Consider the following 144,179-nt stretch of genomic DNA (forward strand, 5'->3'; position numbering starts at 1 on the left):
GGTGTGTGTCTGTGTGTGTCTGCCCCGGCAATCTGAGCCCTTGTCGGCACCCTCTGGGCTGCTGCAGGTTTAAGACCCGTCCCACAGTGTGTGTGTGTGTGTGGTGTGTATGTGTGTGTGTGTGACGTGTGTGTGTCTGTGTGTGGTGTCTTTGTGTGTGTGGTGTGTATATGTTTGTGTGTGTGTGTCTGTGTGTGTGGTGTGTATGTGTGTGGTGTGTATGTGTGTGGTGAATATATGTGTGTGTGTGGTATGTGTTGCGTGTGTGTGTCTGTGTGTGTGGTGTGTGTTGCATGTGTGTGTGGGTCTGTGTGTGTGTGGTGTGTATGTGTGTGGTGTGTATATGTGTGTGTGTGGTATGTGTTGTATGTGTGTGTGTCTGTGTGTGTGGTGTGTGTTGCATGTGTGTGTGTGTCCGTGTGTGTCTGCCCCGGCGATCCAAGCCCCTGTCAGCACCCTCCGAGCTGCTGTGGGTCTGAGACCCATCCTGCGGTGTGTGAGTGGTGTGTGTGTGTGTGTGTGTGTCTGTATGTGTGGTGTGGATATGTGTGTGTGGTGTGTATTTTCCTGTGTGTGTGTGTGGTGTGTGTTGCCGGGGTCCAGCCTCGGCAGAGTCCAGGGGTACCCTGAGGATGAGCGACGTCGGCGAGAAAAGAAAGAAAAAAAAGCGAGTCGAGTCTTGGTAGAGTGCAGGATCAAGACAGCTTTATGTTTTACGTCAGTGCTTATGTCCTCTAAAACCAGCAGTACTAAAAAGGGAGAGGGGATTGTCTTGATACAATTGTGCCAGGAATGCCGTCACAGACCGTCTCTACAACAGTCAGCACCTTCACGCATAACTCTCAAACAATGGGCTTTTAAGACATCAAGGCCACAAGGCACGAGAAAATGGCTTTATCTGTGTAGCAGTTAATCAATTGTAAAAACTATTAGCAAGCCTTATCTTGGGAGTCTGAGTTCCATGCAAACGTTACGACTCCCTAGGAAGCATGGTATCTGTTTTTGGGCCTTACCCCATATCTCTGCAGAAACAATTTTCTACACTAACACTCCATGCTTATTCGTTTTGTTATAAACCTTTATCTCTATGTTTTCCTTTAGTGTATTCCCAGGCACACCATGGACAGGGGCCAGGGAGACATATCAGCAAGCACTGGTCTGTGACCTTGAAGGCCAAGAGTCTCATGAGCTCCCTCCGGATCTCGCTTTAAGGGGCCCTTCTAAACTCGTGAAAGGCTTGGTATCTATTTTGCTTGTGGAGTGTTCAGGCCTATTGTTAGCAGACTTAGTTTTATGCCGGGGGCGCTTTGTGCAGTCCTGAGAATTCCAAATTCTAAATTGACAATTGTGACCCCAACAAGGCCAGAAGAATCAGGATGTTCTGTGTAAACATATTTTCTTCATTCCTGGCCTGTTTATAGGGCCCATACACCCTCAGGGACTGTATTGCTGCCGTGCAAAGGCTTCAAGGGGGATATGTGAGCAGGAGTCAGAAGACTTCTTAGAAAGCACAGAGGACCACCAAGCATCAGAAGAAAAAAAGACAGAGGCCCGGGAGTAGATGATGGGGCGGCCCCAAGAAATCCCCGGAGGTCTGGACGGCCTTGGTGCCAGCTCCTCAAGCCAAGACCTTGTCATGGGCGGGGTCTCTCTTGCCGGCTCCCGACAGTGTGTGGTGTGTGTGTGGTGTGTTTGGTGTGTGTGTGTCTGTGTGTGTGGTGTGTCTGTGTGTGTGGTATGTGTGTGTGTGCATGTGTGTCTGTGTGTGTGGTGTGTGTGTGTGCATGTGTGTGTCTGTGTGGTGTGTCTGTGTGGTGTGTCTGTGTGGTGTGTGTGTGGTGTATGTGTGTGTCTTTGTGTGTGTGTGGTGTGTGTGTGTGTCTGTGTGTGTTGTGTGCGTATGTGTGTCTGTGTGTGTCTGCCCCAGCGATCTGAGCCCCTGTCAGCACCCTCTGGGCTGCTGTGGCTCTGAGACCCGTCCCGTGGTGTGTGTGTGTGTGTGTGGTGTATGTTTGGTGTGTATATTGTGTGTGGTGTGTATTTTTCTGTCTGTGTGTGTGTGGTGTGTCTGTGTGTCTGTGTGTGTGTGGTGTCTGTGTGTGTGCATGTGTGTCTGTGTGTGGTGTGTGTGTGTCTGTGTGTGTGGTGTGTCTGTGTGTGTGGTATGTGTGTGTGTGCATGTGTGTCTGTGTGTGGTGTGTGTGTGCATGTGTGTGTCTGTGTGTGTGTCTTTGTGTGTGTGTGTGTGTGTGTCTGTGTGGTGTATGTGTGTGTGGGGGGCTGCTGCGGGTCTGAGACCTGTCCTGCGGTGTGTGTGTGTGTGTGGTGTGTGTGTGTGTGGTGTGTGTGTGTGTCTGTGTGTGTTGTGTGTGCATGTGTGTCTGTGTGTGTCTGCACCAGCGATCCTTGCCCCTGTCGGCCCCCTCCGGGCTGCTGCGGCTCTCAGAGCCATCCTGTGGTGTGTGTGGTGTGTATATGTGTGTGCGTGTGTGTGTGTGTGTGCATGGTTTGTGCACGTGTGTGTGTGTCTGCCGGCGATCCTTGCCCCTGTCGGCCCCCTCTGGGCTGCTGCGGGTGTGAGAGCTTTCCCACGGTGTTTGTGTGCATGTGTGTGTCTGTGTGTGTGTGTTGCATGTGTGCATGTGTGTGTGTGGTGTGTGTGTCTGTTGCATGTGTGCGTGTGGTGTGTGTGTCTGTTGCATGTGTGCGTGTGGTGTGTGTGTCTGTTGCATGTGTGCGTGTGTGGTGTGTGTGGTGTGTGTGTGGTTGTGTGTGTCTGTGTGTGTCTGCCGGCGATCCTTGCCCCTGTCGGCCCCCTCCGGGCTGCTGCGGGTCCCGCGGTGTGCAGGGCCTCAGCCGCCTGCGGACCCCTCGGGTGAACAGTGGCCGTCGGGGCGGGAGGGGTCTGGGGACGGCCCTTGCTGGGGGTGGGGGCGGCGACTGCCCGAAGGAGCCCCCCTCCCGCATCAGCCTCTGCTCTGCGTGCTGCAGGCGCGGCCTCGCCCCGTTTCTCCCCACGGAGACCCAGCGCGCCGCCCGGAGCCTCAGACAAGCTGTCGCTGCAGAGAGCAGGCGGGGGCCAGGCCCCCGGGTTGCAAGATCACAGCCGTCTCCCGCTTTAATGGCCCTCGAGGTCATCTTATCATCAGATACAGGAGCTGGCCTTCCTGTATTTTGCAAACCGCTGACCACCCCTCTGGGGGAAGGCTTGGATGACTTGTTATCAGAGCCCAACAGGCATCAGAAAACTGTTTTCGGGTTCTCGAGCAACACAGAGTGATTGGTGCAAATTAGCTGGAAATACTAGGAGTCATATTCCACTCCAGTGTTTGCATCTGACATGATTGAGACTAATATACCAATTTTTGGGGTGGCAGAGGGTGCAGTTCCCAGGTGGCTCAGTGGTAAAGCACCCACCTGCCAATGCAGGAGACGGGAGAGACTTGAGTTTGCTCCCTGGGTCGGGAAGATTCCCCTGGAGAAGGGAATGGCAACCCACTCCGGTCTTGTTGCCTGGAGAATCCCGTGGACAGAGCAGCCTGGTGGGCTGCAGTTCATGGAGTCGAAACCGTTGGACATGACTGGAGCGACTTGGCACCATTTTTTTTTTCTACTTCTGTGTCAATTATTCTTGGATACGTAAGAGGAAATTCATTTAAATGGTGCCAGATCCCCCCAAATAGAGGAGTATTTTCTGTGTTCTGTCCACAGACAGAAACGATCCACAAATGTAGCAGGTTCTAGACAAAGAGCAAAGCTGACCAGCAGCTCCGCTAATGGTTCCCACTCAGCCCGATGGAAGCTTCTTACACCTACCCAGCCCCCTATCACCACTGTGATTGCCACTTACTGATGGTTTGGCCCATTTTTGTGCTTTTTTTTTTTTTAAACTTTGTATTTTATATTGGAATATAGCCAGTCAACAATTCTGTGATAGCCCCAGCTGGACAAAGGGACTCAGCCATACAAATACGTGTAGCCATTCTGCCCCCAATTCCCTTCCCATCCGGACACTGAGCAGAGTTCCCTGTGCTGGACGGTAGGTTCTTGCTCGTTAACTGTTTTATACACACAGCATATGTGTCAACCATAGCCTTTTTTTTTTTTTTAAAGATTCATTTTTATTGAAGGATAATTGCTTTACAGACTTTTGCTGTTTTCTGTCAAGCCTCAATATGAATCAGCCACAGGTATACATATATCCCCTCCCTTTTGAACCTCCCTCCCACCTCCCTGCCCACCCCACCCCTCTAGGTTGATAACCACAGCCTTTTTTTGTTTTTAAACTTTTTATTTTATATTAGAGTATAGCCGGTTAACAATACTGTGAGAGTTTCAGTGGACAGCAAAGGGACTCAGCCGTATTATATATGCATGTATCCATCCTCCCCCAAACTCCCTTCCCTTTTATTCTTTATTTTTTGATGTGGACCATTATTTTTTTAAAAAATCTATTAACTGGTACATTATTGCTTCTGTTTTATGTTTTGGCTTCTTGAGCACAAGGCATGTGGGATCTTCCGTCCCTGACCAGGGATGGAACCCTCACTGTGTGAGCTGGAAGGCAAAGTCTTAACCACTTGACCCTCAGGGAACTACCTGTGCTTTCTTGTGTTCAGCCGCTCGGTCATGTCTGACCCTGCGACCGCATGGACTATAGTCCACCAGGCTCCTCTGTCCAGGGGATTCTCCAGACAAGAATACTGAAGTGGGTTGCCATGCCCTCCTCCAGGGGACCTTCCCAACCCAGGGATCGAACCCGCGTCTCCTGTATCGCAGGCGGATTCTTTATCATTTTGAGCCACCAGGGAAGCCCTGTAGGGGAGCAGAGAACAGGCAGAAACGGCCCTGAACAGGGACTGAACCTGGACCTCTTGTATTGCAGGCAGATTCTTTGCCCACTGAGCCACTGGCGGAGCGCCTGTGGTCTGTATTGATATAAATAAATCATAGAGGTTTTCCCCCTCCCCTGGGGATGGCGGAAGCTGGCTTCTCCAGGTCAGCGCTGTGTTTTGCAACTCCTGCATGTGTGTCTGTATGTGTCTCCACGTGTCACTTATGGCTGGTTCGTTGCTGGCGTTGGTGATAAGGATTCCTCATTGTTTTATCCATTCTACTGCAGAGAGGGGTTTAGAATTTCTCCTGCCTGGGGGTACGGACGCTAATGCAGCCAAGAGGGCTCTGGTCTGTGTCCTTTGCTGTGCTTGAGTTGGGGTGTCTTTTGGGGGGGCGTCCACCCTGAGATGGCATTGCCGGGTTATGGGGGTGTGGGCACCTTCATGTGCGGGTGGGGGGACCTTGTTGAAAAGCATCCTGGGGAGTCGGCTCCCATATACTGTCGTCCAGCTCCCCAGTGCCCCCAGCCCCCACGCAAACCCAGCCCCACTGTCCATATGACACATTTGACGGGGGTGATAAGCAGAGGTTCCCTCGGCCTGGGTCACGCACCCGGGAACGTAAGACCCGCCTCCTGGTACCCAGGGTCAGCTGTTCTGATGGAAGCTCTGATGAGCGCCCACATAAGGGGTCCACAGAGCCCACATAAGGGGTCAGCAGTCTCCTGCGGCTCAGTCTGGATTCCCGCCCTGCAGAGACGGCAGGGGGAAGGAGAGGGTGGGGGGAACGGAGAGAGCAGCTCTGACAGATGCACACCACCTTGTATGAGACAGCCAGCCAGGGGGAAGCTGGGCAATACACAGGGAGCTCAGCTCGGGGGTCCGTGAGGACCCAGAGGGGTGGGTGGGGGTGGCAGGCAGGCTCAAGACGGAGGAGATGGAAGTGGACTTGCAGCTGATTCCCTGCTGCTGGGGAAGACTGAGGGCAGGAGGAGAAGGGGGCGACCGAGGATGAGATGGTTGGATGGCATCACCGACTCAGTGGGCATGAGTTTGAGCAAACGCCGGGAGGTGGTCATGGACAGGGAGGCCTGGCGGGCTGCAGTCCATGGGGTCGCAAAGAGTCAGACACGACTGAGCGACTCAACGACAGTAAATAGCTCAATCGCCGAGTTGTACAGAAGAAACCAGGACAGCATTGTAAAGCAAGTATCCTCCAAAAAAAAAAAAAAAAAACTCATAAAGGAAAAAAGAGTTCTTTTCCCAGTGTAATCATATGACCCAGACTTCATTTACCAGCTCATCAAACAACCCATTCAAGTGTCTGAATGATGAACACTTTATTTTTCCCGTTTTTTTTTTTCCAAATTTAAAAAAATAGAAATTTAATTTATGACGTTGTGACACCTTTATTTTTCATAGGCATTTTATTTTTAAACATTTTCCATTGACTGAAACATTCTTTAGGTTCCACAGGGCTTTGCAACTTTTTAAAGTTTCATACGCATGGTTTTTATTTCTATTTATTTTTAAGCTTTTTATTTTATATTGGAATATAACTGATTAGCAGTATTGTGACCATTTCAGGGGGACAGCAAAGGGACTCAGCTGCACAAACACATGTATCCCTTCCCCCCAAACGCCCCTCCCAGCCAGCCTGCCATGTGACACCGAGCAGAGTTCCCTGTGCTGGACAGCAGGTCCTTGCTGGTTCTCCATGTTAAACACGGCAGCGTGTCCATGTCCATCCCAGACTCCCTGACCATCCCTTCCCCCATCCTTCCCCCTGGTGACCATAAGGTTATTACAGAGGATTGAGCAGAGCTCCCTGTGCTGTCCAGCAGGTCCTTGCTGCTTCTCCATGTTAAATACAGCAGTGTGTTCATGTCCATCCCAGACTCCCTGACCATCCCTTCCCCCATCCTTCCCCCTGGGAACCATAAGCTTATTAGAGAGGATTGAGCAGAGTTCCCTGTGCTGTCCAGCAGGTCCTTGCTGGTTCTCCATGATAAACACAGCAGTGTGTCCATGTCCATCCCAGACTCCCTGACCATCCCTTCCCCCTGGGAACCATCAGGTTATTACAGAGGATTGAACAGAGTCCCCTGTGCTGTCCAGCAGGTCCTTGCTGGTTCTCCATGTTAAATACAGCAGTGTGTCCATGTCCATCCCAGACTCCCTGACTATCCCTTCCCCCATCCTTCCCCCTGGTGACCATAAGGTTATGACTGAGGATTGAGCAGAGTTCCCTGTTCTGTCCAGCAGGTCCTTGCTGGTTATGCATTTGAAATATGCACACGGTTTTATATAACCCTGTAACTACCCCTTTTTAAAACGTCCTCTCCCCCATCTTGCCTGCCCCCCGCCCCGCCACCCCGCACTGGTAACCACACGTCTGTTTTGTGTTTCAGTGACGGATTCTTTCTGTTGTTACACCTACCAGTTGTCTGTACTTTTTAGATTCCACATATGAGTGATCGCAAACACTATTTCTCTTTCTGTGAAGGGACGTGTCCTTTAGACATGGCCTTGCGGGGAGGCTACTTCCTCGTTTTGCTGAGACAGGAACGATTTCGTCACAGTGGATTCTCACTGCCGCAGCAATGCTGCTGCTTCCTCTGGGTCACTTTTCTTTTGTCCTCTTCATTATTTTTTTCCCCTTAAGAGGACGTTACTCTCAGTTCTTTGGTCAATACGTCTCCAGCTGTCCATAGAAAGCGGTGCCCCTGTGTATAAATCAGAAGCCTGTCATTTCTCAATGGCCTTGCAGACATGTTTCCAAGTACAGGCAAAGTTGAACTAAAATGGCCTGTTTCCAACACCGTCTTGTCTCAGTGGAACCCCCGAGTGAAAGCGTGAAAGAGGTTGCTGTTCATTTGCTCAGTCGTGTCCGACTCTTGGCGACCCCATGGACTGCAGCATGCCAGGCCTCCCTGTCCATCACCAACTCCCAGAGCTTGCTCAATCTCGTGTCCATTGAGTCGGTGATGCCATCCAACCATCTCATCCTCTGTCGTCCCCTTCTCCTCCTGCCCCCTATCCCTCCCAGCATCAGCGTCTTTTCCAGTGAGTCAGCTCTTCGAATCAGGTGGCCAGAGTATTGGATTTTCAGCTTCAGCATCAGGCCTTCCAATGAACACCCTGAACTGATCTCCTTTAGAATGGACTGCTTGGATATCCATGCAGTCCAAGGGACTCTTGAGAGTCTTCTCCAACACCACAGTTCAAAAGCATCAATTCTTCGGCGATCAGCTTTCTTCACAGTCCAACTCTCACATCCATGCATGACCACGGGAAAAACCATAGCTTTGACCATATAAAGTAGTTTTAAAGAATTAGTTAGTTTTTGGCCTTGCTGGGTCTTGGTTGCTTCACAGACTTTTCTCTGGCTGCCGTGACTGGGGACTACTCTCTAGGTGTGGACTGCAGGCTTCTCATTGCGGTGGCTACTCTTGTTGCAGAGCACTGTTTGCTTGCCCACAGCATGTGGGATCTTCCCGGGCCAGGGATCGAACCCGAGTCTCCTGCATTGGCAGGCGTATGCTTTACCCTGGAGCCACCAGGGAAGCCGGGAGAAACGAAGTCTTGAGTTGACGCCTCACGACAAATCCCTCTTGTTTCCTGGTTGTCTGTCGTCACCCGACACAGAGCCCCAAGAAGGCGGATCTCCGCAGCAGCCGCCCTGTGGTTTTACAGAATCCAACATCCCTGACCCTACTTCCCTCACTTACAAAACTCACTTTAAAATTGCAACGCCCTGCGGCAGCATCTTCCACGTGGGCTGGCGTGGTGAGACCAGCAGAGAACAGCGTGTTCCCATTTGTCTCAGCGGCCAAGGATATTTCCTCCAGACTTTGCCGACCAAACGCCAGACTGTGTTACTAAATGATCCAGACAATGTCCTTTCCGGTCAGGATATGTCTCCAGGAGAAGGAAAAAAAGAAAACAAAGCTGAAAACTGTGAAAGGAGACTTCTCCTAATGCAATCAGACTGGAAATTGCCAACGTTTGGCAGGATGGGAAGTGCAGGAGACACAGCAAGTTATATAAATTACCCAGAACGGGGATGCTGTGTTTTTCCAGCGGCAAGAACCACACTATTGGTCTCGCCACCTGTGAAACCACATTGGGGAGTATCATTCAGATTGGTGTGGGCCATCCGGGTGTGAGAACGGAATTCGTAATGTTAGGACCAGCCAGCAGACCCGGGAGACAATATTTGGGGACTTCCCTCATAGTCTAGTGATGAAGACTCAGCCTTCCAAAGCAGGGAGAGAGGGTTAAATCCTTGGTCAGGGAACTAAGATCCTGCACTTTGTGTAGTGTGGCCAACAAGTACAAAAAGTAAAAATATAAAGTGCTATCTCGGATTAAGACACCTGCTGTGGTGGGAAGGGTAGACGTTTCGGATTACACTATGGAGGTTCCTCAGGAAACTAAAACTAGAACTTCCAGATGACCCAGCAATCCCACCCCTGGACATTTATCCAGAAAAGACAAAAACTGTCATTAGGAAAGATACAAGTACCCCAGTGTCCCTTGCAGCAGTATTCACAATAGGCAGGACATGGAAGCAACCTAAGTGACCGTCGACAGACAAATGGACAGAAGTTGTGGTCCATACATACAATGGAATATTACTCACCCATTAAAAAGGAACAATTTTGAGTCAGTGGATGAACCTAGAGCCTGTTTTACAAAGTGAAGTGCGTCAGAAAGAAAGGAACAAATATTGTATGTTAATGCATACATATGCAATCGAGAAAGATGGTGCAGATGAACCTTTTTATAGGGAAGCAAGGGACACACAGATGTAGGGAATGGACAGGTGGAGACAGTGGGGAGGGAGAGGGTGGGAGGAATTGGGAGAGCAGCCCTGACATATACACACCACCCTGTGTTAAACAGCCAGCCAGTGGGAGCTGCTGTGTAGACAGGGAGCTCAGCTCGGGGCTCTGTGATGACCCAGAGGGGTGGGTGGGGGTGGGAGGGAGGCTCAAGAGGGAGGGGATCTATGTATACTTACAGCCGGTTCACGTTGTTGTACAGCAGAAGCCAGCAACGTTGTAGATCTACTACCCTGCAGTTAAAGATGAAACCTTTGCTGTGCTAGAAAGTCAGTATCGTTGATCTGTCGCTCTCCGTTAACACATTGAACTCACCGCTGTAACACGGTTATGAAAGCTGCTGTCAAGATTTCTATCCCAAGGATTGACCTTTCCACTGACGTGCGTCAGCTGGAAAATCCTTGAGAAGCAGCGGAAGGGCTTGCAAACGATGAAGCCGGGGCTGTGATTAGCACGACGAAGAGGTGCCGCCCTTGACGATGCAATTTCTAACCCCGTGACGGTACCTGGGAGATTTACGGGGAAAATTCCAACGTGCGCCGTGGAGGGCTTCCACTGGAACATAAAACGTTAAAGACATTAAAGACAGATAAGGCGGTAAATGTCTGATGAAGGTCGAATTCACACAGATGGTGCTACTGCTGGGTTCTCTGAGGGTTCTTTTCTTCTTCTTCTTCCCTCTCTTTGATGAAGCAATTTATTTTACGTTCACAGAACGACGTCGATGTTTTCTAAAGGCTGCAATGCAATTCCCCCCCAGTTTACAAGCAGTGTAAAACCTTAATAAATGACTTTGAAGCATAGAACCAAATAGGACTTGTCCCCACCTACGGACGAGTTCATCAAAGTGGAGAAACATGTCTAGGTTCCAGGTTGAGCTTGTGTCAGCAGACCCTGAGCTTGGGTTGGATCCGTGGTCCCATTTTCTCTCCCTGGTGATCTTAGCCCATGCTGCTGCTGTTCAGTCTCTGAGTCCTGTCTGACTCTTTGCGACCCCCTGGACTGCACAACGCCAGGCTTCTCTGTCTTCCACTCTCTCCCAGCATTTGCTTAAATTCTTGTCCATCGAGTTGGTGATGCCATCCAGCCGTCTCATCTTCTGTCGTCCCCTTCTCCTCCCGCCTTCCACCTTTCCCAGCGTCGGGGTCTTTTCCAGTGAGTCAGTTCTTCGCATCAGGTGGGCAAAGGATTGGAGCTCCAGCTTCAGCATCAGTCCCTCCAATGAATATTCAGGACTGATCTCCTTTAGGATGGACTGGTTGGATCTCCTTGCAGTCCACGGGACTCTCAAGAGTCTTCTCCAGCAGCACAGTTTGAAAGCGTACAAAGAGGTTAGTCCTATCTCCAGAAGCCGTAAGACGCATCCATGGTGCTGGGAAACTGCGTCTCTGCTTGGGCTCTGTTGGGACGACTCATCTTGCCAACCTTCCTGGACTGTTGTCCGCCACAGAAGCTCACGGAAGCCGTGGCATCCAACTTTCTTTTAAAACGTGCCTTTGTTTTGTGGCTGCACTGGGTCTTTGCTCTAGTTGCGGCAAGAGGGGCTGCCCTGTGGTTGTGGGGTGTGGGCTTCTCATTGCGGTGGCTTGTCTTATTGCCGAGCACCAGCTCTCCGGAACGTGGGCATGCTGCATGGGCTCAGTTGCTCTGTGGCATCTACGATCTTCCCGGACCAGGGATTGAACCCGCGTCTCCTGCACTGGGAGGTGGGTGCTTCATCGCTGGACCACCTGGGAAGTCCCACCAAAAGCTCTTTATCCATCACTGAAAGCTGGGCGACCAGAGGGTCCCCACGTTGGACAAATCTGAGGCTTTGCTCACGCAGCATGAGCCGTGGTTCTCAACGACTGTTGTCTGAGACCAAGAAATCCTGGGCTCCGGACACCCCAGCCCTCCTGGGGGAGGAGAGCCATCCTGTACACGCAGCTGTAACGGAACAAAGGCTGGAGAGTGTGGTCCACCTTCCGTAAGATTCATATCACGTGATGTCACTTGTATGAGCAATCTTAAAAGAAAAAAGTGATACAGATGAATCTATACACAAAACAGAAAGAGACCCACAAACAGACAGAAAACCGACTTGTGGTTATCAGAGGGGTCAAGCGAGGCTGGGTAGGGGTGAATCAGGAGTTTGAGATTAACAGATGCACGCTGCTCTTTGTCAAATACACAAAGAACACGGACCTCCTGAACAGCCCAGGGAACTCTGTTCAATACTCTGTCATAGCCTATAAAGAAAAGAATCTAAAAAAAGAGTGGATCTATGTGTGTGTGTAATGCAATTGCTTTGCTGTACATGCGGTGAGTTGACTCACTGGAAAAGACTCTGATGCTGGGAAGGATTGGGGGCGGGAGCAGAAGGGGACGACAGAGAATGAGATGGCCGGATGGCATTGCCGACTTGATGGACGTGAGTTTGAGTGAACTCCGGGAGTTGGTGATGGACAGGGAGGCCTGGCGTGCTGTGATTCATGGGGTCGCAAAGAGTCGGACAAGACTGAGCGACTGAACTGAACAGAACTGAACAGCTGAAATTAACATACCATCGCAAACCAGCTTTACTCCAGTACGGGTTTCCCAGGTGGCGCTAGTGGTAAAGAACCCACCTGCCGATGCAGGAGACCTAAGAGTTGCAGGTTCCATCGCTGGATCAGGGAGATCCCCTGGAGGAGGGCATGGCAACCCACTCCAGTGTTCTTGCCTGGAGAGTCCCATGGACAGAGGAGCCTGGCGGGCTACAGTCCAGGGGGTCACAGAGAGTCAGACATGGCTGAAGTGACTTAGCACACATGCCTGCTCCAATATAAAGTAAAAGTTAAAAAAAAAATCTGTAGATCTATATGGTTTTTCTGAGCAACCTGTGAGTTTAGCAAGCTGTAGAACCTTGGGGGAAGGTTGAGACCTCTCTAAGCCCGCGTTTCTCCCCTGGACAGGGTTAGATAATCATTCCCCTGTGCCCGTTGAAGAGTTCCAACGTGGCGGAGTCCACACCAGTGCTTTGTCAAGTTGAACACGCTTTAGCAGTGCGAGTTTTCCCATTGGACCTGAGGACCCGCGTCAGCTTGCCTACACCAAGCAACATGTAGAACTTCCCCGCCCAGGGTTTGAACTTATGCCCGCTGCATTGAAGGCTCAAAGCCCTGACTGCTGGACCACCACCACGGGGGGGGAAGCCTTGAGTCAATCCTTCCTAAAAGGTTCCAGTGTCTTTGACCTAGGGCATCCCAGGTGGTGCCCGTGGTAAAGAAAGGACTTGCCTGCCAATAGGGCAGACGTAAGAGATGCGGGTTCGATCCCTGGGTTGGGAAGATCCCCTGGAGAAGAGCATGGCAACCCACTCCAGTGTTCTTGTCTGGAGAGTCCCATGGACAGAGGAGCCTGGCGGGCTACAGTCCAAGGGGTTGCAGAGAGTCGGACACAACTGAAGCGACTGAACAGCCATGCATGCACACCTTTGACCTAGGACACACCTCCGTGAAGAGTTCAAATGTATGAACTTTCCCTTCACGCACAGCACGTCATAGGCAGGTTTGAAACCGCACCGCACATTTTGTCTCAATGAGTCGCAGTCACTTCTTTGCAATGGGGGTGAACGGGAGGCGGCTTTTCAGACGCGTCCCACCTCGTGGCACAGACTTTGTTCACAGAGGTGGCTCTGTTTTCCGTGTTGGGTGTTTACTGACGGTGACAGAGGGAGAGTCAGGGAGGCGTTATGAAAAGACAAGAAAACGGAAAATCCCCGCAACACCTGTTCTTAAGAGATAAGAACTGTGTTCTGCTCAGAAGCGTAATTATAGTCATCACTCTCCCTGTCCGAATGAGGACAGGCAGGGAGGCGGTTCGTTCTCATTGAAATCCCTGAGGTCTTCATTCTTTCTGGGTGTTTGGTTGGAGAAAAAAAAAGAAAAAGAGTTTATTTCATTCTTTTCCCCAGAGTATTAAGAGCCACGATCCCTAGTCTGCATGCATAATGAGAGGCTCTTATGATATCCCTGAAGTGGAGCAGTGTCAGTCTCTCTTGATATCATATTTTCCTTTACTTGCAGTAGAAGCAAACTCTAGCTGTCTGGTTATATACTGAAGCTCTGCCTAGATGCCTTGTGCAGTTGTACCTCTGAGATTCGGTGTGTGGGTTGGGTTCCAGACCACAGCCATGAAGCGGATATCACAATGCTGTGTGATTTCTTTTGTTGTTTTTTTTTTTTGCTTCCCAGATGCATTGACCAGCCAGTCCTAAAGGAAATCAACCCCAAAGATTTACTGGAAGGGCTGATGCTGAATCTAAAACTCCAATACTTTGGCCACCTGATGCGAAGAGCTGACTCATTGGAAAAGACCCCGATGCTGGGAAAGATTGAAGGCGGGAGGAGAAGGGGACGACAGAGGATGAGATGGCTGCATGGCGTCACCGACTCAATGGACAGGAGTTTGAGTAAACTCTGGGAGTTGGTGATGGACAGGGAGGCCTGGCTTGCTGCAGTCCGTGGGGTTGCAAAGAGTCGGACATGCCTGAGCGAGTGAACAGCAGCAGTACTGCATCGGTAAGTTATGTTTACGGTAGGTTGTAATCTGTCAGGTGTGCAATAGCATTTATCTCTAAACAATTCAGTGTAGATCCATTTATTTGTAAAGATCCCTCACTATCCTCTGAGCTTTCAGTGAATTGTAGTAGTCACAGCAGAGATCAGAGAGGCCGTTCCCAGTATAATCATCGTGAGGAAGTCTGAAACGCCGTGAGAATTACCAAAGCATGAGAGAGACACGGAGCGGGCAGGTGGTGTCGGAGAAACGGTGCCGACCGACTTGCTCGGTGCAAGGGCTGAGACAAACCTTCCGTCCGTAAAGAGTGCAGGATCTGGGAAGCAATGCTGGCTTTTCTCTAAGTTAATCTCGGTTCCGCGCGGTCTCTGCTGCTGTGTGCGGGCTACTGTCGAGCTGTGGTCCACGGGCCTCTCACCGCGGCGGCCTCTCTCGTGTAGCCGCACAGCCTCTTCGTACGTGGGCTTCGGTCGTTCTGGCTCATGGGCCTTGTTGGTCCCAGGCGGGCGGAATCTTCCTGGACCAGGGATGGAAACTGAGTGCCTGCATTGGCAGAGGGATTCTTAACCACTGGCCCTCCAGGGAAGTCTGCAGTCTTGTTTTTAAGCTTTGTTTTCAAGGTGGTCAGAAAGTGCCCGTTAGAAAAAAATCCCCCTCCTGTCTCATCCCATCCATCCATCCATCCATCCACCCACACACCTATCCATCCACCCACACACCCATCCATCCACCCATCCATCCACTCATCATTCTGTTCATGCACCCAGCCACCTATCCATCCATCCATCATCCATCCATCCATCCATCATCCACCCACCCATCCACCCATCCATCCATCCATCCATCATCCATCCACCCAGTCATGCATTTATCCATCCATCCTAACACCCTGATCTCAGACTTCCAGCCTGCAGGAACTCTGTTTCCATTGCTGAAGCCCCCAGCCTGGTATTTTTCTATGGCAGCCTACGCAGACTCAAGACAGTGTCCTTCCGTGTCTGCTTCTCTCCCTGAGTGTTGTGTATTCAAGGTCCATCCCCACTGTAGCCTGTGTCATGCCTGTATAATATTCCACTGTGTGGATGGACCCCACGCTGTTCACCCATCCATCAACTTGATGGACAGTTGGGCCCCTTTTGTGTTTCAGCGATTGTGACTAGTGCTGCTGTGAAGTTTTGGGTGGGTCATTTTGTTTGAAACCCTAAGATTCCATTCCTTTGGGTCTATATCCAGGAGTAGAATTGCCGGCTTGCAAAATCAAGTCAAGCTGCCAAACTTTTCCACATTGGCACCACCACCCTTTCCATTCACACCAGAGGCTGTAGATGAATCCTACTATCTCCGGATCCTGGTTAACTTGCTTCTTTCTGTTTTCTGGACTCGAGCCATCCTAGTGGGCGTGGAGGTTAGCAATCTGACATGGCTGGTCAGCTTTGTGAGTTTCTAACGCGTTGTTCGGGATGAGGGAGGCAGGGATGGCCGTCCTTCTCATTGGTCAGATTCTGGGCTCAGCCAGACAGTCCCTGGAGGTGGCTCCTCCACACATCTGTCTCCCCTTCCCATATGTCTGGGACCCTCATCAGCTCCTGAATTGACAGTGACATTCTCAATTGCCCACGGGAGACGCAGTTGGCGGTCTGCACCGGTCACACCCCTCCCGCCCAGGGATGGTTCATCACACACTTTGGTTTCCGGTCACCTGGCAGGAGAAACTGCCCCAGGACACCTGGTCTGGTTTCCTTACATCTCTTAAACCTTTATGACAGCGTCAGGGGTGACGGCTGCTAGAAGGACATGTATTTAACATGCAGATTCTATAAGGTGGCAGTGTGTTCCTGAAATATTTGCTGCATCGTCGTCAAATTATGGGGGATATGGGTAACTGCCTGGTGCAGAGTGTCTGGGCGGGGGGGCTCCCAAGATCTCATCTGAGAGGCGTCCCCTTTGTTGACTTGCTCATGAGGGCAGATCCCCTGTCGTGGTGGGGCTGTCCCGAGCCTGGCTGGGTGTCTGGACCCTGCTTGGATTCTGTTTGTTGAGCTCAGATGGGACTCCGGGTGCCCCACGAAACGAATGAGGCCGAGCCCACTATAGGGCTTGGGGAAGGACCTCTGGCTTCATGGCTGATCATGGCAGGGGGCAGAGAACCCAGAATGCACCCAGGAGGGCTCTGAAACAGCACCCAGCTCAAGGGGCCACAGGAGCATTTCTCTGAGACGTACGGATGTCCCCCCCAGGCAGGAGGCCGCGGGCGCTGGGACGTCCCTGCGTTTGGCATTTCCAGAGATGTTTGGTAGCGGCGTTCACTTTGTGTATTCATTTGCTTTTGGCTGCAGTGAGTCTTTTTTTTTTTTTTAATTAATTTAATTGGAGGCTGACTGCTTCGCAGCGTTGTGGTGGTTTTTGCCAGACATCGACGTGAATCAGCCTCGGGGTGTACATGGTGGCCTGTGATTTTCCCTAGCTGTGGTGAGCAGGGGCTACTCTCCGGGGCGTGTGGGCTTGTCATTGTGGGGGCTTCTCCTGTTGTGAAATACGGGGCTCAATAGTGGATGGGTGGATAGGCAGATGAACAGATGGACAAACGGACAGATGTATAGACCAAAGCGGGCTTCCCCGGTGGCTCACCTGGGAAAGAATCCGCCTGCAAGGCAGGAGACCGCAGTTTCATTCTTGGCTCAGGAAGAGCCCTTGGAGAAGGGATAGGCTACCCCCTCCAGTTTTCTTGGGCTTCCCTGGTGGCTCAGACTGGAAAGAAAAAACTTACCTGCAGTGTGGAAGACCTGGGTTCGATCCCTGGGTCAGGAAGATGCCCCGGAGGAGGGCATGGCAATCCACTCCAGTATTCTTGCCTGGAGAATCCCCATGGATACAGGAGCCTGGCGGGCTGCAGTCCATGGGTTTGCAAAGGAGTCAGACACAACGGAAAGGTTCTTGATAGATGGATAGATAATAAGAATAGGTGGAGTTTGTGTTTCTGAAACTAGTGCTTCTGAAGGTCTCACAGGAGGCTTTCTGGTTGCAGCTCAGTTTTTGTGGCCCATGGGCTTAGTCGCCCCGTGGCGTGTGGGGTCTTCCCGGACCAGGGATCGAACCCGAGTCCCATGCACTGGCAGGTGGATTCCGAACCAGTGGGCCACCAGGAAGTCTGCTAAATTCACTTTAATTCCAAGCCTGCACAGAGACACCCCAGGACAGTGAATGCATTCCACTGGTGGCCTTGAAGGGACCCACCCCCCTGCCATGGCTGGGCATCGATGACCTGGGCAGCTCTGGTCTCTTCGCTGAATGCATGGGTGCAAGTGCAAAGCCCGCACCCCTGGCCGATGCTCTTTAGAGATGGACTGACGCTCCAGGACCCGGCCCGAGACTGGGGCCGCGTCTCCCCTGAGTGCACACTGCCCCGGACGGATGCTGCTGGCGCGATGTGACAGGAGACTCTGGAGTTTAAGTTTCTGAAGCTCGGCCTCACGGGGGCCTCTGGTTTCAGGAGCAAATGGGGGTTTTCTTCCCAAGTGCGTTCTAAGAGTAGCGCGGGTGTCTGGAGGGATGATGTGTGTCTGTTTGCACATATAGAAAGACAGTACATACGTATGTAGACATAAATCAGTGTGACGGTAGGTGATGACAGAGCCCAAGAATGAGATGATAGATATATTAATAGATAGATGATGAAGATATAGCGATTAGAAGGGCAGATAGGTGCCAGAAAATCCGTAGATAGGAAGACTGGTGATGGATGGATAAATGGACAGATGTGTAGATGGAAGAGACTGCTGATGGATGGACGGATACATAGCAGATAGAAAACAGGTGGGCAGATAGGTTAGGCAGATAGATGAATGTGAAAGTGTTAGCCACTTAGTCGTGTCTGACTCTTTGTGACCCCGTGGACTGTATAGCCCGCCAGGCTCCTCGGTCCATGGGATTCTCCGGGCAAGAATACTGGAGTGGGTTGCCATGCCCTTCTCCAGGGGACATGAGTTTGAGTGATCTCTGGGAGTTGGTGATGGACAGGGAGGCCTGGCGTGCTGCGATTCATGGGGTCGCAAAGAGTCGGACACGACTGAGCAACTGAACTGAACTGATAGTTAAAAGATACATAGATTATTGATGAATAGATAATAAAAATAGGTGGGGTTTGTGTTTCTGAAACTGGTGCTTCTGAAGGTCTCCCAGGGGCTTCTGGTTTCAGGAGCAAATCAGAGTTTTCTTTGCACATGTGTTCTGGGATGAACACGGGCGTTTATGGAGGGAGAGTGTGTTGCGTATGTATATATATAGACAAAAAGTAGATACATATATATTAGATTATAGACGATAGTAGCTCGTGATAATGACAGATACTAAGATTATACAGTTGGTGCAGATGTATAGATTAGATAGGTAGGTAGACGGTAGAAAATTGGTAGGTAGATAAATGATTGCTAGATGGATAAATGGACACATATACAGACAAAGGATATATAGACATCACTGATGGATCGATAATAAAATATCGGTGGATCGACAGATGGATAGATGAGAGATAGTAGAATGCTAGGTTGGTGGACGGACGGACGGATGATAGACAGTAGATAGGATAGGTAGATACTCGACTGCTAGAGAAGACAGGTGATGGATGGGTGGATGGATGGGTGGATGGCTGGATAGATAATTACGGATGGACAGACAGGTACCTAGCCTGAGAGATAAGACAGACAGGTGAATGAGTGGGTGGGCAGATAGACAGGTAGACGGTGGAGAGATATCTACTATGAGAAACTGGCTCCTGGTGCCACGGAGGCTGACAGGTCCTGAGATCTGCAGGTGAAGCGACAAGCTGGAGGCCCAGGAAGAGCTGATGTTCCTGTTTAGATCCACAGGCAGGAGGAGACCCGGATCCCCGGGGAGGAGTCGGGCAGGAGGGATTCTCTCTCCCTCGGGAAGGTCTGCAGTTCTGTTCTGTCCAGACCTTCAACTGATTAGATGAGGCCCGCCCACACTAGGGACAGCCATCTACTTTTTTCAGCTCACCCACTCGAGTGCTTGTCTCATCCAGAAACACCCTCCTAGACACACCCAGCAGCATGTTTAACCACCTACCTGAAGCTCCTGCGGCCATCTAGTAGACACATGCAATTCATTCACTCGGGACCCACCTGATGGGACCAATTGCATCCATATCTCTATGTATTTGGTGCGTGCTCAGTCATGTCTGAGTTTCTGCGACCTCATGGACTGTAGCCCGCCAGGCTCCACTCTCCATGGGATTCTCCGGACAAGAATACTGGTAAGTAAGTAACTGTTAGTCGTCTAGTCGTGCCTGACTTTTTGTGACCCCCATAGACTATAGCCCACCAGGCTTCGCTGTCCACGGGATTTTCCAGGCAAGAGCACTGCAGGGAGTTGCCGTGTCCTTCTCCAGGGGATCTTCCCAACCCAGGCATCGAACCCGGGTCTCCTGTATTGGCAAGTAGATTCTTTACTGGTTGGCCACTGGTGAAGCCCCTGGTTTATCATACGTTGAGTTTACTTTCTCTTATGACGTGACATATAGAAGCATGGTGTTGTTCTTGCATAAGGCTGGCCCCAAGGCTTCTAGTGCCATTTGTTTAAAAAAAAATTATCCTTTCCCCATTGAATTATCTTATCATGTTTGTTAAAAATCAACTTACCCTATAAGCATGGCTGTGTTTTGGCTTCCTCATTTTTATTAATTCACGTCCACCCCGATGTTGGTGACACACTGGTTTTTGTTTTTAGCTCTTTATTTTGTATTGGAGTATAGCCGATCAATGATGTTACTATGTTTTCAGTATATAAACATACATGCATACACATATATATATATGTTCTTTCTCAGCTTCTTTTCCATTGTAAGTTATTACAGGGTATTCACTAGAGTTCCCCGTGGTATACAGTAGGTCGTGCTTGTCTGTCTTATTTGGTATACAGTGGTGTGTGTCTGTGGGTCTCAGACTCCCAATTTATCCCTCTGCTCCTTGACAACCACAAGTCGATTCTCTATGTGTGTGAGTCTCTTTTCTGTTTTGTAAAGGTTTTCATTTGTGTCATATTTTAGATTTCACATCTAAGTGATATCATATGGTGTTTGTCTTTCTCTGACTTACTTTGGATGATAATCTCTGGGTTCATCCCTGTTGCTCTGAATGGCAGTATTTTATTCTTTTTAATGACTGAGTAGTATTCCACTGTGTGTGTGTGTGTGTCTTTCTCTGACTTACTTTGGATGATAATCTCTGGGTTCATCCCTGTTGCTCTGAATGGCAGTATTTTATTCTTTTTAATGACTGAGTAGTATTCCACTGTGTGTGTGTGTGTGTCTTTCTCTGACTTACTTTGGATGATAATCTCTGGGTTCATCCCTGTTGCTCTGAATGGCAGTATTTTATTCTTTTTAATGACTGAGTAGTATTCCACTGTGTGTGTGTGTGTGTGTCTTTCTCTGACTTACTTTGGATGATAATCTCTGGGTTCATCCCTGTTGCTCTGAATGGCAGTATTTTATTCTTTTTAATGACTGAGTAGTATTCCACTGTGTGTGTGTGTGTGTCTTTCTCTGACTTACTTTGGATGATAATCTCTGGGTTCATCCCTGTTGCTCTGAAGGGCATTATTTTATTCTTTTTAATGACTGAGTAGTATTCCACTGTGTGGGTGTGTGTGTGTATGATGCCTTCGCCTGTTTGCTCAGTGGTTAAGAATTTACCTGCCAATGCAGGAGACACAGGTTAGATCCCTGGGATGGGAAGATCCCCTGGAGAAGAGAATGGCAACCCCCTCCAGTATTCTGGCCTGGGAAATCCCATGGACAGAGGAGCCTGGTGGATGACAGTCCATAGGGTCAGAAAGAGTCAGACACGATGGGGTGACTACCCAACAACAATAACTTATATGTATATGACATCTTTTTTATCCTGAAAGTGAAAGTCGCTCAGTCGTGTCTGGCTCTTTGTGACCCCATGGACGATACAGTCCATGCAATTCTCCAGGCCAGAACACTGGCGTGGGTAGCCTTTCCCTTCTCCAGGGGGTCTTCCCGACATAGTGTCTTTTTGAACGTCTTCCTTTATAATGGACTGTAGCCAGTTAACAGCGTTTTGATTGTTGCAGGTGGACCGCAAAGGGACTCAGCAGTGCAGAAACATGTATCCGTTCTCCCCTAAGCTCCAGCAATACTCATAAGTGTTTTCAAAATTTTTAACTTCTAATTATTCGTCGCTAGTCTATAAAAAAATACCACTGACTTTTATAAACTAGTCTTGTCTTGTCACACATTGTCGATAGACTCACACGACTTCTCCGAGCATCTTTCTCTCTAGGCATTTTTTAGACTATCTATCTAGACAGTCATTTTTTTTAAAAAAAAAAAAACAGAGCTAGCCTGCTTCCTTGTGGTCAGGTTGTATGTTCTTTCTTGGTCTCCCTGTAGCATGTCCCGTTGGATGGTGCCCAAGAGAGGGAGTTGTCTTCCATATCTTTCCCGACCCTCTTAGGGGAGCAGTCTTTAACCATGAAGGACCATTAGCTGGCAGTGTTGGTAGGCGCTTTTTACAGGTGTAAGAAGTCTTCTCTATGCTTGGTTTGAGAAGCGCTTTTATTATTTAATTTGTCTTTAATTGGCATATAGTTGCTTTACAGTGGCGCGTTAGTGTCTGCTGTACAAGCGGCGTGAATCAGCCATATGGATCCATGTACCCCCTCCCTCTTGATTCACACCCCGTCCCACCCACCTGGGTCATCACAGAGCCCCGAGCTGAGCTCCCCGTCTACACAGCGGCTCCCACCAGCTGTCTGTTTTACTCGTGGCCGGGTGTGGAGGTCAGTGCTGTGCTCTCAATTCATCCCACCATCCGCTTGCCCCCCCGTGTCCGTTTTCTGTCTCCTCCTCTGTCCCTGCCCCACAGACAGGTTCCTCGGCTCCATTTCTCTGAGATTCCATACATTCTGAAGAACATAACTGAACGCTGACGTCTGCCAGCTGTCTTTCCTGCGTCTACTGTGGTCACAGACTTTGTATTCCGCTGTCTTCCGCGGTCACGGTGAGTCACCTTGGTTTGTTTCCAAGGTTGAACCGATAATCCCATTTCTAGGAAGGAGTCCTGTTTCGTTCAACCCTCATTTGTGGAAATTGCTCTGTTTGTACAGATGCTTTTGACTTTTTTTAAAGGCATGATGAAGCCAGCATTACTCTGATTAAACCCATGTTGTTAAAATGTATCTATTTTAATTGGAGGATAATTGTGGTCTTGTGATGGCCTGTGCCTGAATCAGCTGTAGGCAGGCAAGTAACCCCTCCCTGTTAAATCCCAGCTCCCTCCCCAGGCCACCCTTCAGGTTGTCACAGAGCGCCGGCTTTGGGTTCCCTGCCTCACACGTCAGGCTGGCTCTCTACTTCACATATGGTCAAAGCAGACTTAAGACGTTACAAGCACATGAAATCCTTGTCAAGAGTTCATTAACAACAAAAATGCCAAAATCCTTATCATCATGAATTAACACGCATTTCCCCTACTTCTGTCTTCTGGCAATGTTTGTAGAGAACAGAGATTTTTTTTCCCCTTAAATATTTGGTAGAATTTGCCTGTGAAACCATCAAGTTTGGAGGGTTTTTTTTTTTTGTCCCAAAGTATTTAACTATCAGTCTAATTCCTTTAGTAGGCTGTTGTATTAATCGCTCAGTTGTATCCGACTCTTTGTGACCCCATGGACTGTGGCCCTCCAGGCTCCTCTGTCCATGGGATTCTCCAAGCAAGAGTACTGGAGTGGGTTGCCATTCCCTTCTCCAGGGGATCTTCCCGACCCAGGGATCGAACCCGGGTCTCCTGCATTGACAGGCAGATTCTTTACTGTTCGCACCACCTGGGGAACCCACTGTAGTAGTTCAGTTCAGTTACATGACAGTTATTCATTGTTTTCTGAGTGAATTTTGGTGATTGGTGTATTTTGATGAGTCTAGATGTGTTTATCTAAGTTGTCAGGTTGGTGAACATGAATTTGCTTATACTGTTTTCTTAGTAATTGTTTGTTAAAGATTTTTTTTTTGATGTGGATCATTTTTAAAGTCTTTATTGACTCTGTTCCAATGTTGCTTCAGTTCTTTATGTTAGTATTTGGCCAGGAGGCTGTGGGAGGGTCCTAGCTCCCTGACCAGGGACTGAACCCACCACCCCCTGCATTGGGAGGTGACGTCTCAACCACTGAACTGCCAGGGAAGTCCCTCTTATTTTTTTAATGCAGTCCATATGGTCTGAGTGATGGCCATTCAGCTTCCTTCACACTTTGTCTGTTATTTATTTTTGTTTTTATTTCCTGGATTGATTCTTTACCAGCTGAGTCACAAGGGAAGCCCAAGAATACTGGAGTGGGTAGCCTGTCCCTCACTTGGGAGACCTGGTTTCGATCCCTGGGTTGGGAAGATTCCCCGGGAGAAGGGAAAGGCTACCCACTCCAGTATTCCAGCCTGGAGAATTTCATGGACTGTATAGTCCATGGGGTTGCTAAGAGTGGAACACGACTGAGCGACTTTCACTTCACTTCGCTTCCTGGATTGATTTGACAAGAGGTTTGTCAATGTATTGTCAGTTTATGGACAAATCGGGGAACCAGTGTTTGATTCAATTGGTCGTGTCTGCTGCTTTTCTGCTTTCGGTTTCCCTGATGTGTGCTGTTTCCTGCTTCCTTGTTTCTACTTCTTTGGTGTTGAGTATGGTAAAAAGCCTCTTGATGAAAGTGAAAGAGGAGAGTGAAAAGGTTGGCTTGAAGCTCAACATTCAGAAAACAAAGATCATGCCATCTGGTCCCATCACTTCATGGGAAATAGATGGGGAAACAGTGTCAGACTTTATTTTTTTGGGCTCCAAAATCACTGCAGATGCTGATTGCAGCCATGAAATTAAAAGCCGCTTACTCCTTGGAAGGAAAGTTATGACCAACCTAGATAGCATATTAAAAAGCAGAGACATTACTTTGCCAACCAAGGTCCGTCTAGTCAAGGCAATGGTTTTTCCTGTGGTCATGTATGGATGTGAGAGTTGGACTGTGAAGAAAGCTGATCGCCGAAGAATCGATGCTTTTGAACTGTGGTTTTGGAGAAGACTCTTGAGAGTCCCTTGTACTGCAAGGAGATCCAACCAGTCCATTCTAAAGGAGATCGATCCTGGGTGTTCATTGGAAGGGCTGATGCTAAAGCTGAAACTGCAATACTTTGGCCACCTCATGCGACGAGTTGACTCACTGGAAAAGACTCTGATGCTGGGAAAGGTTGGGGGTGGGAGGAGAAGGGGACGACCGAGAATGAGATGGCTGGATGGCATCGCCGACTCTGTGGACATGAGTTTGAGTGAACTCCGGGAGTTGGTGATGGACAGGGAGGCCTGGCGTGCTGTGATTCATGGGGTCGCGGAGAGTTGGACACGACTGAGCGACTGAACTGAACTGACTGATCTGTTCAGTTGCTCAGTCGTGTCCGACTCTTTGCGACCCCGTGGACTATAGCCTACCAGGCTTCTCCGTCCAAGGGATTCTCCAGGCAGGAATACTGGAGTGGGTTACCATTTCCTTCTCCAGGGTATCTTCCCGACCCAGGGATCGAACCCGGGTCTCCCGCATTGGAGGCAGACGCGTTAACCTCTGGGCCACCAGGGAAGCTGATGATGGTTTTCTTTAATTTCTTAAGGTGAGAGCATAAACTGTTGGTTCTAAACTCTTCTTTCCTCCTGCAAGCATATAACCCTGAAAATACTCCTTTCAACACAGTCTAAGCCGCACCCCACAGATTTCCTTGTGTTGTGTTTGCATTTTTTTTAAGATTTTTTAATGTGAATCTTTTTTATTTTATTTTTTTGAGTCTTTATTTGATTTGCTACAGTATTGCTTCTGCTTTGTGTTTTGATGTTTTGACTGCAAGGCCTGTGGGATCTTAGACCAGGGATTGAACCTGCAGCGTCTGCAGTGGAAGGCAAGGTCTTAACATCTGGGCTGCAAGGGAAGGCCCTGCGTCTGCATTTTTAATCCACTTCCAAATATTTTTCTGTTTCCTTTCCTAGTTCTTTTATCTCCCTTTGGTCTGTGGGCTATTTTGAAAGGAGCTGTGCAACTCATCAATCCTGGGGGACTTTATGTAACTTTCTGATTTCCAGCTTAGTTCTGTTCTGGCCAGAGAACATGTCCTGCAACATTTCGGCCCTTTAAACGCGTGTTGTCTTTTGCTTTTCTGGCTCAGAATTGGTTGATGTCGGTGGTTAATTCAGGGGCACATCAATGTTTTTCTGTCCCCATGGGCTCCAAGGTTTATAAACATCCATCAGGTCATCCTGGGTAATGGACTTGCCCAGAAGCAATGATTCACTTGTATTTAGATTTTTTTTAATTACACTTTTATTTTGTATTGGAATGTAGCCGATTAACAACACTGTGATGGTTTCAAGCGGACAGCAAAGGGACTCAACCAGACATATATCCATGTATCCATTCTCACTTAAACTCCCCTCCCATCCACGCTGCCGTGTGACATTGAACAGAGTTCCCTGACGTATACAGTAGGGTCTCATTGTGTATTTTATGTATTTATGTATTTTACACGGAGTATCAATAATGTATACGTGTTGACCACAGCCTTTTCTTAACCTTTCTGTTTTGTGTGGGGATGTGGCCGATTAACAGTGCTGTGATGGTTTCGGGTGAACAGCAAAGGGACTCAACCAGACGTATATCCATGCATCCATTCTCCCTTAAACTCCCCTCCCATCCAGGCTGCCGTGTGACATTGAACAGAGTTCCCTGAGGTATACAGTAGGGTCTCATTCTGTATTTTATGTAGTTATGTATTTTACACGGAGTATCAATAGTGTATATGTGTTCACCACAGCCTTTTCTTAAACTGTTTGTTTTGTGTTGGGATGTGGCCGATTAACAACGCTGTGATGGTTTCGGGTGAACAGCAGAGGGACTCAGCCAGACATACACGTGTCTCCGTTCATCTACACGGATCCCTTCTCCTTGTTGCCTGTGTCTTCCCACCCCAGTTTATCCCAGTTTAAAGGAGGTGGAGGTTCTCTCAGACCCTGTACAAATAGCTGAGTGTAAAGCAGTCACTCTCAATCTGCGGGATTCTGCCCCGAGGGGATGCTTGCCGACGTCTGGGGGCCTTTCTGCTGCTCAGTACTCAGCGGGGAGAACACTCCTGCTGCACGCTGGGTGGAGACCGGGGTCGCCGCTCCACACCCCACAGGGCTAGGACGCCACCCCACATCGGAGAGTCGTCCAGTCTGCTGTGCCTGCTCAGGGTTTCTCAGCCTCAGCCGCCTGGCGTCTGGGGCCGGACGAGTCTCTGATGGGGGGCGTCCTGGGCCCTGTGTGGGGTGTGGAGGAGTGTCCCTGGGCTCCCCCCACCGCACGCCAGGGGCAGCCCCTGCCCCCATCGCTGCCACGGCCAGAATGTCTCCAGGCGTTATCATATGTCCCCTTGGAGGGTAAAGCCCTCCCAGTCTGTGAACCACGGCCATAGGTGGATGGATGGATGGATGGATGGATGAGATAGATGATAATGGATGGATGATGGATGGATGAAGGATGGATGGATGGATGATGGATGGGTGGATGGACGGATGGATGGATGAGATTGATGATGATGGATGGATGACGGATGGATGGATGGATAGGTACATATATGGATCAATGGATGGATGGATGATGGATGGATGGATGAGATTGATGATAATGGATGGATGATGGTTGGATGGATGGATAGGTACATATATGGATCAATGGATGGATGGATGATGGATAGACAGATGGATGGGTGGACGAATGGATGGATGGATAGAATAAGTAGATAGATGAATTAGTAGATAGATGCTTAGACAGCCATGCTAGATCAGGCTTTCCCAGCCTCACTGTGATATATGCATGGATAGATGGATGGATGGGTGGACAGACAGACAGATAATTAGACAGTCATGGCTCCTCAGAGTTTCTCCGTCTCAGCAGGCTGGCACCCGGGGCTGAACGCCTCTCCGATTTAGGCGTCCTGTGTCCAGTGGGGGTGTGCAGCAACGCCCCCGGTCGCCCCCACCACACACTGGGAGCACTCCCTTCCCCACCCCATCGCTGTCACGGCCAGAATGTCTCCAGACATTGTTTTACGTCCCCAGTGGGATGGAGGGGGGGAAGGTCATCTCAGTTTCCAACCTGAGCCGGAAGTCGATTCACAGATGGATGGAGACATGGCTGGATGGCCAGGTGGACACATAGATACATAGATGGACAAGTGGATGGACAGATGGCCAAACAGGTGGTGTCTCTTGTGCTTGCTTAGCATTTTTCAGCCTCAGTACTGCTGACACGTGTGGGCCGGACCAGTCTCTGATGGGGGCCGTCCTGGGCACTGCAGGGTGTGGACCAGCATCCCTGGTCTCCCCCTGCTGCATGCCGGGAGCATCTCTACCCACCCCAAGTCATAATAATTGTCTTCGAGCATCAGCAAATGTTCTTCAGGGAATAAAGTCACCCTATTTTGGGTGGTGTTAGTGGTAAAGAACCCGCTTGCCAGTGTAGGAGACTTACAGAGACTCGGGTTCGATCCCTGGGTCAGGAAGATCCCCTGGAGGAGGGCATGGCAACCCACTCCAGTATTCTTGCCTGGAGAGTCCCATGGAAAGAGGAGCCTGGTGGGCTACAGTCCATGGGGGTTGCAGAGTCGGACACGACGGAGCGACTAACAGTTTTTCTTTCTTTCTAGTCCAGATGCCTTTCTCTAAGCAGGCTCTTGGTGCAGTATTCATGCAAGATTTTCTGCACAAAACAGGAACTGGCTCAGGGGGAATAAAAAGCAAAAACCCTTTGTAATTGGGTTATTAGGCAAAACTCCAGAGCAGAAGCAGGTTATTAAAATAACCCCAAGTATAGCTGACATTTCTTTCTCTGGAAGCAGTCGTTTCAGGACCTTAATTCTTTCACAGTTGAGAAGTTTCAATATTAAGATGTTCCCAGATTACACACACTCCCCCCAGAGCCACCTGCATGACCAGAACTGGTGATGAGCTCTCAGATGGGCATTTTCCTTTCGCAGAAGTTTCTGTGCTGGGTAATGATGGTTGTTCAGTGGCTCAATCTTGTCCGACTCTTTGTGACCCCATGGACTGCAGCACGCCAGGCCTCCCTGTCCATCACCGACTCCCGGAGCTTGCTCAAACTCATGTCCATCGAGTCGGTGATGCCATCCAACCATCTCATCCTCTGTCATCCCCTTCTCCTCCCGCCTTCAATCTTTCGCAGCATCAGGGGCTTTTCCAATGAGTCAGTTCTTCGCATCAGGTGGCCAGAGTATTGGAGTTTCAGTTTCAGCATCAGTCCTTCCAGTGAATATTCAGGACTGATCTCCTTCAGGATGGACCTGTTGGATCTCCTTGCTGTCCAAGGGACTCTCAGGAGTCTTTCCAGCACCACAGTTCAAAAGCATCAATTCTCCTGAGCTCAGCCTTCTTTATGGTCCAACTCTTACATCCATACGTGACCACTGGAAAAACCACAGCTTTGAGTAGGTGGACCTTTGTCAGCAAAGTGACGTCCCTGCTTTTTAATACGCTGTCTAGGTTTGTCGTAGCTTTTCTTCCAAGAAGCAAGCGTCTTTTAATTCCATGGCTGCAGTCACCACCCACGGTGACCCTGGTACTTTGGATGGGAGGCTGGCCGCCTCCACAGCCCCTGGGGAAGGCATGAATTTGCTTTATTTGATGATGGTGTTTATTCCACTTGCTGCTAAAGCTCGGTTGAGGAACGGGCGTGAGTCCAGTCCTGGGAGGTGAGGTGAGGGCGGTGGAAATTCCAGGTTTGATTCCTGATGACTCAGCCCGAAGAGCTGCTTAGGGGCTTGGACTCCGCGGCCGTGGGAGGCTGTTCATATAAGCTCAATCTCTGGCTGTGTCTTGTTATGCCCTGAACCATGTGTGTGTCTCCTAAATACATAAACCTAACTTCTCACTGCCCCCGCCCCCCAATAGGACTTCAGGTGGTGGTTCTATTAGGAGATGGGTCTTCATTTTATTTTTCAAAATTTGTTCTTAACTGGAATATAACTGCTTTCCAGTATTGTGGGTTTCTGCTGTACAGCAGCGTGCATCAGCCATGTGTATACACATATCCCACCCCGCTGGGTCATCACAGAGCCCCGAGCTGAGCTCCGTGTGCTAGACAGAGGCTTCCCACTGTCTGTCTATTTTACACGAGGTTGTGTATCTACGTCAGCGCTGCTCTCTCGATTCGTCCAACCCTCTTCTTCCCGTGCTGTGTCCACGGGTCTGTCCGTTACGTCTGCATCTCTGTTCCTGCCCTGCAAACAGGTTCATCAGTATGTTTTTTTTTTGGTAGATTCCGCATATATGCGTTAATATATGGTATTTGTTTTCCTTCTTCCGACTGACTTAACTCAGTATAACAGGCTCTCAGTTCAAGTGAATCGCACTCATCCCTTTTCATGACTGAGTAATATTCCACTGTGTATGCACACCACACCTTCCTTATCCGTCCCTCTGTCCGTGGATATCTTGGTTGCTTCCGTGTCTTTTTGTAAAACAGTGCGGGAGTGAACACTGGGGTGCGGGCATCTTTTTGAATTCCAGAGCCATCGCCTCTTTTTATTTTATTTTTTAATTGAAGGATGATCGCTTTACTGTCATTTCTTGATGATCCGAGCGAATCTCTGCAGAAGCGGTCCAGGCTCACTCACGTGGATGTCTGACGATTATTCCGACGGCAGATATAGCTCTTTCCCGTGACTTCGAGCCGTCGGTTTGACCTCAGCATTTGCAATACCTCCACCCAGGAGATATTGCTGGTTGCTCGTGGTCTACAGATGGTCCAGGGTGGAGGTGCGTGTCTGCTGTGTGTCCTGTCTTCTGCATCTACCTGGTTTTCCAGACAAAGCTTCTTCCCGTTCGTACTCCCCCGTTTCGGGTTCTGACTCTCGGCTTTTTTTGCAGAGACGGTGCCAAAGCCTCCCTTGGCTGATGCTCCTTGCTTCTGTTTTCTTTCCGGCATAGGTTTGACCACCGCTGTGAACTGGCCATGTGCGACCCTGAGCTGTCTCTCCCGGGCAGTGATGCACAACTCTGGCTCCCCTTAAGGGACCCCTGGGAGGTTTAAAAAAATCCTGATGGCAGGACCCAGCCCTAGATGCTCAGATGTATTTGACTGGAGGTTTGCAGGGTGGGCAAAGGAATCCTAAGTTCTCCACAGGGGGTGGTGAAGGGCAAACAGGAGCTGCTGCGGTGGGTGGGCATTCCTCATTGTATCCTCTCCCCGTCGTGGCTGGGGAGGGGTTGCCCCCAGGACACCCCAGGAATGAGAGTCTTTGCCGTCCGAGCCGCCTGCCAGCCTGGCTTTAGCAGTCCAGCTGCAAGGGGGCTCTGTCTCAGGGGACCCCCTCTGACAGACACCTGACAAGGAAACGGGGCAAGAAGGTGATGTCATTAATTCTTTTTTTTACATTGAGGAATAGTTCATTTACAATGTTGTAATACTTTCCGGTGGACAGCACAGTGGTGACCTGTGAGTTGTTCTGTCGTGTCCGACTCTCTGCGACCCCCTGGACTGCAGTCCACCAGGCTCCTCTGTCCGTGGGATTCTCCTCCAGGCAAGAACACTGGAGTGGTTTGCCATTCTCTTCTCCAGGGGATCTTCCCAACCCGGGGATTGAACCAGGGTCTCCTGCATTGCATGTGGATTCTTTACCACTGAGCCACTAGGGAAGCCGTGGCAAAGTAGTTATATATATATATATTTTTTTTATTTTTCAGATTCTTTGCCCTTGCAGATTACTATAAGATGCTGAGTAGAGTTCCCTGTGCTATACAGCTGGACCTTGTTGTCTGTCTATTTTTATATATATTGGTGTGTGCGTGTTAATGCCAAACTCCTAATTTATTCCTCCCTTTCCCTTTTCCCCTTTGGGGACTGCAAGTCTCTTCTCTATGCCTGAGTCTGTTTCATAGATAAGTTCATGTGTGTCCTGCTTTAGATTCCATGTATAAGTGATATCAGATGATATTTGTCTTCCTCTGTCTCACTGACTTCCCTTGCTTTGAGCATCGTCAGGTCCATCCAGGTGGCTGCCAATGGCGTGATTGCATTCTTTCTCGTGGCCGAGTAATCCTCCGTTGTGCATACGGACCGCACGTTCTTCGTCCACTCCTCTGTCGACGGACATCCAGGTGGCTTCCGTGTTGTGACTGTTGCGAATACTGCTGCTGTGAAACTCTGGGCTGCACGTGTCTTTTCACATGATTTTGTCCGAGTCGGAGAATCAGTTCTGAAGGTCACTCCAGCAGCAGCATTCTGAAGTCTCCTGTTCCGTAACGCGTTTGTGTCTGTGTGGACGCTTCCCTCGTGTCCGACTCTTTGCAGCCCCTGGACTGCAGCCCACCAGGCTCCTCTGTCCATGGGATTCTCCAGACATGAATCCTGGAGTGTGTTGCCCTTCCCTTCTCCAGGGGATCTTCCCGACCCAGGGATCAGACCGGCATCTGTTATGTCTCCTGCATTGACAGGTGGGTTCTTTGCCACTAGTAACACCTGGGAAACGCATGCTGTAATATACATACATTGAAATAATCTGCCATCCTGTATATATTGTGTAACACGTATTATACATGGGGTATGTGCCCAGCTGCTTCAGTCGTGTCTGACTCTTTGTGAAAGAGCCCTACCAGGCTCCTCTGTCCACGGGGTTTCACAGGCAGGAACACTGGGGTGTGGGAGTTCCCTTGTGGTCCAGTGGCAGAGATGCCACGCTCCCAGTGCGGTGGTCTGGAGTTCGATCCTTGGAAAGGGGACTAGATTCCATGTGCTGCAGCTAAGACCTGGTGCTGTCCAATAGAAAAAAAAAAGAATGCTGGAGTGGGTCGCCATGCCCTCCTCCGGGGGATCTTCACAACCCAGGGATCGGACGTTTGTCTCGTCTGTCTCTTGCACTGGCAAGCGGGTTCTTTACTACTGGCACCACCTGGGAAGCCCTGTACGTACATTAGGATGTGTAAAGCAGATAGCTCGTGGGGAGCTGCTGCAGAGCACAGGGGTCAGCTCGGGGCTCTGTGATGACTTAGAGAGGTGGATGGGGAGGTGGGAGGGAGGCTCAAGAGCGTGGGGATGTATGTATACATAGGCCTCATGCACTCTGCTCTACAGCAGAAGCCAGCACAATACGTTAAAGCAACTACATGCCAATTAAAAATTTAACAATAAAGAAAGGATGCAGTTTGGATCCTAAAGGAGAACTAGGACATCAGTCCCCTCTCTGTGGCTTCCCTGGTGGCTCCGATGGTAAAGAATCTGCCTGCAGTGCAGGAGACCAGGGTTCAATCTCTGAGTTGGGAAGATCCCCTGGAGAAGGGAATGGCTACCCAATCCCAGTATTCTTTCCTGGAGAATCCCATGGACTGAGGAGCCTAGCAGGCTACAGTCCATGGGGTTGCAAAGAGTTGGGCATGACTGAGCGAGTAGCACTTTTTCATCTTCACCAGGCTTCAGGTTAGAAGGTGGCATGAGTTGCTCACAGTTTTTTCCCTCCCTTCATGCCTTTGCCCTGACTCATTTTTTCACAAGAGGACCACACCTCCCTCCTCTGTGGACTTCGGAGTTTGCATCCATTTTGCTTTCTCTTTTGGAATGTCAGCAGAAAACGCTGTGATCCCAAACGGTTCGAGTAGTCCTCTGCAGACTACGTTCCAAAAATATGCCCAAGATAAGCACTGGTTGCAAAAATAATAAAACCACATGGAGCAGACATGAATTTAAACAGATCCATTGGATTCTGATTGGCCAGAGTGGGGAGAACCCAGCCTAGATTAGCCTAGCAGTCACTGATTAATAGACTCATTGGTTTGAAAAAAAAATAACTCTCTATTGTGGTAGGGGTTTGAGATATAGGACTGTTTGTTATGCAGCATAGTTTAAGTCATAGCTGACTGATACAGAAAACAAGAATCTTTGTAGGCAGGGAGTGGGTCTCAGCACCACTTCTATCTTGCAAGGAAATCTCCTGAAAAGGGTCTAGACTCTAGACCATTTTCTATCCTATTTTCAACGGGATGTCAGATCGAGATTCAGGGAAGTAGCTCATATGCTTTTCTTTGTAACCGAACATACGCCAATGGGTATCTGTCTCCCCTGGACATTTCAAATCTAGTGTATGCATGATAAAGTTTTAACACTCTGTTGCCAGTGATGGTTGGGTGGATGGGATAGGAATGGGTGTGTGTGTAAGAGTTTTAAGGCCAATCCTTCCTTGACCCTCTTTGCTTCAGAAGTCATTCGTACTGTGAACTTAGAATGTGTCCTTCACGTATGTACATACTCTACAAATAAAAGCCAGAATTTACTTCACAAAGAACCCACAGATACAGCAATCCGTTCTTTTGTACGATGACTGGTTTGGTCGCTAAGTCCTGTCCGACTCTGTGCGACCCCATGGACTGTAGCTCGCCAGGGTCCTCTGTCCATGGGATTCTGCAGGCAAGAATCCTGGAGTGGGTTGCCATGTCCTTTTCCAATATGCTGACTAGATGTCACAAATAATAATTCAAAATCTTTTCCCTTTCCTGAAGCTGTTGCTATGATTCCCCGACACTTTACAAATGCCTGTTTGATAAACAGCATTTTTATCAGCTGAAAGGAAAATAGACTAAAATTACCACAACATCCATTTTCATGTGGGAAATTTGAGGCATTTTGCGTCTCCTCAACGGATGATAATTTTTCGACTCCAGAAGGAAGCTGTTTTCCAAAAAGATGTTTTTCCTGCCGAAGTCAAACTTCCACTAATTAAAACCAAACAAGTGACTTGATTTAGAGGCTGAGACCATCCAAGCTGTGTGCACACAGCTCTGTTTGTTTGTTTTTGACTTTCTGGGTAGTTGGATGAAGGGAGGAAAAAATGAGCGGTTTCGAAAATAAATCCTGCAGCGTACGTTTGTAATTAAGCTCTGAAGAAGGACTTGTGTGAATGTGAGTTAAACCGTGAATGCCTTAATAGGACCCAATTAGTTATGCATTTGGAAACTTTAGTTTTGTAAATGTGCAAATCTCTGTTTTGGTGATTCGTCTGCTAGCTCAGAGAAACAGAATTTCAGTGCTGTCGCTCTGGGGTCGATGAAGCCAGTATGTCTGGGTAGAGAGAGGGTTGCTGGCTGATTCTGGAATTTTCTCGCCAACGCTGGCCCCAACTCCTTAAAAGACATCAGATTTCTTTAACCCTTTCTGTGTTCCTCTCCCCTGAGCCTGTACCCCAGGACAGCTGTCTCTGCCTGCCCTCCAGGGCCGGTCTTTTGATGGGGATTATATTAGGAAAGTCAGGCAACCCAACCAGTACTATGGATTCTTTTGGGAGAAGAATTTTTTCCCCCCCACCGTGGGGCTTGTCTTCTGGGGAAAGTCTCATCCCTCCTAGGAGAAGACCAGAAAACAAGATCATCTTCTGGATTCTCTCAACCTAAGAGCATCCGGAAATCTTGCCTCCGAGGTTTACCCAGTGGAACTTCCCGGAACAGGTGTTATAGGAGGACACTGGGTCCAGAAAGGGATCAGGATTTTGTGTTAGCGACCCATCCATGAGTTTCAAGGCATCTTCCTGGGCTGCTGAGAAGATGCTGTGAGCATTGATCCTGTTCAGTCGCTCAGTGGTGTCCGACTCTTTGCGACCCCGTGGACGGCAGCACACCAGGCTTCCCTGTCCATCACCATCTGTGTCTGTGGGGGCAGAGAAGATAGACGCTGGGCAGAGGGGAGTCACAGGAGAGAGAGAGACTAGAGTTTAGAACAAGGCGGTGTCTCAGAAGAGGGTGGACCTCGGGGGTCCCTGATCCGCTGAGATTCATGTCGGAAGAGGGAAGGGAAAGCAGTCCAAGTTCATCCGAGGCAAAGCAACAGCAGGCTTAGTGGACAGAAAGGCTTTGTCTGTTGCTGAGCTGTGCAACAAGTGAGTTCAAGTGTGTTCTTGTTCGGTCGCTACAGTCGTGTGCAACCCTTTGTGACCTCGTGGTCTACAGCACGCCAGGCTTCCCTGTCCTTCACCATCTCCCAAAGTTTGCTCAAACTCATGTCCGTCAAGGCAGTGATGCCATCCAGCCGTCTCATCCTCTGTCGTCCCCTTCTCCTGCGCTCAATCTTTCCCAGCATCGGGGTTTTTTCCAATGAATAAGCTCTTCCCATCAGGTGGCCAAAAGATCGGAGTTCCAGCTTCAGCATCAGTCCCTCCAATGAATATTCAGGACTGATCTCCTTTAGGATGGACTGGTTGGATCTCCTTGCAGTCCAAAGGATTCTCAAGAGTCTTCTCCAGCACCACAGTTCAAAAGCATCAATTCTTTAGCACCCAGCCTTCTTTGTGGTCCAACTCTCACATCCATTCATGACCACTGGGAAAACCACAGCTTTGATTATATGGACATGGGTGCAAGTCTCTCAGTTTAAAAATTCCCGTTCATTATCTCGTAGTTTCCATAGATGGGAAGCCTGAAAGGATGCTGTGTTCTGTGGTCAGAGTCTACTGAAGTTGTGATCGTGCTTGGAGTGTGGTTTCAGGACCCTTGTCCTGTTCACTGGTTGGTGGCAGAATGCCGTTGCTTCCCACGTTTTTGCGTGGCCATTTCATCCTCAAAGCCAGCAACGGCCACACGAGACTTTCTTATGCTTTGAACTGTTGACTTTCTCTTCTCTGATCTCAGTAGGTAGAGAGCTCTGAATGCCGTAGCTCACGTGGTCACGCAGGGGGTGACCTGGGTCATCGTGGACCGGCTTCGTGGGGTCAGCAGGGAGGTGACCTTCATGGCACCTGCAAAGGAGCTGATATTCCGAGGTGTGACTGCAGATGGGGTGAAGTTCTGGGAAGACAAACAGCCCCCTACTCCATCAGACAAAGGGATAAACTTAGGGGGAAGTGGGGGGTGAGGCTGGAAGGAGAGAAAGGTAGGGAGATACGGATGGGGAAGCAAGCAGGTGATGGGTGAGGCTTTTTTCTTGAACGGGGTGCTCTCCAGTTGGGTTAATCCAGGCTGTGGGGCGAGGGGCCAGTGTCAGGGTGTGATCGGGCTGTACTGCGTCCTCAGTGGTGGACCCTGGAGGAGTTCCTTAACCTCTCTGAGCCTCTGCCGCTCAGTATGCAGAGGAGGGTGAGGGAAGGAAGTGTCTCTGTCGGGTTTTGAACCTGAAGTGAGGTATTACAGACGCACCACGGACAACCGCATCTGGGGTATGGCAGGAGCTCGGGCAGTGCTGGCTGGGGACACCAGCAGCACCCTGAGCGTCACTGTTATTCAGCTCCTGGGAGCGTGATGATGCCCCTGGCATGAGGGGGAGGAGGCCGAGGAGTCCTGCTTCCAGGGGAGGAAGGGTGATATGGCCTCCATGGTGGTGACGATGATGACATGGCCCCTGTGCTGGCTTGATAGTAATACAGCCTCCATGATATTAACAATAGTAACATGGCACCGTGATGGGGATGTTAATGCATGGCCCCGTCTAGTGCCATATAATACAGCCCCTGTGATATTAATAATCGCGACACGGCCTTCATATTAACAATAGTGACACGCCCACCATAAGATTAATAATAGTGACACGGCCACCATGGTATTAACGATAGTGACACACCCACCGTGATATTAGCAATAGTGACACGCCCACAGTGATATTAGCAATAGTGACACGCCCACCGTGATATTAATAATAGTGACACGCCCATCGTGATATTAACAATAGTGACACGCCCACCATGATATTAGTAATAGTAACGCCCATCATGATATTAACAATAGTGACATGCCCACCGTGATATTAACAATAGTGACACGCCCACTGTGATATTAGTAATAGTAACATGCCCACCATGGTATTAATAATAGTAACACGCCCACCGTGATATTAATAAGAGTAACAGGCTCTGTGTAGGGTAATATAACACAGCCTCCATGATATTAACAATAGTAACACGGCCACCATGATAATAGTAACACGCCCACCGTGATATTAATGATAGTAACATGGCGTCCATGATATTAATAACAGTAACACAACCCCGTGTAGTGTAATATAACACAGCCTCCATGATATTAGCGATAGTAACACGGCCCCCATGATATTAACAATAGTAACATCCCATGATGGGGATGATCATAGCATGGCCCCGTGTAGTCTAATAGTAATCCAGCTTCCATGATATTAATAAAATGTCCACTGTGATAGTATAATAAGAATATAGCGACCATGATGGCAATAATAACAAGGTCACCATGATGGTGTCATGCTAATACAGCTGACACAATGGTAATAATATTAATATGGCCATCATGATGGAGCTGATCATAGCAGTAATAATAATAATATGGCCAGCGTGATAGTGAAACAGTAATCCAGGTAGCAAGGCGGTGATGTCATAGTCTGGCTACCATATTGGAAGAGACCCTGATGCTGGGAAAGATTGAATCAGAAGAAGAGGGTGACAGAGTGTCGGGGACCAGCCTCGATATGGCCCAGGGTATCCTCGGGATGAACGGCGTCGGCGTCAGAGAGAGAGAGAGACAGGGGCTGATGATTCCCTGGTTCACGCAGGAAACCAATAAAACCCCAGCCCAGGGTTTGCTCTGTTTACGTAGGCTGCAGGCGCCCTCTCGAATCACTGGAGGCACCCCACCAGGGCACCCCCTCGAGTGGGTCTTAGAAGCCCAGGCAGATAAGTAAACGCAGAGGGCCCAGCGCTCCAAGGATCTCAACCAGAAAAAGGAGAATAGAGAAAAGGACGGAAAAAGAGAAAGAACGACACGGGGAGACCAAGCTTCAGTGAGCAAGGCCCAAAACTTTATTTTCCAGTGCTGCTTTTATACCCTAAGTTGTGCACATAAAAAATAGAGAAAGAGAGGTATAGAGTCATGCCAAAATCACGCGGGGTCAGCAGTCTTGACCCTTATCAGGATCAGGGCTTATTTTTGTATGTCTCATGATATGCAAAAGTTTTAGGTGGCTTACATCATCTTCTGGCCAGGTGGCCTGCTAACAGTTTATGGCCCTCTATCCTAACAAAGGTTAGTTAGCTAGAAAAAGGCTTATATTCTTTTAAGGTGATTTTCCTAAAGTCAGGCGCTATTCTCCAAAGACACATGACAAAGTTACATTCCTATAAGGCAAGGGTGTAGTGAGCTACAAGAAAGGAATTTATTAACTTAAGATCTGATGTGGTTAAATCAAAGGCTACTACTTATATTCTCTATATGTCATTAATATATTTCCAAGGATACAATAGATAGAGGAAACTTTGCAGCAAGCATTGATTCAACAATGAAATCTTTTTTAGTACTATTCTAATGATTTTAACTTCTTCAACAGATTCCTGTATTTTAGAATATTAGGCTTTCTGTCCTTGCATGGCTGGGAGGCTGTAAACAGTCACACTCATAGTTGTAAGAGCCCGGACACACTTGTCATGCAAGTTAGAAAGCTATCAGAGGGGCTTGGATTGGAACACTCCTATTAAGCCGAGGAGAACTTTTTAACTACAGCTCTGAATTAATGTTTTCAGAGAAAGGTGGTTGGGGGGAAGCCCCCGTAAGTATTAGAGGACTTGGTAAGAGACGTAAGATAGTAAGGCAGTCAGACTCCGGTTTGCTTTGGGGTAGATGCTCAGGTAAGTCCAGGGGGTTCCTCGAGTCCTGATTAGCTTTTGCCCGTCAGGCCTCTTCCCCAGTTGACCTTTGCCAGGGGTAGGATTTCCCTCGCTGGCTCCCGGCAACAGAGGACGAGATGACTGGATGGCATCACCGACTCAACGGACATGAGTTGACCAAACTCTGGGAGATGGTGAAGGACAGGGAGGCCTGGCGTGCTGCCGTCCACGGGGTCGCAGAGAGTCAGAGACGACTCAGTGACTGGAAAACAGCTCCAACCATATTGAAACACTGGTTTTCCCATCACAATATTGTAATGGCCATCCCGCTCCCATGGGGTGATCATAGCAACCCTACCGCCACAGGTGGAGAAGTGACAATCCTGCTTCCATGAGCATCACGACGGGAATAAGCCAGCCGTCCATGTGCCTCTGGTCCACTGCTGAGCCCTGGACCGTCTGAGCATGGTGAGCCTTGCATGACTCAGGAGCCAGCAAGGAGAGACTGTCACCATCCTTGCAGAAGCCTGGAGACGGGCAGGACGCCAGCAGGGGTAGGCAGCCGTGTGTCCCCCGGTAAGCGGGGCTGGCGGCAGCAGGGGCCAAGCGGACATGGCTCCGGGCCCTTCCCGGGTCCACGCCTGGGGATATATTAGCGTGTGTCCACCCGGGGTCACCCCCTGAGGTCCCTTCACGGCCCGGGGACTATGGTCTGCTGCCTGTGAGGTGTCCACACCCATGGTGTGTCTTGAGGGTTGGTTCTGTCCCATCGTAACCGCCCTGTCTGTGCTCTCCCCGCTGGGGTCACCGGTCCAGGCAGGAGGGGAGGCGGCGGTGTGCAAAGATGCACCTTCTGAACACTGTTCGGGGCTTTTCATCAGGGCCTTGTGGTCAAGTCACTGACAAGGTCTGCAGAGTTGGTGCATCATGTACATTGGTTTGGGCTTCCCAGGTGGCACCAATGGTAGAGAACCTGCCTGCCAATATAGGAGACACAAGAGACACAGGTTCGATGCCTGGAAGATCCCCTGGAGGAGGAAATGGCAACCCACTCCAGTATTCTTGCCTGCGCAATCCCATGGACAGAGGAGCCTGGTGGGCTACAGTCTATAGAGTTGCACAGAGTTGGACAAGGCATAAGGGACTTAGCATGCTCATACAGGGGTTTATGGAGATGTCACTGCTGTGCTTTTAATGCTGTATTTCAATACAAAGATGGTACATCTTCTGTTCCTTTTCTCCTGATAAAAATGTTGTTCCTGAGGCAGTAGAAGCTTACACCAGTCTGCCCTAAAGGAAATCAACCCTGAATATTCACTGGAAGGACTGATGCTGAAGCTGAAGCTCCAATAATTTGGCCACCTGATGGGAAGAGCTGACTCACTGGAAAAGACCCTGTTGCTGGGAAAGATTGAAGGCGGGAGGAGAAGGGGACGGCAGAGGAGGAGATGGTTGGATGGCATCAGCAACTCAACGGTCGTGAGTTTGAGCAAACTGCGGGAGATAGTGAAGGTCAGACCATCAGACACGGTCTACATGGCGTGTTATAGGCCGTGGGGTCACAAAGAGTTGGACATGACTTAGCAACTGAATAACAACACAAGAAGCTTAATAACCAGAAAAATGAAAACCATTTTTTTATGGAAGAAGAGTTGACATGCAACATTAGGTTGGTTTCAGGTATACAGCAAAGTAGTTCTGTGATACACAGATATACAAATGTTGGGATTCTTATCTCTTATTGATTATTGCATATATATAAGCTGAGTTGGCTCCAACCCTTTGCGACCCCATGGACTGTAGGCCGCCAGGCTCCTCTGTCCATGGGATTCTCCAGGCAAGGATACTGGAGTGGGTTGCTGTGCCGTCCTCCAGGGGATCTTCCCGACCCAGGGTTCAAACCCAAATCTCCTGTTCTCCTGCATCGGCAGGTGGATTCTTTACCACGAGCAACACTTTATTACATGATATTGAATATTGTCTCCTGTGCGATACAGTAGGTCCTTGTTGGTTATTTTATGTATACTGGTGTCTCTGTGTGTGTTAATCCCAAATACCTCATTTTTCCCTCACCTACCTTTTCCCTTTGGTAAACAGAAGTTGGTTTTCCGTGTCAAAGAGTCTGTTTCAACTTTATAAATAGGTTTATTTGCATCGTTTCTTTTTGTTTTAGATCGCACAAATAAGTGACATCGTATAGTCTTTGGGTTTCTCTGTCTGATTGCCTTCACATGGTGTGATCATCACTAGGGCCATCCGTGGTGTTGCAAATGGCATGATTTCATTCTTTTTCATGGCTGCGTAATATCCCACTGTCTGTATGGACCACATCTTTTTATCCATTGCTCTGTCGATGGACATCTAGGTAGCTTCCATGTCCCTGCTGTTAGGAATACTGCTGCTATGTACATTGGGGGTGTATGTATTTCTTTTTTGAATTATGGTTTTGTTGGCAGTATATGTGTCTGTGAGTGGGATTGCTGGATCATATGTGACTTACCGTATTATATCAGCCTCAGGCTTTACAATGTAACAATTCAATATTTGTATAGGGTTATACTTCATTTCAGAGAAGGCAATGGCAACCCACTCCAGTACTCTTGACTGGAAAATCCCATGGATGGAGGAGCCTGGCAGTCCATGGGTCGCTGCGAGTCAGACATGACTGAACGACTTCACTTTCACTTTTCACTTTCACACATTGGAGAAGGAAATGGCAACCCACTCCAGTGTTCTTGCCTGGAGAATCCCAGGGACGGGGGAGCCTGGTAGGCTGCTGTCTATGGGGTTGCACAGAGTCAGACACCACTGAAGTGACTTAGCAGCTTACCAGCATACTTCATTTAAAGTTATTATAAAATCTCGTAAGCATTTTAAAGTCAAATGAAGGGTCTGCTAGTGCTGGTCACGGTAAAGGGAGCATCTTTCTTTGATGGGTTACTGCAAGAAATGTTGGACAAGATACAGACCACAGGCATTATAAAGCAACAACATTGTTCAGTTGCTCAGCTGTATCCGACTCTTTGCGACCCCATGGACTGTGGCCCGCTAGGCTCCTCTGTCCATGGGATTCTCCAGGCAAGAAGACTGGAGTGGGTTGCCATGCCCTCCTCCGGGGGATCTTCCCGACCCAGGGATCAAACCCGGGTCTCCTGCATTGGAAGGTGGGTTCTTAAAACACTGGACCGCAAGGGACGTTCTGCCACTCAAGTTTTAATGCAGGAATCCATGTGCCGGGCACAATTCTGACTCCAAGCAAACAATCCAGAAGTGATGATCTTGACCTTGTGGGTGATGAGTTCAGTTTTCTCTTAGTGTTTTCTGCCAAATACAGAGCGCTGTGGTTCTCATGGCCAACCGAACATCTTCATATACTGTGTTTGTAAAAGATGGATCCAGGGGCAGGGATCTTCCTGTTATTGTATTTATTGCTCAGGAACATAATTAAGAAACTTTATGAACTTGAGATAAAGTCATCAGCGTGTTTGGCAGATTCATGAAGACTTTAAAAGGCTTGGGCAGGAGATTTAATGCCTCAAGAAGCCACTTAAAAGGAAGAGTAATAGGTTCATTATATCCATGCCATAATATCTTAGGAAAGACGGTCAGCCTCAAAGTATGCATCACTGTCTGTTTAATAAAAGATTGCAGGGAGCATGATAGGAAAAATACAAGTGCGTGAAAATTTGTAAGCAGCGGAAACAGCCAAAGGAGCTTTAGGATCGTATGGACGCCAAGTGGGGAAGGGAAGGGCGGGATGAGCTGGGCGATCGGGATGGACACAGAGACGCTGCTGATGTGTGTCTGCGTGACTTCAGGCGTGTCTGACCCTCTGCGACCCCGTGGACTGCAGCCCGCCAGGTTCCTCTGTCCATGGGATCCTCCAGGCAAGAAGACTGGAGTGGGTTGCTGTTTCCTCCTCCCGGGGGGATCTTCCCTACCCAGGGACTGAACCTGGGTCTCCTGTGTCTCCTGCAGATTCTGTACCACCTGGGAAGCCTTGAAGAACAGGATGGAGGTAGGTTCCTTAAAAACCTACGATAGGATCCTGCAATCCCACTCCTACGCCTATACCCAGAGAAAGCAGAGACTTTATTTTTTAATCAATAGGGTTTAATTTTTTCTTATTTCCTCTTTGGAAGCAACACAAAACAGGACAAGTTAGAGTCCTGTCTTAATTCTTTTCCTCAGGTCCCACCTAATCCTGCCATGTTTTTTTTTTTAATAGTGTTTGTGTGTGTGTGTGTGTGAAAGTTGCTCAGTTGTATCCAATTCTTTGGGACCCCATGAACTATACAGTCCATGGAATTCTCCAGGCCAGAATACTGGAGTGGGGAGCCTTTCCCTTCTCCAGGGGGTCTTCCCAACCCAGGGGTTGAACCCAGGTCTCCCACATTGCAGGCGGATTCTTCACCAGCTGAACCACCAGGGAAGCCCAAGAATAGTGGAGTGGGTAGCCTGTCCCTTCTCTAGTGGATCTTCCCAACCCAGGAATCGAACAGGGGTCTCCTGTGTGGCAAGTGGATTCTTTACCAATTGAGCTATCAGGGAAGCCCAAAGTCTTTATTAAATTTATTGCAATGTTGCTTCTGCTTAATGTTTTTATTTTTATTTTTTTACCTCGGGGCATGTGGGATTTTAGCTCCCCAACCCGACTTCAAACCCATAGGCCCTGCATTGGTAGGTCAAGTCTTAACCATTCGACTTTGAGGAAAGTCCCTAGCATCTATTTTTAAATCCTGGGATCTCTCTACTTCATCCTTGATGGTTTTTTTTTCACTCTTGCAGTTTTATCCACGGCCTCAAATCAGGGCTGTCTACCTCAGATGGCCGCGTCTCTGATTCCTCTGGTTTCTGTTTTCAATTTCTGTTACGGGGCTGAAAACACCCAGGTCTGGATTATCTCCCTGTTGTTCCACTTGAGGTCAACACCAGTCCTCTGCTCCATACTTTTTCTCAGCAGAGAAGAAAATGCATTTGGCTTGAAATAAAAATGCATTGTGACTTCAACATGTCTCTGGTACAGAAAAGGCATTAATCAGTGTTATAAAGCTGCCCAGTGTGGGCAGCTGAATTCCACACACCGCTCCCCCGCCATCTTTATTAACTGAAACATACCTTTGTTTTTGCCTGGTTTAACAACAAAAACCATAGTTTTATTTAGTGGGATTTTAAAAATCAAGACGGGAGTAAGTTACACAGCTAATGTCAGAGAAGTGAGCTAAAAGGGTTCACTGAACTTCCCTGGGGGTCCAGTGGTTAAGACTTCAGCCATCCAATGCCCGGGGTGTGGGTTCCATCCCTGCTCGGGGAGCTGAGATTCCACACACCTCCTGGCCAAAAAATATAAAACAGAAGCAATGTTGTAACAAATTCAATAAAGACATTAAAAACGGTGCACATAAAGAAATCTTCAAAAAGAAGCAGGTTAAAAAATACAAGATGATTTCATTCTGCAATTGTGGGCTCATGACTGAAATCTCATGAATCATCTGAAATTTTGTGCAAAACTTTGTTTATTGCAAGTAAATATAATGCCAGCTCTCCAGGCATTGATGGCTTCCATTGAGGAGTGAAAGGTTCTTCACGAGTCATTTGTTACTACGATATGGTGTACAGACTAAATGAGTGTCTTTGAAGAGTTCTCACTGAAGAAGCTGATGCATTGTGCTGGCCTGTGCTCAAGTCGTGTCCGACTCTCTGCGACCCCATGGACTGTAGCCCGCCAGACTCCTCTGTCCATCGGATTCTCCAGGCAAGAATGCTGGAGTGGGTTGCATTTCCTCCTCCAGGAAATCTTCCCGAGCCAGGAATGGAAAGTGGGGTCTCTGGCATTGCAGGCGGATTCTTTACCCTCTGAGCCCCCAGGGTGGGGACAGTTAGGTGGCTTGGGATGGAAGGGTGGCTTAGGGTGGTCTGCCCACCCCCCTTAGGGGGTGCCACGGGCACCAACCCCACCCTGCTTTTGCTCCCAGCTCCTCAGAAGTGCTCTTTTTGTGTCTTGTTGTTGATAATTTGTCTCAACTGTGCAAGCGGGCAGCTATTGTTAGTCCCTTATAGTTTCTTTGTATTTTCTTGCTGGAGGACACCACTTGTGCAGCTGCTAACACTGTAGCTAAGTGTCCCAGAGTCCTCGTCTGTTTCACTGTGTGTGTGTGAGTGTGTGTGTCTGTGTGTGTATCTGTCTCTCTGTGTGTGTGTGTGTATGTGTGTGTGTGTGTCTGTGTGTGGTGTGTGTATGTATGTGTGTATGTGTCTGTGTGTGGTGTGTATGTGTGTGTGTGTCTGTGTATGTGTGTGTGTCTATGTGTCAGTGTGTGTGTGGTGTATCTGTGTATGTGTATGTGTGTGGTGTGTGTATGTGTGTGTATGTGTGTGGTGTGTATGTGTGTCTGTGTATGTCTGTGTGTGTGTTTGTGTGTATGTGTGTGTATGTGTGTGGTGTGTGTATGTATGTGTGTATGTGTGTGTGGTGTGTATGTGTGTGTGTGTCTGTGTATGTGTGTGTGTGTATGGTGTGTGTGTCTATGTGTGAGTGTGTGTGTGTGGTGTGTGTGTCTGTGTATGTGTGTGTATGTGTGTATGTCTATGTTTGAGTGTGTGTGTGGTGTGTCTGTGTATGTGTGTGGTGTGTGTGTGTATGTGTGTGTATATGTGTGGTGTGTCTGTGTGTCTGTGTGTGTCTGTGTATGTGTGTGGTGTGTGTACGTATGTGTGTATGTGTCTGTGTGTGGTGTGTATGTGTGTGTGTCTGTGTATGTGTGTGTGTGTATGGTGTGTGTGTCTATGTGTGAGTGTGTGTGTGGTGGTGTGTGAGTGTCTATGTGTGGTGTGTGTATGTTTGTGTGTTGTGTGTGTATGTATGTGTGTATGTGTCTGTGTGTGGTGTATATGTGTGTGTGTATGTGTGTGTGTCTATGTGTCAGTGTGTGTGTGGTGTATCTGTGTATGTGTGTGTGGTGTGTGTATGTGTGTGTATGTGTGTGGTGTGTATGTGTGTCTGTGTGTGTGTTTGTGTGTATGTGTGTGTATGTGTGTGGTGTGTATGTATGTGTGTATGTGTCTGTGTGTGGTGTGTGTGTGTCTATGTGTGAGTGTGTGTGTGGTGTATCTGTGTATGTGTGTGGTGTGTGTGTGTATGTGTGTGGTGTGTATGTGTGTCTGTGTGTCTCTGTGTATGTGTGTGGTGTGTGTATGTATGTGTGTATGTGTCTGTGTGTGGTGTGTCTGTGTGTGTGTGTCTGTGTATGTGTGTGTGTGTATGGTGTGTGTGTCTATGTGTGAGTGTGTGTGTGGTGTGTCTGTGTATGTGTGTGGTGTGTGTGTGTATGTGTGTGTATATGTGTGGTGTGTATGTGTGTCTGTGTGTCTCTGTGTATGTGTGTGTGTATGTGTGTGTATATGTGTGTGTGTATGTATGTGTGTATGTGTCTGTGTGTGGTGTGTATGTGTTTGTGTGTCTGTGTATGTGTGTGTGTGTATGGTGTGTGTGTCTATGTGTGAGTGTGTGTGTGTCTGTGTATGTGTGTGTATGTGTGTGTGTCTATGTGTGAGTGTGTCTGTGGTGTGTATGTGTATGTGTGTGGTGTGTGTGTATGTGTTTGGTGTGTCTGTGTGTGTCTCTGTGTGTGTTTGTGTGTGTGTGTGTGCGTGCATGTGTGTGTGGTGTCTGACTCTCTGAGACCCCATGGACTGCAGCCCACCGGGCTTCTCTGTCCCTGGGATTCTCCAGGCAAGAACCCTGGAGTGGGTGGCCTTTTCCTTCTCTAGGGCATATTCCCGACCCGGGGATGGAACCTGAGTCTCTGGCGTTGACAGGCAGATGCTTTACCCCTGAGTCACCTGGAATAAGGCACAGCTCCAGGAAGGGGCCTCACGGGTGCTGTATACAGTCGGCTCTGGATACGCCCGTGCTTATTCTCAGCCCTTGGTTACAGCTCATGCCTGGGTCTCCGGCCTCACCCAGCGAGCTCGACACGTGCTGTGGCCCGTCCCTCAAACCGTGAGTACCCGTGTTGACGTTTTGGGGCCAAAAGACTCAAATGGTTTTCGGTTTGAATACAGATCACAGAACTGTGACCGGCGCACGGCACTGCTTGCGGGGCGTGTTCTTGTCCAAACGCGTTCTAGCGTGTCTCAAGTGCATCCCGTGACTCAGCTTCTCAGGGTTACGTCGCGTCACATCACCTTCTGCTTTTCATGGACTCCAGAATGAAGTCTGCTGCTTGCATTCCACAAACTGCCACATGGGACCCGCAGGGCCTGCTGATGGCTGTAACCTGTAAAAGCGTTTCCTTGGAAAACGGATGCATTCGTGGGCTGCGGCTGCCATAAAATTACCCTAGATGGGGCGGCTTAAACAACAGACATTCACCCTCCCACAGTCCTGGAGGCTGGAGGCTGAGACCCCCAGGTGTGGGCAGGGCTGGTTCCTCCCGAGGCCTGTCTCCTTGGCGTGTGGACGGCCGGCCCTTCCCTGAGTCCGCACGTGGCCATCCCTCTGTATGTCTGTCTGTGCCCCGGTTGCCTCTTCTTATATAAGGACCCCAGTCATATGGGATCAGGACCCAGCCTAATGAACAAAGGTTGTTTGTTTAAACTCGATGATCTGTGAGTTTAAGACCCATGGTGATGACCTCATGTAACCTTCATCGCCTCTCCAAAGACCCTTATCTTCAAATACAGCCTCACTCTGGGGTCCTGGGAGGGGTCAGAGAGTCAACATGTTAATTTCACGGGGACACAATTTGCCGCACGGCAGATGGCAATTCATTACGACCAGGTATAACCATCACCCCGTGTGTGTATTTATCCTCCTTCTCCGTGTTACTTTGCTTTCCCACTGGGGATGCACTGACCGTCATGTGTGTTCAGTGGTGAGCCTTGATTTATTTCTGAACTGCAGTTATACAGCCTGTGCCAAAGGTGTGACAGGATCCCAGTGAAACGACCCACCTGGCTCTTTCGTTTTACATACTAATCGGGCGATTCTGTGACAGAAGCCACTCTGTTCTGCTGACTTGGTTCGCTGTTCACGAGTGCGTGCGTCTGTCTTCACGTGATTTGAATATTCACAGATATTGCTCGTGGGTTATGGGGGAAAGAGGAAGTTCACCGAAGAAAACCAGGTTAGTCCCTGTTCCCGGACTTGCGAAGCCAAACTCACCTTGCTGCGTCTGTTGTTGTATGGTTGCTAACTTGACTCTCTGCAACCCTTTGGGCTGTAGCCCGCCAGGCTCCTCTGTCCATGGGGATGCTCCAGGCCAGAATACTGGAGTGGGTTGCCAGTTCTTCCCTGATAGCTCAGTTAGTAAAGAATCTGCCTGCAGTGCAGGAGACCTGGGTTCAATCCCTGGGTTGGGAAGATCCCCTGGAGAAGGGAAAGGCGACCCACTCCAGTATTCTGGCCTGGAGAATTCCGTGGACTGTATAGTCCACGGGGTCGCAGAGAGTCGGACACGACTGAGCCACTTTCACTCCACTTTGTCCAGCGCATCTTTGCAACCCAGGCATCAAACCTGGGTCTCCTGCATTGGAGGCAGATTCTTTACCATCTGAACCACCTGGTAAGCTGTATCTATTCACCTTAGAAAAATGAGAAACTATTATGCCATCAAGCCCCGGTTCGTCTCTTCTTCCAGCTTTCTGATCTAGCAAGTAATGCAATTTTGAAAGCTGTGCACACACAGTATGTGTGTGTGTGTACAAACTGTATGTGTCTAATTATGTAAATAATTTAAACTATATTTGTTTGCTCACCTGTGCTGGGTCTTACTTGTGGCACGTGGTATCTTTTAATTGCCCCGTGCAAACTCTTAACCAAGGCATGTGCAATGTAGTTCCCTGAGCAGGGATTGACCCTGGGCCCCCTGCTTTGGGAGCTCAGAGTCCTAGCCCCTGGGCCACGCGGGATGTCTTGTTATAAATAACTAAATATGTTATCTATGTTTTATGTTTACATAAAACATCTACATCTACATCCTGTAGATGTGTGGTTAAGACATTTCATATTCTGCTGGGAGTTTTTGCCTTGAAAGAAACTGTAAAGTACTTCTGTATAATATTTGTTAAGGAGTAAGAATATATCAATTCACGTTTGGAGCATAATTCTTTTTCATGTAGTCATCATCTGAGTTTCTCTGTTTCATTTATTTTGGGGGTGTGATTCTTGACGTGTGTAGTGATTATGTGATATTGGCCACGTTCCCTGTGTTGTGCAAAATGTCCTCAGAGCTAATTTTATACACAGTGGTTGATATGTCTCTAGTTGCTGCTGCTTTGAGATAGTCACTGTTCTGTTGTATTTTTTAGACGCTACATACAAGTGATGTCACACAGCATTAATATTAGTCTTTCTGACTTAGTGCGATAATCTCTAGGTCCGTCCATGGTTACTGCAGTTGGCATTCGGTCAGTCTTTTTATGGCTGAGTAATATTCCCTTGTATAAACGTACAGTCTTTTTTATTGCTTGTTGACAGACATTTAGATTGCTTCCATGTCCTGGCCATTGTGAACAGAGCTGCTCTGAACATAAGGGCACGTGTGTCCTTTCAGAGTTTTGTCTGGATATGTGCCTTCGGCCGGGGTTGCTGGATCATACGCTAACTTTGTTTTTCATTCTTTGAGGAACCTCCGTAGTGTTTTCCACACTGGCTGCACCCACTTGGATTCTCACCAGCAGTGTATGCATATTATGCAGTTTTTTTACCAAATATTCAAGAGCATCTAGTGAGTTTCTTTCAAACCTGCCATGTAACTTGCAAAGAATCAGTTTTCAAGATAGAACAGACTCTTCGCCCCTTGACAGGTGGGCATAACACGGCGACAGAGGCAAAGAATCTGCCTGCCAATGAGTAAGACGAGAGAGACGTAGGTTCGATCCCGGGGTGGGGAAGATCTCCTGGAGGAGGAAATGGCGACCCACTCCAGTATTCTTGCCTGGAGAATCCAATGGACACAGGAGCGGGCTACAGTCCATGGGGTTGTAAAGAGTCAGATACAACCGAAGCGACTTGGCACGCATGAAATAATTCCACCGACATTTCTATTCCACTCACTTGAGTTTTCAGCACTACATGCTGCTAGGGCTAATGAAAGAATCATTCCAATCATCTCAAAGTACAAGCGGTGAGAAGTTAAGGAGAGGCAGCTCAGTTTACGTTGCACGTGGACATGTGTGCATTTTCTAAATGAAACCGGGGGATGTGACTAGACTCAGCATGCACCGTGTCCAAGTACATTTTGGAAACTTCCCTGGGAAGAGCTGATGTGGAGTGAAGAGCCTGTGGTCCATGGGCCTCGGCTCACGTGGTTTCAACGTTTGGCTCTCTGTGAGCAAGCTAGGGAACAGGAGGGAGAGCGCCAAGGTCAGGTCAATATTTGCAGACGGAGAACAGGAGCACGTGGTTCCCACAGCTGTGGGTTTCATTTCTGACGCCGGCTTGGTTTGAAACATTGTGTCACTTTCAGATTTGCAGGAAAATGCTTCAGCCCCACCTACATAGATACAGTCCTCTTCCTATCCTGTGTAATTACGTTTCATCACGGAAACACTGCATGCAGTTCTGTCTGCTGCACAGTACGACCTTGTCATTTATCACTTGCTGCTGCTGCTGCTAAGTCACTTCAGTCGAGTCCGACTCTGTGCGACCCCATAGATGGCAGCCCACTAGGCTCCCCCATCCCCGGGATTCTCCATTATATCCAAATATAATACTTTGGCTAGTGGTTGTAATTTTGGACTTTTTATTTTGCATTGGGACATAGCCAATTAACAGTGTTGTGACGGTTTCAGGCAGACAGCAAAGGGACTCAGCCACACATACACAGGTATCCATTCTCCCCCAAGCTCCCCTCCTATCCGAGCTGCCACTTGACACGGAGCAGTGTCCATCGAGTCGGGGATGCCATTCCACCATCTCATCCTCTGTCGTCCCCTACTCCGCCCTCAATCTTTCCCAGCATCAGGGTCTTTTCAAACGAGTTAGCTCTTTGCATCAGGTGGCCAAAGTATTGCAGCTTCAGCTTCAGCATCAGTCCTTCCAATGAACACCCAGGACTGATCTCCTTGAGGTTGGACTTCCTTGCAGGCCAAGGGACTCTCAAGAGTCTTCTCCAGCACCACAGTTCAAAATCATCAATTCTTCAGTGCTCAGCTTGCTTTATGGTCCAACTCTCACATCCATACATGACCACTGGAAAAACCATAGCCTTGACTAGATGGACCTTTGCTGGCAAAGTAATGTCTCTGCTTTTTATATGCTGTCTAGGTTGGTCGTAACTCTTCTTCCAAGGACTAAGCGTCTTTTAATTTTTTAAAAGAGTGCTGCAATCACCATCTGCAGTGATTTTGGAGCCCAAGAAAATAAAGTCTGACACCGTTTCCACTGTTTCCCCATCTATTTCCCATGAAGTGATGGGACCAGATGCCATGATCTTCGTTTTCTGAATGTTGAGCTTCAAGCCAACCTTTTCACTCTCCTCTTTCACTTTCATCAAGAGGCCTTTGAGTTCCTCTTCCCTTTCTGCCATAAGGGTGGTGTCATCTGCATATCTGAGGTTATTGATATTTCTCCCGGCAATCTTGATTCCAGCTTGTGCTTCTTCCAGCCCAGCGTTCCTCATGATGTACTCTGCATATAAGTTAAATAAGCAGAGTGACAATATACAACCTTGACGTACTCCTTTTCCTATTTGGAACCAGTCTGTTGTTCCATGTCCAGTTCTCACTGTTGCTTCCTGACCTGCATACAGGTTTCTCAAGAGGCAGGTCAAGTGGTCTGGTATTCCCATCTCTTTCAGAATGTTCCACACTTTATTGGGATCCACACAGTCAAAGGCTTTGGCGTAGTCAATAAAGCAGAAGGAGATGTTTTTCTGGAACTCTCTTGTTTTTTCAATGATCCAACAGATGTTGGCAATTCGATTCCTGGTTCCTTAGCCTTTTCTAAATTTGGCTCGAACATCTGGAAGTTCTCAGTTCACGTCCTGTTGAAGCCTGGCTTGGAGAATTTTCAGCATTACCTTGCTAGCGTTCTCCATTTTAAATATAGTGTTGTGTGCATGTCACGGCTGTATTTTTTCACAGAAATCTTTGAGAGCTCACCCAGTAACGGCACCTCAGGTGATCCGTCCTCCTAGTTCAGATGGCCTCATTTCCTCTCCGGAGGCTGCGAGGCAGATGTCGGCTAGGATTAAAAATAAACGTAGTGACAGCGAGGCACACCCACGGGAGCAGCTGGGACCTGCAGAGAAAATGCACCCTGTGAGCTGGGCACCACCCCCCGCCCCAGGATGATGTCTGCACCCCGGGAGGGAGGCAGCCTTGCTGGTAAGGGAAGAACGGGCTTTGGGAGCAAGAGGGCAGATGGGCTTCCAGCCTAGATCAGCACCTTCATGAACATTCACGCCCTGCTCCAACTTTAACCCCGGATGGAAGACTGACCAGCGGTGGGTAGGGCATGGCGGGGGGTGGTGGTGGTGGTATTTTCATCCTAAAGCCTGCACTCCAGGAGTGGTTCGGTGTTTCTTTGCAAAATTGGCTTTCTGTGGGCAGAGAATGGATACACGTGTATGTTTGGCCGAGTTCACCTGAAACCATCACAGTGTTGTTAATCAGCTCTGCCTTTTTGCTGTTAAAAATTAGCCTCCTGTGAAGGGGGTAGGAAGGTGTGGCAATCACAGTTAAAGTAACTCCAACTAATGGATTCCAGTGTCTTGATGGCAACATGGTGGGGGTGGGGGAGGCAGGCAAAATTGGGGGCAGTATGGATGTGAGAGTTGGACTGTGAAGAACGCTGATCACTGAAGAATTGATGCTTTTGAACTGTGGTGCCGGAGAACACTCTTGAGAGTCCCTTGGACTGCAAGGAGATCCAACCAGTCCATTCTAAAGGAGATCAGTCCTGGGTGTTCATTGGAAGGACTGATGCTAAAGCTGAAACTGCAATACTTTGGCCACCTCATGCGACGAGTTGACTCACTGGAGAAGACTCTGATGCTGGGAGGGATTGGGGGCGGGAGGAGAAGGGGACGACAGAGAATGAGATGGCTGGATGGCATCACCGACTCGATGGACATGAGTTTGAGTGAACTCCGGGAGTTGGTGATGGACAGGGAGGCCTGGCGTGCTGTGATTCATGGGGTCGCGGAGAGTCGGACACGACTGAGCGACTGAACTGAACTGAACTGAAAGGCAGGAAAATGGGGGTGTGCGTGTTAGTCGCTCAGTCGTGTCTGACTCTGCGACCCCACGGACTGCATGCAGCCCGCCAGGCTCCTGTGTCCATGGGGATTCTCCAGGCAAGAATACCAGAGTGGGTGGCCATGCCCTCCTGCAGGGGGTCTTCCCAACCCAGGGACTGAACCTGGGTCTCAAAATTGCAGAGGAGAAAGGCAGGCAAAATGTGGAGAGGGCCTGCAAATAATTAGGGTGAAGGCAGGCAAAACGGGGCAAGTGTAGGCAGGGGCCCGTGCAGACACATCCAGGGTCGAGCCTGTCTCCCCACGTACGTGTCAGTGGCGGGAACACGCTCCCCCCACTTCCTGCCCGGAGCCTGTGACCCCACGGAGACGGTCGGTCAGTCAGTCTGGGTCAAGTGTGAGCCTGGCATCCGTGTGTGGCTTCTGCCTTCGAGCCGCCCAGCTGAGAGGCGCTGGAGATGTGAGAATATCAAAGAGGAAGAAGGAAGGCAGTGAAAGAATAGGAGATGAGAGGGAGGGACTTAACGTGGCGGTCCGGTGGTTTAAGACTTCAGCTTCCCGCGCAGGGGATGCGGGTTCAGTCCCTGGTCAGGTAGCTAGCATCCTACATGCTGGGAGGTCAAAAACACTCGTGCATAAGACAAGAAATATGGTGACAATTTCAGTAAAGGCTTCAGAAATGGTCCATGTCAAAAAGAAATTAAAAAAAAAAAGAAAGAGCAGACCCCGAAACGTACGAAGCATCACCATTGACCCTCGGCTGACACTCGGACCCGGAGCAGTCAAGGTCAGACAGCCGGTGAGGCCAGCTCTGTGTTTGGAGGGCAAATAGCAGATGCTTAAGATGGTTAGCAATCCCATCTGTCAAAATCTAGGGCAGGGCCACTTGTCACCCGTGGCAGAAATGCAGGAGTCTTTTCTAGTGCCCGGTGGGTTCGATCAGAACGTGAGAGCCTCTGATAGGAGACCAATGCTGTATTTTCTATCTTATCTGTTCTCCTGAAGTGAGAGTCGCTCGGTCGTGTCCGACTCTTTGCGACCCCATGGACTATACAGCCCATGGAATTCTCCAGATCAGAATAGTGGAGTTGGGTAGCCTTTCCCTTCTCCAGGGGATCTTCCCAACCCCAGGGATCGAACCCAGGTCTACCGCATTGCAGGCAGATTCTTGACCTGCTGAGCCACCAGGGAAGCCCAAGAATACTGCAGTGAGTAGCCTTTTCCAGGGGATCTTCCCCACCCAGGGATCGAACCTGAGTCTCCTGCATGGCAGGCAGATTCTTTACCCACTGAGCCACCAGGGAAGCCACGAGGGAGTCCACATTTGGGGACGGGCTACTGAGACTGTTTGAATTCAGGAGAGGTGTGTGTAGGGTCAGGGATTGTGTGATAAGAGCAAACTCAAATCTCCGCAGCAGTTGTTTCAACGAAGAGTTTACAGGTCAGTTGCTTGGCTCACAAAAATGAACTGCATCCCATCTCTTTGGCTTTTTCTCGAGTTTGGTGTGTTAACATTTGCAGAACATCTTTGTCAGCGATAATTGAGAGCCTTCTAAATTAAACTGGTGTTTATCGTGTTTAAAGTATTTATAAATCATTTGTATTCTCGGTGTTCAGTCGCTCAGTCGTGTCTGACTCTCTGCGAGCCGTGGACTGCAGCCCTCCAGGCCTCCTGTCCATCACCAACTCCTAGAGTTTACCCAAACCCATGTCCATCAAGTCGGTGATGCCATCCAATCGTCTCATCCTCTGTCGTCCCCTTCTCCTCCTGCCTTCAATCTTTCCCAGCATCAGAGTCTTTTCCAGTGAGTCGGCCCTTATCAGGTGGCCAGAGGATTGGAGCTTCCTTTGATCCGTGAACATGCTATTCTGCTGTTCCAATGAGTGTTTCTTCAGTTCTAGCAACTTGTCTAGCATCTGCAAGATAGAAGCATTTTAAGGCGGTTTCGGTCACCTAAATGCTAGGTTCTCCCCAGGAACAAGTGCAGCTACCTGTATCAAAGAAGTGGCACTGAATTAATGTAAAGTGAAATAATTTTAGGAAGCAGAACACTTCCCTGCTGTCACATAAGACCTTTGCTTCTGCACCTGCACGTCACCCAAAAAACACCACGGGACATTGCCCGCCCACGAGCATCACTGCTCAGTCCAGAGAGAGGAGGCCCCAGAGGAGCGCCGTCATCTACGCGTGGTCTCCCCCGCACACACCGTCCATTGTCAGTGGCGTGGCTTTCTGTCTGAATCCATGTCTTAGAGGAGGAGCTGTGCTTTCCTGGCTTTCACGCTGAGGCTAGCTGTTTCTGAAGGAAACAGCTGTCTGTGAAGCCGTGTTAAATGCCTAGACATGCCCGCCGGGAGAAAGGAGCAAAATAGTGACGGGTTATAGAAAGCTTCGGTGGGAAATTAGTTATGACAGTAATTCTGTCTGAGGATATGCGTCTAGGTACCAGCTATGTCCCTACTTTTTCCTGTAAACGTTTTATTTTGTATTGGAGTGTAGCCTATTAACAATGCTGTGATGGTTTCAGGTGGACAGCAAAGGGGCTCAGGCATACACACACATGCATCCATTCTCCCCCAAAGTCCTCTCCGATCCAGGCTGCCACATGACATTGAGCAGAGCTCCCTGTGCTGGACAGCAGATCCTGGCTGGTTCTCCGTGTTAAATACAGCAGTGTGTCCATGTCCATCCCAGACTCCCTGACTATCCCTTCCCCCACCCTTCCCCCGGGAACCATAAGGTTATCACAGAGTATTGAGCAGAGCTCCCTGTGCTGGACAGCAGATCCTGGCTGGTTCTCCATGTTAAATACAGCAGTGTGTCCATGTCCATCCCAGACTCCCTAACTACCCCTTCCCCCAGCCTTCCCCCGGGAACCATAAGGTTATTAGAGTATTGAGCAGAGCTCCCTGTGCTGGACAGCAGGTCCTGGCTGGTTCTCCGTGTTAAATACAGCAGTGTGTCCATGTCCATCCCAGACTCCCCGACTATCCCTTCCCCCAAACTCCAGCCACCATAAGCTCATTCTCAAAGTCTGTGAGTCTCTCTGTCTTTTGTAAGTTCATCTGCATCTTTTTGGATTCCTCATACAAGGGACGCCACAGGATATGCCTCCTTTGCCGTCTGAGTCACTCCACTAGGTATGACAATCTCTGGGTCCACCCATGTTGTGGTGAGTGGCACTGCGTCATTCTTTTTTACGGCTGCATAGTATTCCATCGTGTTTGTGACCATCTTCTCTATCCGTTCCTCTGTGTGTGGACATTGAGGTCGTTCCCATATCTTGCTGTTACAAACGGCGCTGCAGTGAACACTGGGCTGCATAAATCCTTTTGGACCGTGTTTTTCTCCGGCTGTATACCCCCGAGTGGGATTGCAGAATCACACGGTAGCTCTAGTTTTCGTTTTTGAAGGAGCCTCCATCTTGTTCTCCATTCCGGCTATGTCTCTTCCTGACTGTATGTGGTCAGCAGAATCAGGACCCCCCCAAAGACATCCAGTTCCTAATTCCTAAATCCCAGAACATACAGGCATGTTCCTGTCCATGGCCAAAGGGGATGACAGTAGCGGGTGGGGTTTAGGTCGGTCACGAGCTGATCTGAAGACGGTGATGAGCCTGCATCACCCAGATGGGCTCTGTGCAAGCACAGCACCCTTAAAAGTGGACGAGGGAGGAAGAAGGAAGGGGATCATGATGTGATGTGCGGATGGGAGCAGCCTCTTTGGGACTCGAGCATGCAGGAAGGGCCCACGGAGCTCAGAAATGCGGGTCGCGTCTAGAAGCCAGAAAAGGCAAGCAACAAAATCTCCACTGCTGCTTCGAGAGGGAACCACCCCGCGGACACCTGAATTTTAGCTCCATGAGGCTTCTGACCCACAGACCCGCGAGGGAATACATGTGGAATAATTTATTACATAGCCTGGAGAAGTCCATGGAGTGTATAGTCCCTGGGGTCACCATGAGTCAGACAGGACTGAGTGACTTGCGCTTTCGAGTCTCCTTTGGACCTAAATGTTTAGTTAGGTCTTCTGCCCACCTTTCCCCCCAGAGTTTATGGAAAAAAGTTTTTTTCTTTTCTTTGGGCTGCTCTTCCTGTGCCGACATTTCTGTGGTTGTGGCCACAGGAGGCTGCTCTTTAGTTGCGTGCACAGGCTTCTTATTGCGGTGGTTTCCCTTATTGCAGACCACGGGCTCGAGAGCTCAGGGGCTTAAGTAGTTCTGGCATACAGGCTTCGCTGCCCCTCGGCATATGCGATCTTCCCGGACCAGGATTCAAATTTGTGTGTCCTGTGTTGGCAGGCGGATTCTTAACCACCGGACCACCAGGGAAGCCCAACCGTGGGCTTCTAACCTTACATTTTTCTTCGTGCTCCAAAGGACCAATTTTGTCTCTGTGGCCCCTTTGAACTCCCTATCAGGAGCAAAGACTATTACTGAAATACACGGACATATTTCCTAAACTTGGGGAAGCTAGAGTTTGCATCCTCCTGGGTCACTTTTCTGGTTTCTCCAACAGAAAAGGACCATTTTTCAGTTCCCATTGTTTGTGGTGCGCTGGTTTTAAGAGTTCCTGAGAGCAACAGCTTTTAACAGACTCCTTGCTGACGCTGAGGGGCCTGGATGCCGGTGTTCAGCTGGCTTGCAGCGTCTCTTGCCTTCAAAGCCGTCTCTGCGAAAAGGCCCGATGCCCAGGGCACCGGGCGACGCCGGAAAGCCTGCCGGGATCATTCCCCGTTGCAGAGGAACGTTAATTAAAAGTCAGCCCTGATGTGCACACCTCTCGCTGCGTGCTGTCCCCGCATGGAGGATGCTTTTAATCACGCGCAGTTCTGCCGTATCCGCGGTGACCCGTTTCACAGCTTGTTGTCAGCGCGCGAGCCGCCCTCTCTCCACCGGACGGAAGGAGTGAGTCATAAAATGTTCCAGAGTCGTGGAGAAGGGGCAGCATTTTGACATCTGAGAGCCTGGAATCCTACTTCAGGCTTTGCTGTCCCTCTTAGCTGGGGTGTCTTCTCAGAGACCCTTGCCATTGCTAAACCCCAGTTTTCCCCTCTATAGAGTGGAGACCACCGTTGTTAGCTTCAGGCTTGCAAAAAGGATTAAAACAGGGCTTCCCTGGTGGCTTCACGGTAAAGAATCTGTCTGTCAATGCAGGGGACACAGGCTCCAACCCTAGGTATGAGAGGATCCATCACACGCCTTGGAGGAAGTAAGCCCATGCACCACAACTATTTATTTTTAACTGAAAACTTTTTTTTTAACTGAAGGATAATTGCCTTGCAGAGTTGTGTGGGTTTCTGCCAAACATCAACATGAATGAGACATAGGCTTACTCATGTCCCCTCCCTCTTGAATCTCCCTCCCACCTCCCACCCCACCCCAGCTCTCTAGGTTGTCCCAGAGTCCCTGTTTGAGTTCCCCGAGTCACACAGCAAATTCCCATTGGCTATCTATTTTACATCAGTTCAGTCGCCCAGTCGTGTCTGACTCTTTGCGACCCCATGGACTGCAGCATGCCAGGCTTCCCTGTCCATCACTAACTCCCGGAGTCCACCCAAACCCATGTCCATCGAGTTGGTGATGCCATCCAACCATCTCATCCTCTGTCATCCCCTTCTCCTGCCTTCAATCTTTCCCAGCATCAGGGTCTTTTCCAATGAGTCAGCTCTTTGCATCAGGTGGCCAAAGTATTGGAGCTTCAGTTTCAACATCAGTCCTTCCAATGAACACCCAGGATTGATCTCCTTTAGGATGGACTGGTTGGATCTCCTTGCAGTCCAAGGGACGCTCAAGAGTCTTCTCCAGCACAACAGTTCAAAAGCATCAATGCTTTGGTGCTCAGCTTTCTCCATAGTCCAACTCTCACATCCATACGTGACCACTGGAAAAACCGTAGCTTTGCCTAGACGGACCTGTGATTATGGAGACTCATGGAGGCAGGGGCTGGACCACAAATGTGTCCCAGAGGGGATGCTGCAAAGATGCTCTGGATGGGGGCAACAGAGACCTGAATGGAGTCTGGTGGGGGTGTGGGCACCCAGCCCCGGAGCTGGACACGGAGAGAGGTGTGGTTCCCTGTCTGGTTTTGGCCTCCCTGCAAACCCAGCGGGGACTCTAGGCAGAGCGCTGACCTCAGGCCTCTCCCGGGAGCTGTGTCTAATTCTAGCAGGAGAGCTGAGACTTGGCATGTTTAATTTTTCTTTTTCTATTGATATTGTTGATGTGCAGTGTTGTGTTTCAGGCATACAGCACAGTGATTTGCCATTTTTAAAAGGTTATACTCCATTGATAGTTGTTATAAAATATTGTCTGCATTCTCTGCATTGGACGATGGAACCTTGTAACTTGCTTATTTTATATATAGTAGTTTGTACCTCTTAGTTCCCTCCTCCTATCTTGAGCCTTTCTGCTTCCTTCTCCCCCACTGGGGACCACAAGTTTGTTCTCTGTGAGTCTGTGTCTGTTTTATAAATGAGTTCATTTGTGGCATACTTTACTCAAACAGTAAAGAATCGGCCTGCGATGCAGGAGACCTGGGTTGGATCCCTGGGTTGGGAAGATCCCCTGGAGAAGGGAATGGCTACCCACTCTGGTATTCTTGCCTGGAGAATCCCATGGACAGAGGAGCCTGGCGGGCTGCAGTCCTTGGGGTCACAGCTGAGCGACTAACACACACACACACAAGCATTAGATTCCACGTATCAGCGAGATCATATATTTATTTCTCTCTTTTTTGACTTACTGCACTTTCTATGATCATCTCTAGTTGCAGCCATGCTGATAGAAATGGCGTTCTTGCATCCTTTTGTATGGCTGCGTAGGATTCCATTGTCTGTATGGACCTCAACTTCTTCTGTTGACGGACACTTGGGTTGCTTCCGTGTCTTGGCTTTGTGAATAGTGGCTCCTGTCAACACTGGGGTGTGTTGATCTAATTATTATTATCCTAATGATTATTTAAGTAGATGCCCAGGAGTGGGATTGCTGGGTCATACGGTAGCTACATTCCGACCAACAGTGCAAGAGGGTTCCGCTTTCCCCACACCCTCTCCAGCCTTTGTCCTTTGTAGACTTTTTGACGATGGCCATTCTGACCCTGGTATGAGGTGCTACCTCACTGTAGTTTTGATTTGTGTTTCTCTAATAGTCAAGGCTATGGTTTTTCCAGTGGTCACGTATGAATGTGAGAGTTGGACTGTAAACAAAGCTGAGCACCGAAGAATTGATGCTTTTGAACTGTGGTGCTGGAGGAGACTCTTGAGAGTCCCTTGGACTGCAAGGAGATCCAACCAGTCCATCCTAAAGGAGATCAGTCCTGGGTGTTCATTGGAAGGCCTGATGCTAAAGCTGAAACTCCAATACTTTGGCCACCTCATTGGAAGAGTTGATTCATTTGAAAGGACCCTGATGCTGGGAGGGATTGGGGGCGGGAGGAGAAGGGGACGACAGAGGATGAGATGGCTGGATGGCATCACCGACTCGATGGACATGAGGTTGGGTAAACTCTGGGAGTTGGTGATGAACAGGGAGGCCTGGCGTGCTGCAATTCATAGTGTCGCAAAGAGTCGAACACGACTGAGCGACTGAACTGAACTGAATAATGACCAACGTGGAGCATCTTTTCATGTGGCCGAACCCACCTGAGCAATGCCCACCTGCCTTCAATTTAGTTGTCTGAAGCACAGTTCCTCCATTCTGATTTTCAAATGTGTTTTCCTTCATGGCTAAAGCAGATGCTCAATGCATGCTTAATCAGCCACAAACAGGCTGCTTTGTTAGCCTAACATTCAAAATAAATCATGTATAAGCCAGAAAGATTTCCATATGTGTCAGCGTGTGAAAACTTCTTCCATCATCTTCCTGTTTTCATGGTAAATCTTTCTTATTTCTTTTTCATTGAAGTAGAGTTGGTGGACAGTGTCACATTACTGCCTTGTGAACAGCTAAGTGAATAACTTTTATACACTTTCTTTTGCGCAGTTTATACATGAAATTCTTTTAATATATATAATTTTATATATAATAATATTTTATATAGAGATATATGTCTACATAGGAGCTTTCCAGATAGGTCCGCTGGGAAAGAGTCCGTGTGCAATGCAGGAGACCCTGGTTTGATTCCTGGGTCAGGAATATCCCCTGGAGAAGGGATAGGCTACTCACTCCAGTATTCTTGGGCTTCCCTGGTGGCTTAGCTGTTAAAGAATCTGCCTGCAGGGCGGGGGACCTGGGTTCAGTCCCTGGGTGGGGAAGATCCCCTGGAGGAGGGCATGGCAACCCACTCCAGTATTCTTGCCTGGAGAATCCCCATGGACAGAGGAGCCTGGTGGGCTACAGCCCATGGGGTCGCAAAGAGTCGGACATGACTGAGTGACTAAGCACAGCACAGCACGTGTGTGTGTGTGTGTGTGTGTGTGTATTTGCGTACATGAATATATATTTTTTTCAGCTTTTTCCCTTGTAGGTTCTTATAAAACATTGGGTATAGTTCCCTGTGCTATACGGTAGGTCCTTCTTGACTATTTTATACACAGTGAAAGTGAAAGTCGCTCAGTCGTGTCTGACTCTTTGCGACCCTATGGGCTATACAGTCCATGGAATTCCCCAGGTCAGAATACTGGAGAGGGTAGCCTTTCCCTTCTCCAGGGGATCTTCCCAGCTCAGGGGCAAACCCAGGTCTCCTGCATTGCAGGCGGATTCTTTCCCAGCTGAGCCACAAGGGAAGCCCAAAAATACTGGAGTGGGTAGCCTACCCCTTCTCCAGGGAATGTTCCCAACCAGGGAATTGAACTGGGGTCTCCTGCATCGCAGGAAGATTCTTTACCAGCTGAGCCATAAGGGAAGCCTGAGAATTCTGGAGTGGGTAGCCTATTCCTTCTCCCGCGGATCTTTGTGACCCAGGAATCTAATCGTGGTCTCCCACATTGCAGACGGGTTCTTTCCCAGCTGAACCATCAGGGAAGCCCTTATACATAACAGTGTGTATCTATTGATCCCATAGTCCTTTTTCTCTTCCCCTCTGGTAACCATTAGTCTGTTCTGTATGTGTGTGAGTCTATTTCTGATTTGTAAATGAGTCCATTCGTACTCTCCCCCCGCCCCCCCCTTTTTTTTAGATTCCACATAGAAGTGATATCGCGTGATATTTATCTTTCTCTGTCTGGCCTACTGAGTATCGCAGTCTCTAGGTCCATCCACGTTGCTGCAAATGGCATGTCCCCACTCTTTGTGGGTGAGTGATATTCCACTGCACACGAGGGGCACGTCTGTCTTAGCCATTCCTCTGTTAATGGACACTTAGGTTGCGTCCATGTCTGGGCTATTGTGAACAGTGCTGCTATGTGGCGACCCACTCCAGTACTCTTGCCTGGACAATCCCATGGATGGAGGAGCCTGGTAGGCTGCAGTCCATGGGGTCGCTAAGAGTCGGACATGACTGAGCGACTTCACTTTCCCTTTTCACTTTCACGCATTGGAGAGGGAAATGGCAACCCACTCCAGTGTTCTCCCCTGGAGAATCCCAGGGACAGGGGAGCCTGGTGGGCTGCTGTCTCTGGGGTCTCACAGAGTCGGACACGACTGAAGTGACTTAGCAGCAGCTGCTCTATAAACACTGACACGCGTGTATCTTTTCGGCTGTTTTGGTTTTCTTCAGATATACGTGCAGGAGTGGAGGAGACTTGTGTTTTAAAAAATGTAGACTAGTTTTAGGTTGTCGGAAAGGTTGTGAAGATCGTACAGATGATTCTTAGTGTCCATAGCAGTTGGCCCCATGTTATTTCCATCTTTTGAAAAAAAAATTTTATTAAATTTATTTCTTTTTAAAGGAAACAAAGATGAATTTTTTAATGAGAAAAAGTGCAATTCACAAACAAGATAGACCTCATAAACCACTGGACACCTAATAGCAAAGAAACAAAGATGCATAAAGCCAAAAATCAGATGAAATATAAGGGAAAAGAAAAAAAAATGATAGTGAGACATACGAACAGTTCTCTGAGAGTACTTTATCACGTGCAGAAAAGCAAGAACAGGACCGTCTTGACTGAGCCACATAATAATTAAAATGTACTTCTGTGTGTACTTATTTATATTAATGTTATGTCTGTGTTAGTCGCTCAATGGTGTCCCATCTGTGATATCCTATGGACTGGACTATACAGTCCATGGAATTACTCAGGCCAGAATACTGGAGTGGGTGGCCATTCCCTCCTCCAGGGGATCTTCCCGACCCAGGGATGGAACCCAAGTCTCCTGCGTTGCAGGCAGACGCTTTACCATCCGAGCCACCTGGAAAGCACGTGTTAATCTTATATCCTGCACAAATATATTTAAAATTTTGTACATCATATGCTATTATCAAGTTGTCCACAGAGTATTTAGAAAAACCGGCAAAAAGATAAAGATTACTAAATTTCAAAAAGTAGAATTGTTTTCTCTTGTGTGTGTGATTCAGTTATATATACATATAATTTTGGGACTCGTTTTCCACTGTAGGTTATTCCAAGATACTGACTCTCATCCTCCTTGCTACCCAGCAAACCTTTGTTGCTTGCGGTGTATCTTTTCTTCCCGACGGCAGTTACATCTTGTCTGAGCCTGGCTGTCACAATTCATGGACCGATATGGATACACAATCATTCACTCAAGTCCCTGCCTTATGCAGATGTCCTTGGTTTTCCCTAATGTCCTTTTGCTCTGTCCCAGGAACCCCATCCCAGGTCCCCTGGGACGTTCAGTTTTCCTGTCTCTCTGGACTCGTCTGGGTTGTGACGGTTTCCAACCGTCTTCACCTTTGATGACCTTGACATTCCTTTGTCCTGAAGAGCATTTTCTCGGACGCCCCTCTGTTTGGGTTTGTGTGACGTTCTTCTCGGGGGTGGGCTGGAGTTATGCGTTTGGGGGAGGAAGGTCACAGAGACGAAGTCTCCTTGTCCTCTCGTTACGTCCAGCGTCCAGCTGGCCCTGTGACTCGTCACCGCTGCTCTGGACCTTGGTCATCTGCTCATGGTGTGTCCATCAGCGTCTCTGCCGTCGGGTCTCTCTTTGTCCCTCTCGGCGGGGAAGTAACACGCCCCGGCCCAGCCTTCAGAAATCGGAAGCTACACCCCATCTCCTAATGTCCTTGGTATTTACATAAATTATCTGGACTTGTTCTGCATGGAAATTCTTCACGTGTTTATTCCCTCCGTCTCCTTTTTCTTTGGAGGGTCACAACTTGGCTTAGTGGTAAGTAATCCTCCTGCCAAGGCACCAGACGGGAGTTCGATCCCCTAGAGAAGGAAATAGCCACCCACTCTGGCATCGTTGCCTGGAGAATCCCACGGACAGAGGAGCCTGGCGGGCTACAGTCTGTGGGGTCCGCACAGAGTCGGACACGACGGAGTTATTGAGCAACAATAATGGCTGTACGAGGTTGCGTTGGCTTCTGCTCACGGCAGCGTGGATCAGCCGTGTGGATACATGTTTCCCCTCTGTCGTGACCCGTCCACCTGCCCGGCGACACCCGCAGGTCATCTCAGAGCCCCGAGCTGGGCTCCCTGAGCTCTGCAGCGGCTTCCCGCAGGCGCTCTGACCGACACGTGGTGGGGTGTGGGTGTCGCTGCCCCTCGGTTCATCCACCCTCTCCTCGCCGGCTGCGTCCATGGCTGTCAGAATCCCCGCGCCCCCTGCTTGCATCAGCGCGGACTCTGCACGCCCGCTCTGTCCCTTGGGGGACCGTGCCTCGCTGCCTGCTGTCTGGCGCCCAGAGACCGAGGGTCTCCGAAGACGGGACGGAGGTCACGCCCAGGCTGGAGGGAGCCCGCACGGCGAGCCCCGGGCAGAGCGCGGTCCTGAAGGCGCCCGGCATCCCGGAGGCCGCCCTGTTCACGCGTGTCCCCGGGGAGCGATAACGCCATCCGGCTCGGGAGAGCAGCTGGACGTCTCCACCGACAGCTTCGCCGACCTCCGGGCGCTCGTCCAGGACACCGGGGAAAAGAAAGCAGGTGGCGCTGCCCTTCCACGGCGGCAGAGAGGTCGATAGTGTGCTCACTCGGCTGGAGGGTGCGGGGTCGCACAGTCTGACGAGCGGTGCCAGGCAGCAGGCTTCGAATTCTCTCTTGAGAATGGTCACAGGGCATCACCCACTCGATGGATCTGAGTTTGAGCCAGCTCCGGGAGTTGGTGATGGGCAGGGAGGCCTGGCGTGCTGCGCTCCTTGGGGTCGCAGAGAGTCGGACACGACGGAGCGACTTAACAACAGACAACTTTATGTCTCTGGAGTTTTAATCGACCCACAGGCATCACGCTGGTACAGGGACATCTCAGCTCCTTCCTCCAAATGCCCTTTAATTACTTCGTTGGAATGGAGTTGACTTAGAATCTTGTGCTGGGTGCGGCTGTGCTGAGAGGTGATTCTGTTCTCTATGTGTGCGTGCGTGTGTGGGTATAGATATATTCTTTCTCATTTTATCTTCCACTATGCTTTATGGCAGGACATTGAATATAGTTCCCTGTGCTGTACAGAAGGACCTTGTGGTTGATCCAGCCTCTGTACAGGGCGTTGCACGTGCTAAGCGCGACCCCCCAGTCCACTCCCTGACCTTCTGCAGAACGGTGTCTGTTCTGTCCATCTATTTCTGTTTTGCTAATGTTAGTCTGTAACTTGTTAAAGAGACTGTTTTCAGTCGCTCAGTCCCGTCTGACTCTTTGTGACCCCAGGGACGGCACCACGCCAGGCTTCCCCGTCCATCACCATCTCCCGGAGCTTGCTCAAACTCATGTCCATTGAGTCGGTGATGCCATCGAACCATCTCATCCTCTGTCATCCCCTTATCCTCCCGCCCTCAATTTTTCTGTCAGCATCGGGGTCTTTAGAAATGAGTCAGTTCTTCACATCAGGTGCCCAAAGCACTGGAGCTTCAGCATCAGTCCTTCCAATGAATATTCAGGACCGATCTCCTTTAGGATGGACTGGTTGGATCTCCTTGCAGTCCAAGGGCCTCTCAAGAGTCTTCTCCAGCACCACAGTTCCAAAGGATGAATTCTTTGGTGCTCAGCCTTCTTCATGGTCCAACTCTCACATCCATACATGACCACTGGAAAAACCATGGCCTTGACTAGGCGGATCTTTGCTGGCAAAGTGATGTCTCTGGTTTTGAAAGCGATGTACACGTTTGTGTGTGTGTGTGTGTATAAATATAGGCTTCCCTGTGTGTGTGTGTGTGTGTGTATGTGTGTGTGTGTGTATAAATATAGGCTTCCCAGATATCCAGTCTGCCAGTGCAGGAGGTGAAGCTTCAATCCCTGACATGAGAAGAGTCTCTGGAGTAGGAAATGGTCACGCGTATACTTCTTAAGACTCTTTTCCAGTATAACTTATTACAAGATATCGTGTTGTACAGTAGGTCCCTGCCATCCGTCTCTTTTATACAAAGCCGTGTGTGTGTTACAGGCTCCTGACTGACCCCTCCCCGCTCTTTTGAAAACTGTCAGTTAATTTTCTGTCTCTGTGAGTCTGTGTGTGTTTCACAGATATGGTCATTTCTCTCCATTTTCAGATTCCCCACATAAGTGATACCATGTGCTGTTTATCTTTCTCTGACTCACTGAGTCCGGCACTCTCGAGGTCCACCCATGCCGTTGCTGACGGCATGATTTTATTCTTTTTCGTGGCTGAGTAGTATTCCACTGCATCTCCGTATTAAATCTTCCTTAACCATTCATGTCTTGAGGCACACTCAAGCTGCTTCCACAGCTTGCTAACTGTAAACAGTGCTGGTATGAATATTGGGGTGGGTGGGTACGTGTACTTGGTTTTTAAAAGTAATTCAGTGGTTTTTAGTATATTCACAAAATTATGCAAATATCACCACAGCTAGTTTTAGAAGATTCTCATCATCCCTCAGAGAAACTCTGGACCCGCTAAGAAGTCATTCCCCTGCCCTTCGGTACTGAATTTACTCTGTTTCTTAGGTTTGCTGTTCCGAGACGTTTCATAGTGACTTGCACACGATGTCATCCTGTGTGACTGGCCCTGCCAGCATGATGTGTTCAGAAGGTATCCATGTTGTACCATACAACACGGCTCCGTTCCCTTTTCTTAACTTTTAATTTTGTATTGGGGCACAGCCCACGAACGACATTGTGACAGTTTCAGGCGGACAGCACAGGGACTCAGCCATACATAGACATGTATCCATTCTCCCCAAACTCCCCTCCCATCCAGGGTGCCACGTGACCTTGAGTAGCGTTCCCTGTGCTGTCCAGCAGGTCCTTGTTGGTTCTCCATGATAAATACAGCAGTGTGTCCATGTCCATCCCAGACACCCTAACTATGCCTTCCCCCGTCCTTCCCCCTGGGAGCCATAAGGTTATTACAGAGGGCTGAGCAGAGTTCCCTGTGCTGTCCAGCAGGTGCTTGCTGGTTCTCCATGTTAAATACAGCAGTGTGTCCATGTCCATCACAAACTCCCTGACTATCCCTTCCCCTATCCGTCCCCCTGGGAGCCATAAGGTTATTACAGAGTACTGAGCAGAGTTCCCTGTGCTGTCCAGCAGGTCCTTGCTGGTTCTCCATGTTAAATACAGCAGTGTGGACATTTCACTCCTTTTATTGCAAGTATTTCACGAGGTAATCATAGCACCTTTTACTGATCCACTCATCACTGGTTGGATATTTGGGTTGTGTCTATTTTTTCATTATTATGAGTCATGTGGCTAAGAATATCCATGCACAGATCTTTGTGTAAACACGTGTTCGTTTTTCTTGGGTACAGAAATAGACGTGGAATTGCTGGGTCACGTGGTAGCTCTGTGTTAAAACCTATGCCAAATGGTTTTCCAGACTGGTGCACAATTTTATATTCAGACAAGCAAGACGAGATTCCCAATTTCTCTGTACTGTAATACTTGTTAATAATGGTGTTTGTGTGGCGGGCTATCTTATGGTGACTCTGCATTTCTTTGCTAGCGAACGTCTTTCACCTGCTTATTGGCTATTCTTTTACCTGAAAAAATGTCAGTTCGTATCGTTTGCCTATCTTAAATTGGATTATTTAGGTATTTTTTTTTCCTTTTTCGATGTAGACCATTTTAAAAGTCTTCCTTGAATGTGTCACAGTGTCGATTCTGTTTTATATTCAGGGTTTTTTGGCCACAAGGCAGGTGGGATTTTTAGCTCCCTGACCAGGGTTTGAACCCACACCCCCTGCCTTGAAAGGTGATGTCTTAACCAGTGGACCATTAGGCAAGTTCCAGGATTACTTCTGGTTTATTATTATTATTATTGAGTTGTATGAGTTCTTTATGTATTCCTGGTAGAAGTCATTTATCAGATATGTGATTTATGAAACTTTTTGCCCATTACATGGGTTGGCTTTTCATCTTATTGATAGTGACCTTGGAAGCATGTTTTGTTAACAGTGTTCTGTTAACAATGTTCAGATTTTCTCTTTTTTTTTTTTGTTCTAAATGTTTGGGTTTGGGGACATATCTTTGAAACCATTGCCCATCCAACATTGTGAAGAGTTACGCCAATGTTCCCCTAAGCATCTTATTATACTGTGGCTATAATGCCGACTGGTGATCCATTTTGGGGCATTATCTGTATATGGTATAAGGTAGGGGTTCAGCCTCCCTGTGTGTGTGTGTGCAGATAAGCAATTATTTCTGAACCATTAAAAGAATTTCTTTATTGACGTACAGTGGATGGACAATGTTGTGTTAATTTATGCTCTGTAGCGAAACAAATCAGTTATGGAGATACAGGTATCCTTCTAGTCAAGGCTATGGTTTTTCCCGTGGTCATGTATGGATGTGAGAGTTGGACTGTGAAGAAAACTGATCGTCGAAGAATGGATGCTTTTGAACTGCGGTGCTGGAGAAGACTCTTGAGAGTCCCTTGTACCGCAAGGAGATCCAACCGGTCCATTCTAAGGGAGATCGATCCTGGGTGTTCATTGGAAGGACTGATGCTGAAGCTGAGACTCCAATACTTTGGCCACCTCATGCGGCGAGCTGACTCACTGGAAAAGACTCTGATGCTGGGAGGGATTGGGGGTGGGAGGAGACGGGGACGACAGAGGATGAGATGGCTGGATGGCGTCACCGACTCGATGCACGTGGGTTTGAGCAGGCTCGGCTCTGCCTGCTTCTGCCATGCCTCTCTGCCGCTTTCCGCCGCTCTGAGTCTCTGCTTCTGTCTCCCCCCGCGTGTCTGTGTGTCCACGTCTTTCTGTGCTTCTCTGTCCCTCTGCGTTTCTCCCTTAGCCTCTCGGCTGTCTCTTTCTGACTCTGCGTGCGTCTCTGCGTCTGTCTGTCCCTCCGGCACTCCTTGCTGCTTGGCCGCGCGCTGCGCCCGCCTGTCTCGGCGTGTGGCTCTGCGTCTGTCCCTGCTCCCCTCCGCCTCTGACGCGCTGTCTGTCTGCTTCTCTGTCCGTCCGTGTGTCTCTGAGTCTGCCGCTCCGTTTCCCTCTGTCTGGCCGGATCCACGTCTGACTCTCGGCATGGCTGTTGGCCTCTCTCTCTGTGTGTCTGTGTGTCTGCATGTGAGTGACGCCTGCCTGTCTGATCCTTCTCTCCCTCCTGTCTGCCCCTGACTCTGTGCTTCTGCCCGTCCCCTCTCTCTGCGTCTCTGTGTGTCTGTGTGTCTGTGTGTCTGCATGTGACTGATGCCTGCCTGTCTGATCCTTCTCTCCCTCCTGTCTGCCCCTGACTCTCTGCTTCTGCCCGTCTCCTCTCTCTGCGTCTCTGTGTGTGTGTGTGTCTGCATGTGACTGACGCCTGCCTGTCTGTCTCTTCGTCCCCCTCTCTGCTTCCGTCCCCTCCCCCTGCTGTCTGTCTTTTCTCCGCGTGTCCCTCGGCGTCCCTTCTCTGACTCTGCGTCTCCGCCTCCGTCTCTGCCTCCCCGTCCCTGTGGCCCCTTCCATCTCTCTCCGTGTCTGCCAGGCCCGCTCCCCGCGTGCGTCCGTCTGTCCTTGGTCTCCCTGTGTCTCTGCTTCTCCCCCTCACCCTCTCCCCGTCCGTCTGTCTGTCTCTGCTTCTTGCTGTCTCTCTCTCTCCCCTCGCCCCTCCATCTCTGGTGGCATCTCCCAGCCCCCGACCTAGTCCTACCTGGGACACCTGTGCCCCCGTGGGGTGTCTGTCCGGGCCGCCTCTGCTGACGAATAAGCACTCCTGGGTGTTCCCAGATGATGAAACCTGCTGTGAAGGCAGAGACGCTGGGAGAGAAAGGAGTATCTCGCTGACCGAGGAGGGAACGCACAGTGATATTAATATAACATTGCAACGATATGGAGGCTGCAGTTTTACGTGTTGTATATATTTCTCTTAGAATTAGAGCATCCTTTATACTTGCCCAGACCAGACTCTACTAACTCTAACAATTTCTCTGCCTCCCTGTCTGTAATTATATGATAAACCTGTCATACTGGTGACTCAGATGGTAAAGAACCCGCCTGCAATGCAGGAGACCTGGTTTCGACCCGTGGGATAGAAAGATCCCCTAGAGGAGGCCATGGCAACCCACTGCAGTGTTCCTGCCCGGAGCATCCCACAGACAGAGGAGCCGGCAGGCTACATACCGTCCATGGGGCCGCAACGACTCAGACACGACCGAGTGACTCAGCCTTCACTTTCACACACACCCCTCATCACACTCCCATGAAAGCATCTTTTCAAAGGATTATGCTGTGCCTTCTGGACTTTTTTCCAGCAGCATTTTCTGAAATGCTTTTCCCTTCTTAATCCCATTTTCTATGGGAGGGATTCAATCCCTGGTCTTGGCAAGACTAATTTGAGGTTTTGGCATAAAGACCCAGATATCCTCTTAAAAGACTGAGCTGGCTTTGCTCACAGCCCTGTGAGAAGTCAGCCCACACCCAGGTCCGCCTACGTTTCTGATCAGCCTTCCTGGATCCTTGGAAGGTCAGTGGCAGAACCATCTTCACATACTTCCCAGGTAGCTTTGACAAAAGCATCCTACCACTGAGGGCTTTGCTTGTCTGGTAACCTCAGCTCTGCACTTGCTCCGAATTCCAGGGACGTGTTCCAGGTTGTGGGCAGACTGCAGCTCAGCTCGGCAATGATCAAGACGGTCCCTTCCAGGGCGTGGAGCAAAGGGAGCCCTCCTGAAGAGTCCGGGGGAATGGAAACTGGTGCAGCCAGGAGGCAGAGAACAGCATGGAGGTTCCTTATAAAACTAAACAGAGAGTCACCATGTGACCCCTCCATCCCACTCCTCCGCATAGACCCAGACAAACCTATGATCCAAATAAAGATACACGCACCCCAGGTGTTCACAGGAGCGCTATTTACAATGGCCAGGACATGCAAAGCAACCTAAGTGCCCATCAGCAGGTGAATGCAGGAGAAGAGTTGGCACATAAAGACAACGGAATATTACTCAGCCGTAAACAAGAATGCAAATAATAGCTTTCGCAGCACCAAGCTGGATCTAGAGACTGTCATACCAAGTAAGGCAAAGACAAAAGTGATGATGTTACTTATATGTGGAATGCAAAATATGAGAGAAATTATTGCTTTACATGGAATGTAAATTATGGGACCAATGAACTGACTTACCTAGCAGAAAAAGAGTCAAATGCACAGGAAAGACACGATTACCAAAGGGATAAATGAGGAGTGTGGGATTAACAGATTTAATGCAGTGTACGTATATTAGATTGCCAACAAGGACCCGGCTATTGTAAATAGCACAGGGCGCCCTGCTCAATGTTACCAGACAACCTAAATGGGAAAGGGATTTGAATACATCTGTATACGTCCAGCTGAATCCCTGGGCTGTCCATCTGAAACGAACAACTCTGTAAATCGACTCTGCTTCCATAAAACAGTTACAAATCTGTAAGGAAAGCTGAGTGGATTACAGATTAATGTCCATGAGAAGATTCTGAGGTCTCTATGCACCTAGGGATGGTCATCTAACTGAAGTAAGCCAGACAGACAAATACCACGTGATATGACTTACAAGTAGACTCTTAAAAAAAAAAAACAACGATACAAATGAACTTATTTACAAAACAGACTCACAGACGCAGAAAACAAGCTTACGGTTACCAACGGGGAAGGATACATTCGGGAGCTGGGGTTAACAGATAGAAACTACTCTATGCAAAGTAGATAAGCAACAAGGAGTCTCTGCATGACACAGGGACTGTATATTCAGTAGCGTGTAATAACCTGCAGTGGAAAAGAATCTGAAAGAATATATCTGTGTGTATAAGTGCAGCCACCATGCTGTACAGCTGAAGCTAACAACGTTGCTAATCAACTAGGCTTCAACAAACCAAGTAAATACACGTCCCGAAAGCGGAGTGGATTACAGAGTCACGTCCACGGGCAGATTCTTATGTCTCCATGGACCTAGGGATGGTCACACTAAGTGACATAAGCCAGACAGAGGAAGGCAAATACCATGTCATACTACTTATATGTGGAAATATAAGTGGAAAAGGCATACCCACGGACTTATTTGTGAAGGAGAAACAGACTTGGTGAAATAGCAAACAAACACATGGTTCCCAAAGTGGAAATGGGGCAGGGATAACTTAGGAGCCTGAGATTAACATACACGCACTGCTCCAATGCTTTGGCCCCCTGATGCAAAGAGCTGACTCACTGGAAAAGACCCTGATGCTGGGAAAGGTTGAAGGCGGGAGGAGAAGGGGGACAACGGAGGACGAGATGGTTGGATGGCGTCCCCGACGCGATGGATGTGAGTTTGAGCAAGCTCCGCGAGGCAGTGAAGGACAGGGAAGCCTGGCGTGCTGCAGTCCATGGGGTCGCACAGCCAGTGAATAAGAACAGACAGACGCAATAAGCAGCAAGGACCTGCTGTAAAGCACAGGGAAAGTGAAAGAAAGCAAGTGAAGTCGCTCAGGCGTGCCTGACTCTTTGTGACCCCGTGAACTGGAGCCTACGGGGCTCCTCCGCCCATGGGATTCTCCAGGCAAGAGTACTGGAGTGGGCTGCCACTGCCTTCTCCAGTAGCACACGGAACTCCGCTGAATATCTTGTCATGACTTATCACGGAAAAAAGAACCTGAAAAAAAATGTATATGTATTTGTATTCCTGAATCACTTAGCTCTTCACCTGAAACCAACCACACTATAAATTCCGCTTCCAAAAAACAGTAAAATAACATATAGCAGAATCCGGACGGCCTGCAGAGGAACGTCCACCAGGAGTCCCCCCTGTCTGTGGGCAGACAGTGGACGGGGAGTCCAGGCGGTGGACAGCGTGCTGGAGGCAGTGAGCGGGCGTTCCCATCAGCTTCTGCCTTCATGTTCGCCCCGTCCCTGCCCCGCAGAGCTCAGCTTGGAGGCAGGGAGATGGCAGGAGGCTGGAGGTGGGGCTGTCTCCCCCCCGGCGGTCCCATCTCCCAGGTTGCCAGGGCCCTGCGCCCGAGCCCGCGGTCCCCACGGCCGCACCCACTCCCAGAGCCCCATCTGTGAATCAGGGGAGGAGGCAGCGGGATGGGAGGGGCATGCAAGTTTGATTTCAGGGAGGGGGGTGTGCAGGGCTGGAGTAGGGGGAAGAATCAGGGTAGGGGGATGCTCTTCCTTCTCTGCTGCACCACTTTAACATCTTCATGCTGCGCTTCAGTAAAAATGACGCAGAGTGATGAAGTGACTCATCAAGTGACTGATCACTTTAGTTATCAATTCCCAAATGGTGATTCACAATGATCAAGATACAAGACTGATAAAGATGATGTTTAAATGATAAGGCTCTTTGAACGACAAAAACGATTCTTAAAGGATGAGAAGGAATCAAAAATGACAAATGGGTAAGATGATCTTTAAACGATTTTAAAAATACAGAAAGGTTAAAAGGAACTGGTAAGGGTAGAAACGACTTTCTAACACCATACACAAAAATAAACTCAAAATGGATTAAAGATCTAAACCTAAGAACAGAAACTATAAAACTCCTAGAGGAGAACATAGGCAAAACACTCTCTGACACAAATCACAGCAGGATCCTCCATGACCCACCTCCCAGAGTAATGGAAATAAAAGCAGAAATAAACAAATGGGACCTAATTAAACTTAAAAGCTTTTGCACAACGAAGGAAACTATAAGCAAGGTGAAAAACAGCCTTCAGAATGGGAGAAAATAATAGCAAATGAAGCAACTGACAAAGAATTAATCTCCAAAATGTACAAGCAGCTCCTGCAGCTCAATTCCAGAAAAATAAACGAACCAGTCAAAAAATGGGCCAAAGAACGAAACAGACATTTCTCCAAAGAAGACATACAGATGGCTAACAAACACATGAAAAGATGCTCGGCATCCCTCATAATCAGAGAAATGCAAATCAAAACCACAAGAGGTACCATTTCACACCAGTCAGAATGGCTGCTATCCAAAAGTCTACATGCAATAAATGCTGGAGAGGGTGTGGAGAGAAGGGAACCCTCTTACACTGTTGGTGGGAATGCAAACTAGTACAGCCACTATGGAGAACAGTGTGGAGATTCCTCAAAAAACTGGAAATAGAACTGCCATATGATCCAGCAATCGCACTCCTGGGCATACACACCGAGGAAACCAGAATTGAAAGAGACACGTGTACTCCAATGTTCATTGCAGCACTGTTTATAATAGCCAGGACATGGAAGCAACCTAGATGTCCACCTGCAGACGAATGGATAAGAAAGCTTTGGTACATATACACAATGGAGTATTACTCAGCCATTAAAAAGAATACATTTGAATCAGTTCTAATGAGGTGGATGAAACTGGAGCCTATTATATAGAGTGAAGTTAGCCAGAAAGAAAAACATCAATACACTAACACATATATATGGAATTTAGAAAGATGGAAATGATAACCCTGTATACGAGACAGCAAAAGAGACCCAGATGTATAGAACAGTCTTTGGGACTCTGTGGGAGAGGGAGAGGGTGGGATGGTTTGGGAGAATGGCATTGAAACATGTATGTTGTCATATGTGAAACGAATCACCAGTTCAGGGTCGATGCAGGTTACAGGATGCTCGGGGCTGGTGTGCAGGGATGACCCAGAGGGAGGATAAGGGGAGGAGGGAGGTGGGAGGGGGGTTCGGGAGGGGGAACTCATGTACACCCGGGGCGGATTCATGTCAATGTATGGCAAAACCAACCAATATAATATTGTAAAATAATTTGCCTCCAAAAAAAATTTTAAAAAATTAAAGTAATCAGCCTCCAATTAAAATAAATTGATTTTTTAAAAAAGAACAATTTAAAATATTAATGTGATTCAAAATGATAAAAATGGCAAAAAAGATGGTAAGGCTGTGAGCTGGAATGATAAAAATATCAATACAAAAAAGATGAAACGCACAGCTACTGCTAAACACGATTTAAAAATTAGAATCATTCAAAAGTTAGTAAAATGACAAAAGACGCTAAAATGACGTTAAAATGGTAATGATTTAAAATGAAAAAATACAAAAAAAGTTTAGAAATAATATATAAGACATAAAAATGATTTAAAAATAGGAATGGGGTCTTCTCTAGTGTTCAAGTGGTTAGCACTCTGAGCTGTCACTGTAGTTGCCAGGGGTTCAATCCCCAGTAGGAGAAGTAAGATACCACAAGCCACGTGCTTGGCAAAAAAAACTAGAAATAAATAAATAGGCATTAAAAATAAAGATTTAATACAATAAAAATGACAAACGTTGATAAAATGATTCTTAAAAAGTGATTTGAAATGACAACACAAAGATTAAAAGGAACTTTTAAGTAATAAAATGACTGAAAAAATGATTATAATGAGAAAAAGACTGTAGGATGATTTTTAAATAGAAATAAATAGGCGTTTAAAAATAAAGATTTAATATGATAAAGATGACGAACATGATAAAACAATGTTTAAAAAATGATTTGAAATGATAATACAATAAAGATGAAAAGAAATTTTTAAGTGATAAAATGACTTTGAAAAATGATTATAATGAGAAAAAGATTGTAAAATGGTTTTTAAATAATTAAAAATAATAAAAATGCCAAACGGAGGGATATATGTACACGATATGGCCAAGTCACGTTTTGCTGTACAGCAGATGCTGACAGAACATGGTAAAGCAACTGTACTCCAATAAAAACTAATTTAAAACGTACTAGCAGAAGACAGGAGACAGAAATGTGTGACATAATTTCATTCATATGAAGTTGAAAATTTGGAAACCTATGCGATCTGTTTAGGGCCCCATATGTAAGTCATCACAGTAGCTAAGGCAACGTTTTTAAAATGTAGCAGCATGAAGTGAAACCCTTATACATTATTAAGTGAAAAAAACAAAATAAGAGATTCATGCTTACAAAGAAAGAGTAGTGTCCTATCTCTTATTTGTAAAATGTATCTGCTTCCTTCATTCTAACAGCATGTAAATAAAGCCAAATGCTAATTGCCTACTTAAAAAAAATATTTTGAAAGGGTTGAGAAACAGCAAATCTGCTCAACCCGTTTAGGCTTCAATAAACACATGATCACAGTAGCCAAGGCAACCTTTTTAAAAATATAACAGCATAGACAGAAAAACCTAATGTACTACTAAGTTAAAGGAACAGAATCAGAAATGCACGCTTACAAAGAAAAACTATTGTCATATTTTTTATTTGCAAAATGTACATGCTTTCTTCACCGCAGTAGAATATAAATAAAACCAGATACAAATTTTTTTAAATTAAAAGATAAATCAATAAAAATGAGCAAATGTGCTAAAATTTATAAACAACCATCCCCCAATAAATAAAGCAAAGAGAAATAGATGCCGAAATGATTTCTAAGGGACTGAATTAGACATTTTGCATCTTGTATTCCTGCGGACAGTGATATTCACATAATAATGATAATATTAATCATATTAAATTAATTTTATTATGCTGATTATTAATATAATTATTAATGTCACACGTTAATAAATAATAAGCAGTTACAGAGTAAACCCCCAAAACAAGAGGGAATCACCCCAAGCTCAAGACTTAACTGCATTTCCTTCACACAAGAAAAATAAAACAAGGAGAGGCCATTGCCGGGGAAATTCACTCAAAGGGGAATCTTACAGCTGGTTTTTCCTTACACGTGGTAATGTATCTGTTTCAATGCCACGCTCTCAAACCATCACAGCCTCTCCTTCTGCGATTCTCTGAGAGCCCCCTGGACTGTAGCCCCCACTGGACTCCGCTGTGCATGGAGATTCCCCAAGGCAAGGATACTGGAGTGGGTTGCCATGCCCTCCTCCAGGGGACTTTCCCACCCAGGGATCGAACCCAGCTCTTCTACCATTGCAGGCAGATTCTTTACCATCGGAGCCACCCGGGAAGCCGAAAGAGAGACACGGACCGCAATGTTCAATGCCCCTCTATTTACAACAGCTGTGACGTGGAAGCAACTTTTCCTTTCTGCACGCTTTTCTTAATACAGGTGACTTGGCTCACGGGTGCTGAGCGGATGGAGTTTGATGTCCCAGTGTGCTTGCCTCTTTTGTTTTTTTTTGTTTTTCTCCTCTTGGGTATCTATCCAGGGCACGTTTGATTTTTCCAGGAGCTCTGTGGATGGTCTTGGGCTGGGAGGTTTCCCAGGAGGCAGAATGTGGGCTGGGATTCCGGGGGCATTTGGGGAGGGGGCTGCAGACAGCCCAGGCAGCTAAGTGGGGTGGGTTAGACTTTGCTGCTCAGTGGGAGCAGCTGACCACAGAGGCTGGGGGACTCCTCGTCCACCTCCCCCGGGGGGCTGGTGGGCCTGGATGCCAATCTGCACTGACCTCCTGCTTCCATGGTGGCCAGTGGTCTTAAGGAACCGGAGGTGGCTTCAGTCACCAAGTTGATTGTCACTCAATCGCGTCTGCCTCTTTTCCGACCCCATGGACCGCAGCCCACCAGGCCCCTCTGTCCATGGGAAATTCTCCAGGCAAGCATAGTGAAGTGGGTTTCCATTTCTTCCTCCAGGGCGTCTTCCCGGACCAGGGATTAAACCCGCGTCTCGCACACTGCAGGCAGATTCTTTACCGTCTGACCCACTAGGGAAGCCCAGTCACCAAAGCCAGTGTCAAGTACAAACTGCCCCTTGCCACAGAGGCTGGCCGTCTAACTCCACAAGGGTTAGATCAACTGCTGCTGCAGCTGCTGACCTTCCACACCGCCTGCAAGGAGCTCAGGGTGGACAGCAGAAGGCCAGGTCCTCAGACAGACATTTTCAGGAGTCCATTCTTTCCGAAACCGGTTCTCTTATCTCTTCTTACCTAGAAAAGCCCTAAAACCATTCATGGTGATGGCTGATCCTCGGGACTAGAAGAAGTTAGATGAGATCAGCAGAAACCTTTTGCAAAGTATCACCCATTTGATTGCGTGACTCCCTGTTTGGCTTCCCTCGTACGTCAGCTGGTATAGAATCCACCTGCAATGCAGGAGACCCGGGTTCGATCCCTGGGTGGGGAAGATCCCCTGGAGGAGGGCATGGCAACCCACTCCAGGGTTCTTGCCTGGAGAATCCCACGGACAGAGGAGCCTGGCGGGCTACAGTCCAGGGGGTCGCAATGAGTCGGACACGACTGAGTGACTAAACCACCCGCATTTGCCAAAATCACATCTGTATTAACTTTCGGCCTCCCTGCCTCTTCGGAGCAGTTGCTCAGAGCTGTCTGAGGTGCTGTCTCTCGGGCTGCAGTCCTCATTTCGTGCCCAAATTGAACTTAACACACAGCTCTCATGTTGCACTTGTTTTGTTTTTTTTTTAAAGTCGACACCAGGTCCTGGCAGCTGGGATCTGGGCGGCGAGGCTGGGGACCAGGGCTGAGGAACACAGCGGGGCTCTGGACCTGAGCGGCATGAAGGCTCTGCAGACACGGGGCGCGGGTGGGCTGGCTCCTGGAGACACTGGGATCCCGGCCGGGGTGAGTGAACTTCCCGCTGAGGCAAGGAAAGAGGTTGGAGCTGAACTGGACTGAAGCCTGGATGATGGAACTTCTCTGATTCAGTTCAGTTCAGTCCAGTCCAGTCGCTCAGTCGTGTCCGACTCTCTGCGATCCCATGGACCGCAGCTCGCTGGGCTTCCCTGTCCATCCCCAACTCCCAGAGCTTGCTCAAACTCACGTCCATCGGTCCATGTCCCTTCAAAGTTCATATGCTGAAGCCCGAACCCCCAGAGTAGCTGTATTTGGGGCAAGCAATACATTCAGGTGAAAAGAGGTAATGCCTCCTACACTGTTGGAAGGGCTGTAAATCGGTTGTAGCCGCTGCAGAGAACACGATGGAGGTTCCTCAAAAAACTAAAGACAGAACTACCGTGTGAGCCTGCCATCCCACTCCTGGGCAGGTACCCGGAGAAAAATCATAATGTGAAAAGACGCACGCACCCCAGTGTTCATAGCAGCACTGTTCACAATAGCCAGGATATGGAAGCAACCTAGGTGTCCATCAACAGAGGGATGGAGAAACAGGATGTGGTACCTTTACACAATGAGATATTACTCAGCCATGAAAAGGAACGAATACCATCTGCAGCAATGCGGATGGACCTAGAGATGATTCTAATAAGTCAGAGAAGCGGAAGCATGGCGTGATATCACTTATACGGGGAATCTGAGAAGAACTGGAGGAGGAAATGGCAACCCACTCCAGTGTGCTTGCCTGGAAAGCCCCAGGGGCAGAGGAGCCCGGTGGGCTACAGTCCATGGGGTCGCAAAGAGTGGATCACAACTTAGCAACTGAGCCATCCTCAAGAAGAAATAATACAGATGAGCTTACAGGAAAAAAAACAGACTCACAGACATAGAAAGTGAACTCATGGGGGGAGGGATGGGGGAAGGGATAGTCAGGGAGTCTGGGATGGACATGGACACACTGCTGTGTTTAACATGGAGAACCAGCAAGGACCTGCTGGACAGCACAGGGAGCTCTGCTCAATACTCTGTAATAAGCTTATGGTCACCAGGGGGAAGGATGGGGGAAGGGATAGTCAGGGAGTCTGGGATGGACATGGACACACTGCTGTGTTTAACATGGAGAACCAGCAAGGACCTGCTGGACAGCACAGGGAGCTCTGCTCAATACTCTGTAATAAGCTTATGGTCACCAGGGGGAGGGATGGGGGAAGGGATAGTCAGGGCGTCTGGGACGGACGTGGACACACTGCTGTGTTTAACATGGAGAACCAGCAAGGACCTGCTGGACAGCACAGGGAGCTCTGCTCTATGTCACGTGGCAGCCTGGATGGGAGGGGAGTTTGGGGAGAATGGGTACATGTGTATGGATGGCTCAGTCCCTCCGCTGTCCACTTCCAACTGTCACAACGTTTTAAATCAGCTGTACACTAATATAAAATAAAACGTTCACATCAAAAATAAATACAAGGATTGTGCTCCATCTTCTGAAATTTTTTCCAGTAGCACTTTCTGCAGTGCGATTCCCTTAATCCCATTTTCTTCGGGCAGGATTAAATCCTTGCTGTTTGCAAGACTAATTTGAATTTTTGGCATAAAGACCCGGATGTCTCTTTCTGGTCAATACTGAGCCGGCCTTGCACACAGCCCGTGTTAGGAGTCAGCCCACGCTCAGTTCTCCAGGCCTTTCTGATGAGCCCTCCCGGCCACTGCAAGGTCAGTGACAGAACTGTTTCCACATATTTCCCAGCTAGCATTTTGCATAAACATCCCACAAACTGAGCGTTTTGTTTCTCCAACAACATCAGCTCTGCGCTTTCTCAGAATTTCAGGGCCGTGTTCTGGGTCGCAGATAGACTCAGCTCACCTTGGTGATGATCAAGACGGTCCCTCCCAGGGTGTGGAGACAAGGGAGTCCTCCTGCAGTGTCGGTGGGAATCTAAACTGGTGCAGCCATGATGGAGAAAACCATGAAGGCTCCTCCAAAAACTGAAAACGGAGTTACGACACGACCCAGCAATCCCACTCCTGGGCATATTTCTGGAGGAAACTATGCTTCAAAAAGACACGTGCACTCCTATTTGCATAGCAGCACTATTTGCAATAGCCAGGACGTAGAAGTGACCCAGAGAAGGAGAATGGCACCCCACTCCAGGACTCTTGCCTGGAAAATCCCATGGACGGAGGAGCCTCGTAGGCTGCAGTCCACGGGGTCACGAAGAGTCGGACACGACTGAGTGCCTTCACTTTCACTTTCACGCATTGGAGAAGGAAATGGCAACCCACTCCAGTGTTCGTGCCTGGAGAATCCCAGGGACGGGGGAGCCTGGTGGGCTGCCGTCTACGGGGTTGCGCAGAGTCGGACACGACTGAAGCAACTTAGCAGCGGAAGTGACTCAAGTGTACGTCAGTAGAGGAATAGATTAAGAAAGTCTGGTACATATACACACAGTGGAATATTACGCAGTCATAAAAAAGGACGAAATGATGCCATTTGCCGCGATATAGATGAGCCTAGAGAGAGTGACAGTTAGTGAAGTGAGTCAGACAGAGAAAGAGAAATATACGTTATCACATGTAGAATCTAAAAGTAAGACAAATCTGTATACAAAACAGAAGCAAGCTCTTAGATACAGAGAACAGATATGATTACCAACAGGGAAAGGGCTGAGGAAGAGATAAATTGGGGTTTGGGAATGAACAGATACTTTATATAGTGGAATAAACACTGCTCTATGTGAAATATGCAATCAACAAGGACAGACAGGGGGTTCCTAGGGGTCCCGTGGTTAAGTCTCTGCACGTCTACTTCACGGTGCAGACGTTCCACCCCTGGTCAGGGAACTAAGATCCCACCCACTCACAGAGACCAAAAATGTGTCCTAATGTTGCTGAACTGAACTGAACTGAATGTTGCTTCAGTCATGTCCGACTCTTTGCAAGCCCATGCACTGTAGTCCGCCAGGCTCCTCTGTCCATGGGATTCTCCAAGGCAAGAACACTGGAGTGGGCTGCCATGCCCTCCTCCAAGGGATCTTCCCAACCCAGGGATCAAACCCGCGTCTCTAATGTCTCCTGCACGGGCAGGCTGGTTCTTTACCGGTAGCACCACCTGGGAAGCCCACAGGGAACTATCTTCAGTATTTGCTAATAACTTGTAAAGGCGAATAGTCTGCCAACAATAGCTGAGTCACTCTGCTGGATGCACGGAGCTACTACACTATTGCAAATCAACTATACTTCAGTTGAAGAAAAGAACCTCTCCCTGGGACAGACACCACGGTCCAGCCCTGAGCCCTGAAAGGTGAAAGCGTTACTCAGTCGTCTCTCTTTGGGACCCCAAGGACTGTGTAGCCCACCAGGCTTCTCTGTCCATGGGATTCTCCAGGGAAGAATAGTGGAGTGGGTTGCCTTCCTCCAGGGGATCTTCCTGACCGAGGGATCGAACCTGGGTCTCCTGTATTGCAGGCAGATTCTTTGCTACATAGTTCAAAAAAAAAAAAAAAACACCTATCTCTGGGACAGAAAGCACTTTCCAGCCCTGAGCCTTACTATCTCTGACAATCAGCATCTCGTTGTGTCAGAAAAATGCCCCGAGATGCTAGACTCACTCCTAGGATCATGGTTCCTCCTAGAGCTGCGTCTCCCAAGCCACATGCAAGGACTGAAAAATCCCGGAAGGGCAGGGCGGAAAGGCAGGGAGACCCCTGTGACTCTGAGCTGTCCACGCTGACATCCAGCTGCACTCTGACGATGGCTCAACGCTCACTTTCCCAGAAGGCTTGAAGGCATGAGGGTCTGGAAGCTTTGATCCCATTTATCGGTGATGATCAATTCAGGATGACGGACAGAAGCCCAGCGACCTCCCTTGTTTGCTGGCTGGACCCGGGCCAGAGATGGAAAGCGGTGCAGTTGGGAATATAGTGGATTTTTACACAATCCTGCGCTAAGAGCTGCCCCAGACATCTCTCGGGATGCGCCAACCCTTTCCAAACAAATACGTATCCTCAGCGATTTCCCCTGGTGCATCTTGATGGCTCTGGTCCAGGCCCGCCCTCGAAACCGACTGCTTTTATCCTTCCCGACATAGATGAAAAGCAAATCCGATTACGGAAACGGCTGAGCTGGCTGCAGAATAGTTAGGATGGGGCGTTTGGTGTGTGTGCAGGAATACGGAGGGGGACGGGGCGGTGGTTTCCAGGGTCTGTGAAGGCTGCAGCCAGAGTGAAGGCTGAAAACAGCAGTGCTGAACATGAGGGGAGCTGTGATGGTGTCTCACATAAAGGAACTGTCCGGGGCTGGTGTCATTGCTCAGAAAGCAGGGTTCTTGCACATCCCTGCTGCTACACCCTGAGTTACGGTCCCTATCCTCGCGGTCCAGGGGGATGGGCCCCCATTCTAGGGGCCAAGCAGGGAGCAGAGGAGGAGAGGGAAGGGCAGGCTGTGTCTGTCTCTGGAGGAAGGCTTCTGGCACGTGGTAGGGGGCCGGGCAGAGAGAGCCCTGCGTTGGGAAGGCCTGTGTGTGAATGATGATGTCGTTACTGGCTCCGAGGCCGTGAGCGAGCCTCAACCTCCGTAACTCGATGGCGGTGTCCTTGGTGGTGGACGGCACACGTGATGATGATGGTGACCACGGCACGCCACTGTGGGAGAAGACTACAGAGCTTCCTCCAGACACTAAACATAGATCAAGCACGCCCGCTCCTGGACACACATGTGGAGGAAACTCCGACTCAGAAAGATCCATGCACCCCACTGTTGACTGCGGGACCATTGACAGCAGCCAGCACACGGAAGCCACCCCAGGGTCCATCAGCAGATGACGGCTCCATGGACATGACGGAATATTACGCAGCCATGAAAAAGAACGAAGCGATGCCATTTGCAGTGACATGGCTGGACCTAGCGGTGATTCTGCTGACCGCAGTAAGTCAGAGGAAGGCAAATATATCACTTATATGTAGAATCTAAAAAGTAGTCCAAGTGAACTGATTGACAAGATGCAAATAGACTCATGGACACAGAAAACAAACTTATGGTCCCCAAAGGGGCAGGGGGGGGAGGGATGAATTTAGGAGTTTAGATTTAGCAGATATACACCAGTGTATGTAAAATGAACAAGGATGGACTAGTACAGTGCAGGGAACTATATTAATGATCCCTAGTGGAACAGAACCCAAAAATATATGTATATATTCATGTATAGACTGAAGGCTGGAGGAGAAGGGGACGACAGAGGATGACGTGGCTGGATGGCATCACCGACTCGATGGACATGAGTTTGAGCAAGCTCCGGGAGTTGGTGATGGACAGGGAGGCCTGGCGTGCTGCAGTCCATGGGGTCGCAAAGAGTCAGACACAACTGAGCAACGGGACTGGACTGATTCATGTGTAACGACATCACTTTGCTGCACACTCGAGGCTAACACAATATTGTAAGTCGAAGATCCTTCAATTAAGCCAGTGGGGGTTTGATATATGAAGCAGGGCACCCAAAGCCGGTGCTCTCAGACAACCTGGAAGGGTGGGGTGGGGAGGGAGATGGGGGAAGTTAGGAGGGAGGGGACATATGGATGCCTATGGCCGATTCATGCTGACGCACAGCAAAAACCATCACGATATTGTAAAGCCCTTATCATAAAATTAAAAAAAAACTGCTCATAAAGTCAGACAGACAAGGAGAAATATCACATAACATCCCTTATATGTGGACTCTAAAAATAAATGACACAAATGAACTTGCAAAACATAAGGAGACTCACAGACTTATTAAGAGAACGAACTTACGGTTGCCGGGAGGGGGGAAAGACAGCGTAAATGGATAGTTAGGGAATTCAGGATGGACATGGACACACTGCTGTGTTTAACATGGAGAACCCGCAAGGACCTGCTGGACAGCACAGGGAACCCTGCTCAATCCTCTGTAATAACCTGATGGTCACCAGGGGAAGGAAGGGGGAAGGGATAGTCAGGGAGTCTGGGATGGACATGGACACACTGCTGTATTTAACGTGGAGAACCTGCAAGGACCTGCTGCCCAGGACAGGGAACTCTGCCCCATGTCATGTGGCAGCCTGGATGGGAGGGGAGTTTGGGGGAGAATGGAAGTGTTAGTTGCTCAGTTTTGTCTGACTCTTTGCAACCCCATGGACGGTGTAGCCCACCAGGCTCCTCCATCCATGGGATTCTCCAGGCAAGACTACTGCAGTGGCTACCCATTTCCTTCTCCGCGGATACAAAATAAAAAGTCCAAAAAACAAAAACAAAACGCACACTCCTCAGCAAAGACCGACAAGGTCTGTTTCCCCAAACTCACACTCAGGGGAGACACAGCTGGTGCCGTCATGCAGCGTATGCTGATGATCTTGCATGTGTTCATCTCACCTTGGGGCTCCGGCCAGGCTCATTTCTGTCTGCCCGGTGCCTGCCTGAGTGTCTGACGCCTACGCCACGCTCCCCAAAGCCTTCCATGCCAGGACACTGTCAGCAAGCCAGACCACAGTGATGGGTGTCCAGGCAGGAAAGGGAAAGTGAGAAGACGTGGCCCCATCGGGAACCGGAGAGCCTCCATGAGGGAAGCCAGACAAGCACACGAAAACTCCCTCTGTGTGCACATGGGGCTCATCAAAGCCCCAGAGAGGGTGCTTGTCCCCACCTGCCTCCATCTCCGGGACGCTCAGATGCTCCTCATCCGCTCGGACGCCCTCCGTGCCCGACACGGGCCACAGCCCCGTCTCCGGCAGCATCACAGCCTGTGCTCAACACGGCGGGTGGACGCGGCCCATCCCCACCGTCCCACTTCCGGAAGCTCAGCCTGGGCTGTGAGCTGCACGCAGGCTGGGTCGGGGAGCTCCAGCAGAGTAGGTGCGGAGGGCGTTTGCCGTTCGGGCGGCAAGTCGTGTCCCGACCCCCGAGGACCGAGGCACACCAGGCTTGCCTGTCCCTCCACCATCCCCCAGAGTCGGCCCAAACATCACACCCGACTCACCAGAAAAGACCCTGATGCTGGGAAGGGCTGCAGGCAGGAGCAGAAGCGGGTGACGGTTGGATGGCATCACAGACTCGATGGACGTGACCTTGGGCAAATTTGGGCAAGGTCCGGGGAGGTCACATAAGGACAGGAAGTGGCCAAGGAGCGGGAGGAATTACCGAGCCAGCCCCATCAAGGTGACTGGGGAGGGTAATATCGTGGTGATGCTGTGAGACATGGTGTAAACGATTTCCCAGGGGGACTCTGGGGGACAGGTGTGGGAGGTAAGATATTTATACTCCGGGTGCATTTGCAGGGCTTCCCAGGTGGCTCAGTGGTGAAGAATCTGCCTGCCAATGTGGGAGACCCAGGTTCCATCCCTGGGTCGGGAAGATCCCCTGGAGGAGGGCATGGCAACCCGCTCCAGTATTCTTCCCTGCAGAATCCCACGGACAGAGGAGCCTGGCCAGCTACAGTCCCTGGGGTCGCAAACAGTTGGACACGACTGAGCCGCTAAGCCACAACGAACAAGGGCCTTAGTGATCGGCGGGGCTGTGGGACTTTGGCAGACTCCCAGCTTGTCACTGCAGTGGGTTTCAGCGATCCTCAGAGCCCTCCAAGAAAGACTCTGAGGCTGGGAAAGGTTGGGGGTGGGAGGAGAAGGGGACGACAGAGGATGAGATGGTTGGATGGCATCACCGACGCGATGGACGTGAGTTTGAGCAAGCTCCTGGAGTTGGTGATGGACAGGGAGGCCTGGAGTCCTGTGATTCATGGGGTCGCAAGGAGTCAGACACGACTGAGCTACAGAACAACAAAAAAGTCACAATTCTCAGGCTGAGCAGTTTTTTTTTAATTTTCCAGTTGACACTTCCTAAGAGGAATATTAGTGAATGAGCATAGAACGCAAAACAAAAAGAGGTTTGTGCCCGCTGGAGGGTATGTGGGCTTCTCCCCTTGCTTCGTGCGTGAAGCACCCTCCAGCCGTTTTTTGGGCGTGGAATCCAGTGGGATCCAGGTAGGGGCTCCCCGTTTCCTTAGACTTAACGGTTAACACACGAGGCTTGCACAGCTCTGGAGACATCTGGAACCACAGCACCATTTCCCCGCCAGCTTTGAAGTCCCGGTGAGGCTTTCATTGGAGAGGTTTGCAAACCACGCCCAGAAGGCTTCCAAAGCAAACCTGCCTGGACACGTGCGTCCCCCACGCCTCCTGCTGCAAGCAGCCCCCAGGAAACACAGAGAACCCTGTATCCCTCGTTTCCTTCTGTTTCTCATCATAAGCACTTAAATCACCAACGTATATTCTATCAGGCAGCTACGCCTGTGCTGTTGCTCAGTCGTGTCCGACTCTCTGCGACCCCGTGGACTGCAGCCCGCCAGGCTCCTCTGTCCGTGGGGATTCTCCAGGCAAGAAGACTGGAGTGGGTTGCCATTTCCTCCTCCGGGGGATCTTCCCCACCCAGGGATCGAACGCGGGTCTTCTGCGTTGACAGGCGGGTTCTTTACTGCTGAGCCATTGGGGACCTCCTAGCTCATGAATGTGTTTCTGTGAAATTTCTCTGTGCTACGAGGTCTGCTGCAGATGCTGCTGCTAAGTCACTTCAGTCGTGTCCGACTCTGTGTGACCCCATAGACGGAAGCCCGCCAGGGTCCTCTGTCCGTGGGGATTCTCCAGGCAAGAAGACCGGAGTGGGTTGCCATTTCCTCCTCCGGGGGATCTTCCCCACCCAGTGATTGAATACGCGTCTCCTGCCTTGACAGGCAGGTTCTTTACCTCTGAGCCACTGGGGAACTCCTAGCTTATGTATGTGTTTCTGTGAGGTTTCTCTCAGCTAAGATGTCTAGGTGGGGTATTTGTTTCCAGGGGCGGTTGTAATAAAACACCCCAAAGCTGGCAGTTTAAAATAGCAGGAATTGGTACTTCCTGACAGTCCAGGGGTTAACAGTTTACCTTTCAATGCAGCGGGGTGCGACTCTGGGAACTAAGATCTGACATGTCACGGAAGACAGACAAGTCGCTCAGTCCTGTCTGACTCACTGCGACCCCATGGACTGTAGCCCGCCAGGCTCCTCTGTCCATGGGGATTCTCCAGACAAGAATACTGGAGTGGGTTGCCATGCCCTCTTCCAAGGGATCTTTCCGACCCAGGGATCGAACCCATGTCTCTTGCATTGGCAGGATTCTTTACCACTGGGCCACTGGGGAAACCCTATTATCCTATACAGCTAATATAATTTTAATTTTCACGTGCATTCTTTTGGGAACTAGAGGAATAGGAAGTGGGATAAATATTAGGACTCTTCAGTTTATCTGTGCCAGGTACATGGGCTCAGAATTCAGGTCTGGCCGTGACCTGGTCCATATAAACCTAGATAGATTTCCACGCAGCCCACCAAATTCTGATTTGTTTTTCCTCCTTTGAATTTGGTCATGGCTCTGTGCCATCAGCAGTCGGCTGAAAAGAAGAACGCGCAACTTCAGAGTAGAGAAATCTGTTTTATTTAACAATTTTGTTGTTGTTCTGGTTCTGTCTCAAATCATATCTGACTCTCTGAGACCCCACGGACTGCAGCACGCCAGGCCTCCCTGTCCATCACCAACTCCCGGAGCTTGCTCAAACTCACATCCATCGAGTCTGTGATACCATCCAACCATCTCATCCTCTGTCGTCCCCTCCACCTTCAATCTTTCCCAGCATCAGGGCCTTTTCCAGTGAGTCGGCTCTTTGCATCAGGTGCCCAAAGATTGGAGTTTCAGCATCAGTCCTTCCAATGAATATTCATGATGGACTGCTTTTGCGATGCATTGGTTTGATCTCCTTTGATGACTTTACAGAGGGCTATAGCCTAGGAAACAGGTCTGTCCCAAAGAGGTATGGGAGGGGCCAGAATGTATAGGAATTCTTGCAAAAACAAACCAACCAACCTAAAACCCATGTAATTGAAATCAAAAGACTACTAAGCAGGTCACAAAATAGAAACATCTCAAGAGAATGCATTTACCGCTTTTCTGTGTCTGGGAAGCTGCGAGAGTCTGGACTCATTGAAATCATTCCTTTGATGGGCACCTCAGCGATCTGGGGCCAGTCTCCTGTTTTTCTCCACCCTGAGTCCCCCGAGGGTGCACCCTTGGGGGTGGCCACAGGGGCTGAGAAGCCTGACCCCTGCAGCTTCCTTTCTTTACTGAAAAGGCAGGTGGCCTTTCTCTGCCTACACAGTGAAGCCTCCTGCCTCTCTCTTCCACGCGCCCCCTTCAAAACCCACGCAACTGAAATCCTTCTGTGGACTTCCCTGGTGGTGGAGTTGATAAGAACCTGCCTGCCAAAGCAGGGAGGGGACCTGGGTTCGATCCCTGGTCCGGGAAGATCCCACAGGCCTCGGAGCAACTAAGCCTGTGTGCTACAAGTACTGAGCCTGTGCTCCGGAGCCCGTAAAAGCTGCAAACAGGAGAAGCCACCGCAGTGAAAAGCCCATGCAAGACAACCAGATAGGAGCCCGCGCTCAATGCCAATGAGAGGAAACCCGCACACAGCAGTGGAGACCCAGCGCAGCCCCACACAGAAAGAAACGCAATACAGAAATCGTTCTGCAAAACCGGGAGTGGAGGGCACGCTGGAGCCCCCTGGCTGGTTGTCAACCACCCACAGTCAATGCACCGGAGTGGCAGCTGGGTGCCATGAGGGGTTCTGTGTGCCTGGACCTGGAGCGTCGGTGGGACTGTGTCGACCTAAGCTGAGTGCCCCTCCTGGCTACCTTGCTCCTTGCTTTTCACGCTGCGATATGAGTGTCTGTGAAGAGCGTGAAATCGTGAGCCGCTCAGTCACGCCTGACTCTCTGCAACCCCACGGACTGTAGCCCCGCCAGGGTCCTCTGTCTGTGGGACTCTCCAAGCAAGGATACTAGAGTGGGTTGCCATGACCTCCTCCAGGGGATCTTCCTGAGCCAGGGATCGAACCTGGGTCTCCTGCATTGCAGGTGGATTCTTTATCGTCTGAGCCACCAGCATTTGAATAGGAGTGAATAATTTTGTCGAAGCCTGGGGAGTCTGCACCCACGGTCACAACGTTCTCTCACGTGGTAAATGAGCTTCTTGGCTCATGACGGGAAGCTAACATCCCAGGAAAACACCTTGGCTGACCACAGCCTTCCCGAGTACCAGGCCTCTGGGTGTTGGGCCAACACCTTGCTTCAATGATACCCGAGGACTTATAGAAGCTCAGGTGACGAGGTCTCATAGAAACAAGAAATCAAGAGACTTGTTTGTGACCAGTTTGTGTCCTGGCTTTTAAATGTGTCTGGGCTTCCCTGGTGGCTCAGATGCTAAAGAATCCGCCTGCAATGTGGGAGACCCGGGTTTGATCCCTGGGTTGGGAAGATTCCCCTGGAGAAGGGAACAGCTACCTGCTCAAGTACTGTGGCCTGAAGAATCCCATGGACTGGGGTCCAAAAAGAGTCGGACACGACTCTGCGACTTTCACGTCCCTTTCTAAATGTAAAGATCTGTTTGTTATTGCTTAGTTACTAAGTCGTATCTGACTGTGACCCCAGGGATTGCAGCCCACCAGGCTCCTCTGTCCATAGGATTACCCAGGCAAGAATACTGGAGGGGGTTACTGTTTCGTACTCGGGGGGATCTTCCTGAGCCAGAGATCGAACCCACGTCTCCTGCTTCCTGACGCAGAGTTTGAATGCACATCTCCTGCTTGGCAGGCGGATTCTTTACCGCTGAGCCACAAGGGAAGCCCAGAGGTCTATGTGTTGATGGTATAAATGTGGTCCATGGACCAACATCACTGGTTTCACCCAAGAACTCCTTTGAAATGCGAAAACCTCAGTTCCACCCAGACCCGGTGGATTACAATCTGCATTTTCACAAGGTTCCCAGGGAATCAAGTATACGGTCAAGTCTGAGAAGCCTCAAAGTCTCTCATATCTATTGCCCTGTTTGTCCGAAAATAATCCACTGATGAAAAGTATTTGTGCCCCCAAACGCACCAGGATGTCATCATATTTTTTCAGACTTTGTAAGGAAGGCTGAACCCTGGGTCCATAAGGATAAACAACAGGCAGTGAGGTGTGTACCTTGAAGCAGCTTGAAAATGCCAGGTAGATGAGGCGGAAAGGTGGGGAAATTCTACCTAACATTTAGCTTGGCAAGGAAACTTTAGTCCGTGAGGCAGACCCCTGTGGAGTGAGGAAGGCACAGCTATGAAGTTTCTGTTTGAGAGGTGTTAGCTATCCCCAGGTAAGACTTGAGTCATTTTATCACAGGTCTTTCTCTCTCCCTGAGTTGGGTATAGATTCAGGCTGTGTGAATGGCCTGTGATTGCTCGTTTTATTGGTAAATGAGGCTGAGCCGCGGTCCCCACAGTGAATCAGACATAATTCTGGACGTTTCCGTGAGGTTTTTTTTTTTTTTTTGTACAAGATGAATATTTCACTTGGTGAGCTCTGAGTAAAGCAGACTGCCCTTCCTGATGTTGGTGGGCCTCGTCTAATCAGTTGAAGGTGTCAAGACCCTAAGGGTTGATCTGCTCTGAGCAAAAGAAAGGAATTCTGCCAGCAGACGTTCTCTGGGCTTCTTCAGCTGCAACATCAGCTCTTTCCTGGGGTCTTCATCCTGCTGTTCTCCCCTGAAGGTGTTGGACTTGTCAGCTCCCACGACTGCGTGAGCGAATTCCTTAAGAATAAAGCTGTCTTTGGAAATCAAGCTTGAATATTCATTGGAAGGACTGATGATAAATCTGAAACTCCAATACTTGAGCCACCTGATGGGAAGAGCTGACTCATTGGAAAAGACCCTGATGCTGGGAAAGATTGAAGGCAGGAGGAGAAGGGGACGACAGAGGATGAGACGGTCGGGTGGCATCACCGACTCGATGGACATGAGTTTGAGCAAACTCCGGGAGATGGTGACGGACGGGGAGGCCTGGCATGCTGCGGTCCGTGGGGTCGCAAAGAGTTGGGCGTGACTTAGAAACTGAACAATAATAGGTATGGATATAGACAGATGTCTGATGGGAGCTAGGTAATAGACAGAGAGAGGTAAACAGACGGAGGTGTTGATAGAGACGGACAGATGACTGATCGACATGGAGACAGATAATCGATGTAGACAGCTTGACAGAGCTCAATAGATGATAGGCAGATGGATCGATAGACGGACGACAGACATAGGGACAGACACAGATGCAGACAGATGATCAATAGGGAGAAAATTCATGTACAGATAAAATTATAGAGATTGATACAGATGGATAGACAATTGACAGATAATAGAGATGGATGCAGACACTTACTAGGCAGATGGATGATACAGAGATGATGGACAGGTAGATACTAGACGGGGATGACAGATGGGCAGACAGACGGAGATGAGACAGAGATGATGGATGCATGGATGGATAGATGGACATGACTGAGTGATGGACGCATGGATGGATATGACAGACGGATGGATAGATATACAGACAGATATCACTGATGGACAGATGGATAGACAGATAAATATGAAGGATGGATGGATAGACAGACAGACAGAGAGAATATAATGGATGCACGGATGGACAGACATACAGATAGTAAGTAGATATGATGGATGGATAGATTTGATGGATGGATAGATTTGATGGATGGATGGATTTGATGGATGGATGGATGGATGGATTTGATGGATGGATAGATTTGATGGATGGATGGATGGATGGATTTGATGGATGGATAGATTTGATGGATGGATGGATTTGATGGATGGATGCATAGATGTGATGGATGGACAGATACATTTGATGGATGGATAGACATGATGGATGGATGGACAGATTTGATGGATGGATGGATAGATTTGATGGATGGATGGATGGATGGATTTGATGGATGGATGGATAGATTTGATGGATGGATGGATTTGATGGATGGATGGATAGGTTTGATGGATGGATAGATTTGATGGATGGATGGATAGATGGATTTGATGGATGGATGGATAGATTTGATGGATGGATAGATTTAATGGATGGATGGATGGATAGATTTGATGAATGGATGGATGGATGGATTTGATGGATGGATAGATATGATGGGTGGATAGATGGATAGATTTGATGGATGGATAGATTTGATGGATGGATGGATTTGATGGATGGATGGATAGATTTGATGGATGGATAGATTTGATGAATGGATGGATGGATGGATTTGATGGATGGATGAATGGATGGATTTGATGGATGGATAGATTTGATGGATGGATGGATGGATGGATTTGATGGATGGATAGATTTGATGGATGGATGGATTTGATGGATGGATGCATAGATGTGATGGATGGACAGATACATTTGATGGATGGATAGACATGATGGATGGATGGACAGATTTGATGGATGGATGGATAGATTTGATGGATGGATGGATGGATGGATTTGATGGATGGATGGATAGATTTGATGGATGGATGGATTTGATGGATGGATGGATAGATTTGATGGATGGATAGATTTGATGGATGGATGGATAGATGGATTTGATGGATGGATGGATAGATTTGATGGATGGATAGATTTAATGGATGGATGGATGGATAGATTTGATGAATGGATGGATGGATGGATTTGATGGATGGATAGATATGATGGGTGGATAGATGGATAGATTTGATGGATGGATAGATTTGATGGATGGATGGATTTGATGGATGGATGGATAGATTTGATGGATGGATAGATTTGATGAATGGATGGATGGATGGATTTGATGGATGGATGAATGGATGGATTTGATGGATGGATGGATAGATTTGATGGATGGATGGATGGATGAATAGATAGATTTGATTCATGGATGGATAGATTTGATGGATGAATGGATGGATGGATCTCATGGATGGATAGATTTGATAGATGGATGGATGGATGGATCTCATGGATGGATGGATAGATTTGATGGATGGATAGATTGGATGGATGGATGGATGGATGGATGAATAGATAGATTTGATGGATGGATAGATATGATGGATGGATAGATTTGATGGATGGATGGATAGATTTGATGGATGGATGGATAGATATGATGGATGGATGGATGGATGGATAAATTTGATGGATGGATGGATAGATTTGATGGATGGATGGATAGATTTGATGGATGGATGGATGGATGAATTTGATGGATGGATGGATAGATTTGATGGATGGATGGATGGATGAATTTGATGGATGGATGGATAGATTTGATGGATGGATGGATGGATTTGATGGATGGATAGATATGATGGATGGATGAATGGATGGATGCATGGATGTGATGGATGGACAGATACATTTGATGGATGGATAGACATGATGGATGGATGGACAGATTTGATGGATGGATGGATGGATAGATTTGATGGATGGATGGATAGATTTGATGGATGGATGGATGGATGGATTTGATGGATGGATGGATGGATGGATTTGATGGATGGATGGATAGATTTGATGGATGGATGGATAGATTGGATGGATGGATGGATGAATTTGATGGATGGATGGATAGATTTGATGGATGGATGGATGGATTTGATGGATGGATAGATATGATGGATGGATGAATGGATGGATGCATGGATGTGATGGATGGACAGATACATTTGATGGATGGATAGACATGATGGATGGATGGACAGATTTGATGGATGGATGGATGGATAGATTTGATGGATGGATGGATAGATTTGATGGATGGATGGATAGATGGATTTGATGGATGGATGGATAGATTTGATGGATGGATAGATTTAATGGATGGATGGATGGATAGATTTGATGAATGGATGGATGGATGGATTTGATGGATGGATAGATATGATGGGTGGATAGATGGATAGATTTGATGGATGGATAGATTTGATGGATGGATGGATGGATAGATTAGATGGATGATAGACATGATGGATGGTTGGATGGCTAGATTTGACTGATGGATGGGTGGATGGACGGACACACAGGTAGATAAGTAGGTATGATGGATGGACAGATAGGTGGCTGATGGATCCTACCCATCGTGTTTCCCTGCAGAACCCTGGCAAAGGTAACAGCTGCGTCCACCGCAGGCCGACCTCAGGCAGTATACCGGAAGGGGTGACAGGTGACCCAACTGTCAGGATTCCAGCCCAGAACCACTCCCAGGTACAGCCACAAACGCAACATCTGTCACTTGGCAGGTTAGGACTAAAGGGTTTCACGGCTTAACATGGCAGTCAGCCCCTGGGTGACAGAATGCCGGCCTTTTGCCCGAATTTCCGGTCTCTCTATCCTCCCAGCTATTCCTTCCTCCCCAACCCCAGACTCTTCCGCGAATCCACCCAGAACCAGTCTGAACTTCCTCAGATTCTTAACAGAGGGCGCCTGTATCCCTCCCTGCAATACCCTTCCGCTCGTGGCTGGCTACGTCCGTCTCCCTTCACGTGTTACTTTAGATGTCTCCAGACAGCCTTTTCTGACCTCTGAGTGCAGGGCAGTGATCTTGTAGACACCTGGGCCCTTATTTCAAACGTAAAAATCCATTGACTGATAATTCACTTTTCCAAAAGTTTAAAGCAAGCAAAAGATGAGGACAAAATCAACCCACCGAGGATTCACAAGCCCTTTCAGGACAGGAAGGAAAAAAAAAAAACAAACCTTAAATAGAATGCCTGGGACATCGCTGGTGGTCCAGCAGTGAAGGATCCGCTTGCCTCTGGCAGCTCAGATGGGAAAGAAGCTGCCCATAGTGGGGAAGACCTGGGTTCGATCCCTAAGTCAGCAACATGCTCTGGAAGAGGGGAGATCATGGAGGAGGAAACAGCAACCCACTCCAGTATTCCTGCCTGCAGAATCTCATGGACAGAGGAGCCCAGTGGGCTACAGTCCATGGGAGCGCAAGAGTTGGACACGACTTAGTGACTAAACTACCGACAAAGAAAAAGAATGCCCGCCAACGTTTCTCCTTATCCTTAATGTCTGACTTGTCTCACTTTTTCCGAGAACCCACCTTTCTCACCGATTAGACGAAAAAGGAAACTGTAGAAGACCCGTGCAGGTTAATTTTGTGTTTCAAGTTGAGAAGTCACGGGCAGCCTGGATGTTTGAGTTAACTTCTTTCTGAATGTGTGATACTTAAAGGCATATGTCTCCCATCCCAGGGGGCTGTGGGCAGGGGTCCAGGGCAAAGAAAGAGAAACACATTACGTTCGTAATGGTACCAACTGCAGGAATCTTGTCCTTTGGGGGTGATGGCCATTTAGTCGCTAACTCGTGTTTGACCCTTGTGACCCCATGGGCTGTAGCCCACCAGGCTCCTCTGTCCAGGGAATTTTCCAGGCAACAATACTGGAGTGGCTGGCCATTTCCTTCTCCAGGGGACCTTCCTGACCCAGGGATCGAACCCATGTCTCCTGAATTGCAGGCAGTCTCCTGCATGGCAAGAAGATTCTTTTACCGCTGAGTCATGGTCCTACGGGGGGGCACGCGATAATTGATCACTGTCTTCTGAATGTCCCCACTTTGCCTATGTTGGAACACAAAAGGACAAGCTTCCTGATCCTACCTGTCTGGGGAAACATGTATATGTAATGCAATAGCATAAATATTTCAAAATATGAAACAGGTTGTCCAGTGATTTCAAAAGTCAGCAAGACAGGTTGTCCAATGAGTAGATGCAAAATACAGTTCTACTGACTGTACTTTAATAGTTACGCCTTTTCAAGAAAAGATTGATTTGACTGTTTACTTTTTGGCTGTGGTGGGTCTTCATTTCTGCACGGGGGCTGTCTCTAGTTGCAGAAAAGGGCGGGGGGCTACTCTCCAGCTGAGGTACATGGACGTCTCATGGCAGTAACTTGCTGCAAAGCATGGGCCCCGGGCGTGTGGGCTCCAGTTGTTCTGCACGGGCTTAGCTGCGCTGTGGCAGGTGGGATCTAACTGGACCACGGGTGGAAATCCGTGTCCCCTGCATTGCAAGGCAGATTCTTAACCACTGGACCGCCAGGGGGAGTCCCGACAGTTATGCTTTTAATAAAGCTGAATAGACATAAAGTGCATCCGTACATGTGTCTCTGTGTGTGTGTGTGTGTGTGTGTGATGGGCACGTATGTTTCTATATGCACGTATGTGTCATACAAGAGGCCTCACTTTGCCGACCAAAGGTCCATCCAGTGAAAGCTATGGTTCTTCCGCTGGTCATGTACGGATGTGAGAGTTGGACTATAAAGAAGGCTGAGTGCCCAACAATTGATGCTTTCGAACTGTGGTCCTGGAGAAGACTCTTGAGAGTCCCTTGGACTGCAAGGAGAGCCAGCCAGTCCATTCTAAAGGAGATCAGTCCTGGGCGTTCATGGAAGGACTGATGCTGAAGCTGAAACTCCAATCCTTTGGCCACCTCATGCGACGAGTTGACTCACTGGAAAAGACTCTGATGCTGGGAGGGATTGGGGGCGGGAGGAGAAGCGGATGACACAGGATGAGATGGTTAGATGGCATCACGGACTCAATGGACATGGGTTTGAGTAAACTCTGGAAGTTGGTGATGGACAGGGACACCTGGCGTGTTGCGGTCCACGGGGTCACAAAGAGTCAGACACGATGGAGTGACTGAACTGAACTCAAGCCTTTATCAAGTGTAGTAGAAAAGCTTTTGCATATTACAGATAAATATGTATAATATATATGCTTTAGAAAACTTATAAATTTTTGCCTAACTCAAAACTCATGACATTTTGATTCCACTCATTTGATTTAGTATGAATAGAAGGCCAGATTTCTAATTAAAAAATAGCTCTGCAACCAGCAACAGAGGAACTATAGGCAATATCTTATGATAACTTACGATGGAAAATAATTTCAAAAATAATGTATGTGTGTATTTGTACAACTGAATCACCTGGCTGGGCACCTGAATCGTTGTAAGTCAACTGCACTTCAATAAAATGTATCTATTTTAGAAAACAAACAGAGAAAATCATGGCTTGGCTTTCCTGAAAATGTTGCTCCCCAAAGTCCCGTGAAGGTCACAGCACCGGCCATCCTGGTGGAAACCACACAGGGGATATAAGTCATAAGCGACCTGCATTGAGAAGATGCAAGCTCTGTCAGGGAGGCGGCCCCACAAGAGACACAGTGCAGGACACAAAGCGATGGGGCTGCCACGTGCCAGCCTGCACAGCTTGGCTTGGGAATCCCACGCCCGGGCTGGTTGCACACGCCAGGTACCAAATGGGGATGCAAGTGGGATTTTCCATCAAGTTTCAAAGATGAACTCTGATCCCAGAGATGCTGTGACTACTGGGAGTCCCCAGCCTCCGGGATCCAATGCCTGATGCTCTGAGCTGCCGCCCTAACAACAGAAATATGGTGCATGAAAAAAATGTCATGTGCTTGAATCATCCCAAAACCATCCCCCAACTCCCCGGTCTGCGGAAATGTCCATCTGCCGTGAAACCGGTTCCTGACGCCAAAAAGAAAAGTTGGGGACCTCGGCTTTAAAGCATCGTCAGGCTGAAAGCTCCCCGGGGCTCCCCGACTGCGGCCACTGCAGTCAGGACAGCCGTGCAGGGGTGAAGGAAGGAACTGCCAAGCTGGGCCGAGTCCCTTCTGGACAAGAGTCTGGTCCTAATGAGAAATGGAGTTTGGTGGCAAGGTGCCCCGTGCTTAAACCGTCTTCTCAATGGTTTGTCACAGTCCTTTCATTCGAGTATCTCTTTCATGGCCAAGAAAAACTCTAGACTTTTCTCCTGGACAAACTCTAAATATAGAGCCACGTGCGTCATCTTGAAGGTGCTTGTCTTTGGAGGTGACCTCTTGCCTTGTTCTTCCTGGTGATGATGGACCTCGGGGTTGGAGATTTGTTTTTTCCATTTAAATAATTTTTATTTAATAAATGGTACAAAGCACAATGCCCAAAACATTAACAGTTAAAATTTCACCAAACGAAAAAAATACTATAGAATACACAGTTGCAAAAAGCTACATTATTTTACAACTGCCTCAAGCTGCAAAAAGAAAAAAAACCGAATACCATACCTAAGTTATCCCTCTCTCAAAATAATGCCATTTATATTATAAAGCACGAGCTCCCCATCAAAAGATGGGAACTGCTTTTGTTAATTCATATATATATATATATATGACTGTCACTTTGCTATACACCTGAAACAAACACAACACTGTAAATAAAATATAGTACAATATAAAATAAAAATAAGTAACAGATCTTTGGGGCTTTACACCGAGTTAGAGTTCCTATCAGAGGGATAACAGCACCACAGCCATACTGGATCCTCATGAAGGAGGGACACGAACGACTGGATTACAAGAGTTAGAGGAATGACACCTGCTCACTTCCCGGAAACTACAGCTCACAGAAAACCAACAAAGGCACGAGATACAGACCACTCACTTATGAATTTGTAAAACTCAAGAAAGTCCACATCACTCCTACTACATGTCGAAAGTGCCTCAGAATTCACACAGTACCAACTTTCTCATGGTTCTGGTTAAATTACATATACCAGTCCACAACAAATGGCAAAATCTGTAACTCTGTTCAAAGTTTTAAAAGATTACTTAAGAATAGTTTCTTGTATTTCTATGCCACCTTTATAAGTTCTGGTTTCTCATTTCTTAATTAGTAAGTTCAGCGTGCAGGTTCTATCCCAGGCTAATTTATACACTTCCAGAAGGAACGGCCTCTTAAATCCACAGAGTGTTGAGGTGGGGAGCCCCCAACCACGTCAGATTCGTTTCACATATGATAATATACATGTTTCAATCCATTGTCCCAAATTATCCCACCCTCGCCCTCTCCCACAGAGTCCGAAAGACTGCTCCACACATCCGAGTCTCTGCTGTTGTCTCGTATACAGGGTTATCGTTATCCTCTTGCTATATTCCATATATATGCGGTAGTATACTGTTTTGGTGTTTTTGTTTCTGGCTTACTTTACTCTGTATAATAGGGTCCAGTTTCGTCCACCTCATGAGAACTGATTCAAATGTGTTATTTTTAATAGTTGAGTAATATTCCACAGAAATGAGGACAACTGCAACTACTACTCCAACTCTCATGCCTGCTGCTACTACTGTAATACGCACTGCTATAACGACTACTGCTGGTCTTCAAGGATGACTGCTGCTACAACCATAGCAATTAGTATTGCGACCACCATTACTCTCATTCTCATAAGGACAGCATGTCTGATGACTAAAACAGCGATGACCACCACGATTACTGCTACTTCTACAGCTACCACAAAATCAGTACCATTAGAACAATTCCTACTACACACGCTCCTGTTACGATCGCAATTCCTACTACACACTCTCCTGTTGTTATCACAATTCCTACTACACACGCTCCTGTTGTTATAGCAATTCCTCCTACACACGCTCCTGTTATGATCGCAATTCCTACTACACATGCTCCTGTTGTTATCACAATTCCTACTACACATGCTCCTGTTGTTATCTCAATTCCTACTACACATGCTCCTGTTATGATCACAATTCCTCCTACACACGCTCCTGTTATCACAATTCCTACTACACACGCTCCTGTTGTTATAGCAATTCCTACTACACACGCTCCTGTTGTTATCGCAATTCCTACTACACATGCTCCTGTTATGATCGCAATTCCTACTACACATGCTCCTGTTGTTATCGCAATTCCTACTACACATGCTCCTGTTGTTATCGCAATTCCTACTACACATGCTCCTGTTACGATCACAATTCTTACTACACACGCTCCTGTTACGATCGCAGTTCCTACTACACACGCTCCTGTTACGATCGCAATTCCTACTACACACGCTCCTGTTATCACAATTCCTACTACATACGCTCCTGTTGTTATCGCAATTCCTACTACACATGTTCCTGTTCAGTTCAGTTCAGTTCAGTCGCTCAGTCGTGTCCGACTCTTTGCGATCCCATGAATCACAGCACACCAGGCCTCCCTGTCCATCACCAACTTCTGGAGTTCACTCAAACTCATGTCCATTGAGTCGGTGATGCCATCCAGCCATCTCATTCTCGGTCATCCCCTTCTCCTCCTGCCCCCAATCCCTCCCAGCATCAGTCTTTTCCAGTGAGTCAACTCTTTGCATGAGGTGGCCAAAGTATTGAAGTTTCAGCTTTAGCATCAGTCCTTCCAATGAACACCCAGGATTGATCTCCTTTAGGATGGACTGGTTGGATCTCCTTGCAGTCCAAGGGACTCTCAACAGTCTTCTCCAACACCACAGTTCAAAGGCATCAATTCTGTGGCGCTCAGCTTTCTTCACAGTCCAACTCTCACATCCATACATGACCACTGGAAAAACCAAAGCCTTGTTTAGACGGACCTTGGTTGGCAAATAATGTCTCTGCTTTTAAATATGCTATCTATGTTGGTCATAACTTTCCTTCCAAGGAGTAAGCATCTTTTAATTTCATGGCTGCAATCAGCATCCGCAGTGACTTTGGAGCCCCCCAAAAGTAGAGTCTGACAGAGTTTCCACTGTTTCTCCATCTATATCCCACGAAGTGATGGGACCAGATCGCAATTCCTACTACAAATACTCCTGTTGTTATCGCGATTCTGACTACACATACTCCTGTTATGATCACAGTTCCTACTACACAAGCTCCTGTTACGATCGCAATTCCTACTACAGATACTCCTGTTATTATCACAATTCCTACTACAGATACTCCTGTTATGATCGCAATTCCTACTACACAAGCTCCTGTTATGATCGCAATTCCCACTACAGATACTCCTGTTATGATCGCAATTCCTCCTACACACACTCCTGTTGTTATCGCAATTCCTACTACACACGCTCCTGTTATGATCGCAATTCCTACTACACATGCTCCTGTTACGATCGCAACTCCTACTACACATGTTCCTGTTACGATTGCAATTCCTACTACACACGCTCCTGTTGTTATCGCAATTCCTACTACACACGCTCCTGTTATGACCGCAATTCCTACTACACACGCTCCTGTTACGATTGCAATTCCTACTACACACGCTCCTGTTATGATCGCAATTCCTGTGATAATAAATTCTTGCTACTGCTACACCGACTGCTATTAGCGCTGCTACAACTATAACTCACGACTCCGATTTCTCCCCTAACTACAGCAATGGCTACTGTGACAAAATCTTCTATTACAACCACGACTACAATGATGACTACGGCTGCAACAATTGCTACAATTAGTACCACTGCAACCACTGCCGCAACTATCAACACTTGCCAGGAGTCCAATTATAACAGTAACTACAGCTACTAAGATGACAGACACTACTATACTTGTTACCCGTGCGACAACTGCAGTTATTACAAGTAGGAGCAATGGCAAGCCACTCCAGTACTCTTGCCTAGAAAATCCCATGGATGGAGGAGCCTGGTAGGCTGCAGTCCATGTGGTCACTAAGAGTCAGGCACGACTGAGCGACTTCACTTTTCACTTTCACACATTGGAGAAGGAAATGGCAACCCACTCCAGTGTTCTTGCCTGGAGAATCCCATGGATGGGTGAGCCTAGTGGGCTGCCATCTATGGGGTCGCACAGAGTCAGACGTGACTGAAGCAACTTAGCAGCAGCAGCAGCAGGAGTATTGTAATTACCACGATAGCTGTCAGATTTGCTACAGTTTGGGCTTCCCTGGTGGCTCAGTGCTAAAGAATCTACCTGCCAACGAAGCAGATGCAGGAAGAAGTAGGTTCGAGTCCTGGGTGGGGAAGATCCCCTCGGGGAGGGCATGGCAACCCGCTCCAGTATTCTTGCCTAGAAAACTCCATGGACAGAGGAGCCTGGCGGGCTACATTCCACGGGGTCGCAAAGAGTCGGACACGACTGAATCGACTCAGCATGCATCGCAATAGTGCAAAAGAGACCTTTGATGGATCCAGACTCACCTCCCAAGTTGGCACGGGCAAGAGGGCGTTTATAGCCAAGGAGCAAGTGGGGGGTCAGTGGATGGGAAAATCACCGGTTGGGGGATTGTGCCTAAACTGACCTCACAGGATTCCCGCCGAGGGCTGGTCAGGTGACGAGATTTGGGGTTGCCGGAGAATGAGGAACCCGGTCAGATGTCGAGACAAACTGATACAGAGTCAGCAGGCTCGGTCTGGATGAGCATGCAGACTCTTCCCACGTTTATGACCTGTGTGACCTGCGGGACACCTGACTCGGGCATGCTGCTTCAATTTTCTCATTTATAATTAGCGGCCAGGGACTTCCCTGGTGGTCCAGTGGAGAAGACTCTGCTTGCCAATGCAGGGGACACAGGTCCCATCCCTGGTCTGGGAAGATCCCACCTGCCGCAGGGCAGCTAAGCCCGTGTGCCCCAGCGACAGAAGCCCACGTGCGCTAGTGGCTCTGCAACAACAGAAGCCACTGCAATGAGAGGGCCGTACACGACAACGACAGCAGACCCACCACTTGCCTTTGCAACTGGAGAAACGCCGGCGTAGCAGGAAAGACTCAGCACGGCCAAAAATAAACAACAATTATTTTTTTAAAAAGTTCTTGAGAGAGGAAATCCTGAGTTCTCTTCGCAAGGAAAAAATATAAATAAATTAAAAAAAAATCACGTCTTCCCACAAAGTAGTTGATGGAATGCACACAAATGTTTAGTGACGCAGACAAGCACACTCACCAGGAACTCATTCACCGATTCTAGAGATGGCGTGCAAATTTAATCTCTTGCCGATTTCGATCATCCCACTTCCGTTTTTGGTGTATCCGCAAGGGCCATGCGTAAAGTCAAGGAACTCTCCCGAGTTTCTGAAATTATGAAAAGGATAAAAACATTTCAGTAGAGGCATGGATGGTTGGAACTCTATCCCAAACAACAGTAATTTTTAAAAAAATTTGTAGCACACACCAATTAAGGAGACTTTAGCAAATACTGTAATGATTATTATTTTTTTACTTATTTATTTGGTTGTGCTATGACTTATTCGCAGCATGTGGAATTGAATCCCCTGACCGGGGATAAAACCTGGGCTCCCTGTATTGGGAGTGTGGAGCTTTAGCCACTGGACCACCAAGGAAGTCTCTGAATACTTTAATTCTTAAAATGGATTTCAATTCCAAATTTTCATGTGAGAAGACCTGTCCCCCTTTCTGTTGTTTGACTCATCAAGTTGTGCCCGACTCTTTGCAATCCCATGGACTGCAGCCTGCCAGGCTCCTCTGTCCATGGGATTCTCCAGGCAAGAATACTGGAGCGGGTTGCCATTTCTTTCTCCCGGGAGTCTTCCTGACTGAGGAATAGAACTTCCATCTCCTGCTTAGCAGGTAGACTCTTTACCACTGAACCACCTGGGAAGTCCCATCCCACTTTTAAAGGCCACTAATTTGCAGAGGAACCTATCAAACACATAATGATCCAATTTTTTTTTTTTATTTTGTCCCTCAGAGAAAAATATGCAAATTATTTTGTCATCATCAGAAAATCCTATTAAAGATATTTTATCCCTGTTCCAGGGCTTGAAGGATCTGAAGACAAGGATGACTTGGCTGCGACCTGTTTATTGCAAAACTTAGTCAATCATAATCTGTTTGGCTTCCTATTTTTTGATATTTTTTGAAGTGTGGATTAAGAACCAAACCCTCTTTACTCTCTCTAACTGCTCTGTAGGCAAAAAATTTGCATAATGCAAAGAATGTTTGATTTAGGGCATAAACCTCTCTGGCTGGATATTCATTTGTTTACTTAGAAACTGGTTTCCTCTCCACACCCAAGTTTGCAGCAGTGGATGGTTACTGTCTGCAATACGCTGTTGTTCACTCACTAAGTTATATCCAACTCTTTGCGACCCCATGGACTGCAGCACGCCAGGCCTCCCTGTCCATCACCAACTCCCGGAGCTTGCTCAGACTCATGTCCATTGAGTCTGTGACGCCATCCAGCCATCTCATCCTCTGTCGTCCCCTTCTCCTCCTGCCCCCAATCTTTCCCAGCATCAGAGTCTTTTCCAGTGAGTCAGCTCTTTGCCTCAGGTGGCCAAAGGATTGGACCTTCAGCTTCAGCATCAGTCCTTCCAATGAACACGCAGGACTGATCTCCTTTAGGATGGGCTGGTTGGATCTCCTTGCAGTCCAAGGGACTCTCAAGAGTCTTCTCCAGCACCACAGTTCAAAAGCATCAATTCTTCAGCGCTCAGCTTTCTTTGTAGTCCAACTCTCACATTCACACATGACCACTGGGAAAACCACAGCTTTGATTATACGGACCTTTGTCAGCAAAGTGAGGTCTCTGCTTTTTAATATGCTGTCTAGGTTTGTCTTAGCTTTTCTTCCAAGGAGCAAGCGTGTTTTAATTTCATGGCTGCAGTCACTGTCCACCGTGATATTGAGTACAATATTGTTAATTGTATTAACTGTACTGAAAATTATTTCAACACTGTTTTGGGAGTAAAGGATAATTCTACAGTACCTTCGCTGTGGAATTTTTAACAACGATTTTTTTTTCTCCTAATCAATGCTTGGCAGACCAATATCATTGTGTCATTCCTTGTAGCTGAGACGAAATGAAGCCAAACCAATATTGGTTCTTCTTCTGCTCTTATCTTGCCATGAGCACTTGTAGAGTTGTTTCTTTTTTTAATCTTTTGGACAATGCTACCAGAACACGTGTAGAATTGGTTTTCTTTCAAATGTTCACTGAGAAGTCAGCATGTAGTCATTTTTCTATTTTCTGGCTTCCAATATTCATCTTCCATCATTTCTAGAGTTAGTGCTTCTGATCCATCTATTCCGTATTCCTTTGGAGGAAATCCTATTTCCAATGTGGCTTGGTGAATGCTCTCAGTGTCTCTAAATTGATGTTTTATCCCCTTAAGCATTTTAAACTCTCCTCTGCATGCTGGAAACATTTGTTTCCCTCCTCAGTTTTCTACTTCTCCAAAAGCTGATTTCTCACCGTGCACAGTGCCTGCCTTCATGCTTTAAACTCCAAGGGTATATTCATCCATTCCGTGCACACTATTGTATCTCTGTTTATTTCTCAGGATCAAATACCCCAATTTTTCCCGAATCCCAAAGATTTTTGAATCATATTTTTGTCACGGAAATCTTTTCTTTCCATAGTTGGCACATACTCAGCTTAGAGTGTTGTGTTGGTTTTGGATGTATAGCAAAGTGACTCCATTACACATACGTTTTCCAGATTCTTTTCCCTTACACATTATTACGAGACACTGAATATAATTTCTGTGTAAAAAGACCCTGTCATTTGGTCAATAGTGTCCAATCTTTGTGACCCCATGGACAGCAGCCATCCAGGCTCCTCTGTCCGTGGGATTCTCCAGGCAAGAAGAGTGGAGTGGGTTGCCGTGCCCTTCTCCAGGGGATCTTCCCCACCCAGGGACTGAACCTGGATCTGCTGCACTGCAGGCAGATTCTTTACCATCTGAGCCAGCAGGGAAGCCCGTATATTTATCGGAGTGTATCATCCATTTTACAGATGGTAGTGTGTTTATGTCAATCCCAAACTCCTAAGTTACCCCTTCCTCATTTTTCCTTCTTTTTCAATTACTCTGGTTTGTATTTTATTTGGTTTTGGGTCAGGAAAATCCCCTGGGAGGAGGGCATGGCCACCCACTCCAGCGTTCCTGCCGGAGAATCCCATGGACAGAGGAGCCTGGTGGGCTACAGTCCGAGGGGTCGCAAGAGTCGGACACGACTGAGCGACTAACGCTTCTTTTTGCTTTCCTACTCAGCAATACGTATAGCAACCTGCCTTCTGTAATTTTGCTGTCAGAGTGCCGCCTAGACCATTTATTTAAGGCAGGGATGCCATTGACTTCTCCCTCTTTGAAACCCTTATTAGACATTTTAATTGGAGATTGAATGTGAAGGAGGGAGTCACAGTCTTGATTAAAATTTGCTCTATGAAGCCAGCCTTGGGGGATGGACCGCTACTCAGAGAGAGGAGAAGATGAAAGACATCCTGCTCAGGGGGTCGGGGCGGGCAAGATTCTGCTAATAGAGACGGGAGGCAGGTGAGACCGGCCACCCCCTCCCTCACCCGTCTAACAAACTGCTCATCTGAGACGCAGGTCCTGGGAGGTGTGGACAGACTCCCAGCACGGACAGTTCCTGCTCCCAGGGAACCTCTATTGCAATAGGAGGAATAAGCAGCCAATAACAATACTAAGGGGTTTCGCTGACAGCTCAGCAGTACAGAATTCTCCTGCCAGTGTAGGAGACCCGGGTTTGATCCCTGGGTCGGGAAGATCCCCTGGAGGAGGGCCCGGCAACCCACTCCAGTATCCTTGCCTGGAGAATCCCATGGACAGATGAGCCTGGCGGGGCTGCAGTCCACCGGGTAGCAAAGAGTCGGAACACAGCTCAACAACTAAACAACAACCAACAACAAAAAGAAATTAAGGGCTAAAGAATGTGATGTGGGTCTTAAGGAATTAAACAGGTGGTGGGAGAGGTCCCTGTGAATGGAAAAGTCAGGGGCGATCTAAGGGGGTGACAGTCATCTTTAAGAATAATTTTTTTATTCAGGATAATTGCTTTACAATATGCTGGCTTCTGCTGTACAATGTGGTGAATCAGCCGTGTGTGTACAGATACCCGCTCCCTCCTAAGCCTCCCCCACCCCCATCCACCCCTCCAGGTCATCACAGAGCACGAGCCGAGCTCCCTGAGCTACGCAGCAGCTTCCCACTAGCTGTCTGGTTTACACACGGTTGTGTATAGATGGGGAAACAGTGGAAACAGTGACAGACTTTATTTTCTTCGGCTCCAAAATTACTGCAGATGCTGACTGCACCCATGAAATTAAAAAACACTTACTCCTTGGATGAAAAGCTGCGACCAACCTAGATAGCACATTAAAAAGCAGAGACATTACTTTGCCGACCAAGGTCCGTCTAGTCAAGGCTATGGTTTTTCCTGTGGTCATGTATGGATGTGAGAGTTGGACCGTGAAGAAAGCTGAGCGCCGAAGAATTGATGCTTTTGAACTGTGGTGCTGGAGAAGACTCTTGAGAGTCCCTTGGACTGCAAGGAGATCCAACCAGTCCATTCTAAAGGAGATCAATCCTGGGTGTTCATTGGAAGGACTGATGCTGAAGCTGAAACTGCAATACTTTGGCCACCTCCTGCGTCGAGTTGACTCACTGGAAAAGAGTCTGATGCTGGGAGGGATTGGGGGTGGGAGGAGACGGGGACGACAGAGAATGAGATGGTTGGATGGCATCACCGACTCTGTGGACATGAGTTTGAGTGAACTCCGGGAGTTGGTGATGGACAGGGAGTCCTGGCGTGCTGTGATTCATGGGGTCGCAAAGAGTCGGACACAACTTAGCGACTGACCAACAGCGAAAGGTACGGTGCCGAGGACACTGAAGGCTGTGGTCCACGTGCATGATGGCGGCTGGGCGTCAGTTGGTGGCTGCCATGGTGGGGTCAACTGGACACGCAGTAACTATATGTGATGGACAGAACGGGCAAGGCTTGGAAACGTACTGAATCTGGTGGAGAAGGATGAGTCAAGCTTCCGTTTTGTTTTGACCAGCTGAACGATGCTAGTTACAAGGACAGGAAAGGCTGCATTGTCCGGACTGCACGGTGTCCCTCACCTAAAATCTGTACATCAAAGCCCTTGACCCTCAGTGCGATGGTGTTAGAAGCTGGGCGGTAACGAGATGTAGATGAACTCTTCAGGGTGGGGCCCCCATGATCGCCCTGGAGACGGACATGGCAAAGCCACTCCAGTCTTCTTGCCTGGAGAATCCCATGGACAGAGCAGCCCGATGGGCTACGGTCAAATGGGTCTTGAGAGTCTAAGACAACAGAGAGACTCTGCACACACACGTAAGGAGAGAAACAGGCCACGTCTCTCTTCTCTGCACCGCGTGAGACTATGGTGAGAAGGCGGCCATGTCCACCAGGAAGAGGGCCTGCCTCGGGACTGTGCCAGCGCACGCTGGGGTCCTGAACGTCCAGCTTGCAGACCTGTGACAGAGTGAGTCCCTGTCGTTTAGCCGGCCCTCTGGCATTTTCTCAACAGCATCCGGAGCTGGGGCAGTGAGTGTGGGAGACTTCTGCTGGTCCCGCCTGTTCCAAAGGCGACACCGTTGCTTTTGTTTTGGGGAACTAACCCTCTTTCGCTGTGCAGTGCGTTCGTCCATCACCAATGACGTTAGTCACAGATGACTCCAGTTTTCTGACCAGCGGAAAATGGGATTGGGACCGTTCCTTCCAATTTGTTGCCCCTGTTTAGTCGCTAAGTTGTGTCTGACTCTTGCAATACCATGGACTAGGTTGTCGGGCTCCTCTGTCCATGGAATTCTCCAGGCAAGAACACTGGAGTGGGTAGCCATGCCCTTCTCCAAAGGGATCGTCCCGACCCAGGGATCGAACCTGTGTCTCCGGCATTGGAGGCAGATTCGGGTTGCAATTTCCACCTCCAGGGGATCTTCCCAACCCAAGGATCAAACCTACACCTCCTGCATTGCAGGCAGATTCTCTACCGTCTGAGCCACCAGGGAAGCCCAAGAATACTGGGGTGGGTTGCCATGCCCTTCTCCAAAGGCATCTTCCTGAGCCAGGGATGGAACCCAGGTCTCCCTCATTGCATGCAGATTCTTTACCAGCTGAGCCACCGGGGAAGCCCAAGAATACTAGAGTGGGTTGCCATGCCCTTCTCCAAAGGCATCTTCCTGACCCAGGGATGGAACCCAGGTCTCCCTCATTGCAGGCAGATTCTTTACCAGCTGAGCCACCGGGGAAGCCCAAGAATACTGGAGTGGGTTGCCTGTCCCTTCTCCAGGGGAATCTTGCCGACTCAGGAATCGAACCGGGACCTCCTGCATTGCAGGATCCTTTACCAGCTAAGCTACCAGGGAAACCACTCCCTCCCCCCCACACACACACAAAGGGGCTTTTTCTAAATCTGTTAAAATAATGAGACACACGGGCTGGTGACCACTGGTGCCCTATGCTTCTCTTACGTCAAGAAAACCAGTGAGGATGAGGTGAAGGGAGCAGCTCAATGGACAGGATGGTCCCCGTCACCTGCAGACCCCACCTGGTGTGACTTGCTGAAGTTGTCGAATCGCCACGTGGGTTCACCCTGGGAATGCCCCTGCATATGAACCGCCGTATCTGAATGTTGAAGAGGTAACCTCCACTGTGAAATACCCCGGCTCTGAGACACACCAGAGACCTCAGCGGCACTTAACCCTGAACCACCTTCTGCAGACTGATGAGAGCCAGACCCAGGGTGGGGGAAGGGGTCCTACGTCCACACTCGCCTGCTAGCCTGTTATTTCGCTCCCACACACAGGCACGCGCCGCCTGGTTCATGCAGGTTTACAGGATCAGAGGGTTAGATGTTTCACCGACGGACCTTTGGGTTGAAATCCCGTAGCAGAGTTAGCAAGAGGAGATTGTCTTTGATACTTTGACCCGTTGCTAAGGACCTGAATTTTCACCTGAAGGTCAAGCTTCTCTTCCACCTGGAAGAGAATTCTGCCTTCTAGCTGGCAGAATTCACCTTCTTTTAAATGTGGTGTGTGTGTGTGTGTATATATATATATTTATAGGAGATGTAAGAGACACGGGTTCCATCCCTGGGTGGGGAACATCCTCTGGAGAAGGGAATGGCAAGTTCTTTCTAGTTGGCAGAATTTGCCTTCTTATAAATGTGCTGTGTGTGTGTGTGTATGTGTGTGTGTGTATGTGTGTGTGTGTATGTGTGTGTGTGTATGTGTGTGTGTGTATGTGTGTGTGTGTGTGTGTGTGTGCTGAGTCACTCACTGGTGTCCGACTCTCTGTGACCCCATGGACTGTAGCCCACTAGGCTCCTCCGTCCATGGGGTTTCCCAGGCAAGAATACTGCAGTGAGTTGCCATTTCCTCCCACAGGGGAATCTTCCCAACCCAGGGATTGAACCCATTTTTCCTGTGGTTTCTGCACTGGCAGGCAGATTCTTTACCACTGAGCCATCTGGGAAGCCCCGAGTGCATGTATAAATATAAACATACAGACAGACAGACAATGGTGTATTATTTAGCCATAAGAAAAGCGTGAAATAGTGCCATTTGCAGTAATATGGATAGAAGAAGTAAGCCAGACAGCAGAAGACAAATATCACATGGTATCCTTTACATGTGGAATCTAAAATGACACAGAATGAGCTTATGTACAAAACAGAATCGATCCACTGACAAACAGGGTTACCAAAGGGGAAGCAGGGGAAGGAATAAATTAGGGCTTTGGGATGAGCTTACAGAGACTGCTGTATATAAAACAGACAACCAAAAATGGACCCACTGTATGGCGCAATATCGAGCCAATATTCTGCAATAACGTAAAAGGGAAAAGAATCTTATAATACATATTACATGTATATATATATATATATGGACGCAGGTTTGATCCCTGGCAGGGGGGGGAAGAGCCCCTGGTGAAGGGCATAGCAACCCACTCCAGTATTCTTGCCTGGAAAATCGATGGACAGCAGAGCCTGGCGGGTTCTGTCCATAGGGTTGCGAAGCGCTGGACATGACTGATAGTGACTTGGTATGCATGCATATATATATATATAAAACTAAATCCCTTTGCCATACACCTGAAGCTGATACAACACTTTAAATCAACTCTACCTCAATTAATAAAAATAAAAACAACAACAGACAAAACATTAAAAAAAAAAGAAGCCATCATCCTTTAAAGGGCTTCTCTGATTAGGTCAGGCCCACCACCACCCCTGTCCTTTTGATGAACTCAAGTTAACCCACTGCAACAGCGTCACGGGGCTGGGGATAAGGCGGGGGGTGACATCCACCACGCTCACACTCCAAGGGAGGAGATCATACAGGGTGTGTGCCCTGGGGAACAGAAATCTTGAGGCCACTTCCGAATCCTGCCTGCCACTGCTCCTTCCTACACAGCCTGTACCTCCAGGGCCACAGCGTGCCTCCTGGTGAACACACCTGCGATCTGACAGGTGCCTCATCAGATTTCCTGGGCAGTTCCAGATGCATTCACAGGGATATCCTGCCTGATCTGTAAATGGATTTCACGGACTCAATGGGGAGGCAAGGTTGCACAGAGCAATCAAATTTTCATGACATTGGATTTCTCTATGTTTGCAAAAAGGAGCTTGCCTGGTGGCTCAGTGGGCAAGGAATCCGCCTGAAGTGCAGGAGACCAAGGTTCAATCCCTGGGTTGGAAACAGACCCTGGACAAGGTCATGCATGGCAACTCACTCCAGAATTCTTGCCTGGAGAATCCAATGGACAAAGAAGCCTGGTGGGCTACAGTCCATCGGATCTCAAAGAGTGAGTCTTTATTTTATTTTCCCTAAAGACTAGTTTTCAAAATATCCCTTATAATACAACACAAGTGTGTGTTAGGTTTAGAAAAGCGTATCTCCTCAGTTTTCCCCAATGTGGGCTCGAGAATTCTTCCTCTCGAGTCCCAACCACCTGCCCTGTTCCCCCCAAAACACATCCTTCCAATTACGAGGCTGGCTGACATGTGGCAATCCTCACTTACCCGTCACAGCTTGGCAAGCTCTACATGACTCAGTGGAAGCTGGCTGTGCTGGCTTCTGCCCACCTGCTGGGCAGCCTCGCGGAGGCTCTGAGGAACATGGGGTCCATTTAAGGCTGACTTTTCTAGGAGAGACTGAGTCTGTACCTTCCAGGAACTAGCCAGTGAGCTCCAAAGAACTTGGACAGCTTTATTGAGCCATTTTGATTCCCCCTTCCCCCTTTTGTTAAAAAAAAAAAAGTCACTGTGGTGAGCCATTCATAAAATATATAATTTTCACCATTTAAAAACATACAGTTCAGTAGCATTTGGTACATTCACAGGGTTCTGGAACTCACACCACCACCCATCTCCAGGACTCACTGTTCTTGGAAAACAAACGGTTGCCATTAAACTTCAGCTCCACGGCCTCCGTCAACCAGTGTTTTCCTGTCCTATGAGTCTGACTTCTCCAGGGAGCACAGCTGAGTGGATTGCCCTCCTGCGTCTGGTTCATTTCCCTGAGCCTAATTCTGAGATGGCTCAGCGGTAAAGAACCCGCCTGCCAATAAAGGAGATGAGGGTTCCATCCCCGTGTCGGGAAGATCCCCCGGAGGAGGGCATGGCAACCCGCTCCAGCATTCTCGCCTGGAGAATCCCAGGGACAGAGGAGCCTGGAGGGCTGCAGTCTGTGGAGTTGCAGGGTGGGACACGACCGAGCGGCTAAACACCAACAACGTTCTCCAGGTTCACGCACATCGTTAGCCTCTGCCGGAATTTCCTTCCTTTTTAAAAGTAAAACCCGCTCAGCTGTGTCTGGCTCTTTCCAGCCCCACAGACTGTAGCCCGCCAGGCTCCTCTGCCCATGGGACTCTCCAGGCAAGAAGACTGGAGTGGGTGGCCGGGTCTCCCACATTGCAAGCACATTCTTTACCGTCTGAGCCGCCAGGAAAGCCTGTTTCAAGGCTGAGTGATATTCCCTTCACGGGTGGACCACCTTTTCCTAATATTCACCCCTCCTTGGGCTCTCGGTTTGTTTGCACACTTCCGCAGTTGTGAACGGCACCGCTATGAACACGGGTGTGCAGATCTTTCTATAAGACCCTGCTTTATGTTTTACTGGAGGCTCAGCACACTCTCTGCCTTGGGGTGGAGCCGATACGGCTCAAAAGGAGAACGGGGAGTTTGCGTCTCCGCACAGGGCCTCGTGTCGGCACAAAGGCCCAGCTGCACCCGACTGCCTGCAAGTTACAGCACTGGACACCTCAGGACAGACAACCAGCAAGACAGAAAGATGCAAACTAAGGTGGAATGACAGATAAATAAGTTAAGATGAAAGAACATGGGAAAAACCCTCAAGACCAAATACATGAAGAGAAAAGAGGTAATCTATCTGAAAAAGCATTCACAGGAACGCTACTGAATCAACCAAAATCTCACAAATAGCATGCAGGGGTTTCACAGAACACATAAGAAATGTCTCACAAGAAGAAAAAAAGAAAAACAGTGATGAACAAGACAATAACCGAAATGAAAAAATATATATATATACACTGAAAAGAATCCACAGCAGAATAACGGAGGCAGAAGAACAGCTAAGCGAGCTGCAAGAGAGAAAGAGTCTGTATTCCTCTCAGGAGAATATTCTCGTCCTGGGAACATTCTTCTGAGGAGCAGAATTAGGAGAATAGCAGGAAGAGAAATGAGGGCAGCCTCAGAGACGCCCGGGACAACATTCAAACGCACCAACACTCAAATTATAGGGGTTGCAGGAGGAGAAGAGAAAGGCTCTGAGAAAATCCTTGAGGAGGTTATAGTTGAAACCTTCCCCGAGAGAGCAAACAGAGACACAAGTCCAGGACGTGCTGAGAGTCCCACAGAGCATAAGGCCGAGGAAAAACACGCCCAGACACGCACTAATCAAACTAACAGAAACGAAATTCAAAGAAAGCAGCAAGGGGAAAACATCAACATAGAAAGGGATCTGCGTACGTTTATCAGCTGATTTTCCAGCAGAAACTGTAGGCTAGAAGAGAGTGGCAGGATGCACTTAAACTGATGAAAGGGAGTAACCTACAAGCACGATCACTCTACCCAGCAAGGATCTCATTCAGATTGCACAGAGAAACAAAGCTTCACAGACAGGCAAACGCGAAGAGAACTCGGCACCACCAAACCAGCTTTATAAAACTCTTTGCGACCCCATGGACTACACAGTCCATGGGATTCTCCAGGTCAGAACACCGGGGTGGGGAGCCTTTCCCCTCTCCAGGGGATCTTCCCAACCCAGGGATCCAACCCAGGTCTCCCGCGTTGCAGGAGGATTCTTGACCAGCTGAGCTGCAAGAGAAGCCCAAGAATGTTTTATAAAACCACAGGTGCAGAAAGAAGTTCTCCATGCAGAAATCACAAGAAAAAGACCTACAAAAATAAGCTCAAAACAACCGAGAAAACGGCAATAAGAACATACATATTGATAATTACCTTAAAGGTGAATGGATTAAATGCTCCAGCCTAAAGGCACTAGACTGGCTGAAGGGATATAAAAACAGGATCTGGATGTACGCTTTCTATAAGAGACTCATCTCAGAACTACAGACCGTACAGACCAAAAGTGAGGAGATGGAAAAGATACTCCGTACAAACGGAAATTTAAAAAAAAAGCCACAGTAGCAATACTCATATCAGATAAAATAGACTTGAAAATCAACCCGATTACAAAAGACAAGGATGGGCACTACATAATGATCAAGGGATCAGTCTAAGATGAAGATATAATAGTTATAGATATTTATACACCCAACACATGAGCACCTCAGTACATAAAGCAAATGCTAACGGCCATAAAAGGGGAAGTCAACAGTGACACAGTTATAGTAGGGGACTTTAACATCTCATTTATACCAATGGACACATCATTCAGGCAGAAAATAGACAAATACAAGCTTTAAATGACGCAACACACTGGACAGACTTAGCGTTAGTCATGTCCAAGTCTTTGCGACGCCATGGACTGCAGCCCACCAGGCTCGCCTGTCCATGGGTGGTCCCGGGCAAGAGTACTGAAGTGGGTTGCCATTTACTTCTCCACAGACAGATTAATGGATATTTGTAGACATTCCACCCAAAAGCAGCAGAATACATTTTCTTCTCAAACGTACACGGAACATTCTGCAGGATAGATCATGCCCTGGGTCAAAAAGCAAGCCTTGGTGAATTTAAGAAAACGGAAATCACGTCCAGCATTTTTTTTCCAACCACAATCCCGTGAGATTAGAAATCAATTACAGGGGGAAAACAATTATAAAAAACAGAGACACATGGAGGCCAAACAATACCCGACTAAAGAACCAAAAGATCACTGAAGAAATTGAAGAGGAAGTCAAAAATACCTAGAAACAAATAACAAAAACACGTGACCCCAGCCTATGGGACGCAGTGAAAGCAGCTTGAAGAGTAAGTTTGTAGCAGTTCAGTCTCACCTTGAGGAACAGGGAGAACCTCAAATAAACAATCTAACCTCAAAGCTGAAGCCACTAGAAAATGAAGAACACACAAACCCAAAGTTAGTAGACGGGAAAAAAGCATAAAGCCCAGAGCAGAAATGAATAAAATAGGGACAAAGGAAACAGCAAAGATGGATGGGACTAAACGCTGGTTCTTGGAGAAGATAAACAGAATTAATAAACGCTTTAGCCAGACCCATCAGGAAAATAAAGGGAGAAGATTCGAATCAACAAAGTTAGAAATGCCAAAGGAGAAGTTAGAGCTGACACCACAGAGAGAAACGCAAAGAATCGTAGCAGACGGCTCAAGCAGCCGTCTACCCATCCAATGGACAGCTGGAAGAGACGGACCAGTTCTCGGAGAGATACAGCTTCTATGAACACACCATTCATAAAAAATGAAATTATAACTGTTCTAGAAGAAAAATAAAACCTTCCAACAAAGGTACAGGAGCTGATGGCTTCAGAGGCAAATTCTATCAAACACTTAAGAGAAGCGCTAACACCTGTCATTTCTGCTGTACTGACTATGCCAAACCCTTTGACTGTGTGGATCACAATAAAGTGTGGAACATTCTAAAAGAGATAGGAATCCCAGACCACCTGACCTGCCTCTTGAGAAACCTGTATGCAGGTCAGGAAGCAACAGTTAGAACTGGACATGGAACAACAGACTGGTTCCAAATAGGAAAAGGTGTACGTCAAGGTTGTCTATTGTCACCCTGCTTATTTAACTTCTATGCAGAGTACATCATGAGGAACGCTGGGCTGGAAGAAGCACAAGCTGGAATCAAGATTGCCGGGAGAAATATCAATAACCTCACATATGCAGATGACACCACCCTTATGGCAGAAAGTGAAGAGGAACTCAAAAGCCTCTTGATGAAAGTGAAAGAGGAGAGTGAAAAGGTTGGCTTGAAGCTCAACATTCAGAAAACGAAGATCATGGCATCTGGTCCCATCACTTCATGGGAAATAGATGGAAAAACAGTGGAAACAGTGTCAGACTTTATTTTTTTGTGCTCCAAAATCACTGCAGATGCTGATTACAGCCATGAAATTAAAAGCCGCTTACTCTTTGGAAGGAAAGTTATGACCAACCTAGACAGTATATTAAAAAGCAGAGACAATACTTTGCCAACAAAGTATAATTATTATAATGACTTGTAATATGGAATTCCCCAGGCAAGAATACTGGAGTGGGTTCCCATGTCCTTCTCCAGGGGCTCTTTCCAACCAGGAATCAAACCCACAGTCTCTTAAGATCTCCGGTATTTGCAGGCAGGTTCTTTCCCACTATCGCCACCTGGGAAACCCCAACAATACATTACTACCTGATATTAACACAACAATATTTTATTAATTAATTTTAATTAATAATTAATTGCTAATCAATTTTATTAATACAACAATATTTTATGGTGTATTCCTCAATAGGCAAGTTGACAGGAAATGCCACGCTGGTCGGATTACAGCCCAGATGGACTTTTCAGCTTCAATTAGGTGCTGGAGAAGGGCATGGCAACCCACTCCAGTATTCTTGCCTGGAGAATCCCCTGGACAGAAGAGCTCTGCAGGCTGCAGTTCATGGGGTCGCAGAGAGTCGGACACGACTGAGTGACTAACACTCGGTGTGGGGGTTTTCTGCACGGATTTCATGACCTGGAAACGGGCCTCATCTGCTGCTTCTCTACTGCACTCAGACTCATGTCGGCCGTGAGCGGGGACCTTCCTCTCCATGGGACGCAGGGATGATGGGGAGCATCTGTTTATGACTGTCCAGTGCCGTGCTGGGTGGGTGCAAACCCAGAGCTGAGCCCCACAGCTCCCGGAAGATGAACCCTGTGTCCGCCGACCTCATTGACAACCCAAACAGCCTGCCAACTGCCTCCTGCAAGTTCCCTGAGTGCAATTGTGGGGCAGGCTGGCACAAACTTGTTTGCAGATTTTGAAAGGAAATGAGATGAAACGCAGGAAAACCCTGAAGAGCCCTAGACAGTTCTCCGAAACAGAATCTGCAAAGCTCGGAGGAGGCAGCATATTAGCTTCAAGAGGGCTGAGGATTACGTAGAGAACAAAGAATGTTTGGATTTTTCCAGATAGGAGCATAGATATGAAGGGCCCTTCAGAGAATGAATGAAATCCCATCCACCATTTGAAAAACAAAAAAAGGAAAAATTCAGCCAATTTGTTAGAGCCATGTTTACAGTCCCAGGAAACCACAAATCCCATAATAATACAGCTTGCATCTTTCACTAAGAAGTAACATTCTGCTAGCTTATTTGCATAATTAAGACACATTGTTGGATCTGAAGAGATAAACCACCAGAAATCCAGAAGTCCTGAATAAAAGCAGAAGCTCCCAATCCACTGTGCAGTCACTGAAGTTTCTAACGGGCGAGGCCTCTTGCCCCAACGGTCTGTATTACCAGATATACACTTTGCAAATGTTTCCCACCCACTCTGCAGACATACAGAAAATGTCTCTCTGCTGTATTCATTGTTACCCTTGCTATGCAGAAGTCATTTTTGTTTTTTGTGTTTTTTTTGAAGTTGGTGCAAACACATTTGTGTATTTATTTGCTTCTGTTTGTCATATGTTTTTCATATCATTTCTATGAAGTCATTGCTGCTGCTGCTCATGTCAAGAAACTCTTTTAATGTGTTTTCGGTGTTTGAGGGTTTTCATATGGAGTGCTGAAGCTTTTACTGCATTTTGAGTTAATGTTTTAAAAAAAAGTTTGTCATATACAGCCTGCTGTATTTAACATGGAGAACCAGCAAGGACCTGCTGGAAAGCACAGGGAACTCTGCTCAATCCTCTGTAATAACCTTTTGGTTCCCAGGGGGAAGGATGGGGGAAGGGATAGTTAGGGAGTCTGGGATGGACATGGACACACTGCTGTATTTAACATGGAGAACCAACCAGGACGTGCTGGACAGCACAGGGAACTCTGCTCCATGTCGTGTGGCTGCCTGGATGGGAGGGGAGTTTGGGGGAGAATGGATACGTGTGTATGTGTGGCTGAGTCCCTTTGCTGTCCGCCTGAAGCTATCAGTAAGTTTCAGTGACAGTTTGAAATTGGCTATGGAAAAGTGAAAGTCTCTCAGGCGCGTCCGACTCTTTGCGACCCCACGGACTATACAGTCCACGGGATTCTCCTGGCCAGAACACCGGAGTGGGTTGCCATGCCCTCCTCCAGGGGATCTTCGCCACCGAGGGGTCGAACCCGTGTCTCCTGCATCGGCAGGTGGATTCTTTACCCACTGAGCCACCTGGACGCGCCGTCCCTCATCGGTAGCTCACGGTTGACTGGGGAGCAGCAGGAATTAAGGAAGCGCTTGGGAACCCTTGAGCAAGCCCGTGGCCATGGCTCGGTTCTCAGTCTGTTGTTTCTTTGGGCTTCCGTCTGCTTATCCTTCCGGGGAGGTTCTCGATTCTCCCTTGGAACTTACACTAATGTGTGAGCGTCTCTGTTTCCCCTTTTTCTTGTCTTTGCTTCCGTCTTCTCTCTCACGGAGACACAAGCTATAACAGACAGACAAACACACAGGGATGCTCACACAGAGTTGATGTAAATGTTGTGATAGTTTCAGGTGTCCAGGAAAGTGATTCCATGATACATCTTACTCTTTGAGTCGCTAGGTCCTGCCTGACTCTTTTGCGACCCCCTGGACTGTAGCCCGCCAGGCTCCTCTGTCCACGGGATTCTCCAGGCAAGAACACTGGACTGGGTTGCCATGCCCTCCTCCAGGGCATCTTCCCCACCCAGGGATCGAACCCGCATCTCCTGTGTCAGAAGGCCGATTGTTTATCCACTGAGCCAGCAGGGAAGCCCTCAGTTATAGATAGATGTGCCTATCTGTTTGTTTTTACAGTCGTTTCCATTATAGCTTATTACACGATTCCCCTTCACATTTAAACCTGGTCCTTGGGGGTCCCAGTGCTGGGTGTGGAGGGTCTCCTGTGAGTTCCCCCGTCCAGCTATGGGACTCGGTGGGAGGTGGGTCACAAATGCCCACCGTGGTTTTCCAGCGTCCTCAGAGCAAAATGCAGAGAATGCTGTCTCCTGACCCTCATGGGTCCTCCCGTCCCCATCGCCTCTGACTTTAGCTGAGTGCGTGATGGTTTCTGTCTGTTTCGAGTTGGTTTTTTTCTGTTCCCCAACCCGGGATGGATTCCGTGGCCCCTGCAGTGGAAGCGTGCAGCCGTAACCACTGGACCGCCCAGGAAGTCCCTTGTTCCGTGTCTTTAAATCCTGAATGATACTCCACAGTGTGTACACACAGAGCAGGGCGTGTTAATGAACGTTCCTAGAGCTAAGACGCCCTCACGATCCCGGTGGACGGTGGATGTCTGAGCTTCCAGAGAATTAGCATAAGGTCCCTTTCTCCAGCGCATTCTTTCTGGAAAGCTCCCTCAGCCTCCACTTCCGTTGTCTGCCCCCACTTGCCTCTTTCTTCCCGTTCAGAATTCAGACTGCACACTTTTTAAAATGGGGAAGCCCCTGATCTATCCCCTATGTAGCTAGCTATCAGATCTGCCTACTTGTCATACATGTTTATCATATCTATAGATCCATCCATCAATCCACCCACCCCTCCATCCATCCACCCATCATATCAATCAATCGTGTCTATCCATCCACCCACCCCTCCATCCATCCACCCATCATATCAATCAATCGTGTCTATCCATCCACCCACCCCTCCATCCATCCACCCATCATATCAATCAATTGTGTCTATCCATCCACCCACCCCTCCATCCATCCATCCATCATACCAATCAATCATGTCTATCTATCCATCCACCCATCACATCTATCTTATCTATGTATCTTGGACTGCAAGGAGATCCAACCAGCCCATCGTAAATGAAATCAGTCCTGATATTCATTGGACGGACTGATGTTGAAGCTGAAGCTCCAGTACTTTGGCCACCTGGTGTGAAGAGCTGACTCATTTGAAAAGACCCTGATGCTGGGAAAGATTGAGGGCAGGAGGAGAAGGGGTCGACAGATGATGAGATGGTTGGAGGGCATCAGTTACTCAATCGATATGAGTTTGAGCACGTTCCAGGAGATGGTGAAGGACAGGGAAACCTGGAGGGCTGCAGTCCATGAGATTGCAAAGAGTCGGCCATGATTGAGCGACTGAGCAACATATCTATGTATTTATCATGTCTGTCTATCCATCCATCCAACCAGCCACCCACCCACCCCTCCATCCATCCATCCATCATAGGTATCTATCTATATATCCATCCATCCATCCTGTCCATCTATCTATCGGCTGTGACACTTGGCATATGAAGTCTGGGTTCTCCAACCAGGGATCCAACCCGCAGCTCTTGCTGGGCCAGCTTGGAGTCTTAACCACTGAACCACCAGTGAAGTCCCCAGAGGACACACTTAAAATGAAGTAAAGAAGTATAGATTTATCGTGCGGACATTATTTAAAAATAACAGGTTGAAAGTGTGGAGTCTGGGCAAAGCTGCCACTTTCCTTGGCCTCCTGGGTAAAGACAAACCAGTGGCATAACATGTACAAAGCTCCGTCTAGTCGAGGCTGTGGTTTTTCCCGTGGTCATGTATGCATGTGAGAGCTGGACCATAAAGGCTGAGCACCGAAGAATTGATGCTTTTGAACTATGGTGCTGGAGAAGACTCTTGAGAGTCCCTTGGACTGCAAGGAGATCCAACCAGTCCATCCTAAAGGAGATCACTCCTGGGTGTTCATTGGAAGGACTGATGCTGAAGCTGAAACTCCAATCCTTTGGCCCCTTGATGTGAAGAGACAACTGATTTGAAAAGACCCTGATGCTGGGAAAGATTGAAGGCGGGAGGAGAAGGGGACGACAGAGGATGAGCTGGTTGGACGGCATCACTGACTCCATCGATGTGAGTTTGAGCAAGCTCCGGGAGTTGGTGATGGACAGGGAGGCCTGGCGTGCTGCAGTCCATGGGGTCGCAGAGAGTTGGACACAACGGAGGGACTGAACAACACGAAGGACGTACCGCTGATTGCAATCACACACAGAGCCAGGCGGTGGCCGCTTCCGCAGTACAGCCTTGGCCCGCATCCAAGGACCTGGAGGGACTTGGACTTGGCTTCGGATACACTGGCACTCTGGGCTGCTGGCAAATGACAGTGACACCCGGGTGGGGCGGGAAGGGGAACAGAGGCTGCTGTTCCCACATCAGTGGGTGTTTAAAATACGGAAATGCATTTGCCAGGGGTGAGGGTGGGCACTGCTTCCTGAGCATCGGCAAATGGAGGCGTGGGTGAGCTCCGTTATTATCGCCCAGGCAGGGGTTAGGGGGTGCTGGGGGCGTGGGAAGGACCGGGGTGGCGGGGAACGCAGTGGAGGGCAGCATGCACTGCCCAGATGAGCCCTGGGGGTAGGACAACAGCCTTGCCGTGCCAGGGAGATCCTTTTCTGGAAGTCGGCCGGCGTTTTCCTAATATCCATCATCTCTGCTAAGCTGTACGTACTGCGTAGCGCTGTTGGGGGGGTGTCATTACAGATAAGCAGCGGCCTCTGATGAGCTAAAGTTTTGGAGCATGTCAACGCAAGATGAGGTCATGGAAATGTGGTATTTGACTCGGAATGATACAAAATGAAGACTGCAGAGCCAAGAGGGCTACAAAGAGAGAGCTTTCATTCGCATCAGAGATGCCATTACAGAATGAAACTTTGACAAGTGAATGAGCGAATCTGGCTAGATGAAGACATGCTGCTGTTTTTACGTTGCTGTGCAGTCACTCAGTCACGTCCGACTCTGCGACCTCTGCTGGACTGCAGCACGCCAGGCCTCCCTGTCCATCACCATCTCCGGGAGTTTGCTCAGACTCATGTCCAGGGAGTTGCTGATGCCATCCAACCATCTCATCCTCTGTCATCCCCTTCTCCTCCCACCTTCAATCTTTCCCAGCATCAGAGTCTTTTTCAATGAGTCAGTTCTTCGCATCAGGTGGCCAAAGGATTGAAGTTTCAGCTTCAGCCTCAGTCCTTCCGATAAATATTCAGGGTTAATTTCCTTTATCACTGACTGGTTGGATCTCCTTGCAGTCCAAGGGACTCTCGAGAGTCTTCTCCAATTGAAACCAATATACAGATTGGTCCAAGAAAGCAACGTTAAAAATTTCACAACCAAGATTTTGGACAAACGCTCCATGACTCAGACTGTTTGAGGTGCATCCATTATTTTTATATTCTCCTCCATTTCTCAAATCTGTCCACTCAAAAAAAGCATCGTGAAGGCTTATCCGTGAACAACTAGGCATGATATATGAGGAATTTTTTTTTTATGGCTAATCTTACATTGAAAAGAATGTTCAAACTGCCTAAATCCAGTAACTTCAGATAAAGCAACGTTTAAATTAAAAAATGTTTTGCTAAGATCTGGGATTATGTTTTTGGGCTCCAACATCACTGCAGATGGTGACTGCAGCCATGAAATTAAAAGACGCTTGCTTCTTGGAAGAAAAGTGATGACCATCCTAGACAGCATATTAAAAAGCAGAGACATTACTTTGCTGACAAAGGTCCATCCAAAGCTATGGTTTTTCCAGTGGTCATGTATGGATGTGAGAATTGGACTATAAAGAAAGCTGATCGCCGAAGAATTGCTGCTTCTGAACTGTGGTGTTGGAAAAGACTCTTGAGAGTCCCTTGTACTGCAAGGAGATCCAACCAGTCCATCCTCAAGGAGATCAATCCTGGGTGTTCATTGGAAGGGCTGATGCTGAAGCTGAAACTCCAATACTTTGGCCACCTGAGGGGAAGAACCGACTCACTGGAAAAGACCCTGATGCTGGGAAAGATTGAAGGTGGGAGGAGACGGGGACGACAGAGGATGAGACGCTTGGATGGCATCACCGACTCTATGGAAACGAGTTTGAGTAAACTCCAGGAGCCGGTGATGGACAGGGAGGCCTGGCGAGCTACAGTCCATGGGGTTTCAAAGAGTCGGACACGACTGCGTGACTGAACTGACTGACCGACCGATCCGGGAAGAAAATGAAAGAAGAAATTTGCCATCGCTGAAGCGGGATAAAATTTCATCCCGGTGTCTGTGAGAAGTCTACATGGAAACACAGATCAGAAGCTTGGACGTCTCTGGTGGTTCAGACAAGGCCTTGGCCTGTGGCCTTGGTTCAACCCCTGGTCCAGGAGGATATTGTCTGCTGTGGAGTAAGTAAGCCCACACACAGCAACGAAGACCCAGCACGGCCAAAATAATACGTTCATACTCACAGACCTGTGTGCGCGCGCGTCGTGTCCGACTCTCTGCGACCCCATGGACTGTAGCCCGCCAGGCTCCTCTGTCCATGGGATTCTGCAGGCAAGAACACTGGAGTGGGTTGCCGTTTCCCTGTCCAGGGGATCTGCCCGACCTCAGTCTCCTGCGTTGGCAGGCGGATTCTATACCATCTGAGCCACCACAGAAGCCCACTGAATTTTGCACCTGAAAATGACATCATTTTGTAAATCTCAGTTCAGTTCAGTCGCTCAGTCGTGTCCGGCTCTTTGCGACCCCATGGACTGCAGCACGCCAGGCCTCCCTGTCCATCACCAACTCCCCGAGCTTGCTCAAACTCACGCCCATTGAGTCATGATGCCATCCAACCATCTCACCCTCTGTCGTCCCCTTCTCCTCCTGCCCTCAATCTTTCCCAGCATCAGGGTCTTTTCCAATGAGTCAGCTCTTCACATCAGGTGGCCAAAGGATTGGAGTTTCAGCATCAACATCAGTACTTCCAATGAACAGTCAGGACTGATTTCCTTGAGGATGGACTAGTTAGATCTCCTTGCAGTCCACTGGACTCTCAAGAGGCTTCTCCAGCACCAGGCTTTGCGATTCCCAATGGATGGAATCTTGGGCAAACGCCAAGCTCTGTACTTCTGAGTTTATTCAGCAGGGGACTCTAACGTGCTGAGTTACACTGCAGCGGTTGTCATGCAATGGGAATACACAGACAGACATACAGACACCCGCATTCATGTACAGAGCCACACGGAGGCTTTGTTATTTTTGCTGGATGCTTCTGCTACATTTTGTTCCTTGGAGGAATACACTCCTAAAGTATAGGCAGTTCAGAATGTCTAGAGAAAGGCAGTGGTGTGGAAAGCTGATGGTGTGGAATGACCATGCCCCAGCGAGTAAGACTCAAAGTCCAGTCTCTTTCCTGTCTTCTCTTTTTATTACTGTCCTTTTATGTTTGAAACAGCGTGAGTTATCAAAAACCACGCCCTTCTGCCCATAGAGCCTGTGTGTGTGTGTGTGTTAGTCGCTCAGTCACGCCTGACTCTTTGCGACCCCACGGACTGTAGCCCACCAGGCTCCTCTGTCCATGGGGGTCTCCGGGCAAGAACACTGGAGTGGGTTGGCATTTGCAGATTTATGTTAATGTCCTAACAGACAAAAGGAGAAGAAGGTGGCGGAGGACAAGACAGTTAGACGGCATCACGGACTCAGTGGACGTGAGTCTGGGCAAACTCCAGGAGTTGGTGATGGACAGGGAAGCCTGGCGTGCTGCAGTCCATGGGGTCTCAGAGTCAGACACGACTGAGCGACTGGACAACAAGAATAACACATCTGGAAGAAAACAGTTAAGTTTTAGGAACGCCTCTGAATGCACTGAAAACGTGGGATCGTGGGTGATATTCTCAGTGGGCTTCTAATCAAATCCATAACGCCTGCTTTGGCTGTTTGTCGGCAAACTGCACGTGAGGCTTCCTCAGCAAGACGTGATGGCTGGAGGCTGAAGCTGGGGATCTGTGTTCTTCGTCGAGGACGTGTGCGTTTCACTTGGCCACCCTAGCTTAAAGGCAGCACTGGGCAGAAGGTGCACACACTGGCCTCAGCCTGCCTGGCGGGGCAGCCTGCTAACCCATCTCTGAGCTTTCATGCACCGTCCTGTTAGCCGTAAAACGTGGAGGCTGGACCCACTCACGCCTCTGGCTCTTCTCAGATCTGTCATTCTTTCCCCCTTCCCTTTTCTTTATTCTCAGTAAACACCATTGCACTCTTCTTAAATGGGTGCTAGCTATCAGGGCAATTGAACCTCAAGTGTGCCTACAGGCATGTCTTGGAGATGTTGCTGAAATGTGGATTCTGCTGGAGTAATTTGGGGTGCACGCTTGTGTTCTTAGTCGCTTAGTCACGTCCGAGTCTTTGGGACTCCAGGCTCCTCTGTCTGTGGGATTCTCCAGGCAAGAGCACTGGAGTGGGTTGCCATGCCCTCCTCCAGGGGAATCTTCCTGACCGAGGGATTGAACCTGAGTCTCCTGCATGGGCAGGACAACTCTTTACCCCTGAGCCACCTGGGAAGCCCCTAATTTGGGGTGAGGTCCTACCTTCTGCAAGGATGATGCTAACTGGGGTGCCACGCTTCCAGCAAGGTGACAGATGCCATGATGCCAGGTTAACTTTTTATACTTCCGCTTCCTTTTTAAAAACTGTTGAAACTAATTTAATTCTTTCGGCAATCTCTGGAGACCATTTTTCAAGCGGATAATGCGGTGACATCAAGGACCTTCACACTGTTGTGGAAGCATTCTTGGTTTTCGTGTACAGAACATTTTTCATCCTCCCAAACTGAAACTTAAAAAGAAAATTTTTTTTAGATTAACTGTTTCCTTGTGAATAAAAATAACATGTGATGGACCAAAACATATTCACAGGACAGGAAACTCCGGGTCGGGAAAGAATGCAATAATATTGTAATTGGGTAAAAGGAGATCTTGGTAACATTACACACACGTTCACCTTAGAAATCCTAGGTGGTGCAAAAACAGTCTAGAAGATGAATAAAACATGAACTGTGTCTCACCTCAGCCAACGCCAAGCATGAGTCAGATCTTCTCTGTTGTTACGAAACAGTCCAAAGTGGCAAGACTCAGAATTCTTTGTCATAAATATTTTTCAAGGATGGCATAGTCACTGCCAGAAATACGCTGTTGTGCACACAATGCTTTTTACAGAGAGACTAAAATTTTCCTGTTCACTAGAGCATCGCACGGAGAAGGCAATGGCAAGCCACTCCAGTACTCTTGCCTGGAAAATCCCATGGATGGAGGAGCCTGGTGGGCTTCCGTCTATGGGGTCACCAAGAGTCGGACATGACTGAAGTGACTTAGCAGCAGCAGCAGCAGCAGCAGAGCATCGCATCCCCAACTTTTCAGTCCTAGGGTCCACTTTCACGGGAGACAATTTTTCCACAGACCATGGCAGGGGGTCGGTTCAGTTCAGTCGTTCAGTCGTGTCCGACTCTTTGCGACCCCATGGATGGCAGCACGCCAGGCCTCCCTGTCCATCACCAACTCCCAGAGTTTGCTCAAACTCAAGTCCATCGAGCCGGTGATGGGCCTGGAAATTTATGCTCCATGTCCCGGAGGGTTGACTGTCTATGTAAATTACCTATGTGCGCTTCTTCTCCTTCAAGGAAGATCTATCTATTCTCCCCATTATGGATTAATCTAATCACTTATTATGTCCGCAGAGATGAATGGCTATTTGTTTTATACTTTGGGTCACAATCCGACCTTCCTTTATTTACTGCCGAAAAAACAAAGTATCAATCACGTCTCCCAAAACCCCACTGCACGTTGCATAAGCCATTCTGGATTTTTACAGCGTAGGACTGTGATGGGGAAAAAAAAATAAAAGAAGGTGGTAGATATCCACAGTGTGGCCTCCATGCAGCGCTCTGTAATTAAAATAGGATGGGACATTGTCTGTCAGTTATACTGAAATAAAAATAAAGAAAAAAAAATAAACCATGCTGTGACGAACTGAGTCACTGGGAACATATCTGATAAACACTGTTTTCATGGAAACTTTCTAACACTCACTGTTTAGATCAGACTCTAAGAATGCTGGTGATAAAACAAACAAGTATAACAGAAACATCCCCAAGACATTGAAAAAAAAAAAAAAGCTCTGAACGTATTAGCCAACCAACAGTGAAAAAAATAAATAATAAGAATTATAAAAAAACAGGTTTTCTAACCCTTCTGAGTAGAACAGAAGTCACTGCCTTGCTTTCTCTGATGACTGAATTCAGTCGCAAATTTTCCGAAGATGGAGTTATTGTATAAGTAACCTCTTAACCTACCAGAAAAAAACTCACTCCAAGAATAAGATAGGAATGCATCTTCTATGTAAATAGAAACATACTTTCACGTTTGGTGGTTTAGTTGCTAAGTCGTGTCTGACTCTTTGTGATCCCATGGATTGTAGCCCACAAGACTCCTCTTTCCTGGGATTCTCCAGGCAAGGATATCGCACTGGGCGGCCATGCCCTCATCCAGGGGAATCTTCCCAACCCAGGGATCGAACCCACGTGTCCTGAATTGCAGGAAGATTCTTTACTGACTGAGCTACTTTTTTTTTTAATCGAAGTATAGTTGATTTACAATATTGTGTTCATTTCTGCTGAACAACATCAAAACAAACAATGCAGTCCAAAAGTGGGCAGAAAATCTACATAGATATTTCTTCAAAGAAGACATACAGATGGCCAAGAGGCACGTGAAAAGATGTTCGACACCACCGAACATTCAGTTCAGCTCAGTTCAGTTCAGTCGCTCAGTCGTGTCCGACTCTCCGCGACCCCATGAATCACAGCACGCCAGGCCTCCCTGTCCATCACCAACTCCTGGAGTTCACTCAAACTCATGTCCACAGAGTCGGTGATGCCATCCAGCCATCTCATTCTCCGTCGTCCCCTTCTCCTCCCGCCCCCAACCTTTCCCAGGATCAGAGTCTTTTCCAGTGAGTCAACTCGTCGCATGAGGTGGCCAAAGTATTGCAGTTTCAGCTTTAGCATCAGTCCCTCCAATGAACATCCAGGATTGATCTCCTTTAGAATGGACTGGTTGGATCTCCTTGCAGTATAAGGGACTGTCAAGAGTCTTCTCGGAGAAATGCAAATCAAAACTACAATGACGTTATCACGTCACACCAGCCAGCATGGCCATCATCAAAAAAAATCTACAAGCAGCAAATGCTGGAGAGGGTGTGGAGAAAAGGGAACGCTCCTACACCGCTGGTGGGAATGGAAATCGGGAAACCATTATGAACAACAGCATGGAGACGCCTTGAAAAACTAAAAATAGGACTATGATATGCAATCCCACTCCTGGGCATACACCCTCCCAGAGAAAAATATGAGCTGGAATGATACACGCACCCCAGTGTTCATAGCAGCGCTCCTTACAACAGCCAGGACAAAGGAAGCAACCTAGATGTCCATCAACAGAGGATCGGATAAAGAAGCTGTGGTGTGTATACACAATGGAATACTACGCAGCCACGAAGAAGAATGAAGTCATGCCATTGGCAGCAACATGGATGGACCGAGAAATGATCATACGAAACGAACTCAGTCACAGAGAGAAGGAAAAATACCATGTGATGTCATTCACGTGTGGAATCTAATTTTAGAAAACGATACTAATGAACTATCTAAATGGGAAGGGATAGATGGGGGTAGATGTATCCATATGGCTGATTCACTTTGTCGTACAGCAGAAACGGATATTGTAAAGCATCTATACTCCAATAAAAATTTTTTTTTAAATGATACCAATGAACTTATTTATGAAACAGAAACAGACTCACACACACAGAAAACAAAACTTCTGGTGACCAAAGGGGAGAGGGCAGAGGAGGGAAAAATTAGCAGTTTGTGATTAAAAGATACACACTGTGCTTAGTCGCTCAGTCGTGTCCGACTCTGAGACCCCGTGGACTGCAGCTCGCCAGGCTTCCCTGTTCTTCACCGTCTCTCAGACTTCACTCAAACTCATGTCCAGGGAGCCAGTGATGTCATCCAACCATCTCATCCTCCGTCATCCCCTTCTCCTCCCGCCTTCCATCTTTTTCAACCGCAAGGTCTTTTCCAATGAGTTAGCTCTTTGACTCAAGCTCCAAAGTACTGGAGCTTCAGCTTTAGCATCCATCCTTCCAATGAATATTCAGGACTGATCTCCTTTAGGATGGAGTGGTTGGATCTCCTTGCAATCCTAGGGACTCTCAAGAGTCTTCTCCAACACCACAGTTCGAAAGCATCCATTCTTCAGCACTTACAATTCTTTATTCACATCCATACATGACTACTGGGAAAACCATAGCTTTGACTAGACAGACGTTTGTTATTACCCGTGAGCGTCTCTGCTGGATGAGATCAAAGGTTTGCTGGCATCACCAAAGTTAGCCTTGGTTCCCAGTGATCTTCACGCATCTTCATTTCCATCCAGAGGAGGCGATGTGGAAAATGGTTTCCTGTCCACCAAGCTCACTGGACACACGCCAAGGCCAGCTTTACTCAGGTTAGTGAGGAAAGCAGCAAATGGACACAGAATTCTTTCCGACGGTGGCCAGGGATGAAGTTGGGATCCGAAACCTCCAGACTAGTGCCAGCGGTCGATGGGTAAAACCAGTCTGATTGAGCAAATCTAATCTAATCATTCCCCCTCCGACCAAAAAACAAATCACCAAGGAAGCAACGGTGACTAAAATACAGCCAAGAATTATCTTCAGGAGACAAGGCTCATACAGTCTCATACTTGAAGATGATATTAAGATGACTTTAAGATGATTTCAAGATGATATTAAGACAAGCCTCATAATTTAAGACGATAAACGCAAAGAAAGAGAGTTTATTTTTAGAACAAAAAATAGAGTACGCTTCCTTGGAGATGTGCCGTGGGTACCACCTTGGGGAAACGAACACCCCTAGCAACAAACATCGTGACTCCTGCACGCACATGTCTGGCCGGGCACGGAGAACAAACTCAGAACCAAATGCTTTGTCTGTGATCTCCACGCTTGCGCGGACGATGAGACTCAACCCGCAAAGAGTTTCTCTCATCGGGGAGGCGTGGACTGACAGCTAAAATTACGGGTTTCCGCGGCCCCGGTGTTGCGCTTTATTTTCTTTTGCTTCTGGGGGATGAGGGATAGGCGTGCATAAATTAACCCAGAAGGTTCATGGCAGACAATAATTAGCCACGGGCTCAGTGGAAATAGTAGGGGCTTGATGGCACGTGTCACAGAAGATACAATTTTCTCTCCATCTGGCGCAGAGAATGCCTTGATTCACGTTGCTCCTGCACTGCTGTGTCAGTCACGATGAGACGAACAATCTACCCCACCCCCAAAAAGGAAGAAACAAAAAGGAAATAACACAAAGCAAGGGGAGCTGGGCATTGATTGCATGTGCAGACATATACCTGTTTGCACGGCCACCTCTCAGTATTTCTGCACAATGGGGATTTCGGTCTCTGGGTTAAGTGATGGCGGGGAGGTAGACCTTCCTACTTCCAGGCTCTTCTTTAATACAAGAGCCCTGAAAAATGTGTGAAAGCGGTTTAGTTCCTGCAGGCTGAGCAGTTCTTGCATATGCTGATCGGCCTACGGGGTTTCACTTGAAATTAATAAGAAAACGTGTCCATTGAGAAAATTTGTTGCTCCGTCACTAAGTTGTGTCTGATTCTTTGCGACCCCGTGGACTGCGGGACACCAGGCTTCCCTGTCCTTCACTGTCTCCCGGAGCTTGCTCAGACTCACGTCCATCGAGTCGGTGATGCTATCTAACCACCTTATCTTGTGCCATCCCCTTCTCCTCCTGCCTTCAATCTTTCCCGGCATCAGGGTCTTTTCCAAGGACTTGGTCCTTCGCCTCAGGTGGCCAAAGTTTTGGAGCTTCAGCTTTAGCATCGGTCCTTCCAATGAATGTTGAGGGTTAGTTTCCTTTCGGATGGTCTGGTTTGATCTCTTTGCTGTCCACGGGACTCTCAAGAGTCTTCTCCAGCACCCTTGTTCCAAACTATAAATTCTTTCGTGCTGAGCCAACCTTACAAAGGTTATAAATAGCTTTCCCAGGTGGCTCAGCTGGTAAAGAATCCGCCTGCAATGCAGGAGACCCGGGTTCAATCCCTAAGTCGTGACAATCCCCTGGAGGAGGGCATGGCAACCCACTCCAGTGTTCTTGTCTGGAGAATCCCGAGGACAGAGGAGCCTGTGAGCTACAGTCCAGGGGGTGGCAGAGAGGTGGACACGGCTGAAACGACTTAGCACAGCAGAGCCTAACGTTACCCTCCCCCTTCCATGTGTATTCTTCTTCTGATGTAGCGAACCCTGCTATCAGCTGCATCGATTTTCACGTTATTTGCAATCATATTCATATCACTTCGGAGTCTCTTTGCCTTGTACTACTTTTTTTTTTCTTTTTTAAAATTTAAAGATAAATTCGTATTGGGGTATAACTGCTTTACGATGCTGTTAAGTGTCTGCTGTACAGCAGCGTGAATCAGCCATATGTAGACATATATCTCCTCTCTTGAGCCTCCCTCCCACCCCCACCCACCCCTCTAGGTCACCACAGAGCCCCGAGCTGAGCTCCCTGTGCTATACAGCAGCTTCCCACGAGCTGACTATTTCACACGACAGCATATAGATCTCAGAGTGCTTTTTAAATCAAATTTCAGAATGATTCTGAGATGTCTCTCACAAATTACTTGGAAGCATTCCTCCTCAGCGCGGTCTCTGAATAACATAAATACCTTGAGAATGACTCGCCAGGTTTCAGAGAACTTGGTTCGGAATTCTGTGACCTTGAACGTTTTTATGCCGATAGCTCTTATTCAACTTCTTCCTGGAAGCTGATATACGGACGCTTACTTTGTTTTTCTCACTGTGGTCATGCATATTTTCCCTAGAAGCACCCCTTTTATCCTATTTTTCAAAAATACTTGTAGCATCTATATTATCATAAGTGACCAGTCCAGGTTCGACGCATAAATTTTCCTCTGTTCATTTCTTTGCATTTGTGCTTTTTCAATAAAAATACTTTTAACTGATGTAAAAAAAAAATAAATAAAATAAACATAAAAAAACAATAAATAAAAAAAATAAATGTAATTTAGAATAATCTCTGAATACAGCATGTCTATCTAATTTTAAAGCCAAATATGACCCAAATTTTAAGTATGTATGACAGATTCTCTCAATAAAGTTTAATATGCTATAAAAAACAAAATACTTGTATAAACCTCTGTCAATCGTACTGATATTTGTGATGCATGTACTGTTTTGAGGTTGACTGGGGGTTGATTTGGGGTATGTGCAGTTTAATGTTCTTTTTCACATGCTTTCTAGTGGTCTAAGGGTTTCCCTGGTGGCTCTGATGTTGAAGAATCCACCTGCAACTCAGGAGACCCCGGTTTGATTCCTGGGTCAGGAAGATCCCCTGGAGAAGGGATGGGCTACCCACTCCAGTATTCCAGGGCTTCCCTGGTGGCTCAGCTGGTAAAGAATCCACCTGCAATGTGGGAGACCTGGGTTTGATCCCCGGGGATGGGGAGATCCCCCGGAGAAGGGAAAGGCTACCCACTGCAGTATTCTGGCCTGGAGGATTCCATGGACTGTACAGTCTATGGGGCCTTAAAGAGTCGGACACGACGGAGCGACTTTCATGTCACTTTCCATGTTCTGTTGCCCAGTTCCTCCCTTTAGTGATTGAAAAATCTCATTTCTTGCTTTCTTGCGATGGATGCTTCTCTTCATCCACTTCTCAACTGAATGCTTAATTCGATATTTTAAAAGTAAACTCATTCTTAAAAAGGTCAGTCCCCTCACCCCACCCCACTCCAAGAGTAATTTCTGCCATACCGACAAAGTTCTGAAACGGTGATGCGTTTAAATCTTCTTCTTCCAAAAAGGTATGTAAAAGAGAGTTTAAAACTATACTTCAAAAATATACATGCAACCCAAAGTTCAGAGCAGAACTCTTGACGACAGCCAAGACTCAGAAACAACGTAAATGTCCAGTGAATTCCAGATGAATGCACAAAGAGGTAGTATAATACAATGGAATATTACTCAGTCATGAAAAAGAATGAGCTGATGGGACACAGCATGGACAGACCCAGACAGTGTCATACCAAGTCAATCAGATAAACAATGACAAATATATGACATCGCTCTTATGTAGAGTCTTCACAAAGGGCACAGATGAACTCGTCTACAAAACAGAGTGACAGACGTTCATGGCATAGTTACGGGAAACTCTCCCACACCGTTGGTGGGAAGGTTAAGTTGGTGCAGCCACTGTGGAGGACAGGATGGTGGTTCCTCAGAAAACTGAAAAGAGAGCGAACATACGACCCAGTAATCTCACTCCTGGGCACATTCCCAGAGAAACCCATAGTTCATAAAGACACACGCACCCCAGTGCTCGCAGCAGCGCTGTTGACAACAGCTGAGCTATGGAAACAACCTAAGTGTCCGTGGACAGGGGAAAAGATAAAGGAGACGCGGTACCTATACAGAGTGGAATATTCCTAGGCCACAAGGAAGGATGAAACTGCCGTTTGCAACAACGTGGACGGACCTAGAGATGATCTTGAAAGTGAAAGTGTCAGTCACTCTATCACGTTTGACTCTTTGCGACCCCATGGACTGTAGCCCATCAGGTTAGTGTGTTCATGGAATTCTCCACGCAAGAATACTGGCCTGGGTTGCCATGCCCTCCTCCAGGGGATCTTCCTGACCCTCAGGGGTCGAACCTGGGTCTCCTACAATTTCAGGCAGATGCTTTACCACTGAGCCACCAGGGAATTCACAGAGAGGATCTTACTAACTGAAGTGAGTCGGACAGAGAAAGACAAATGCCACATGGTATCCCTTACTTGCGGAATCTAAAACTACGCTATAAATAGAGTTACCCACACAACGCGAGAGCCCCAGGATGGATCCCTGGGTTAGGAAGATCCGCTAGAGAAAGAAATGACAACCCACTGCAGTCTTCTTGCCTGGAGAATTCCACGGACAGAGGAGCCGGCTGGGATACAGCCCATGGGGTCGCGAAGAGTCAGACATGACTGAGCACATATGCAGACACAAACAGAAATAGATTTACAGACACAGAGAATAGACTTCTGGTTGCCAGAGGAGACAGCAGTGAGAGAAGGATGGATGGGGAGTTTGGAGTTAGCTGATGCCCAGAGTTATATTCAGGATGGATAAAACACATGGTCCTACTGTAGAGCTCAGGGAGTTAGACTCAATCTCCAGGCATAAACCAGCATGGGAAGCATTTCTAAAAAAGAACGTATAGATGTGTGTACAGTGGAAGGGCTTTGCTCCATAGCAGACCTGGGCACAGCACTGACCATCAGCTGCGCTTCGGTAACAACATCCCAGTTGGACGAGCGCGTTTCTTTGCGAATATTCTTGTTTCCAAATGTTACCTTCATGACAGTATGGCCCCGGATATGGCTGACCTATTTATACCACTTGGAACTTTTTCTTCTTTCTGAGCTGATAGTTGATTTCTTTATCTTTAACTGCAGGATAATGGCTTTACGATACCGTGCTGGTCTCTGCCACGCACCAGCACGAATCAGCCATAAATATACACATGTTCCCCTCCCTCTTGAAGCTCCCTCCCACCTCCCTCCCCACCCCAGCACTCTAGGTTGACTCAGATCACTGGTTTGAGTTCCCTGAGTCACAGAGCAGACGCCCCCTGGCTATCTATTTTTATATACAGTAGTGTATATGTTTCCAGGCTGTTCTCTCCTTGTGTCCCATAGCTCAGCTGGTAAACAGTCCGCTTGCAATGTGGGAGACCCTGGTTCGATTCCTGGGTCGGGAAGATCCCCTGGAGAAGGGAAAGGCTACCCACTCCAGGATTCTAGGGCTTCCCGGGTGGCTCAGCTGGTAAAGAATCTGCCTGCAATGGGGGAGACCTGGGTTCCATCCCTGGGTTGGGAAGATTCCCCTGGAGAAGGGAAAGGCTACCCACTCCAGTGTTCTGGTCTGGAGAATTCCACGGGCTGTCGAGTCCACGGGGTCACAGAATCGGACACGACTGAGTGATTCTCCTCCTCCCACTGTGCCCACAAGCCTGGATCCCCATTCCTCTGCAAATGAACCGTATTATAGAGACTGCAGTACATCAGAAAGATAAAACAAGTATCGGATATTAACGCATATATGTGCAATCTAGCAAGATGGCACTGATGGTTTGAAATGTCATTTCTGTTTTATGGATATGGACTTTGTTACACACCCATGAAATTTTCCTTCTGTTACATAACTTAACTCCTTAATTCTGATTTTCTTGTCGTCTTCTGAATCTGTCACGCTGTACTCGTTTAATATGCTTGCTATTTCCAGTAACATGGAAGGTTAACACACTTGACCCAACATTCCCGCTGAAACACACTGAAAAATGCTGGGTGTATTTGTAAATGTATTTGTATTTGTATGCCGGGAGCCAGCAAGGGAAATCCTACCTGTGGCAAAGGTCAATTGGGGAAGAGGCCTGACGGGCAAAGGCTAATCAGGTCTCGAGGAGCCCCCTGGACTTACCCGAGCATCTACCCCAAAGAAAACTGGAGTCTGACTGCCTTCCTATCTTACGCCTCTTACCAAGTCCTCTAATACTTACGGGGGCTTCCCCCCAACCACCTTTCTCTGAAAACATTAATTCAGAGCTGTAGTTTAAAAGTTCTCCTCGGCTTAATAGGAGTGTTCCAATCCAAGCCCCTCTGATAGCTTTCTAACTTGCATGACAAGTTTGTCCGGGCTCTTACAACTACGACTGTGACTGTTTACAGCCTCCCAGCCATGCAAGGACAGAAAGCCTAATATTCTAAAATACAGGAATTTGTTGAAGAAGTTAAAATCATTAGAATAGTACTAAAAAAGATTCCATTGTTGAATCCATGCTTGCTGCAAAGTTTCCTCTATCTATTGTATCCTTGGAAATATATTAATCACATATAGAGAAAATAAATAGTAGCCTTTGATTTAACCACATCAGAGCTTAAGTTAATAAATTCCTTTCTTGTAGCTCACTACACCCTTGCCTTATAGGAATGTAACCTTGTCATGTGTCTTTGGAGAATAGCGCCTGACTTTAGGAAAGTCACCTTGAAAGAATATAAGCCTTTTTCTAGCTGACTAAACTTTGTTAGGAGAGACGGCCGTAAACTGTTAGTAGGCCTCCTGGCCAGAAGATGATGTAAACCACCCAAAACTTTTGTATATCACGAGACATACAAAAATAAGCCCTGATCCTGATAAGGGTCAAGATTGCTGACTCCGCGTGATTCTGGCATGATTCTATACCGCCCTTTCTCTATATTTTATGCGCACACTTAGGGTATAAAGTGAAGTCACTCACTTGTGCCTGAGTCTTTGTGACCCCATGGGTTGTAGACTACCAGGCTCCTCCGTCCGTGGGGTTCTCCAGGCAAGAGTACTGAGTGGGTTGCCATTTCCTTCTCCAGGAGATCTTCCCGACCCAGAGATCGAACCCAGGTCTCCCGCATTGCAGGCAGACGCTTTACCATCTGAGCCACCAGGGAAGCTCTAGGGTATAAAAGCAGCACATAAAGTTTTGGGCCTAACTCACTGAAGCTTGGTCTCCCCGTGACGTTCTTTCTCGTTTTCGGTCCTTTCTTCTATTCTCCTTTTTCTGGTTGAGATCCTTGGAGCGCTGGGCCCTCTGCGTTTACTTATCTGCCTAGGCTTTTAAGACACACTCGAGGGGGTACCCTGGTGGGGTGCCTGCAGTGATTCGAGAGGGCGCCTGTGGCTTACGTAAACAGAGCAAACCCCATGCTGGGGTATTATAGGTTTCCTGCATAAACCAGGGAATCATCAGACCCTGACTCTCTCTCTCTGACGCCGAAGCCGTTCATCCCGAGGATACCCTGGGTCCATACCGAGGCAAGTCCCCTATGATCACCATTAAAGTATCATCAGCACCGTCCCCTCCATCCCATCCCATCCCCATCCCTGCATCACCTGACAGCACCACCATTAAAGTATCATCAGCACCATCCCCTCCATCCCATCCCCATCCCCATCCCTGCATCACCTGACACATCACCATTAAAGTACCATCAGCACCGTCCCCTCCATCCCATCCCCATCCCCATCCCCATCCCCATCCCTGCATCACCTGACAGCATCACCATTAAAGTATCATCAGCAACGTCCCCTCCATCCCATCCCCATCCCCATCCCTGCATCACCTGACAGCACCACCATTAAAGTACCATCAGCACCGTCCCCTCCATCCCATCCCCATCCCCATGCCTGCATCACCTGACAGCACCACCATTAAAGTATCATCAGCAACGTCCCCTCCATCCCATACCCATCCCCATCCCTCCATCACCTGACAGCATCACCATTAAAGGACCATCAGCACCGTCCCCTCCATCCCATCCCATTCCCATCCCTGCATCACCTGACAGCACCACCATTAAAGTATCATCAGCACCGTCCCCTCCATCCCATCCCCATCCCCATCCCTGCATCACCTGACAGCATCTCCATTAAAGTATCATCAGCACCGTCCCCTCCATCCCATCCCCATCCCCATCCCTGCATCACCTGACAGCATCTCCATTAAAGTATCATCAGCACCATCCCCTCCATCCCATCCCCATCCGCATCCCTGCATCACCTGACAGCACCACCATTAAAGTACCATCAGCACCGTCCCCTCCATCCCATCCCCATCCCCATGCCTGCATCACCTGACAGCACCACCATTAAAGTATCATCAGCACCGTCCCCTCCATCCCATCCCCATCCCCATCCCCATCCCCATCCCTGCATCACCTGACAGCATCACCATTAAAGTATCATCAGCAACGTCCCCTCCATCCCATCCCCATCCCCATCCCTGCATCACCTGACAGCACCACCATTAAAGTACCATCAGCACCGTCCCCTCCATCCCATCCCCATCCCCATGCCTGCATCACCTGACAGCACCACCATTAAAGTATCATCAGCAACGTCCCCTCCATCCCATACCCATCCCCATCCCTCCATCACCTGACAGCATCACCATTAAAGGACCATCAGCACCGTCCCCTCCATCCCATCCCATTCCCATCCCTGCATCACCTGACAGCACCACCATTAAAGTATCATCAGCACCGTCCCCTCCATCCCATCCCCATCCCCATCCCTGCATCACCTGAGAGCATCACCATTAAAGTATCATCAGCACCATCCCCTCCATCCCATCCCCATCCGCATCCCTGCATCACCTGACACATCACCATTAAAGTACCATCAGCACCGTCCCCTCCATCCCATCCCCATCCCCATGCCTGCATCACCTGACAGCACCACCATTAAAGTATCATCAGCACCGTCCCCTCCATCCCATCCCCATCCCCATCCCCATCCCCATCCCTGCATCACCTGACAGCATCACCATTAAAGTATCATCAGCAACGTCCCCTCCATCCCATCCCCATCCCCATCCCTGCATCACCTGACAGCACCACCATTAAAGTACCATCAGCACCGTCCCCTCCATCCCATCCCCATCCCCATGCCTGCATCACCTGACAGCACCACCATTAAAGTATCATCAGCAACGTCCCCTCCATCCCATACCCATCCCCATCCCTCCATCACCTGACAGCATCACCATTAAAGGACCATCAGCACCGTCCCCTCCATCCCATCCCATTCCCATCCCTGCATCACCTGACAGCACCACCATTAAAGTATCATCAGCACCGTCCCCTCCATCCCATCCCCATCCCCATCCCTGCATCACCTGACAGCATCTCCATTAAAGTATCATCAGCACCGTCCCCTCCATCCCATCCCCATCCCCATCCCTGCATCACCTGACAGCATCTCCATTAAAGTATCATCAGCACCATCCCCTCCATCCCATCCCCATCCGCATCCCTGCATCACCTGACAGCACCACCATTAAAGTACCATCAGCACCGTCCCCTCCATCCCATCCCCATCCCCATGCCTGCATCACCTGACAGCACCACCATTAAAGTATCATCAGCACCGTCCCCTCCATCCCATCCCCATCCCCATCCCCATCCCCATCCCTGCATCACCTGACAGCATCACCATTAAAGTATCATCAGCAACGTCCCCTCCATCCCATCCCCATCCCCATCCCTGCATCACCTGACAGCACCACCATTAAAGTACCATCAGCACCGTCCCCTCCATCCCATCCCCATCCCCATGCCTGCATCACCTGACAGCACCACCATTAAAGTATCATCAGCAACGTCCCCTCCATCCCATACCCATCCCCATCCCTCCATCACCTGACAGCATCACCATTAAAGGACCATCAGCACCGTCCCCTCCATCCCATCCCATTCCCATCCCTGCATCACCTGACAGCACCACCATTAAAGTATCATCAGCACCGTCCCCTCCATCCCATCCCCATCCCCATCCCTGCATCACCTGACAGCATCTCCATTAAAGTATCATCAGCACCGTCCCCTCCATCCCATCCCCATCCCCATCCCTGCATCACCTGACAGCATCTCCATTAAAGTATCATCAGCACCATCCCCTCCATCCCATCCCCATCCGCATCCCTGCATCACCTGACAGCACCACCATTAAAGTACCATCAGCACCGTCCCCTCCATCCCATCCCCATCCCCATGCCTGCATCACCTGACAGCACCACCATTAAAGTATCATCAGCAACGTCCCCTCCATCCCATCCCCATCCCCATCCCTCCATCACCTGACAGCATCACCATTAAAGGACCATCAGCACCGTCCCCTCCATCCCATCCCATCCCCATCCCTGCATCACCTGACAGCACCACCATTAAAGTATCATCAGCACCATCCCCTCCATCCCATCCCCATCCGCATCCCTGCATCACCTGACAGCACCACCATTAAAGTACCATCAGCACCGTCCCCTCCAGTCCATCCCCATCCCTGCATCACCTGACAGCATCACCATTAAAGTACCATCAGCAACGTCCCCTCCATCCCATCCCCATCCCCATGCCTGCATCACCTGAGAGCATCACTATTAAAGTACCATCAGCACCGTCCCCTCCATCCCATCCCCATCCCCATGCCTGCATCACCTGAGAGCATCACTATTAAAGTACCATCAGCACCGTCCCCTCCATCCCATCCCCATCCTCATCCCTGCATCACCTGACAGCATCACCATTAAAGTACCATCAGCACCGTCCCCTCCATCCCATCCCCATCCCCATCCCTGCATCACCTGACAGCATCACCATTAAAGTATCATCAGCAACGTCCCCTCCATCCCATCCCCATCCCCATCCCTCCATCACCTGACAGCATCACCATTAAAGTACCATCAGCACCGTCCCCTCCATCCCATCCCCATCCCCATCCCTGCATCACCTGACAGCACCACCATTAAAGTATCATCAGCAACGTCCCCTCCATCCCATCCCCATCCCCATCCCTCCATCACCTGACAGCATCACCATTAAAGTACCATCAGCACCGTCCCCTCCATCCCATCCCCATCCCCATCCCTGCATCACCTGACAGCACCACCATTAAAGTATCATCAGCAACGTCCCCTCCATCCCATCCCCATCCCCATCCCTCCATCACCTGACAGCATCACCATTAAAGTACCATCAGCACCGTCCCCTCCATCCCATCCCCATCCCCATCCCTGCATCACCTGACAGCATCACCATTAAAGTACCATCAGCACCGTCCCCTCCATCCCATCCCATCCCCATCCCTGCATCACCTGACAGCATCACCATTAAAGTACCATCAGCACCATCCCCTCCATCCCATCCCCATCCTCATCCCTGCATCACCTGACAGCACCACCATTAAAGGACCATCAGCACTGTCCCCTCCATCCCATCCCCATCCCCATCCCTGCATCACCTGACAGCACCACCATTAAAGGACCATCAGCACCGTCCCCTCCATCCCATCCCATCCCCATCCCTGCATCACCTGACACATCACCATTAAAGGACCATCAGCACCGTCCCCTCCATCCCATCCCCATCCCTGCATCACCTGACACATCACCATTAAAGGACCATCAGCACCGTCCCCTCCATCCCATCCCCATCCCTGCATCACCTGACACCATCACCATTAAAGGACCATCAGCAACGTACCCTCCATCCCATCCCCATCCCCATCCCTGCATCACCTGCCAGCACCACCATTAAAGGACCATCAGCACCGTCCCCTCCATCCCATCCCATCCCCATCCCTGCATCACCTGACAGCACCACCATTAAAGGACCATCAGCACCGTCCCCTCCATCCCATCCCATCCCCATCCCTGCATCACCTGACAGCACCACCATTAAAGGACCATCAGCACCGTCCCCTCCATCCCATCCCATCCCCATCCCTGCATCACCTGAGAGCATCACCATTAAAGGACCATCAGCACCATCCCCTCCATCCCATCCCCATCCTCATCCCTGCATCACCTGACAGCACCACCATTAAAGTACCATCAGCACCGTCCCCTCCATCCCATCCCCATCCCCATCCCTGCATCACCTGACAGCATCTCCATTAAAGTATCATCAGCACCGTCCCCTCCATCCCATCCCCATCCCCATCCCTGCATCACCTGACAGCATCTCCATTAAAGTATCATCAGCACCATCCCCTCCATCCCATCCCCATCCGCATCCCTGCATCACCTGACAGCACCACCATTAAAGTACCATCAGCACCGTCCCCTCCATCCCATCCCCATCCCCATGCCTGCATCACCTGACAGCACCACCATTAAAGTATCATCAGCAACGTCCCCTCCATCCCATCCCCATCCCCATCCCTCCATCACCTGACAGCATCACCATTAAAGGACCATCAGCACCGTCCCCTCCAGTCCATCCCCATCCCTGCATCACCTGACAGCATCACCATTAAAGTACCATCAGCAACGTCCCCTCCATCCCATCCCCATCCCCATGCCTGCATCACCTGAGAGCATCACTATTAAAGTACCATCAGCACCGTCCCCTCCATCCCATCCCCATCCTCATCCCTGCATCACCTGACAGCATCACCATTAAAGTACCATCAGCAACGTCCCCTCCATCCCATCCCCATCCCCATGCCTGCATCACCTGACAGCACCACCATTAAAGTATCATCAGCACCGTCCCCTCCATCCCATCCCCATCCCCATCCCTGCATCACCTGACAGCATCACCATTAAAGTATCATCAGCAACGTCCCCTCCATCCCATCCCCATCCCCATCCCTCCATCACCTGACAGCATCACCATTAAAGTACCATCAGCACCGTCCCCTCCATCCCATCCCCATCCCCATCCCTGCATCACCTGACAGCACCACCATTAAAGTATCATCAGCAACGTCCCCTCCATCCCATCCCCATCCCCATCCCTCCATCACCTGACAGCATCACCATTAAAGTACCATCAGCACCGTCCCCTCCATCCCATCCCCATCCCCATCCCTGCATCACCTGACAGCACCACCATTAAAGTATCATCAGCAACGTCCCCTCCATCCCATCCCCATCCCCATCCCTCCATCACCTGACAGCATCACCATTAAAGTACCATCAGCACCGTCCCCTCCATCCCATCCCCATCCCCATCCCTGCATCACCTGACAGCATCACCATTAAAGTACCATCAGCACCGTCCCCTCCATCCCATCCCATCCCCATCCCTGCATCACCTGACAGCATCACCATTAAAGTACCATCAGCACCATCCCCTCCATCCCATCCCCATCCTCATCCCTGCATCACCTGACAGCACCACCATTAAAGGACCATCAGCACTGTCCCCTCCATCCCATCCCCATCCCCATCCCTGCATCACCTGACAGCACCACCATTAAAGGACCATCAGCACCGTCCCCTCCATCCCATCCCATCCCCATCCCTGCATCACCTGACACATCACCATTAAAGGACCATCAGCACCGTCCCCTCCATCCCATCCCCATCCCTGCATCACCTGACACATCACCATTAAAGGACCATCAGCACCGTCCCCTCCATCCCATCCCCATCCCTGCATCACCTGACACCATCACCATTAAAGGACCATCAGCAACGTACCCTCCATCCCATCCCCATCCCCATCCCTGCATCACCTGCCAGCACCACCATTAAAGGACCATCAGCACCGTCCCCTCCATCCCATCCCATCCCCATCCCTGCATCACCTGACACATCACCATTAAAGGACCATCAGCACCGTCCCCTCCATCCCATCCCCATCCCTGCATCACCTGACACATCACCATTAAAGGACCATCAGCACCGTCCCCTCCATCCCATCCCCATCCCTGCATCACCTGACACCATCACCATTAAAGGACCATCAGCAACGTACCCTCCATCCCATC

At 48.5% G+C, this 144,179-nt stretch overlaps 1 long non-coding RNA gene across 1 annotated transcript; it reads right to left on the minus strand.

The window, feature by feature from the left end:
- Window positions 1-69,935: 69,935 nt before the first annotated feature.
- LOC129564569 (uncharacterized) lies at window positions 69,936-112,676 on the minus strand. Its single transcript, XR_008687505.2, has 3 exons — window positions 112,481-112,676; window positions 103,610-103,737; window positions 69,936-71,260 (listed from the first exon to the last, which is right to left on the minus strand). It is a non-coding gene; the product is annotated as an uncharacterized LOC129564569 (long non-coding RNA).
- Window positions 112,677-144,179: the final 31,503 nt, after the last annotated feature.

This window comes from Moschus berezovskii, chromosome X (assembly GCF_049115385.1).
Source record: "Moschus berezovskii isolate FMDL1 chromosome X, NW_MosBer_1.0, whole genome shotgun sequence".
NCBI lineage: Eukaryota > Metazoa > Chordata > Mammalia > Artiodactyla > Moschidae > Moschus > Moschus berezovskii.